The sequence below is a fragment of the Miscanthus floridulus genome, chromosome 10 (assembly GCF_019320115.1).
Source record: "Miscanthus floridulus cultivar M001 chromosome 10, ASM1932011v1, whole genome shotgun sequence".
In the NCBI taxonomy this organism is placed as follows: domain Eukaryota; kingdom Viridiplantae; phylum Streptophyta; class Magnoliopsida; order Poales; family Poaceae; genus Miscanthus; species Miscanthus floridulus.
The window spans coordinates 139,316,537-139,459,166 of record NC_089589.1 but is presented as its reverse complement, the minus strand read 5'-3'; the positions used below and the strand labels follow the sequence as shown (position 1 = coordinate 139,459,166).

The following is a 142,630-nucleotide window of genomic DNA, read 5'->3' as shown; positions in this document are numbered from 1 at the left end:
GTTAGTTGATCTAGGGCAACCAATCGACATCCTCACCCTAACGGAGCCCTTCCCAAGTGAGACATTAGATTATTTCTTTCTTAGTTTGCCCAGAAACTAACCATTCTTCGTCATGTAAACGTGATGGTTATCCTTTACTAATTTTCTTGTAAATCTAGCTGCCCTTTACCATGAATGCGTGACAGTTACCCTCCCGAGCGAAATCTGGGAAATCTGGCTAGACTAGGTTGCACGGTAGAATCTTTGCGTCATCACTTAGTGAGACCATGGGATGCAAAAACAAGTGTTTATTGCTTCCCATATATAAATCAGATTTAATTTGAGCTTACGTAGTAAACTATTTCGGCAGAGAGTCCCAGAGATGACTAATCGGACAGGAAGCCACATTGGCTAATCGGCAGCGTATATTTCTGCTAAATAAAAAAAAAGAATATAAAAAGGTGAAAATAATAAAATTTGAGGTCCAGCCGTAGTTGGATCGAGGCCCAGACAGCTCTAGTGACGTGAATGGCCCTGAAGAGTCGCAGCGCGCTAGGCCTTCTTAACTACAGCAAGCAGCCCAACTCACAAGCAAGGCCGGCCGGCCTTTTTTATTTTGAAACAAAAAGAGATCGAGAGAGACTCGCCGGAAGAGAAAGAAAGGAAATACGGTTATGTTGGGCGTGAATACTACAAGAAAAGGAAATACTAAAACCCAGGGAATTCTAGTTCTGAATAACGAACAGCATATACAAAATCTCCACTGACTAACCACATTATGTATCGTCGTGTTCTACCACCACCACCATCTAATAGCAAGGCTGATAATACAGGCAGCTGCTGGCTGTAAGGTTTCTTTGCACCCTTTTCTCAGCCTATCCATATAGTAGTTAACTATTCATTATTAATACATGGATCACTCGTCTCTTTCACAAAATTTCTTGATTTTTGTGCCGGAGCCGATTGTAAGCTTGCAACCTACTTCTCCTCTCTCTCATCTTCTCTCTCCTTCACCTTAGCATTTAGCCAGCTTATAGCCTGCTATTATACTTGCTCTAAACCTAATTGTTTGTTTGGACAATAGTGCAAGGCAGCTCCATCTTCCATCGGCGGACCCATGGGGTATGCCAGGTAGGCCATGGCATACACTATGCAGACAGCCTTGTATTTACTTAATACTGGATTATTATCGTTTAGATAAGAAAAACTTGCAACTTTAGAGATATCAATGTATCTTCTTAGCACGGTGGTTAGCGTGTTGACTATTGTCCATGATGAAGGGGGTAGTTCTAATCCCCAGAGCTGCATTTTTTGTTTTTATTTTCTATTTTTATGTCCACTTTAAAAATTAACTATATATATAGATAATATATTTCTTTGTTTTTCTATTTTTATGTCCACTTTAAAAATTAACTATATATAGATAATACATTTCTTTGTTTAGTTTTTTATTCAACTTACTCAGGATTAGAGAGATTTTTTGTTTTTATTTTCCATTTTTATGTCTACTTTAAAAATTAACTCTAGATAATATCTTTATTTGTTTACTTTTTCTATTATAGTAGACTTACTTAGGATTAGAGAGGTCTAACTCAGTATTAGAGATATATATTTGATTAAGATTACTATTTAGCTTACTCAGATAATAAGAGGGATCTAGTTGGATTTGGATTCCTATCTATCTAGTTGGATTAGGATTCCTATGTATCCAAGTTACTTCAAGAACCTGCATCCAGGTCATGCGTATGTCATGTATAAAATATAAAATAGGAGAGCTATAGACAAATGAATAGAGATAGTTTCCATATTCACGAAGTTAGGTAGAGGAGAGCAGGACCAAAAAAAAAAGGTGAAGAGAAATTTTGTCTCTTTAATAATAGGCATAGATTTTGTTGGCGGCTAGTTCGATCCTTTGCAGCCGCATTTTATGTTTTTATTTTTTGTTTTAATGTCCTCTTTAAAAGTTAACTATAGATAATATATTTCTTTCTTTAGTTTTCCTATTTTTATTCTATCATGTTGTGTCCTGTGAAACCTTAGTTGCGAGTAGTTTTAATTTCTGATCTTATATCCTCTATCGATATTAATGACTATACATGACATATTTCATCCTTTATTTTCTTGTTCTTTTGTGCCATGTTATTGTGTCCCATGACACACGTCCTGAAATAGAATGGCAAATAAAAGTGATATCACTTCGGCCTCATTTCATTATCACTATTGCTATATACAATGCTATTTTCAATTCCCATTTTTTTGTCCCCTTTAAAATTAACTATAGATAACATACTTCATCCTTTTAGTCTTTCTATTTTTATCCCCTCCTGTTGGAGGATGAGGAGAAAGAGGATGACGACGACAACAAGTCTCCAACAAAGAGGCACAATGGATCCTCCGGCAGCGAGGATTCTGATTAGTTCAATTTAGTTGTAATCTAGTAATATGTAATAATGATGTTAAAGTTCATCAATCTATGTATTGAAGATTATGTGTAATCTGTCTTCAAAAATCCTGGGACTGGTAAGATGGGAGGGAGACCGAGGACAATGTGCCAGTTTGAGGGTGATGTGCACACGTCTATGCAGCACGTGTAGCAAGTTGTTGTGGCCCGATCTTCTCGTAGGATCTGCGAACTTGATAAATTGTCGTTGCGCGACCTGGTGAAGAGGCAATGCACCGCGAGGCTGTCCACGCGACGAACTACCGAGACAATCACCCTTCCACGTACCGACGAACAGCCCACGCAATCACGCCGTATAGACGTGAAGGCACAAACTGGGTGAACCGCAGTTCGGCGTTCTACAACTCCCTCAGGAATCGAAAGAACAAGTTTGCAAGCCTCTCAAGACTCACGCTGGAACAAGAATTCCAAGAGTTGGTATTTCTGAAATTGCAATCACGAGTTCCTGTTCACGTCATCCATTACAGGGATATATAGCACTAGTGGAGTTTCAGTTTGGTGGAAAATAATTGAGAACATGTAGTGGGAAGTTGCAGCACTACTTTTATTAATAACCAAGCCTAGTAGGGCGCCTAGCTGGTTGGTATTATCTGCATGCATGCTGGAGCGTGTGTGGACAGCAACCCAGTTGCTGGTTGCATGCATTCCTAACTCCCAAATTATTTGCTTGCACTTCAACGGCTGATATTCATGGTAGCTGAATGGCCTTTCCTCTCTCATGCACGTCTAGGTTCCATGCATATATTTGGCGGGCAGAATCCATCATCATCCCATGCTTGTTCGTGCACTCCATCATTCCTAAGAACATTGAAACAAGTACTCAAAAGCATAGGTTCATTCAATGTAATCTGATTATTAAGCATAAGGTTAGCGTTCACCTGAGAATAAATTTCCTTCTCCAATTGTTTAGCTCTACTCCTTGTAATTGGACCAGCTATATCAAGTGTAGCTTCATTTGGAGATGAGTGAATGCTAGGAATGTCTTCATTAGCCTCCCCCTCTTGGGAAGGAGTCGTCCTCGACTCAGGCTCACCACGAAATGGAAGCAAGTCTTTGACATTGAATGTGGTACTCACATTGGAATATTCAGGTGGCAGCTCAAGTTTGTAAGCATTATCATTTATCTGTTGGAGAACCTTGAACGGACCATCACCCCTAGGGGATAACTTACTCTTACGCTGTTGGGGAAAGCGATCCTTGCGTAGATGCAACCATACAAGATCTCCTGGCTGGAATGTAACCTTCTTCTTACCTTTGTTTGCTTGCTTTGCATATTGTGCTGATTTCTTCTCAATATTCTTTCTTGTCTCCACATGTAACCGCTTGATAAAGTCTGATCTTTTCGTAGCATCCAAGTTAACTTGTTCCTGTAATGGTAAAGGCAAAAGATCCATGGGAGTATGCGATTTAAACCCATAAACAATTTCAAATGGACAAGAGTTTGTTGTAGAATGGACTGCCCTGTTATAAGCAAATTCAACATGTGGAAGGCAGTCTTCCCAGAGCTTCAAATTCTTTTTCAACACAGCACGCAACATGGTTGACAAGGTACGGTTGACAACTTCTGTTTGCCCATCCGTTTGTGGATGACAAGTGGTTGAAAATAACAACTTTGTGCCAAGCTTAGCCCACAATGTCTTCCAAAAGTAGCTGAGAAATTTTGTATCCCGGTCTGAAACAATAGTCTTTGGAACTCCATGTAAACGAACGATCTCCCTGAAAAACAAATCAGCAATGTGTGAAGCATCATCGCTCTTATGACATGGGATAAAATGTGCCATGTTAGAAAAGCGATCTACAACAACATAAATAGAATCCCTCCCCCTCTGAGACCGAGGTAACCCCAGAACAAAGTCCATAGATATATCTTTCCAAGGTACATGTGGAATAGGTAATGGAGTATATAAACCATGGGGATTGAGGCGGGACTTAGCTTTCAAGCAAACGATGCAGCACCCAACGTGCCGCTGGACATCACGTCGCATATGTGGCCAAAAGAAATGATCAGAGAGCATGTCCAATATCTTTTTGACACCAAAATGACCAGCCAGTCCACCTGCATGTGCTTCCTGCAAAAGAACTTGACGAATCGAACAAGCTGGAATGCATATTTTGTTAGTCCGAAACAAGAAGCCATCATGCACATAATATTTATCCCAACCTTTTCCATCAATGCAACGAGAGAAAGGTTCGTTAAAATCAGCATCAACAGCATAAAGTGTTTTAATGGATTCCAAACCAAGCACTTTTGTATCTAGTTGTGTAATCAATGCACATCTTCTAGACAAGGCATCGGCAACAATGTTATCTTTACCACGCTTATGTTTGACAACATAGGGAAACGTTTCAATGAACTCAATCCATTTAGCATGTCGACGGTTCAGCTTGCCTTGGCTTTTAAGATATTTCAATGCTTCATGATCAGAATGAATTACAAATTCTTTAGGTAACAAGTAATGGTGCCAAACTTCCAAAACGCGAACTAAGGCATAAAGCTCTTTGTCATAAACCGAGTAATTCAGATGTGGACCATTTAGCTTTTCAGAAAAGTAGGCAACAGGTTTACCTTCTTGCAGCAGTACACCTCCTATGCCAATACCACTTGCATCACATTCGATCTCAAATGTCTTACCAAAATCAGGAAGTTGTAGCAGCGGTGCTTCACAAAGCCGTGTTTTCAGTGTGTGAAATGCTTGGTCTTCGTCATGGCCCCACGTGAATGGAACATCCTTCTTTGTGAGATTGTTAAGGGGTGCAGCGAGGGTGCTGAAATTTTTGACAAAACGCCTATAGAAACTTGCAAGACCATGAAAGCTTCGAACTTGGCTCACATTTACCGGTGTAGGCCAATCCTGTATTGCTTTAACCTTCTCTTCATCAACCTGAATACCATCTGCGGAAACAACAAAGCCAAGGAAAACAACACGGTTTGTGCAAAAGGTGCACTTAGCAATGTTGCCATACAATTTCTCTTCCCTCAAAATAGCAAGTACTTGACGGATATGATCAAGATGTTCATCAAATGATTTGCTATAGATCAGAATATCATCAAAATAAACAACTACAAACTAGAATGACAATTATATATATGCAGCAATCAATGACAATTAGAACAAGGGTGGGATGGGTGGGTACATGCAGCAAGCGATTTGATGATTAGAACAATGATAACAACTAGAATGATGTGGAAAAGAAAAGTTTAGCAACTAGACAAATCTTAAAGGATTAAAACTCGATAAAGCAAACTACAAAATCAGTAGCACGTATGAATTTGGGTTGTAGGTTTTCTTTTTTGGCTATTAGTGGACAGTAGGTATATAAACTCTATCCTACCAAAAACAAGAACAATCCTAACGAGTAAACGGAGGCTCTGATACCAGATGATGTGCACACGTCTATGCAGCACGTGTAGCAAGTTGTTGTGGCCCGATCTTCTTGTAGGATCTGCGAACTTGATAAATTGTCATTGCGCGACCTGGTGAAGAGGCAATGCACCGCGAGGCTGTCCACGCGATGAACTACCGAGACAATCACCCTTCCACGTACCGACGAACAGCCCACGCAATCACGCCGTATAGACGTGAAGGCACAAACTGGGTGAACCGCAGTTCGGCGTTCTACAACTCCCTCAAGAATCGAAAGAACAAGTTTGCAAGCCTCTCAAGACTCACGCTGGAACAAGAATTCCAAGAGTTGGTATTTCTGAAATTGCAATCACGAGTTCCTGTTCACGTCATCCATTACAGGGATATATAGCACTAGTGGAGTTTCAGTTTGGTGGAAAATAATTGAGAACATGTAGTGGGAAGTTGCAGCACTACTTTTATTAATAACCAAGCCTAGTAGGGCGCCTAGCTGGTTGGTATTCTCTACATGCATGCTGGAGCGTGTGTGGACAGCAACCCAGTTGCTGGTTGCATGCATTCCTAACTCCCAAATTATTTGCTTGCACTTCAACGGTTGATATTCATGGTAGCTGAATGGCCTTTCCTCTCTCATGCACGTCCAGGTTCCATGCATATATTTGGCGGGCAGAATCCATCATCATCCCATGCTTGTTCGTGCACTCCATCATTCCTAAGAACATTGAAACAAGTACTCAAAAGCATAGGTTCATTCAATGTAATCTGATTATTAAGCATAAGGTTAGCGTTCACCTGAGAATGAATTTCCTTCTCCAATTGTTTAGCTCTACTCCTTGTAATTGGACCAGCTATATCAAGTGTAGCTTCATTTGGAGATGAGTGAATGCTAGGAATGTCTTCATTAGAGGGTGGGAGGGAAATGGAGAAACCGATCGGACTATGGATCCGTACCCTCGTGCGGCGGCCATTATTCTGCGGGCGCCACGTGGGTGCATAGCCCCACCTATCATCCACCCGGAAGAAACACAAACAGATAGCTAGAGAGCACGCGCGAAACAGCTGTAGAGAGAGATAGCGAGGAGCATGTGGGTGTTGTTAGGGAGTGTTTGGGACTGCTCCACAAACTCCACTATGGAGTAGCTCCACAAAAAACAAGAGTTTGTGAAGCACGTCTTTAGGTGCTCTCACAACTCCATCTTTTTTTCTCGAATAGAGTGCATAGAGCTAAAACCGTTTGACTAAAAACCGTGGAGCAGACCTGAAAAACGTGGAGCGGAGCAGTCCCAAACACCTCCTTTGACTAATGGTTTTCACTGCAGGGTTTTTATATGAACTGGTGATAAAAAAATAGTGTTGGTTAAAATGATATATGTAGTAGTGTGTGTTCAACTCTCCTACTTGGCTCCCTTCACTCTAGCTGCAAAGAGGGGGTGACCCAAAAGTATTTTACAAATATGGTCCGGATATACGCGGCCCATGGTTCATATGCAAAGCCTCCCTGTGACACCATCTCCCTTTAGCCTGACTAAGGTCTCCTCGTCTCACATTTTAAATACTTTTATAAAGGGCATTGCTAGCGCCCGGACGTCCGATGGAAACTCATCCATCGGACGGTGCCGTGGATGCGTCACACCGAGGAAACCCGCCCCCAGCTGATTTCACTTCTTATTCACCGCCCAACCCCCCGCCCTAGCCACTCGCTTCTTCTTCGCCGCCTGCCCCGCCCAGGAATACAACAGAACCCACTCCCCCCGCGCTTGCCGCTCACGACGCGCACGACCCTAGCTCGCCCCATAGCCCGACCCCACACCCACCGCCAGCTCGCCCCCACAGCCCGCCCCCTGCTTGCCCCCCTCCCCCGCTTGCCGCTGCAACATTAGGATGAAGCAGCTGAAACATCATGAACATGTTATTGCAACAACACCGAACAAACTGCTGCAACAATAGGTTGAAGCAGTTGAAACACCATGAATATATATATATATATATATATATATATATATATATATATATATATATATATATATATATATATATATATATTGCAACAACAAAAAGGGACAACAGCTGTAACATTGGGATGACGAAGTAGAAACACCATGAACATATTATTGCAACAACAAAAAACAACAGCTCAAACATTAGGATGGAGCAGTTGAAACACCATGAACATATTATTGCAACAACACCGAACAAACTGCTGCAACAACATGGAACAACTACTGCAACATGAGATTGAAGCAACTAAAACATACTGCAACATCTCAAAGCACTACTACTGCAACATCAACTAAAATGTACTGCAACATCCAAAAAAAATCATTGCAACATGGCGAGATCTGACCCTCGAGAGCTCGCCGGAACCCTAGCCACCGCCGCATCCCGTAGATCCTGAGGGAGGAGGAGGAGGAGGAGGAGGAGGAGGGCTCAGATCTAGAGGAGGGGGGAGGACGGCTCAGATCCAGAAAAGGACCCACCTACCTTGTCGGAAGGCCACCGTCGTCGCACTCCTCTCTGGTGGCATGGAGGTCGCAGAGCGAGGGAGGGAGGCAGGGAGGGGTGGCTCGCCGGAAGACGCCGCCATTGCCCTCCTCTCCGGTGGCATGGAGGTCACGGAGGGAATGAGGGAGGGAGGGAGGGAGGGGCGGCTCGCCGGAAGCCGTTGCCGTTGCGGCATGCAGGTCGCGGAGGGAGGGAGGGCCGGCGGCGCGCGAGCAGAGCAGAGAGTGGAGGAGCTGGGGGTGAGGAGAGGGCGACGATAGCGAAGTGAAGTGAAGCGCACAGGATGGGGAATGGGGAGGGCATCGAGCGGGGCGGATAACACGAAGCGCGCGGCTCGGTCGGGTCATCCGCGTCCGTCCGATACGAGGGAGGGAGCCGGACGCTCGGATCCAAGTATTTCCGTTTTATAAAATTCAAACTTTGGTTAAATTTTAAAGGTAGTTTATGAAACATAGCTTTGAAGTTTTATTATTATTTTTTTAAAAGAGAGAGAACAAGACATACTCATGGCTTAATCGAAATTTATTTTTATTTGTATAATAAAAAAGTTATATGCAATGGTCAGGTCCTAATACATTTCTGTTGTTATTATTGAGGAAAACCGATGAAAATGAAAAGATGGAAAACAAGAGAAAAGGGGGCCAGGGCCTTGGTCCCACCTGCCAGTGGGATGCCTGCAGTAACCGACTTCCTTCCCAGTCGATCGGACTCTGGGCTTGACGGGGATTGGACCGACGGAGAGCGAATTCTTGTCTGAGCTGAGTTTAATTTACAGGCCAACCTGGGTCGATTCGCCATGTTAGTTCCAAAATGCAAATAACCCAAGGAAGAGATGGGCGATCCATTTTGGTTGCTCGTCCTTTCTCAAAAAAAAAAATGGTTGCTCGCCCACGTGCAACTCTATATTGAATATAGTTTGTTTTTTGTGCTTTCACGTAAACAACCTTTTAAAAAAAATGCCATAAAGTAGTTGGAGACGAGGACAGAAAAGAGAGAAAATAAAAAAACAAAATTGTTAGCCAGTGAGGAGTCTCGGAGTACCTCATGTGGCAGCCATTGCACACAAACAACTAATGAATAGGCTCAAAAATTAAAAATATAAGGGGAGAAAAAAAGGAAAAAATGAAAAACAACTACAAAATGAGAACTCGCTACATCACGATAATATTGATTTATAATGATTTCATTATTGGTGACTGGACTTTAATTTATTATATATATACATATTAGTTACCTTTCAGTTTTTCTAATGCTCTTCTCTCGACAACGCAAATACACTTCGGGGATAACTTTATCTATCTATATCTATATATATACCTAATATTAAATAACAAAAATTTCTTCATCTAAATTAATTTGGGTCCATCACACACGCACACTCTCTCTCTCTCTCTTTGTGTGTCCCTCACTCTCTAGGGCATAAGAGTCCTAGCCAGTTTTACCAAGAGTAGTACTCACACATGTAAAAAAAAAACACCCATGATTTCTTTTACCCTAGTATGAAAATTTGCTCACATGGGGAATCAAACCCAGGGCCTGAGGAGTGTTACTCAAGTCACTCAACCAACTAGCTAGAGGCCATTTTGCGATGAATTAGAGATTATAGTCCTAATTGGTTTATTGTCTCGTCCATGAACCAAACTCATGACCCATGTTCATACGAGTTATAATAGTACATGTCCAACCACTGTATAGTATGAACCCTAATTCCAAAGCGTATTAGAATAGATGACGCCTGCAAACGCACAAACATGTTTGGTAGTCTAATACTCCTCTTTTTCCAAATCGTAAGTCATAGGTACATAACTTTTACTATGCATCTAGATATACATTATATCTAGGTACATAATAAAGATAATATATCTTGAAAAGCAAGAACGACTTACAATTAAAGTACACAAAATTCTTCGTCCGTCTCTCCATCCATTGTCCCTCAGCCCCCATCGTCTTACTTAGTTTGGATTTACAAAACCTCACTAACCACACATCACTTATGTTGCCTAGACAGCCTGAGTCTGAGCCCATGCGTGTCAACTTGGCACGCAGATGTGTGGCTGACCTTCCATCTTCTTTTAACCTCACAACAGATGTAGACAATAACCACATATTTAAGGTAAGTTAATCTCTAGTCAATTACCCATACGGGTTCAATTCTTGATTGCAGCATGACGAATCAATTTTGGTTCAGAAGATATTTGTTAGTATGCAAGATTTAATAAAAAGCTGGGGCATATATATATATATATATATATATATATATATATATATATATATATATATATGTTGACAACCAAAATTGTTTGAGGGAGGCTGATCTTGTTTTTTTTTGGGGAAAACTGGCTAGGCCAAGTCTGTCAACTTTGTAAAAATGCATAATGGACTTCGTCATTGCATTGCTCTCGTTGACATGATCGAAAAGTATATATAAAATATACCTAATCTAGATTCTGGATGAGGAAATTAGGGTTTGAAGAAGATTCACCCCACAAAAACAGGTTTGGCTAGGTTTCATAGACTAGTTTGAGTTTGAGATTGTATTTTGATAAGGTTTATAATAGGTTTTAGCACACCACCCCCTCTTTGGAACTACATGAGGGATCACGACCATTGAGGTATCCAATGCAACCGAATAAAATGCAAACAAATCTACCTTTAACCTCTCGCCTAATCCCTTCCAAACCCAATGTTGTTTTTCCTCTATTGATCTGATGACCAAGGGTGACGCCCTAAACTTGGTAGTTAATCTAGGGATTCGACATCGTCACCCTGCCGGAGTCCCTCCCGAGCAAGCGATTCGACGATTTCTTTGCTAGTTTGTCTAGAAACTAGCTGTTCTTCTTTACACAAACGCGGTAGCTATCCTCTACTAATTTTCTTGTAAATGTAGCCACTCTTCATTGTGAAAGCATGATAGTGGCCATCCCGAGCAAAATCTGGGAATTGTGACCCGGCTAGGTTGCATAGTAGAATCTTTGCGTCATCACTTAGTTAGACTTTGGGATGCAAACACAAGTGTTTATTGCTTCCGATATATAAATCAGATTTAGGGGGTGTTTGGATCCGGTGACTAAAGTTTAGGAGGTGTCACATAGGGATATCGCATGGGGTGTTTGGATACTAATAAAAAAACAAATTACAGAATCCATCAGTAATCCGTGAGACGAATCTATTAAGCCTGATTAATCCATCATTAGCACATATTTACTATAGCACCACATTGTCAAATCATGGACTAATTAGGCTTAAAAGATTTGTCTCGTAAATTAGTCGCAAACTGTGCATCTAGTTTCATAAATAGTCTATATTTAATACTCTATGCATGTGTCAAACATCCGATAGGATAGCGACTAAAGTTTAGGAGGTGGAACGAAACACCTCCTTAATTTGAGCATATATAGTAAACTATTTCGGCACATAGATGACTTTACATAGGAACAAAAAAATGTATGGGCTGTAGAGATGTCAGTCTCACCGATTTTTTTTTTTTAAAAAAACTTTATCTTCATCCAAGCGCATGCGAAAAAAGAATTATAGTCCTTGAGAAACGTTGCTCATGGAAGGATAAATCTCCCGCTCGAACTGAAATTTATACGGATCGCCATATGAGTGGGAGACGATCAAAGGAAGCCATATTGGCTTGCCGGCAGCTCCTCTTCGGCTGGTATTAAAACCGGCTGATAAACTGGCTAAAGCTGTTTTATGATGAGAGAAAAATACTATAGATTCTAACTGATAAGCTGGCTGATAAGTTCAAACGAACAGGCCTATCAAAATTAAAAAAAGAAGAACATAAACAGTTGTGGATAAGAAAATTTGAGGTCGAGGCGCAGTTGGGTCCAGGCCCAGACAGCTAGTAACGCGACTGGCCCAGAATAGGCGCACTACGCTGCGCCTTCTTAACTAGGCGAGCAGCCCAAGTCACAAGCAAGGCCGGCCTTTTTATTTTGAAACAAAAAGCGAGAGATCCTTCAAGATAATTGTTTCAAACAAAGAGATCCTTAAAAAAAACAAAGAGATCCTTCGGCTTAAAAAAAAAACAAAGAGATCCTTCACGATACTCACAGGAAGAGAAAGAAAGGAAGGAAATACGATTATGTTGGGTGTGTGAATACAAGAAAAGGAAATACTAAAACCCAGGGAAATCTATAGGTGTTCTGAATAATGAACAGCATACAAGAAGGTGTGGTGAGCAGGGCGGCGATGTGTTCACCTCCCTGCTCTCACATTCTCGCAGCAGGCATAGTCATCCAGCTGAACTTTGCGGCCACGGACGTGGACTGCGACTGCGACTGCGACTGCGACTGCGACTGCACGCCGTTTTTTTCTTCTGGGTTTGGGGGTGCACGTGTGCGCTTTCCCTCCAGGGAAAGCGTAAGCTTGCTGCTGGCTTAGCTTATTGGTTGGTCAGTTGTTGCTTTTGCTGACTGATGGGGATTTTATCTATCCAGATACTAACTAATAATATACCTAAAGTGAGGAAGCAGCATGCACATACAGATGCAGTCATCCAACCACCCAGCTTATCTCTCACTTTCACCTAACTGTCAGCTAGTTTGATTTTAGCGGCGCGCGGAAGATGCAGCTTCTTCTTCGTCTTCTTTTTTCTTTTTTCCAGGATGCTCTTAACTTTCCAAAATCCAAATCCAAAGAGCAATAAAAGGGCATGGAATATCTTTTGTTTATAAAACTGTCATGGAATTCTCGTGCTACGAAATATATTCGGAGGTAAAGCAGAGGAGAACAAAGGGCTAGTATAGCTAGATGGGGTGCAAACGAAAAACTGGCCTCTTTCTCCACTCTCTAAGAATTCATTCAGCATACCGTTGTTTTTCCTTTCACCCTTTTATATAATTTTCGTCAATGCATACATATTTTTGGAGCGCTACGTATTGAGTTGCATTGACCAGTCCAACCCAAAAGCCTAAACTGATGGAGAAAGGTAGACAATTCAGTTATATTCCAACAGTCTCTCACGTGGAGCCTCTCTCAAGCCTCAGACGTGGAATAGGAGAGAGCAGCAATTATTTTATTGTAATTGCGCTTACCAATTAAGACTGGAACTCGAGACCTCTGACTTTGATACCATATTGAGTTGCATACACCGACCAGTTCAACACAAAAGCTTAAGCTAATGGAAAAGGTGGACAATTCACTTATATTTCAACAATACGAGCCAGTCAAACGCTTATGCTGCAAGGCTGCAAGCAATGCAAGTGGCTCGGAAGATAGGCACAAGTCCCTCTCATGTAAGGCAACTAGCTATGCAAGTTGCTTGGTTGTGTCCTCACCCCGCACTCCATATAGTATATTATAGATATACTGCGACTTCCATTTCAATTGTCTAAATGCAAGTGGATAAGGACAAATTTAAGTCCACCCAAAAAAAATTAACAAATTTTACTTATTTGACACTATTTTGGAGTGGAGAAAATAAACATGGATCATCGATGTATGCATGGTCATTGTTACCATCTCAGCATCTACAATTCTAAGAGATATGTTTGGTTTAACCGTGAGCTATAAAAAAATCTGTCATAAGCTATGAGATGGGAGAAAACTTATTGTGAGTTATGTGTTGCAGAAAAGTTATAAACTCTGTTCGGTTGATACTAGGAAACCTACCAACCGCTCCCTATGTCTATCTTCAAATAGTTCTGAAACATCTCTTTATTTCAAAAAGCTAAAAGCAAAAAGTAGAGTCCAAGTTGACTACATGAAATTAGAAAAAGGCAGCTTTAGGTTCTAGCTCTTTTAATTTGTTGGCGTTCAGCAAAAGCACATTTTAGAAGCGGAACTCTTTGTGTACTTGTGCGAAGAATTAAGAATTACAGTCTCAAGCCCTGTTTGAATGTTGTAGTATAAAGAAACCGTAGTATCAAGAAGTTAAAATTTTAAAACACATAGATGAGCAAAACTACGATTTAGAGAAAAGAGGTTTAGAGTGGTGTTTATAAAACTTCAAAAAGACTAGACTACACTCTCTGAGAATTCATTCAGCATACCGTGTGCTAGCCCAGCACGTTGTTTTTCCTTTCACCTTTTATATAACTTTCTTCAATGCATAAATAGTTTTGGAGCGCTTGTGATACGAGCCAGTCAAAAACGCTTATGCTGCAAGCAATAATGCAAGTGGCTCGGAAGATAGGCAAGAGTCCCTCTCATGTAAGGCAACTAGCTACGCAAGTTGCTTGGTTGTGTCCTCACTCTAGACTCCATATAGTACTATAGATATGCTCCTTCCATTTTGATCACCACAGATGCAAGTGGATAAGGACAAATTTAAGTCCACTCCAAAAAAGTACTGAAGAAGTTTTACTTATTTGACATACGATTTGGAGTGAAGAAAATAAACTTGGATCATCGATGTATGCGTGTTGTTACCATCGCAACGCCTACAATTTTAAGGGATTTGTTTGGTTTAACCGTAAGCTGCGGAAAATCTATTGTTAGCTATTAGTGGCGTAGCCAGGATTTGTAGCTATGGTGGTCCATTGTCGAAAATTTTGTTAACTAAATTTAACACGCCGATACATAAGTATATGAATTATACAAAACACAATTAAAGAAAAAAAAGGCATACAGAGTTTTTCAACTTATTCTTGATAAATGTCATTGCAGAATATATTCTTTGATGCATATTTTTGAAAAAGAGAAGCAGTATCACCACTCCTTTTCATATTTCTATAAGTCTGCAAGAGAATAAAAAATATTGTTTTAATTTACCATTCCAATAATCAATTTTACACCAAAAAATCTTATCCTACAATTAAAATTAAATAGTCCAATGCGACCGTGCAATAATATAATCTAATGACACAAAATAAAATAAAGTTTTGTGTATCTTATGGCTTGCGGCTTCTGAACGTCTGATGCCTGATGGTGGATGGATCGGTGTCGCTGATCACCGCCCGGTAGCCACCAGCAATTGCTGATGCGTTCTGCTCGAGTTAGGGCTAATTTACTTATTCTCTAGCTCTAAGGAGAGATTGGAAGAGAAAAAAAGGAAACATGACTAAACGAGCAGGCTAATTGGATGAAGATGTTGAGACGTATACCTGCAGATGACTCACGTGTACGGCTACTCGTCGTCCGGCGCCTGCCGCCGACCCGCCGCCGCCGCTATCGTTTGGTATATCGAATTCTATGAAGCACAACTCATCAAGGGGCTACGAAGGGGCGCATAGCGGCCGCACCGAGAAATACGAAGGAGCGCAGAACGGCCACAGGGCGTATTCGCGGAGGCCGCGGACGCTCGGATGTACGTATCCGATCTGACTGAATTTTCCTATATCTATGGGCCTGGTATGCACCGGTGGTCCGCGGACCACCCGGACCACCATGTAGCTCCGCCCCTGTTAGCTATGAGATGTGAAAAAATGTTTTATGTTATGTGCCGCAGAAAAGTTGTAAAATCTATTTGGTTGAAACTAGGAAACCTAGCTACTCCCTTCTCTTATCTTCAAATAGTTATGAAACATCTCTTTATTTGAAAAGGTTTCAAGCTAAAAGTAGGGTCTAAGTTGACTACACGAAAATTAGAAAAGCAGCTTCAGGTTCTAGCTGTTTTGTTGGCGTTCAGCAAAAGCACTTTTTAGAAGCTGAACTCTTTGCATACTTATGTGAAGAATTTACCATCTCAGACCCTGTTTGGAAAGAATCTGTAGTATCAAGAAATTACAGTTTTAAAAGGAAAAATCATGGTTTACATTGGAATTTATTAAAACTCCAAGAAAACTACAATTTTGGTAATACTATGGTTTTCAATCCCAGAAAGTTCGCTGCATCCGAAGACTTTGTAGCACTCTAAAGCCAAAGTAAGTACATTACAAAATACCATTATTATTTTCCTAAAATTCTAAAAATACTTTTGTATACAAACTCAGCCTCACGTATTGCAATACTGAGATTGTAGTAGGTAGGTGCAATACATGAGGCATGCCGCCGAGAAACGAGACGCCGCCGACGAGCGATAGGCATGCCGCATGCACACCAAAGCAGATCCATGCATGGCGTCCATCCATCAGCTTAAAGAATGCAAATACTACAACGAGAGGAGGTGAGCTCACGGTCTCGGATGGATATTATTATAGGCTTGCATTTTTTTATCACTTTATCGGCTTGCATTGGGTTGGGTTCCCGAAGAGGAGGCCACCGGGCGGCTTGCTTGCACTGGTCCTGCAGCTGCTGGGCATGCAACGCAACATCGGCGACACGAGGCCGGCAAGGTGGGCCCATGCATGCATGGTGCATCAACCGCGCGCCACATGCCACGACCACCGCGGCCGGCGTTGCTACCAACCATATATGTCAGGCATGACCGAAGCTGCTTTGCTTCGCCTCTGGGGGCTTCTTCGCCGACATGCGTCTTTTTATCATTTTTTTGCTGACTTCTGGCCGTCAACAGCGTTGGGTCTTACCTTACTTAAAACAGAGTTTAGAAAATGGTTGGTCTTGTGTTATCTTCATCAGTAATGCTTGGTTTTTTTCTATATGTCTATTCTATTCGTATCCTCAAATTCAAATGTGCTGAGGGGTTTATTAGTTTAGTTAATGTCTCTGCAGTTCTTGGCACTCCACAAATCATAAGGATTTTGTGTATACAATATGCAGTATAAGGGTAAAGGAAAAGGAGAACATTCCCAGCCTCTCTTCTACATACCTGCACTAACCGTTTTTTTTCCACTTCATCAATAAATGTTACTAATTTTTGTCGAAAAAAAATTGGTTTTGGACAACATGTAAACCGATATTTGTTCAGAGGAGTACATTGATATCCTTCCTGCATTTGGCAAATAAAATAAAATAAAAAATCAGTGCTACCGAAACTGACATCTTCCATGGGAATATCACCACGCGGTCCCCGGCCCCGGACAAGTTTCGGTATAAGACAAGTTACTGGTTGTGCATGTGCTCAAAGACATTTTGGACTTTTGGTTGGTGCATTGGGAAAAATCGACATTGCCTGTGTTTGAAATAAATGCTGTTTTACCCATCCATTCAGTCAAATCTTTGACCAAAAAACACTTTGATTGCTTGACTTTAATACATGGAAAACCATTTCTTTAAAAATAACATAGATGATATATAAATATTGCCCATATAAAAACAAGCACTCCTTCCTCATGTAATGGCTTTCTATTTTGTTTTTAAAAGTATCAGCCATATAATAGCATAGATTTTCCATTTATTTTAAAAATAACATAAACGAAAATGCTTGTCTTGTTTTGGTACATGAAAATGCTGTTCCGATGAAGAAGCAAACAAGCACTACTAGATGTCCTCCACAGTCTTAGGGCCTGTTTGTATCCAGTTAAAAATTAGCACTATGTTTAGATGCTGCTTAGAAGGATCAAAAGTGAACTAATTTCAAAACTAATTACATAAGCGATGACTAATTGGTGAGACTAATCTATTAATCCTAATTATCCTATGATTAGCTCTTGTGGTGCTACATTAAACATGTGCTAATTATGGACTAATTAGGATTACTAGATCCATCTTGCCAATTAATTATCATTTACGCAATTAGTCTTGGAATTGGTTCACATTACTTTTAGCCGCATGGATCCAGACACTCTGGTTACTGCCCAAGTAGGGTAGCACTACTTGACAAGAGCAGGTACAGTAACTTCCAACACACACATGCGTCCAGACTCCGGAGTAGTATACTGAAGAATATTGCAGGGCCTCACGATCAGGGATTAATAAAGGAATAAAGGTGCTTTCCGGTGATGATGGAGCAGACTTGCTGCTTGCCACAGTTGGGTCGACAGAGGCCCCGTTCAATTGCCCTTAAACCCAATTTAATCTGTTTTTTTTATCTGAAACAGTATTTTACTCTCATAAATATTTTCAGATTCATTCAGATTCCCGCACAATTCCTGCGAACGAACGGCGCTAGAGACACGAGCCGTCGCTGTAGAGATCATCCCCGGCACCACCATCCAATTCCAATTAGGACAAAGAAAGTATAAATAATAAGCTGGGGCTGAGGGAATAATAAAGAGAAAGTCCAGAAACAAAGGCAGGCGAGAGGAACAACCAAAGCAAAAGCCAAGAGAGATTGGGATTGACAGATTCCGTCCCTCAATCCTCATTGCTGCATATCTAAGCAACAAGCCTGCAGCCGGAAAAACAGAACAGACCACGCCACCACCAGCAGCGGCGGCAGCAGCAGGGAGCAAGAACTCCTGCTGGGTTCCTCCCATTCCTGGATTCCTTTCTCTGTTTCTTATTAGGAAGCGTAGTAGCTCTGAATTCCATCCAGTTCAGAAGCTTCCAGAAGGCAGGATTGAGCCAAATTTGCTTCCCGGATTGCCGGGAAACCAACAAAAGCCGCCGCTTTATGCTTCTTGGATCAGAGGAATCTTCGAGAAATCGATAAAAGGTGCCTTTCTTGCGGCCAACCGGGTCGCGGAAGCCTCTCCAAAGGCGCCAACTTTGCTGCCACCTTGCGAGCTCAAGGAACGCCCCTGATGCTTTGCCATTTGATACAAGAACACAGCACCGGGCGCTCTGCCGGTGATGGCGGCGGAGGAACTGCTGCGGAAGATACGGGAGCTCGAGGAGGGCCAGGCGGGGCTGAAGCGGGAGATTTCCATGCTCGTGCCGGAGCAGCAGCAGGGCGCGCAGCAGCACCAGCACCACGCCTCGCGCCGCCCGCCGCGGCGCGCCCTCCCCGCGGCGCCGTCCCTGTCGTCGCGGCTGCAGCGCGTGGGCCACATCGGGCTCACTGACCGCCAGCACATCAGGGCCCTGCACGCGCTGGGACAGGCCGTGCATATCATTGCCCCCGGCGGGAAACTCATTTACTGGTGAGGTTCCGTGCATTTGGTTGTCTGTGTACTCTGCACTAGGAGTGTTCGGTGAAATGTCTGATAAGCGTTATGCAGAGGCTCAAACCAATCTTAGAGAACAGTAAGCATTCGTTATTTCTGTTGAAGGCTGGAAAACGATTTCGATCAATTTGCACCTTTTTCTAGTGGAGGTACAATTGTAGTGATGGTTGGTCGCTTGTAGCTTAGCGCCTTAGCCACTCCTGCTGGGTGCCTTTGAGTAAGAAGTAACTGATTTTGCGAATGTTAGCCTTGTAATTTACAGGAAACTATAGTTTTAGTGGGAGGGAACCTGTTGCAGCAGTAAACATGGTTTAATATGGGAATGGATGCTATGTCTCTTAGCTGGTTTCTAGTGATCATGCAACAGTGTTTTATTATATGTGACCATGTTCAGTTCACCATGCGCATGGAAGTAGAATAAGTCAGAAAAGTTGGCTTAACATCTGCGCAAAATAATTAGTGTCAGGATATTTGATGCATCACTTACAGCTGATTAGCTAATTGTATAGACCGTTTTATATCCTAAGTCAAAGTTCTATGCTGCTTATTTGGTCAACCTGGGTGGCAATGGTGAAGATATATCATGTGGCCTTTATGAGTATTTATTCAGTATACATTTTAAAACTTATTAAAAGGTTGTATGCACAATTGTACAATTTTTTGGAACGCGGCTTGAATGTTTGGTATGGGACTAACAGAATGTGTAGCGAGAAAATGTTGGTTTATGTTGTGTTGGTACATATCTGGGTCCGAACTCATGGTGTTACTTGATATATTCAATTACTGTACATACATTTCATTCTGATTGTTGTTTAGTTGGCTCAGGAAGCATGTAAAATTGTTAATGTAATCTGCAATTTAGCCTATACTTACTACCTCACTGTTGAACCCTACTGCTACTGCCTATTTTACAAAACACTCCAATCTTTATCTAGGAACCGGTATGCTGAACAAATGTATGGCTATTCTACATCAGAAGCAGTTGGTCAAGATGCCGTTGAATTATTGGTTCATCCTGATGATGCTGAGGCAGCAAACAATATCATTGGAAATATATTTATGGGGAAATGTTGGAGAGGGAAGTTTCCTGTTAAAAAGAAGTCAGGAGAACGGTTCTTCATTGTGGCCAATAATACTCCTTTGTATGATGATGATGGCAGTTTGGTGGGTCTCATTTGTCTCTCAGTTGATACGAAGACATTAGAGGATATAATGGGCCCTTCAACTTCAATGAGGTCCTATACACATCCAGCGAGGCCCCGGTTTCAAGTCAACAATCGGCCTAAATGCAATTTATTAAATAAAAGTTCTTTTGAGTCTGAGCAACCTGTCCAATCTTCTATAGCCTCCAAGATAACAACTTTGGTACGTGTACTTCTGAACAGATAAAAAAGGCTTTACTACTCAATTGCAGTAGAAAGTTTCTCTCGTGTCATTTCTTCTTAATTTATGTCCTAGTGTACTGTTTTCTTGATTTTTTAGAATAACACCACAGGCTAGCAAAGTTACAAACAGAGTTCGTTCTCGGATGAAGACAGGTCAGAACTGCAATGAACAATATGGTGGCGGTTCTGAGTGTCAGTACTCTGAAGATGATTCCAAGGAAGAACTGGCATCTAGTGGAACAAACACCCCTAGAGGTGATGTACTGCATGATGGCTTTGTTAAAGGAGACCATTCCCCTGGGAAGTCGAGTAAAACAAGTAGTGATGACTCAGGGGACGGAAATGAAAGGCTTTACAAGATTAGTTCAAAGGCAGAGGAATTATTGGCCAATAAGGGGATATCGTGGCCTTGGAAAGGGCACGAACAGAATGGTCCTGACAAGGGTCACATGAACCCATTGCAGTTCCTTGATAAGCAAGACAATGACCAGATACATCTTGCTGGTCCAGAGTCAATTGTAATTCCAGACTACCAAGATTCTGATAGCACCCAGGAAAGCAAATATGAAGTAACGGGTAACTGGTGGTCTTTCACCAATGATAGCTTCAATAGTTTGGGCAGCAGTTTAAGTTCTGATAGCAGTGCTATTGAGAGAGTAGATCATGAAGCAGATTGCCTAGATTATGAGATTCTGTGGGAAGACCTAGTAATTGGAGAACAAGTAGGTCAAGGTATTCGCTTCTCATTCTGCAAATGCTTCTATTTGTCTGCAAATGTAGAAACACACTTCTCTTGCTTACTCGTGCTCCAAAAGATTTATGCATGCACAGACCTTACTTAAGCAACATGCTAAATTTGCTAATGGGGACACCTAAGCCCTGGATATGAATTTTGCAGTTTCTTAATAATTTTGGTTTATGTGTTTTTCTTTGGCTGAATCCATATCACTGTTTCCTGAAATCTTCAAAGCATTTTAATTAATTCCATGCTTCACTATAGAATTGGTGGCATGAACCCCATATCATGATAATGTTACATTTTAAGGTCTTGCATATCATGACAGGGATGGCATTTTTCCTCCGTATGATCATGCATATAATCAGACATTATTAGTAACAATAAATCTTTTGTTTACTTATCATTCTGTTTTATAATAGATATATTTTTGCTTATGCTATTCATGTTTGGCAGGTTCTTGCGGAACAGTGTATCATGCTCAGTGGTATGGCTCGGTATGTAACCTTACCTGTGTGAATATGCATGAATTTTTATTCTTAGTGACTGATTTTAGATTCTTATATTATTTCTTTGTAGGATGTAGCAGTTAAACTATTCTCTAAGCAAGAATATTCAGAAGAAATGATAGATACCTTCAGACAAGAGGTCATTTATTAATCTATATATGCATGCATATGAACTTGATTTCCTTTTTCTTCTTCTTTTTCTTGAAGCAATTCTATAGCAATTGTCGATGTAGATACTTCAGTACTAAAATTACGATACATACCATGGAAAAATGGCACATTACTTGACATGCAAATCATCATCGCACACTCTTTATCAGTTTTTTCCACAACACACTTAGTTTTTTGAAAACATTTTGCAGCATGCTTGGACCATTGTTAGCCAACCACTGCTGCACTCACATAAGGCATGTCATGAGATATTTAGATATACAAAGTAGCTCCTCATCTTGTTAGTGCATTACAACACTTACGTTTAGGCAAACCATTTTTAACTTCCACATAGGAAGGACAAGGAGAAATAAGCAAAGAGGGAATAAAGAGAGGAGATCAATATTGGATAAATCAACTCAGCAACACAAAATACTGACACATGCAAACACATGGCATGGACCATGTTGTAGTAATATCACCATGTTGGCAATTAGCTCATCCAAGTATGATGCTTCTGTTAGTCGTTGAATTCTCACTCTTGGTAGTAGCAGAATTCTTACTCTCATCGAGAGAGGATGATACTAGGAGTTGGGATAATTTTCTGGTTTATTTCTCATACAACTCGTACAAATACCATGCCAACCTGAGGGGTTGGGGATACATATTTATAGGCTGCTAGCCAGCTAAGCATATGCCAAGATACTAGTCTAAGATGCTAGTCTAAGATGCTAATATGTTGTCCTAGCTAAGATGCTGTCCTCCAGTCAAGGAGATGCTGTCCTTGCAGCCACAAGGACCTGCAGCCACCATATGCTGCAGCCAGCCCCACAAAGACCAGCACATGAGACTTATCCATCATTCTCCCCCTAAGTCTTGTGCGTCGTCTCGTGGGAAAGTTGAATCATCCCGGTCCTAGAGCAGAGCTCAAGGAACTTGATCCTCCCAAGGGGTTTGGTGAGCAGGTCCGCAAGCTGGTCCTTGGTGTTGATGTAGCTCGCCTTGATGCTCCCTTCCTCCAAACAGCCTCGGATGAAGTGGTACCTCACCCGGATGTGCTTGCTGCGTTCATGGAACACGGGGTTCTTTGCCAGGGCCAGAGCGGACTTGCTGTCCACTCTGAGCTCCACCGCTCTAGTGTCTCTGCCGAGGAGATCACCGAGCAGTCGGGCGAGCCAAAGCGCCTGAGTCGAAGCGGTAGAGGCCGCTATGTACTCGGCCTCGCAGCTGGACAGGGCCTCCACCTGCTGCTTGACCGACTGCCAGCTAACGAGGCACTTGCCGAGGAAGAAGATAATCCCGCTCGTGCTCTTGCTGGTGTCGCTGTCGCCGGCGTGGTCGCTGTCGCTGTACCCGACGAAGTGTGCCGCCCCAGGGCACCTAGGGTAGTAGAGGCCGTGGTCGAGAGTCCCCGCAACGTAGCGGATGATCCTCTTCACAGCCTACTGGTGCTCCGTCGTCGGTCGCTGCATAAACCGACTGACGTAGCCAACGGAGAATGCCAAGTCCGGCCGTGTGTGGGCGAGGTAGCGAAGGCTCCCCACAAGACGCCGGTACTGCGTAGCGTCCACCTCCTTCGTCGTGCTGTCGCGGCTCAGCTTCAGCCTCTCCTCCATCGGAGTGAGAGCTGGGTTGCAGTCGGTGAGCCTAGCTAGCTCAACGACGCGCTTGGCGTAGGCGGTCTGTCGAAGCGTGATCCCGGAGTCATCCTGGTGCACCTCGATTCCTAGGTAGAAGGAGAGAGGCCCCAGGTCACTCATCTGGAAGGTGGCCTTCATCTCTTCCTTGAATGCCGCCACCTCCGCATCCTTGGTGCCGGTGATCACCAAGTCGTCGACGTAGACACCCACCAGCAGAGCATTTCCTCCACTGCCCCGTCGGTAGATGGCCGCCTCGTGCGGGCTTTGCACGAAGCCCATCCCCTTTAGCGTGGAATCCAACTTGGCATTCCACGCCCTCGGTGCCTGCCGCAAGCCATAGAGGGCATTGCGTAGGCGGAGCACCTTGCCCTCCTTGCCGGGGATCGCAAATCCCGGCGGCTGGTGCACGTAGACCTCCTCCTTCAAGTCGCCGTTAAGGAATGCCGACTTGACGTCCATGTGATGAACACGCCAGCCCTCCTGGGCAGCTAGCGCAAGGAGGAGTCGCACGGACTCCATCCGTGCCACGGGAGCAAAGGCGTCGTCGAAGTCGACCCCCTCCTGCTGCACGAAACCTCGTGCCACCAAGCGGGCCTTGTGCTTGACGATGGCGCCGGCTTCATCCCTCTTCAGCTTGTACACCCACTTAAGGGTGATCGCGCGGTGACCATGAGGAAGGTCAGCAAGCTCCCAGGTGCGGTTCTTCTCGACCGCATCCATCTCCAACTGCATCGCGGCGCGCCATGCCGCGTGTCTCTCGGCCTCTGCAAACGACTGAGGCTCGCCGTCGTCACACGCAAGGTGCAACTGTGCCTCCAGGTCATGAGGCACCGGTCCCGGCACCGGCTGGTCGCCGAGAAGGTTCTCCATCGTACGGTACCGCAACGGCTCGCCGTCGTGGTATGTGTCGATGCGCTCCTCGTCGTGAGAGAGCGGAGTAGCGAGCTCAACCGGGCTGTGCTCGACACGAGCTGGTGTTGGAGTAGACGTGCCCGGAGAGGTGCCTGTCGGTGCTGGAGTGCGTGGCGATGCCGGCTGTGGTGGAGCCGGCGAAGGACTCATCACAGCCGAGGTCCTGGCTAGAGAGCGTGGTGCTGTCGAAGTAGCAGGCGCCGGAGTCGGTGGAGGCTCGGGGACTGGGGTAGACTTGCTCGCTGAAGAAGAGCTGCCTACCCCCCCCCCCCCCCCCCGCTCCCTCAAAGTGGACGTACTCGACAGTGAAGTCGTCGTACGTCGGAGCCGAGCCGTCGTCCACCGCCTTGTCCCACGCCCATCCTCGTCCTTCGTCGAACACAACGTCGCGCGCCGTGCGCACACGCTGTGTCTTCGGGTCGAGGATGCGGTAGGCCTTCGAGCCCTCCGCGTAGCCGATGAACACTCCCGGAGTGCTCCTGTCGTCGAGCTTGCTGATGTGGCCAAGCTCCTTGGCGAACGCGAGGCAGCTGAAGACCCGCAAGTGGGAGACCGCCGGCTTACGCCCATGCCAAGCATCGTACGGCGTCCTGCCGTCGAGCGCTTTGATAGGCGAGCGGTTGAGGATGTAGACGGCCGACACCACCGCCTCTCCCCAGAAGACAGCCGGCATCCCCCTCTGCTTGAGAAGGGCCCGAGCCATCCCCACAACCGTCTGGTTGCGCCGCTCGACGACGCCGTTCTGCTGTGGGCTGTACGGCGCGGAGTAGTGGCGCTGAATGCCCTCATCAGCGCAGTACAACGCGAATTCAGCCGCCGTGAATTCGCCGCCGTTGTCGGTGCGCAGCACGCGCAGCTTGCGGCCGCACTCCGCCTCCGCAGCAGCCTGCGAGCGCCTGATGGCGTCCGCAGCCTCTCCCTTGCTGTCGAGGACCATCACCGACATGTAGCGGGAGAGGTCGTCGACGAGCAGCAGGAAGTAGCGTCGTCCTTCCGGTGTGGCCGGTGTCACCGGGCCACACAAGTCCCCGTGCACAAGCTCGAGCCTCTCCTTGGCTCGAAAGCTCGCCCGCTGGGGAAAGGGGAGTCGCCTCTGCTTCGTCAACACGCAGACGTCGCAGAGCTGCTCCACATGGTCGAGGCACGGTAGGCCTCGCACCATCTCCGTGGCACTGAGCCACTTCAGGGCCTCGAAGTGAAGGTGCCCGAAACGCTCGTGCCACTGCCACGCCTCGTCGTCCCGACGAGTAGCGAGACAGAGGGGTTGTGCCACCTGCACGTTAAGGACGTAGAGTCGATTTGCACTTCTGGATACCTTGGCGAGAAGGCGGCGACGGCAATCCCAAATCCTCATGACTCCATCCTCAACCACCACGCGCGAACCGTTCTCATCCAGCTGTTCCAAGCTGATGATGGAGTTCCTCAACGCGGGGATGTAGTAGACTCCGGTGAGCAGCCTGTGCTCGCCAGACACGGTGGTGAAGATGACGGAGCCGACGCCCTTTATCTCCACGCCGGAGGCATCCCCAAACTTGACGAAGCCTCGGACGCCAGAGTCAAGCTCGGTGAAGAACTCCCGTCGACCGGTCATGTGATGGGTGGCGCCGGTGTCGAGGCACCACCCGTCAGTCTTGTTGTTGCCGGAGCCGTCGCCGAGGAGGGCGTGTGCTTTTGGCTCGTCAAGGTGGAGGAGAGCCGCTGCGGCCGGTGCCACTGGAGGTAGCTCGATGCTTGCATGTGCCATGAACAGAGCTGGCTCCTCCTCCGCCTGTGCGACGTGGGCCTGGCCGTGTCGTGGCTGTCGACAGTCCTTGGCCCAATGGCCAAGCTGGCCGCAGTTGCGGCAGGCGTCGTCTCGTGCCGGCTTGTGCCTGCCGGCGGTGCCGCCCTGGGCGCCTCCGCGGGCATCACCCTCAGCACGTCCTCGCGCCCCGGCCTGGGCGTCTCTGCGCGGCTTGCCACGCTTGCGGCCGCCTGTCGCGAAAGAAGGCTCCCCCTTCTTCCGGTCACCTTGGCTGGTAAGCCACTGCTCCCGAGTGAGAAGGAGCTTCCCGCCAGTGGTGATGGGCCCTGAGAGCCTGTGGCTCATCGCTGTCGACGACCTTGAGGCGACCTATCGCCTCCTCGATCGACATCGTGGATAGATCCAGCAGAGACTCGATCGAGCGAGCCATCTGCTTGTACTTCTCGGGGACGCAGCGGAAGAGCTTTTCGACAGCTCTCTCCTCGCCGTAGGTGTCATCGCCGAACTGCATCATCTTCTGCAACAGAGTGTTGAGACGGAGAGCAAAGTCATCAACGTCCTCACCTGGCTTGAAGGCCAGGTTCTCCCACTCCTTGCGAAGTGCCTGCAGTGTGGACTTGCGGGCGCGGTCGCTGCCGATGCGTGCCGCAGCGATGGCGTCCCAAGCCTCCTTGGCAGTTCGCTTGTTGGTAAGCGAGAACTGCATCTCGGGCGGGACTACAGCGATGAGGGCATCCAGCGCCCGTCGATCTAGGTCGTAGTCGACGTCGTCGTACCGGACTGCCTCCCACATGTGCCGCACCTGGAGCTTTACCCTCATCACCGCAGCTCACTCGACGTAGTTGCTCTTGGTGAGGGTAGGCCACCCACCGCCGGGGCCGACGTCCCTGACGACAGCCTGGAGCCCGTGGTAACCACGATACCGATCCGGGGAGAGAGAGCCACGCTACCTGTGAAGGCCGCGCTCTCCATCGATCCGTCTGCCACCGTCGCCGTGCGCACCTCCTCCAGGAGCGCCACCGCCGTGTGCGCCTCCTCCAGGAGCGCCGCCGGCGCGTCCGCTCCTGTCTGGGCTGCCGCCGCGCTCGTGGGCGTGCGCGGCTCCTCCAGGAGGGCCACCGCCGTGCGCGCCCCCTCCAGGAGCGCCGCCAGCGCGTCCGCGCCTGTCTGGGCTGCCGCCACACTCGTGGGTGGTGCGCGGCTGCCCCAGGAGCGCCACCGCCGTGCGCGCCTCCTCCAGGAGCGTCGCCAGCGCGTCCGCGCCTGTCTGGGCTGCCGCCACGCTCGTGGGCGTGTGCGGCTGCCCACTGCGCCGCCCGCGCTCGCGCTGCCTCCCTCTCTAGCAGCTCGAGGTCTGCGTCGGCGGTGTCGTCAGCGGAAATGGAGCTGCCGATGCTGCCGCGCAGAGCCTCGACCTCCGCTGCCGCCGCACGCGCTGCATCCGCCGCCGCCGCTGCTTCCGCCTTCGCTCTGGCTGCTGCCAGCCTCGACGCCCTTGCCGCCGCCGCAGCGGTCTCTGCCGCCGCTCACTCGCGTTCCTCTGCTGCGGCAAGTTCGGCCTCCTGCCGACGCCGCGTGCTCGAGGCGACCGAGCGCTGAGACTGCCCTGCGGACATGACGCGCTACCGGGGGGCTGCTGCGTGGGGAGAGGGCTGCTTCAGACGAGCTGCTACTCGTCTGCGCAGAGGGAGAGGAGTGAACAGGAGCGGCCGGAGGAGCTGCTGCTGCCAACAGCTGGGGCTGTTGTGGGGCTGGGAGAGAAGATGAGCAAGAGATGCTCAGGCTACAGGATAATACGGCTCCGATACCAGTTGTTAGTCGCTGAATTCTCACTCTTGGTAGTAGCAGAATTCTTACTCTCATCGAGAGAGGATGACACTAGGAGTTGGAACAATTTTCTGGTTTATTTCTCATACAACTCATACAAATGCCATGCCAACCTGAGGGGTTGGGGATACATATTTATAGGCTGCTAGCTAGCCAAGCATATGCCAAGATACTAGTCTAAGATGCTAGTCTAAGATGCTAATATGCTGTCCTAGCTAAGATGCTGTCCTCCAGTCAAGGAGATGCTGTCCTTGCAGCCACAAGGACCTGCAGCCACCATATGCTGCAGCCAGCCCCACAAAGACCAGCACATGAGACTTATCCATCAGCTTCTATGTCAGTGGATTGAGTCATGCTGCAAAGCATTCTTGCACTTGTTGGTCACTGTGGATGAGGACACACAACGAAGCATACAGACACAGGTTAGGTTGATTACTAAGTCGCAGAAGCAGAAAGCAAGAACTTTCTTAACAATTCCTTGAGGCCATTTTCAGCATAATTTTATATTAACTCAAGATTTGTTTCGCTCTGATGCATTCACAAACTGAACAGATTTGAACCATCCTGAAATTATGTCTATGTGTCAACTCAGGACATAACATGATGGTGTTCTATAATCACTGGGTAACTGGGTGGGATATGCTTGGCATTTATATTTCCACTTTCTAATATATTTTTCCTTGATCGAATGCACATCCAGGAAGTCTCCTGCTAGTTTTGCAGGATGGGTAAGAATTTTTGGTGACTTTATATTGTTTACGACAGGTGTTACATATCAGAGGGTGTTATAGGCTTTGATTCACTGAACTGCTTTAAAGTTTTTGCTTGCCATCTTGCAGGAGTTAAAATAAAGTTTTTTTTTTATCTTGTAGCGGGATCTTTTTTGTTGCTCTCATATCTTGAATTTAAAAAAAAAAAAATCATATTCTCTATATGCTTATACTGATCTGTGTCAGATGTGCAATATTTTGCTTCCATTATGACTTGTAAGCTTCTGAAGGGAAAATGTTGGTAGGACTTTCATGTACCCAAAGAAACCATAAACAATCTTTTCGCTCTTGTATGCTTTTTCTGTAAAACCCAAAAAGGAATACACTGTTGACAATTCTTAGTGTTATCTTTTGCTTATTGTGTTTCAGTAGACTATAGGCTATACTATTCATTATGTTGTTAATTTTCTAAATCCATATCCTTCATACGTGCAGGTATCACTGATGAAGAAACTACGTCATCCAAATATTATACTCTTCATGGGTGCAGTTGCATCTCCAGAACGACTTTGTATTATTACAGAATTTCTTCCACGGTGTGTTTTAATATCTTACAAGTAAAGTTGTCAGAACACCAAGTTATGACTAAAGGACCATTTGTCCATTTGCATATTTTTATGTGATTGTTACTTCTATTCTGTTGGTATAATGGGATTAACCTATACAGTTTGATTTATTATATAGCTTTATAAAAAACTCATCTAGGGGGAGAAATGTCAACCCTAGGATTAATAATATATAGAAGGTGAGAATCAAACCCTTCTTGGCTCACAACCACCCCTACTAACCAATATGAGTCACTATAATGTTAAGGGGCCTGTCAAGTTGTGAAATCTGAGTAGTAAACACCTGGTTTTCTAAACTGGGCTAGAAATCAAAGGATATGTCCTGTTTAATATTTTCATGTGTGAAATTTCAAATATGTACATCTCATATTGAAGAATTGGAAATTCCAAACCATAGATTATTTACCAATGATGACAGAAATGGTTTGTCAATCTGACACTTCCGAAGTTCCCATGTCCTTCACATCCAATTAACATGGTGCATCTTGTATTCTTGTAGTCCCTTGTATATTGATAGGATTAGTCTGCAGAAATCCATTATCCAATTATAAACCAATGGGCCATATACCTTGACCTAATTTAAGACCCTTGGCTTATGTTGCAATTATTCTAATGCCTCTAGACCTAAGTGTAATGCTTGTAATATTGATTGTAATCTTTGGGGATATCCTTGTTTAAAGTATTTAGCACTGACAAAAAAATCTGGGTCCATCAACTGTTTGTTTTATTGTTCTTACGGTCTTACCACATTCACTAATTGTAGGTCTATTACCCAGTTGTTTAAGTAGCCACTCAGTAACTGGGATATGAGATTTTTTCAGTTACTTGTAGTTCTTTCGTGAAGATGGTTGCTTGGTTGGAGTTACTAATTCAGTGAAAGTTAATAGTAACAGTCGTTTTCAGTATTAGATCACTACACTTCATTGTCAAATTATTCCTGCATCATTTTTGCACTAACTGAACAAGCTTTCCCATCAATTGCAATATTTTTTGGTACTACAATTAAATATCAGCTTTTATAATCTTCTACAGTTGTTTACAAGCACAAAAGAGCAAAGCATTTATTGTTCCCTTGCTCCATTCCACACTTTGCTGTTTCCATGTCGCAGGGGGAGTTTGTTCCGCTTACTTCAAAAGAACACTGCCAAGCTGGATCCAAGACGGCGAGTTTACATGGCTATAGACATTGTGAGTGCTGTTTATCTTTCCATAAAGTTTTGGGAAATTGCAAGCCAAATAAATTCTAGTATTTTTTTTTTGTAATTAACACAGTGAATTAGCAGAGAACTGGATAAACATTCTTTTATTGTGCTGACAAGAAGCATAATGAATAAACAGAGAAGCATTACAGTGTCATTAATTGTTGACAGTCATGTATCAGAGAAGTCAAACTTCACATAAACTTGCCATATCAGTTAGCTTCCGTGTATGAAAATACGTATAACATGGTATATAGTCTTGTACTTAATGCAGTGCTACATGATTTTGAAAATACATTCACAATTTAAGTGATTTTGCTGTGACATAAGAAAAACTAGAGCAACTTACGAGGAACTAGGTAGCTCGATATTAAGAACCCAAATTCGCCTGATGAGGACTTGAACTTTGGTGGTCTGGGTGTAGAACCACATCATCACTCAGTTTCTTTCTGGGACTCTGAATCACTTGATAAAAAAAATGGCTTGGTAATTTGTATAAATATAAGTAATATCTTGGCTGTACACGAGCTTATGTAGCATTATTGGTTTTAGAACACACTGTTTCTATTTTTGCAGGCAAGGGGTATGAATTATCTTGATCATTGTAGCCCTCCTATTGTTCACCGTGATCTAAAATCATCAAATTTGTTGGTTGACAAGAACTGGACTGTAAAGGTAACACTTGAATTCAAGTTAGTTCTCCAATCGCCATGCTTTCTTTTCTCATTTATGTTGTTCAAGCAGGTTGCAGATTTTGATCTTTCACGTCTAAAACTCGAAACGTTTCTGCGAACAAAAACTGGAAAAGGAACGGTGAGTAAAAAAAATTACTTGATAATGTCATGAACTTTGATCTACAAAATCTGATAATTAGCTTTTCTACGCAGCCACAATGGATGGCTCCAGAGGTGTTACGTAATGAACCTTCAGATGAAAAGTACGTTCAACAAAGACATTGTTGACATTATGTGTGCCTCCTATCGGTTTTAGGATTGGTAGTTACTGATCTTTTTGTTCTTGGTAAATATAGGTCTGATGTGTACAGCTATGGGGTTATTCTGTGGGAACTTGTGACCCAAAAGATACCCTGGGATAATCTTAATACAATGCAGGTAAATTGTCCCGGAGCATTTGTCTGTTACTCTTTTGGTTAGGCATGCACAGACTTCTATCGTACTGTTTGGTGCCCTTTTTTCTGCTTTATTTAGGAAGTAGAGCTAGGCAGACAATTTTGTTTAGAAGAACAACTAACTAGGTACAGATAGTGATAACTAAAGTTTGATGTTTCTTTGCTTCTATGTGCCCAGTCCTTTATGTCTGACTGCTAGATCAACATTCATCGCCATCGGTGCACTATTTTTGCGCCCTGCTCATACAATCAATTCTGTGACACCCCCATGATGCAGGTTATCGGAGTTGTTGGTTTTATGGATCAGAGGTTGGACATCCCAAGCGATACAGATCCTAAATGGGCATCGATGATTGAGAATTGTTGGGATAGGTAAGCATATTGCCTTTTCCTACTAAGCAACAGTTAACTAGTCGAATGCATATGTGGAGTTCATGTTTGAAGATCATAGATAGAAGCCTAAATCTTCTTTGAGAAAATCATAGTTTCATTCTGATGAACAGTGTGGTTAGCAGTCCCTAATACATGTATCCTTTACTTGAGCAGCGACCCACAAAAACGCCCTTCGTTCCTAGAGCTCCTGAACAGGCTTAGAGACATGCAAAAGCAGTACAGCCTGCAGGCTCAGATGCAGCGGAACCTGTCTGTTGACGCTCTGCTGAAAGGCGCTGTGAAATGAGCACTGAGGAATGGTAGCTCTAAACCTAACGGAACATGGCACTGGACATTGTCGGCTACCAGAGCGAGCAAAGATGGTGGTTCATCGACGGCGTAGCGTGCTAATGACGAAGGCTGACTCCGTGCATCTTCGCCCCCTTGGCAGAAGAGGAGGAGCTGCGGTCAGAGTTGGAGGTTGTAGCAGCAAAAGTTGTGCATGGCTTCCTGTATCTCAAGGCTTGCTGAAGCTTCAAAATGCGGTAATCTTCGGCCACGAAGGCCGGACACTTTTGAAATGAGAATGGCCAAGAAGGCCAAAAAGGCCGGACTACTTTTTGTATTGACGCCCCAATTTTTCAAGGGAACAAATTGAATTTTTCTTAAATTTTATACTTAGTTTTTTATAATGTTCTTGTGTGCATATAGAACCTATAAATAAACTATATATAATCATAAAACTAGCAGAGACGGACCAAAATCAATGAGGTTGTCCTGTAAAATATAAGTCCAAACAACTCGAAAATCTAACAAAGACATGTAAATGCTCTAATGCCCCGTGCAGTGCTAGTGTGCTACTTCTTCAGAAGGCACTCAAAACAGAGGAGAAAGCGGGTTTCAGGAAAGACGCCAACGAGGCAGAGTGAGTGCCACCTCAGGTTGACGGCACCCTGAGGTAATCCAGGTAGTAGCGACCATCCCGCCTGCGGCCTTTCCCGACAACGTCGCCGGCATGGGCGGGGCTTCGTTTAAATTAGTGGGTGCAGCAGCACCCACAAAAGTTTTAAAAAAATAGTGTTTAGAGCTAATTTTTCACCATATATGTACCCATAAATTACAAACCATTACATCTAAAAAGGCAAAGGCAAGTGCATCCTTTTGGATTTGCTCTAGCTCCGCCACCGGTCGCCGGTGGTCGCGACCGTCACGTCGCAGGTCCTGGGGCCGAACCCGATGACGAACCCGCGTGCCGCGAGCTCGCCCACGGAGACGACGACGGTGCGCTGGCCGAGCCCCGGGACGTGCCGGAAGTCCGGGACGTCGAAGTGCGGCGTGGCCAGCCTGCCCAGCGCGGCGACGGGGTGCACCGCCCAAGGCCTCCTCCTGTTCTTCCGGAGTAGGAGCCCGGACGTCGGAGAGCAGCCCGACGTCGCCCGTGGCGTGCATCGGGACGCAGCTCTCCAGGGTGACGTCGAGGATCTGATCGCCGGGCTTCGCCGCCGTAGGGCTCGGCGCCGTGGAGGGATGCTGCTGCTGCATGGTGCGGTGGTACAGTCGTGGGATCAGAGGCGACGAGCGAGGTGAGCGCAGCGGCGCGCGGCGGCTGCACCGTATCTCGATCTTGTTGCCCGGCGTCCTGTGTGTGCTCGGAGACCGATGGAAAATATTTGGGACAGCTTTGTCTTAGGTGGTTTTTGCATCAAAAGGCTTTTTCCCGGCTTTTCTCCGATGTAGGTGATGGTTTCCGTTTATGTTTTGCAAGTTTTTTTTTCCAGCTGTTTCTGAGAGGAAATAATAGTATATATAGGCATATAAAATAGAAAAAAAATATAATCTCAATCGGGGAGAAGCCTACCTTCTCAGTTCTCACATGTCCTCACCTTGATCACCAGGGTATTACCAACGGCAACATATCAGGTGCAAACCAACCAATCTGCGTAAACTTGGAAACTACCGATCAGTATCACCCATGGATAGGGTGAGAGGGCTTAAACGCAAAAAAAAAAAGACCGGCGGGTGGGGGGCTTAAGCGTAAAAAAATCTCACCTCTCACCCCATCCATTAGATCAGCATCTAGTGGTTCTGATTGGTAGTTTTTAAATTTGTATAGGTTGGTTGAGTCCAAATCCGATACCACACCGATCGATCGTCGTTTTGATTTCTAATTTTCTTTTTGAGAGTTCTAGATTTCCGATTTTGTTTTCGAGTCTGATAGTACTAGCCATGATCTGAGTCTAGTGTTCAGGTGCTACACCTGCACGTTTCCTGCATGTTTGGCTGGGCAATAATGTAGACTAGAAAGGTTGTATGTGTCCGTGTGTTTGGCACGAAGTGAAAACATACATGCGTCAGCATTTACTGGATCATGACAAGACATGCATTAGAAAGCACCTAGGCCTTGTTTAGTTGGCGAAATTTTTTGGAAAATAATACTGTAGCACTTTCGTTGTTATTTAGTAATTAGTGTTCAATCATAGTCTAATTAGGCTTAAAAGATTCGTCTCGTGAATTTCGTCTAAACTGTGTAATTAGTTTTATTTTTTATTTATATTTATTGCTTCATGCATGCGTCCAAAGATTCGATGTAATGAAAAATCTTAAAAAATTTTACAAAAATTTGAGAATTAAACAGTCACCTAGACCAGGCCACGGGGAAATGGAACTCAGGTTCGTTTCACCCGCGCGCAGCTCGCTCGGGCTCCGTGCGCAGGTGGTGGGTGGGGTGGCTGACGTGTGGGCCCTCTAGCGCAGCGCAGGCAAACAAACATCATCACTAGGCCCAACAAATACAATTCCACTAAACAAAAGGAGTTGCACTAATTTGGCCTGTCTTAGAATACCTAGGCTCTGTTCATCCGTCCAAGCCCACGAGCTTGGCGTGACGTGAGTCTTGTGGGGCCTAGAGAGCATAGAATGGCAGCATGTGTTCATTATATAATTGATAATGCCATAAATAGGACGTCGACGCCAGAGATTTCCTAAGGACAGACGCATGGCGTGACATGCACCACAACTCTAACTCCATCCGTCTCCTATTCTCATCCGGACACCGCTCGCTCACTCCACTCGACCTTCTCCCACCGTGCCCTGACCCTGCGCCGCTCGCTCGCTCCTCGCTCCTGGCCATGCGTGGCGTTGCAGCTCCCTCATGTGTAGCATGTGCTGCCCGCCAAGCTGAAAGGCTGGTGCGGTGGCACTAGCTGGTGGTGGTGCTCGCGCGCACCACTTGTGCTGGGTGTTGGTGGTGCTTGTGCGCCGCCGCTAGCCACTGGCTGGAATCAACCGGCCCAGGCTTTCCCTCCCCTATATTGCAAATGTATGTTTCAGCTGTTTTAAAGGTATGTTGCAGTTGTTTCTTATGGATGTTGCGAAAGTAGACCGTGGATGTTGCACATGTTGCATATGGTTTCAAAGGCATGTTGCAAGAGTTTATTCAAAATATTTCATCTATTATAGACATATGTTGCAAGCATTTTTATCCAGATGTTAGCATATGTTCACACATATGTTGCAACAAAATGTTCCATATGTTTCATCTATTTCGGACGTACGTTGCAAGTGTTCTATCTGAATGTTGCATATGTTACAACGACTATGTTGCAAGTGTATGTTCTAAATGTTTTGTCTGTTTCGGTCGTATATTGTAATTATTTCATCTGAGTGTTGCAAAAGTAGATCTCAATGTAGGCCTATTTAGTGAGGAAGAGAGGGCTAGTGCGGGAGCCATGGCGACGTCGGCTGTAAGCTGGCGGCAGCGCTCCGTCGGAGGACGCGCAAGCGTCCACGCTGGCGCACACGACCCGTCCCCGTACGACATGCTGCCTTCGCTGGCCCCGCCGGAGGTCCTGGAGCAGAAGCTTGTGGCATCTCCCCATGCGACGGAGATGCAGACCCTAGCTATGGAGGTGACCCAGGCGCGATGAGGTTGAGACCTCCTGCGGGCACGGCGAGCGGGCGGGCTCCCCTATTACGCGGGCGCGGCGGATGCTCGGTTACGCGGGGACAGGACAGGGTGTGGCGGAGCTGCGCCGGACACGGGCCTGGGGCCGGACGTCCAAGCGCTTCCGTGATATAATTGGCGTAATTAATACATGTTCTAATAGAACTCGAGTTTACTTAGAGTATATATATATATATATGTATGTATAATAAGTACTGTATATCTATAGAATTCTGTAAGTATATCTATACTCTATAGAATTCTACTTATGTCTTTATTAATCGACTTGGCGCCGGTGCTCCATATTTAATAACTGACAATACATAAATATTGACTCTTGATTGAGTCAACCGTAACGGCTTTGTATATACGGTACGGAATTTCTTCCACCATAGTTGTACACCCTGTTCGTTGGTTGGTGCTGGTACTGGTTTGGGCTGGCTGATGCTGGTTTTTTTAGAGGAAAACACTGTTGGCTGGTTGGATAAGCTTGGCTGAAACCAATAAGTGAACGGGGCGGTAATCTGTTACAGCTAAGGAACCGGACCGGACCATGGTTACATTGTCAGCAATCGGCACCCGGGACCAGAATTGTACTCCAGTATATGAACTGCTACCTCTGTTGCAAGGCTTTATGACGAACTGCTAGCATGTACAGTTTTTGAGCCTTTCCATTCTCTGCAATCTTCACCTTTGGTTATTAAGGTAGAGTGTGTCGTTGATCTGATGATAAAAAAGTTATGATTTATGGTTAATCATAAAGAATCATGGGGTAGTGGGCCTCTATCCTTGTCCATCAGCAACATTAATGCTAAAATATATTGCAAAAAAAAAGCAATTTATGCGCGTACGTGCTCCTCTGTTATTGCTTCCTCCCATCGATGCTCTGGTTTGCATCCCAGAACAGAGGATTTGTCATGGACGAATGAAGATAAGGCGCCACTGGTCGCGCGCTTGATGAACGGACGACCCCGCCGTCCTCGCTCCGTCCTTGTCTTCCTCTTGCCCCCGCCCCGCTCTTGCCCCCGCCCCCACCCCCACCACCGGCAGCCGGCAACTCCTGCCACCCACCTCCCGCACCCACCCTCCTGTAAAAGCTCCGCTGCGATACCCTCCGATGTCGTCCTCGCCCCCGCCCCACCCCAGCTTCCACCACCGGTGGCCCGCGGCTCCAACCGCCTTGCCAAGCCAACCATCTCCCGCCCTAACCCGTCGACCCCGCTGCTGATGATGCTCTAAGTCAATAGGCAAGTATATTTTAGGATAAAATTTAAATACTCCTTCCAAGTTTGGCCAATATTTGGACAACGTCCTGCACTAACGTTGTGTTTGATTTACCACTCAAACTTTTTTAGTCGGTCCAACCCTTTGATATTATTTAGTTTTTCGCTTTCTTCATAGTCCATATATAATATAAGTAGTGTTTTAATTTCAACCCTTTAAAATCATAACTAGTAATTTATGATGTGCTTTTTTAATGTAAGTTATTTCGGTTTCAGCTATCGCCTTGTGAAATTTGAAACCAACTTAGAACGTGAAAATTGGACCAATTGGAATAGTTCATAATGGCAAATTGAACCAAACGTTAGTTTAGAAAATTATTTGGACACTGGTCAGACTTTAGGAAAGTAATTTGATTTTTTTTTACATTTTATTAAATTGGTTCAAGCTCTTTTTTTGAATTATAAAGTTTGCATTTTTTACTACGAAAATATGTCGTTTGCAATATTGTTTTTTGTCAAAAACACACACGAAGCACATCAGGGGGTTTTTGCAAACATAGCCGAGCACGTGGGAGTAACGTTTTTTTTTATATTTAAGCCAAGAGGGCCATGTCAAGGGGTTTACTGCAATTAATTATTCCCGCAGGAATTGGTCCCGTACAGAGGTAGGAATAGGTCAACCGCGCGCCGCCGCTGCCGCCACGTCACCGAGATGGCGTCTTCCGCCTCGCCGCCGGCCGCCAGGTTGTGACCGCTACTGCTACAGTTCCTTCTCGTCTATAGATTTGCTTGTTCTTGTTTGCCTTATTAGAAAACTACAGTATTTGGTGCGTTTCCTAGATCTGGTCTCCAGCATTGCAATAGATTGCCCTGATTGGGGGCGTAGGGTTCATGCTTAAGTGAACCGTCATCGATTGTTTCTCGAATCAATCTGGAGTACGAGATATTGGGAGAGATACCGTCCTCTTGATTGGTTAGGTTCCTTCACGAATTGCTACTGTACGTTTCTTTCCTTGTTCAATTTCTGTCAAAATGTGTGTTAGGGGGGCGAGCATCTGTATATCCGTGCGCCAAAAATCGTTAATTTCTGGCAAATATAAAGAACAAGAATCAGTGATCTTCAATCGTGATGTAACGATGTGAAACCATCTTATTTCGGTTCCACCAGTAACCATTCATCTGAGGCAATGTAGGATGCAAATGCAAACCTCTTGAGTTTCTGTACCTTGCAATCTGCTAACTTGCTTTTGTTTCTTGCTGTTATACTCTCCAGTTAATCTAGTATGTTGCCCTATTGATTGTTTCAGTACATTGACTCCTGACTTGCTGTTACTTACATGTTGCTGTCATATTGCCTCCACGGGCACTGGGCACCTGCAGGTCAGAGAGCGCAGGAGAATCTCCTTGGTTCATTGCCACTTTTGCTACCAACCACATGACAGGAGACAAGAGTCTCATCTTCAACCTGGTACCTGTAAACAACCAAGTTGTCAAAGCAGGGGTAGGCGAGGGGATGCAGGTGTGTGGCAGAGGTTATGTGAACACAGAGACAGTGGTCCTCCCTGACGTGTGGTATGTCCCAGGGCTCACAATGAACCAGGTATCCGTGGGGCAGCTAACCCAAGATCCTGATCTAATTGTTGAGATTGGCGGTGGTGCATGTCGCATCAGCAAGAAGAGTGATGGGTCTGTTCTCGGTCGAGCACGTTTGAGGTCTGATCATAAGTATGTGGTAGACTTCCTGAAAATTAAGCTGAATTAGGTGTGGAGCTTGACGGGTGTCTTCAGATGCATAGAGAGGTGATAGTGATGTGGGGTACTGCTTTCCTTTATATGGTAGCGCTGGATTGAAAATGGCTAAGGTCTAGAGTTTATATGGTATTTGCAATTTCTATGGTTTAGGATATTGTGTGCACGGTATCTGTGCATACGTTTAACTGTTACATGTTGACTAGATAAGTACTGAATGAGTCTACGGCCTCTTGGGCAATAATTTATGCAACTTGGGAAGTCGTTTTCGGCAGCTGTGATAATATAATATAGTGAAATCCGGTTTCAGCTCTATGCTCTGCTACTGAATTTGTGTCTGACGAGTGACTATCTGTCTGCAATCTGTTGGTGCCACGGTTGTGAACCTGTGGTATATGGTTTTGATGCACATGGTAAACTATGTTTGTTTGATGAATTTGATTCTTGGCATATACTGTATTCCTGATATATGGTTTTATTTATTTTTGGTGGGTTGAGTGGTGCTTATAACTACAAACGTGATTTGAGCACTTCGCTTCAAAATTTCTAACCAAACTTTCTGCCTGATGGTTGCAAATCCCACAGTATCCCCTTGCATTTGTCTCTTTAGCTGTGCTTAGAGAGTGCATATACTGGTTGGTACGACCGATCTTTTTATTTATATACTACAGTTTGAGAAAGCGACATGTTCTAAAGGAAGCAGCTAGCCTAGTGTGAATGAGTCTAGTGCTTCTAAAAAGTTACCAAGAAACAAGGCAAGTGGACTGCTTCTAACTATGTGGGTAACTGTCGTGCCTGGGTCAGTGACCAGGGAGGCGGTGGACCTCCCTAATGTGGGGCACGTCCCTGGACTCTCTATGAACTTGGTGTCAGTGAGGTAGCTCACTGAAGATCCTGATCTAATCATCGAGATTGGTGGTGGTGTGTGTCGTATCAACAAGATCAGTGATGGCCTGGCGTGTCCGTCATCGGTAGAGTCCATTTGATATTTGATTGGCTTGTTCGCTTGGATGATAAGCCATGGCTGAAAGTACTGTTGGCTGATTTGTTGTGAGAGAAAAATACTGTTCGTTGGCCGAAAAAGTACGGCTTATAAGCCAAGCGAACAGGGCAATCTGAATTAGGCGCCTTGTTTGGCAGCATGATAGTGTCTTCAGATGCATAGAAAGATGGTAGGGATGTCGGCTGCTTCTTTCCTTTTAAATAGTAGAGTAGTGCTGAATGGGAATGAGTAAGGTTCAAGAGTTTTTTTGTTAAATTCAGATTATCAACTTTTATGGGTTTTAGAATATTGTATTCACAGCATCTATACACCTTTATAGCTGTTAAGGACCAAGACTCTTCACTCATTGGAGGTTGTGAGAAGTACTGGATGAGCCCATGGTCTCTTGACTCAGGGTGTGTTTGGTTCCATGGATATCCATGGATGGAACGTGGATATCCATGGATACAGGTTGTTTGGTTGGATGGACAAGTTGAATCTAGATATCCACGACAGGGAATATTCTGGGTAGATGTTGGATATCCTGGCCCTCAAAAGTCTGGCGGATGAGGATATCCACGTGTTGATTAGCGCATGTTTTGTGTGACAATTAGAGTAGTATAGTGCTAATTAACATATTCTATTTTTCATTGGTGATTATAATGACAAGATTAGTGTCTATGCATATTTATTAGGGTATAATTAGTTGTTATTATTTTTAAATAATAGATATAATTAGTCAAGTATTCTCATTTCATGCAATCTCATCCATCCAACCAAACAGAAAAATGGTTCGCCCCATCAATCTAACCAAACAGACAACATGGATATCCATATCCCGAAATCCATAGATGGCCATATCCCATCTACCCTTGTCCTCAAACCAAACACACCCTCATTGCAACTGATTCTGGTTTTGCTACTGAATGAAAGATTTCTGAACAGCGATCATATTAGTCGTTCGTGTCCAGATACAGCCAGCTGCTCTTCTACTCTTTGTGTGTGATGTTTTCTGCAAGCTGGGTTTGTCTGACTGTTGAGCAGACATTATAGTTTGAACGCGGTCTGGGCCCAAGGCAAACCATGTCTGATATTGAATTTGGCTATATATACATATACTGTATGTATTGATTTATTGTTTTTGGTGGGTTGATGCTGTACTGGTTATTCCAGCCATCTGCCTCAACCTTTGTAATGTAACTTTCGGCCTGACTGGATTTGTTGCTTTAGCTGTTCATTAATGCATTTTCTGTGTGGTTGTTTGGTTTTTGCTCATGTCTGTTGGTAAGTCCAATTGTTTAGGGACATAATCTGAAGACACGACAGTATCCTCCAGGGAACCCAAGTGACGTATTCTGAAGGAAGTAGTTTGTCAGTGTGATTGAGACGTTGTTCTGAAGCATTCTGAAGGAATAAAATAGAATAAATTAGATTAGATACACGTACAAGAAGCAGAAGGGAGGAGGCCTAGAAAGGGGCTGCGATATAGCGAGCTGGCCGAATCCACGCTGTACTTCAACACAATGCAACAGCTGACCATGGAAGCAAAACATATGGTACTAGTTTCAATGGCTGTTTATTACGTAGACACAACCAATTTCAGCGAGTAAACACAGTGCACTGACGCGCGCGCGTGAGGTTTCGGTTACATTTTTACTTGGGGCAATATGGCTATCACGATAGGATGCTATGGGATTTGAAGTCCAACACATTTCGAGAGGTGAGCATGAGACATGACTAGTTTTATTGGATTGATGTATCCAAACCGAGGCACTAAAAAAATGCTGGCACATGTGTACATCAAACAAGATTCCTCAATCCGCATCCAAACAGCCCTTGGTCTTCGCTTTTCTGAACAACCTTGGTGAATCTGAATATTGAAATAAGTGTACAGATATGACCAGGATCAACATATGCAATACCTCATCGGCATTGCTGATATTGAAGAAGACGTACGTAAAGAAAACACAAAATTCCATATTGATGCCTGAGTGCCTGAGTCCCAATTTCACATCTGAATAAGATTAAGAAGGTCTGCACCCTCACAGCCTCTTCTTATCTTAAACCGGAGGCCTCCGCGGTGCCTGTTCGCCGGCTCGCCTAAGCAGAGAACCAGAGAACCTGCGCCAAACTGTACGGCTAGCTGTCCACACAGGGGTAAGCACTGACAGTGGCCCCACGGGTCCATCTGGAAGTGGAACGTTCTCCACATTTGGCACCTGCACAGGAACCCTGTCGAGTGGGATCTTTAGATAATCCATCAAGTACTTTTTCTTTTCAACAAGGCAGCCTTTCCCTACCAGAATCCCTTTGACATGATCTATAGTAAAGTTGTATCCCTAAATATAATCTAAAACTTTGTTGTTGAAAAATTTTATTTGAGATTGTTTAGAGGCATAAATATTTGTTTTAATTTCTCGTATTTTGTAAATTGAGTGACATGTTCAGGGGGAATTGGACTTTACTCTTAACAACTACTTAATTTGGGTATCTTCATAAACTTCAGAATTTTTTTTTTGTTTAATTCCAAGTCAATGTCCTCGAATTTTGTTGCATTACATTAACTGCTAACACATTTGCTGCTACCATGGTCTATGACCAGTGATGCTGGTTCCTATGGCAAGACATCGCCTACATGGGTCGTCTCATCTGCTGCTCCTCGTCACGCGACAGGGAACCGTGCCCTCCTATCTGGCTTGGTAACGAAGCACGGTGATATGTTTGTTCATGCGGTCGATGAGATGCCTATGCCGGTCGTTGCCCATGGCACTGCTGTCACAGATGAGATTAACCTTCCCAATGTGTGGCTCGTCCCTGGCCTCACGGTAAACCTGGTGTCAATTTGCCAGCTCGTTGAGATGGACTACAGTGTCGAGTTTGGCGGCGGCATGTGCTACATCAGGAATTCCTCTGACGGCACAATCATCGGCAAAGCGCACCTCAGGAAAGGTGGACTGTACGTACTGGACTTCCTCAAGGTTCCACTTGGCGTGTGAGGGTTACATACGCCTCTTCAACAAGTTTGATATGGTTACTGAGTAATTGGGCATGCCCGGTGCTCTATGATATTATTTGAATAAATTAGCAGCGTTGATCCGTGGTTAATTCTGTCTCCCGGGAAGCGAACAGAGGGGAGTCTTCAACAGATTTGGCTTGTGTTTTCATGCACTGGCTCTCTCACCTCTATTTCGTTATCCCAATTAATTAAGAAGCGTACGGTACCTGTGACTTGTACCAATGTAGGGCCTGTTTGGAACGAAGGAATCCAAAATACAGGAATAGAAAAAAACGCAGGAATAAGGTATGATGAAAAGTGAAAAACTACGGGATTTCAAAACACAGGAACAGAAAATTTAGGCTGTTTGGAACACGGGAACGGAGAGAGGAGAGAGAAACAGGCAAGCGAGAGCAGCCACGTGATGAGAGACAGAGAGGGCATGCCAATCGCCAGATTTCCATTGATTTCAGGTGGATGCTTTTTTTTCTCCAAAATGCACACAGCTCACACCCTTTCCTCCGGAAGGGAATTTTGTTTTCCCTTGTTCCAAACGCCCTAAGGGCTTCCTTTCCAGAGGAACAATGGACTCCAAAATTCCTTCAAAGTTCCTCCAATCCAAACAAGCCCGTATATGTTTGTAGCAGTATTGCATAGATATTGTATTGTCTACTTCCCATTACTTCCTTTCTGATGAGCCAGATGTTAAAAAATTTGGAGATTTATAATCCACATTGGATTTGTAGAGTTCTGTTTACGTCAATCGAGTAATAAGAACCTTGTATTACAACTCTAATATTCACGGATATATTGGATTATATTTGTTGGAAGATTTGATGATCTGCTAACGTGTACACAATTTATTTTGCTTTTCCATTTTCTTCATTCTATTGGTTTTCTTGGTTATGTGTGTAGAGCTTATCGCATATAAACGATTTCTTGTTATTGTCAAACAATCATGTGGTAGTGGCCTCCTGCCTACTACCCGAGATGCTAAAATGTTTACTTCATTTGAACCTACAGAATGTTATTATTCTATACATACTGTGCTTGCACATATTGGTAGGGTCACACAGACGTGTCGGCAAAAGATTCCTGCAGATATGCTACCATTTGCACTTTTCACAGCATAACTAAAATACTTCATGAAACATCATTAGCTGTTTACATACATTGTCATCAATTTACCAAAGCCCATAAATAGGATCGATGCACTTAAAGATGCATTCCCAACAGCCAGGTGGGCCCGATGGCCTGAGTCCCTTCACCTTGGTCCTCCTAGGAGCCAACTATTTCTGAGTCCCTGTACGCGTCGTGTGGTATTACGAGGGACTCGGACCTAGTTGTAATCATATTCTCTAGGTGATGGAGGTACTTATTATGGTACATGTAATCGTCAAATATCCCAATAAACATTATACTAATTGCTTTATATGTCTTTTTCTTAAAGACTAGCAATCGTGTTCGTGTGTTGCAGACGTACAATTTGTTACGCGGTGCTTATTCTAATGATAATAGTTAGCTATTTTTGTTGGATTTAATTGGACTGATCCAAACCTTATTTCAATTGAATCAAATAAATTACAAGACCTATAATAAATGTTAGTGAAATAAAGAATTAATCTCATATGGACAACTGATAGAAAATTAGCTCAGCTTAAGTAAGTAGCTATTATATGCACCTATCATGAATTTAAGAAAGATGAAAGACAAGCTATATATATATGCAAGCATGTCGCGTCACCTACAAGTCGCTAAAGAAAGCAGGGAGCATATTTGTTAGCCTTCTCCGATCATTTTCAATATCCCACCTCTAAAAGATAGAAGACAGTTTTGCATGAGGAGCCCTGAACTGTTTTCAAATCAGTTGGCCATTTTTATATATTTTTTTCTCTTATACATTTGCATTATCAACCTATCCGAGAGGCCTCGCGAGATTAGAAGTCGCCCACTCTGCGGATATTTCCACGCACATCGATTGGTTTTCCTAACCGTGGAAAGATTAGGAGTTGGGATAAGAAGTGATCGAAGAGAGGTTTTTTTGTTTCAATTCTACCAACAAAACCAAGATTGAAAGTGGCTCTTCGAAATTACTGGAGATGCTATTGTGTTGAATTTTGCTACTAGCCTACCACCCACCAAGAAATTTTATCGTAATCGATGTTTTAGAGGGTGAAACGCTACAGAATTTTGCAAACAATAACCATGCCAAATTAATTGATAAATTATGCATTTTATATTGCTCCAGCAACCGGTCCCGCAGGGGCCTGTTTGGTTGGAGACCTGGAGGACTTGGCTGGCAAAAAGTGTTGTCTGAGAGTTGCCTGAAAAGTTGATGATTTTTGTCTGGCCTGGCAAGTCTGAAGAAGGTCTGTTTGGTTGGAAGCCTGTGCCTAGAAAGGCTAATAAAAGATACGGTACATATTTAAAAGCTAATAAAAAGGTATAATACCATATTTAAACTTACACGGTTATGGTTATAAATAATAATAAATAAATAAAAGCATCCATATTTTCTCAATTAATAACATATTTGAAATTACAATTACAAATAAAGTTAATAGATTTCCTAGCTATTTAAAAAATGTCATAAGGAAAGAACGTATGAGGAAGAAATATAATTATAATTATACTGCACACATTATGCTAATTTTAACGTGAACATGATCAACCGAGGGGAGAAAGACTAGAAAATATAAAATATACAAAAAGTTTTTACACATGGCTGTGAAAAAAGAAATAGAATATGCCTGAGAAGTTTAATAAAAAAGAAAATATATTTTCTGCTATATAAAACTTTAGCATCATTCGAGTAATATATATTATTATAATACAAAAATAATATAAATAATACCTTTAATAAAGTAATATAAAATATAAATACTTTTAATATTTTATTTTCCTAATAATTCATTCATATGATTAAGGAATAAACAGAATAAAATGTACTAAATGTATCTCGGTTGCACCTATCACAAATGAACAATAGAAAATAGAAATATAAATAATATAGCGTACAACAAAGTAATAATATAAATAAAGGAAAAAAAAGGCACCGACAAGACAGCACTACAGTAGCCCACCCAGACAACATCGGCGCTGCACCGAGGCCCTCGTTTTCGGTCGCCTGGCTGAGGCAGCCCCTGCCGGCCCAGTCAGCTATCCAGGGTCCAACCAAATGGAGCACAGCAGCACCCGGGTACCTCTTCACCTAGGCAAATTTGGTCCAGGCTTTGAACCAAACAAGCCCAGAGGCAGGAAAGTGACCCGGCTCGGTGCCTGACTGCCTGCCGCCGCGACCGCCGCATCGAGATGGCGTCTTCCATCTCGCCGCCGGCCGCCAGGTTCCGACAGCTACTGACACTGTTCCTTTCCGCCTAGAGATTCCTAGTTCTTGCGTTCCTTATAGAAAGCTACTAGTATTTGCTGCGTCTCCTAGATCCGGTCTCCAGCACTGCAAGAGATTGCCCTGATTGAGGGGCTTAGGGTTCATGCTTAAATTCGAGTGATTCATCAGCTTTTACTTAATTGTTTCTCGAATCAGTCTGGACTACGAGAAGTTCGGAGGCACCAACCTCTTGATTGGTTAGGTTTTTTCTCACGAATTCCTAATTCGTGTGGTCTCCTGCCCTATTCAATTTCTGTCATAATGTGTGTTAGGGACTTTAGGGTGAGCATATGTATATATCCGTGCGCGTAAAAATCGTTAATTTCTGGCAAATATAAAAACCAAGAACCGGATGTAACAAAATCGCAGAGACCATCCAATTTAGGTTCCACCAGCAGTCATTCATCTGAACGAAAGTTGCATTTAAACGTAACCCTCTTGATAGTTTCTGTACAAGCTTTTGTTCATGCTATTGTACTTACGAATTACTCCCTTCATTCCAAATTATAAATCATTCTAAGAATCTTGGAGAGTCAAAACATCTCAAGTTTGACCAAAATTATAGAGAGAATTATAAAGATTTGTGACATCAAATAGATATACTATGATAATATAATTAATGAAGAATCTAATGATACATAGTTAGCATCATAAATGTTATTATCTTAGATTTAGTCAAACTTGAGATTCTTTGACTCTCCAAGATTTTTGGAATGACTTATAATTTGAGACGGAGGGAGTAATATATATCCAATCCCTCTTGGTTGCTTCGTCCATTGACCCTGACTTGTTACTTCTTCTCACAGGCCATCAGAGAACACAGGAGAGGCTGATTGGTTCATTGCGACTCGTGCTACCAACCACATGACAGGAAACCAGAGTCTCATCTCCAACCTGGTGGTACCTGTAAACAACCAAGTCGTCGAAGCAGGGGAAGGCGAGGGGATGCAGGTGTGTGGCAGAGGGTATGTGAACACAGAGACAGTGGTCCTCCCTGACGTGTGGTATGTACCAGGGCTCACAATGAACCAAGTATCTGTGGGGCAGCTAACCCAAGATCCTGATCTAATTGTTGAGATTGGTGGTGGTGCTTGTCGCATCAGCAAGAAGAGTGATGGGTCTGTCCTCGGTGGGGCACGTTTGAGGTCTGATCATAAGTATGTGGTAGACTTCCTGAAAATCGAGCTGAATTAGGTGTTTTGGTGTCTTGTTTTGGAGCATTGTGGTGGTGGGTGTCTTCAAATGCAAAGAGGGGTGATTGTGATATGGCTACTGCTTTGCTTTCGATGGTAGTGCTGAATGGAAGATGGAGAAAGGTTCTAGAGTTTTTTTTTTCGCGTTGCATTCAGATTAGCAGCTCCTTATTCTCTTTTAGGTCGTATGTTAGCTGTCAGATTTGTACTATATGAGAAGTACTGAGTAGTGCAGCTCTTATTTACTTTGTGCAACTTGTTCTGGTTTGCTACCGAAGGAATGCTTTTTTCTTAAGTAGTGGTTAATAATATAAGTCAATGAAATCTGGTTTAAGCTATATGCTCTGCTACTGAATTTGTGTCTGACATGTGACTGTCTATCTGCTATCTGTGTGTCCGACAGTTGTTGAACCTGTGGTATATATATGTTTTGGATTGGATGCACCCTGGGCACACGATAAACTATGTTTGATAAATTTTACTGCTGGCAACTGGCATATATTGTATATGCTTGTATTCCTGATTCCGGATGTGTTATTTCTTTTTGGTGGGTAGGGTGGGGCTTATAAGTTATAACTGCATGTTTTTGCATTCTGCTTGTCACTGTCAGTAGTAACACTGGCAGTGACCTGGCCTTTTTTTTTTCGTGCCGTTGCAGCATAGATCTGCTGGTTGGTACCATCCATCTTTGCACTGGCAATTACTTATTAGTTTGAGTCTAGTTTTTCTATAAAATTACTCGAACTTTTTGCAAGTTGTTAAGCCTGAACTTTCTATGCAGTTATCTTCAAGCAAGAAGGCATACAGATTTGAGGGGTTTGCTTCCAACTATGTTATGCAACCATAGATAACAGAAAAAAGACGCAGAACTATGGTTGTGCCACAGATTCACCATACAGATTTGAGCGGCTGAAAAACACTGTTTTGACTTATTTGTGTGAGAGAAAAATACTATTACATGACTGAAAATTAGGGCTGATTCTGGCTGATAAGCTCGAGCGAACAGGCTGCAGGTTGCCCTGGCACCTTGTGAATGGCAGATTTCTGCTATAAAGGCATTAGGAGCTTGTTTAGTTCCTCCTAAACTCCCAACTTTGGCACTATGCAAAAAGAAGATTCTCCGTCACATCAAACTTGCGGTACATGCATGGAATACTAAAAGTAGACGAAATTAAAAACTAATTGCACAGTTTGGTTGTACTTTGCGAGACGAACATTTTGAGCCTAATTAGTCAACGGTTGGACAATTATTACCAAATAAAAACGAAATGCTACAGTGTCACTACAGTACATTTTGTCAAGTTTGCACAACCAAAATTTGGCAACTAAACAAGACCCAGGTGTATTTTAGACATTGTATTAGAATTAACGAAGGTCAAGACCTCTATAAATACCCACTGACACGTACTGTTTCTGGACATAAATGAATACTCAATTGACTTCACTTTATCTCTCGATGCTTGTGTGATTCTTTCACCCAACAGTGATTTATTAGGGCCTTGTTTAGATCATCTCCAAATTCCAAGTTTTTTCACTCTCTCTCCATCACATCAATTTTTAGCTGCTTGCATGGAGTATTAAATGTAGGTAAAAAAAATAACTAATTGCACAGTTTAGTTCGAAATCACGAGATGAATCTTTTGAGCTTAGTTGGTCCACGATTGGACAATATTTACCAAATAAGACGAAAGTGCTACTATTCATCGGGTTGAAATTTTTTTGCAATCTAAACATGGCCTAGGAATTGTTCGAGTTGGTCTAACTTTAAAACCAAGAATCTTTGACCATTGGGTTATTAATGCCAGACAAATTTGACAATCTATCTAGTTTTAGGGTTACTTTGTATTTTCTGAAAATAACTTTAAATGAGTTTATTTTCTAAATCACAACTAATTTATTAAAATAAAAAATATACTAAGAAACGTATTTAATTCTCTCTCACAAAAAGTAGTACTACTGCATAGATGCATATGTGTGTAGAGGAGAGAGCACACCTTAGTATATTACATGACTTAGAATAAAAAGTTGTTATGTCATATATTAGGGCCAAGGGAGTAAGATTCAACTAACTCCAAATCTAGCACTACAAATAAACATATTATATTTTGGAAAAAAAATCATTATAGATTTCACACTTTCTTATTTAAAATGAATTAGTTATAAGCTTTTATATAGAAGAAAATAAACCAACCACATATAAAAACGCCTACAGGGTCAATGGTTCCTAGTTTTAGATTGCAAATGGCCAAAACACCAAACTCAGGTTGGCAAAAAAAAAAAAAATCTCTTTTGTTTTTGCCCCAGCAGCCAGCAACTCGGCTGGGGGCTTTTACATTTTTACCATTACAAAGATTGACACTTATCCGAATATCACTCTTAGGATGACACTTACAACTTCATCAGATGAGAGAAGTTTTAGTTTTAGATTTACCACTTTTGCATATGTGGCATGCCACGCCAGCTCGACACGATGACGCCTAGTCAGCATGGGCACGTGAAATGTCCTTCCTACCCCTGCCTTGCTCCTCTCTCTCCATCTCCGACAGCTGGGTCCCGCAGCACTTGTCACTGCCAGGTGGGCTCCACTAGTCAGCTTCGTCTTCCAGCTCCCGCACCTGGATGGGAGACAGCCAGACAGGCCACGCTCCTCCGTCCGCGCGCAGGAGCACCACCGGGCGCCGCTCGCCATGGCCAGAGCTCCATCGCCCAGCGCCTGGATGTGGCACGCACCATAGGCTCGGCACGGCCTTCACGTCTAGCTCGTCGGAGCAGCTGCTCCCCATGCGAGCTCCCCAGCGGGTGAGCCACCACCTCGGCCTCCCTCTCCGCACGCTCGCGAAGCCACGGCGGAGTTGCTCGCATGCGTGCCCGCGAGGCCGCGGCGGAGCTACTGCTCGCACATGCGCCGACGAGGCCGCGGGGGAGCTGCACGCGCCCGCGCCGGCGAGGCCGCGGCGGAGCTCCTCGTGCCGCGCGGGCGAGGCAGTGGTAGAGCTGCTGCTCGCGCGCCTCCTCCTCGGCTTCCTCACAACGTGCTGCTCCGAGCTCCGTCCGACCGTCCCCCACGCGGCCACGGCTCCTCCTCCGCTAACTGCTGCGTGCTGCTCCATCCTCCGTCCTCTTGTCCACAGGATCGAAGAGTAGCAACCGTGGGGAACCAACCACGAGCTAGAAGACGAAGCTGACTAGTGGAGCCCACCTGACAGTGACAGGTGCTGCGGGACCCGGCTGTCGGAGATGGAGAGAGAGAGAGAGGAGAAGGCAGGGGTAGCAAGGACATTTCACGTGCCCATGCTGACTAGGCGTGAGCGTGTCGAGCTAGCGTAGCATGCCATGTGCGCAAAAGTAGTAAATATAAAACTAAAACTTCTCTCATCTGGTAAAGTTGTAAGTGTCGTCCTATGAGTGATATTCGGATGGGTGTCATTTTTTTAATGGTAAAAATGTAAAAACCTCACTCGGTCGGTTGGGGTTCCGCACCAGAAAGCAGAGATAGGGTCGCTGTGCGCCCCCGCCGCCCCCGCCGCCGCTTTACCAAGATGGCGTCTTCCACCTCTCTGGCGGCCGTCAGGTACTTCTCCTTTTAGCCTTACTTCTCGCGTTCCCTGGAGAATACAAGTTGTTGTTGATGCGTTGTCAGGACCCGACCTTTATCTGTCGAAATTGAAGATGGATTGGTTCATTTAGTTGAGCTGGCGACGAGATAACTGAAGAATACCAATCCATCTTTGACTTAGATCATTTTTTTTTCAAATCAATCTCTAGTGCGAGATTGTGGGAGAGGCACCATCCTCTTGTTTGGTTAGGTTTTCCCACGAATTGCTAGTTCGTGTGGTTTCTTGTCCTGTTCATTTGTTTCTTTCTGGGGGGAGGCCAAGGTGAGGCAAAGCGCCACCTGAAAACTGCCCTGTTCAATTTCTATCCTAATGTTTGTTAGGGCGAGTATCTCTAGATCTGGACACTAAAAATGGATAATTTCAGGCAAGCTGTAAAACAACTGGTTATCTTCAATTAACCAAAAATGTGAATGTAGCCCTCTTGATAGCTTCAGAACCTCAGTCCAATGTAATTTACTATTGCTTCTTGCTATTATACTCTTGATGAATTAATTTTAGTATGTAACCCTGTTGATAGCTTCAGTGCATTACCCCCGCCCCCCCTGACTTGCTATTGCTTCTTGTTGTTGTCCCCACTCCCCAGTGGGTCCAATCCTTGCGCTACCTCCAAGGCCACTGGCAGCAATAGCTCAAGGACATGAGAAACATGTTTGTTTGGCATCTCGCTCTAGTGTTCTGCCAACCACTTGGCAGGCTACCGGACTCTCATCTCCAACCTGGTACCTGTCAGCAACAAGGTTGTCCAAGCGGGGAACAGCGAGGAGATGCAAGGCATGTGACACTGAGTCTGTGAACACAGGCAGTGGTGCTACCTGATGTCTGGTACGTGTAACTCCCTGGGCTCTCTATGAACCTTGTGTAGGTGGGGCAGCTCACTGAAGATCCTGTTCTGATCATTGAAATTGGTGGTTGTGCATGTCGCATCAACAAGATCAGTGATGGGTCTGTCATCGGTAAATCCCATTTGACATAAAAAAAAGTATGAGGTGTACTTTCTGAAAATTCAGCTGAACTAGGTGCCTTGTTTCGCAGCATGTTTTAATATAGTGCCTTCAGATGCATAGAAAGGTGATAGTGATATCAGCTACTTCCTTCCTTCTAAATGGTAGTGCTGAATGGGGATGAGTAAGATTCAAGAGTTTTTCTATTGAATACGGATTAGCAACTTCTATGGGTTTAAGCATATTGTCTGCACAGCATCTATAATTTTTAGCTGTTCATGAGAAGTACTAGCTACTAGATGAGCTTATGATCTCTTAAACATTTACTCAATGCAAATTGTTCTAGTTTTGCTACTGAATGACAGTTTTCTGAGTACTAGTCATGTCTGTCCAGTTTCAGGCACCTGCCCTTCTACCATTTGTTTGTGATGTCTATCTACAGGCTTTTAGTCTGACTATGTTGAACAGATATTATTGTTTGAATGCACTCTTGAGGACAAGGGAAACCATGTTTGTTAAATGAATGTGACTGTATATACACTATTCATTTATAGTGGTATGTTTTTGGCGGGGTGGCCCTGTACTGCTTAACGTAGCATTTTGCTTCAACCTTTGCAATATAAATTTCAGTCTGCTTGCTTTTGATGCTTTAGCTGTGCCTTTTGAGTGTGGATCTGTTGGTCCGTACTCATGTCAGTTAATAAATTGAAGTGTTTAGCAACAACTTTAAGATACTGACAGACTCTCCATACAGAGTTTGAGAACCCAAGTGACATAATCTGAAGGAAGTAGCTTGTCTAGTGTGAATGAGACTAGTTATTCTGAAGCATTCCCCACACAGTGAATGATATTCTTGCAATTTTTCAAGTTTGAAGCTTTCAAATGCAGTTATTTCCAGGAAAGAAGGCAACACTGATTTGGAGACTGTTTTCAACTTCAATGATGCATTTTTTTTTTAAATTTTGAATGAACCGGCAGGACCTCTGCCTTTCAATTAAGAGAAAAAGAGAGTTTATGTACAAGATCGCAGCTTAACCGCTAACCACATGGATTTCCCCTCACAAATAACACTCCTGGGGAACACCCACAGATAGGACCCCCCCCTGGACAAGGCCAGTCTACCCCTGCAAATCAAGCTCCCCTGCATCTTCGGTGATGTTAAGATTGTCAATTCTCAGTAGTAACCCTTGTAGTTGTTAGTTTATCTGGTACCTTTTTCGTGTCAAGCTATTTCATGGCACAATGTCAACCCAGGTGAGATCTGAAGGAAGCAGCTTGTCTGAGACAATTGAAATGCAGAACTTGCGAAACATTACCACACAATGAAGCTTACTGCCAACTATTGTCAGTTCTTAGTAGTAACCCTTGTAGTTGTTAGTTTAGCTAGTACCTTTTGTGCGTCAAGCTATTTAATGGTATAATGTCAACTCAGGTGAGATATGAAGGAAGCAGCTTGTCTGCGACAATTAAAATGCAGAACTTGTGAAACATTACCACACTGAAGCTTACTGCCAACTCTAAGTTTTCAAGCCTGATGCTTTCAAATGCAGTATTCTATAAATTTGTTTTGTGCTCATAAATAAATGGGCTTAGGGCTAGGACAAATTGTTCATACTGAATGCTTATAGCTCCAAATGCACCAAAACATAAGTAATTATGTTTCCTTTATATACATATATTTTTAGGATTTTTTTTTGGTCAGGCAGGATACAGAACAGAAGTTTTTTTTTTTTTGAAACAATCAGAACAGAAGTATCTTTTAAGCTAATTACCAAAATATCCAGGGAAACAATTGTACAACTGTATTTCACTAGGTAAGAGGGGTTTTGCAAACATAGCCATGCTAAATTATCCGGTTCTTTTTTTCGAACTCAGAGTGCCATTTTAGAGGATTTACTGAAATTATTGCCCCAGCATCTGGTCCCACACAAGAGGTATGAACAAGTGAACTGGCTTGGTGCCTGCCACCACAGCTTCACCAAGATGGCATTTTCCTCCTCACCTCTGGCATCTAGGTGCTGCTCCTTCTCTAGTGATTACCTAGTTCTCACATGCCCTAGAGAAAACTACGAATTGTTGGTGCATTTCCTAGATGTAGTCTCCAGCATTGCAAGAGATTGCTCTGATTGGGGCATGGGATTTATGCTTAAATTCGAGCAAATTTACACCTTTTACTCGATTGTTTCTTGATTCAATCTGGTGTGTGAGATGTTCGAAGAGGCACCTCTTGATTGGTTTGGCTTTCTCATGAATTGCTAGTTTGTGTGGTTCCTTGCCCTGTTCAATTTCTATCATATGTGTGTTAGGGTGAGCTTCTGTATATCTGTATGTTAAACCCGTTAATTTCTGGCAAACATATAGAACACGAGCCAGTGTTCTTCAATCTGTGATGTAATGAGGTGTCAAAATTTTGGTTCCAACTCCACCATGCATTTGAAACAAAAGCAAGTTACGATATTATATGCAGAGTGTTCACGAAGATGGTTTACCTTGCAATTTATCCTAAGTTGCTTTTGTTTCTTGATATCTTGCTATTAATATACTCAATTGAATCTTGTATGTAACTCTCTTGATTGCTTCAGTTCATTGACCCCTGACTTTCTGTTACTTGCTGTCATAACCAGTGGGTCCATTCTTTGTGCCGCCTCCACGGGCACTGACAGCAACAGGTCCGAGAAAGCAGGAGAGGCTGCTTGGTTCATTGAACTCATGCTACCAACCACGTGAAGGGTCACAGGAGTCCAGAGTCTCATCTCCAACCTGGTACCTGTGAGCAACCAGTAGTCCAAGCAGGGTAAGGCGATAGTATGCAGGTGTTGGCCGAGGGTCTGTTCACATTGTTCCTCCCTGAGTCCCTGACACGTGGTACGTTTCGGGGCTCGCAGTGAACATGGTGTCGGCGGGGCAGCTTACCGAAGTTCATGGTCTGATTATTGAAATTTGTAGTGGTCTGTGTTGCGTCAGCAAGATCAGCGATGGCTCTAGTATGTGGTAGAGTTCACTGAATGTTCAACTGAACGAGGTGTTTAGGTGCCTTATTTTTCAGCATGATGGGTGTCTTCAGGTGCATAGAGGGTTCAACAGTGTTACCAGCTACTGTTTGCTTTAAATGGTAGCTAAATCGGAAATGGGTAAGGCTTTTCGCATGGAATTCTAACTAGCAAGTAGCAACCTTTGTAGGTTTTAGGATATTATATGCAGTGTGTTCCAGTTAGCATTTTTATGGGTTTCAGGATATTTTAGGCAAAGTACCTATATATGCTTTTAGCTCTTATGTTTCAGTTATGTGTTAAGTAGTACTGGATGAGCTTGTAATATCTGTGAAACTTGATTGTCTTGTCAACTTTTGGTAGTTCTGGTACTGAATGAAGGTTCTTTGAGCAGCTAGCATATATGTCTTAGCGCATCTGATTTCAGCTGTGTGCGACTACTACTGATTTTTTTTGTGATGCCCGTCTGCAATCAGGCGTTCCTGACTAAGCTCTACAAGTTTTGGTGCATCCTGTGCTCTGCACCTCATGTTGATGGTGGTGTTGATATCTTTGTTTCTTTTGTACCCTTTCAATGCCCCCTGTTGCTTTTAGGTGTGCCTTCTGAGCGTTGATCTGTTGGTTGTCAAGTTGTATTTGGACAATTAAACAAAATTCATCCTCTATGAGGTCAGGTGGGCAGGTGGCACCAATATGAAGGAGCTTGGCTTATGAGGATGAGACTAGTGTTTGTGAAACATTTTGACTCTGATGTGAATGTTGCTTATGTAACATTTTTAAGTTTGTTGAACCTGATGTTCGAAATGCAACAATCTGCAGGCAAGTAGGCAAGAGTAGTGAGAATGAGACTGACATCATTTTGCGGCATCCTTTTTTGTGTCAACATTGAACAGTAAGTAACTATTAGTTGTATGCATCCATTTTGTTGATCCCGTGAATGAATTGTTCGTGGTGATTTTGGACCTTCCTAAGAATATGTACATTTATTTGATGCCATCAAGCAGGGAGCTGAAAATATGTGTCCCCTACGATGAAAAAGAACGTCAAATATGAACGTCAAATAAGATAAACTCTTATTCCGATCTGGCAAAGCTATCATGTAGGTGTTACTTCAACCTCTTTTTGGACTTCTTCAAACACTTAGCTGAGGTCTCTTGATCCAAACGAACTTAAAAGCTTCTCTGGTAGCTCTACCAATATCTTGATGATCTTAGATAAACTTTCCTACCAAATCTCATTGAAAACTTTGAGTTTCTCTCACATCTTTGGGCCGTCCTTATTAGATTAACCGATTCTTTCAAATAAGAGCTAGAGAGCATAACTGAACTTCATATGGCACCTTAAGTATTCGGACCCTTCTTAAATTCACCACGCTTGTCAATAGGTGGCGCTTGATGTGGGTTGTTCAACACGCTTTGAGCAATAATCTGTAATAACTGAGTCTGCGTCATCAAAGCTTGCTCTATAGATGGGGGATTTGATGGCGGTGGATTAGAATTGGCAGGATTCCTACTAAGCAACAATTGACTAGTTGAATGCATATGTGGAGTTCATGTTTGAAGATCATAGAAGCCCAAATCATCTTTGAGAAAATCATAGTTTCATTCTGATGTGCAGTGTGATTAGCAGTCCCTAATGCGTGTATTCTTTACTTGAGCAGCGACCCACAAAAACGCCCTTCGTTCCTAGAGCTCCTGGACAGGCTTAGGGACCTGCAAAAGCAGTACAGCCTGCAGGCTCAGATGCAGCGTAACCTGTCTGCCGACGCTCTGCTGAAAGGCTCTGTGAAATGAGCACTGAGGAATGGTAGCTCTAAACCTAATGGAACATGGCACTGGACATTATGGGCGACCAGAGCGAACAAACAGGGTGGTTCATCGACGGCGTAGCGTGCTAATGATGAAGGCTGGCTCTACGTGCCATCTTCGCCCCCTTGGTAGAAGAGGAGCTGCGGTCAGAGTTGGAGGTTGTAGCATCAAAAGTGGTGCATGGCTTCCTGTATCTCAAGGCCTGAAGATTCAGAATACAGTAATCTTCGGCCAAGAAGGCCGGACACTTCTGAAAAGAGAATGGCCAAGAAGGCCGGACTACTTTTTTTGTATTAACGCCCCAATTTTTCAAGGGGAAAAATTGAATTGTTCATACATTGTATACTTAGTTTTGATAACGTTCTTGTGTGCACACATAGAACCTATAAATTATACATAATAATCATTAAAATAAGCAGAGGCTGACCTAAATCAATGAGGTTGTCCTGTAAAAATAAGTCCAAACAGCTAGAAAAATCTAACAAAGACATGTAAATGCTCTAATGTTTTTTCGGTTCTGAAACCGTAAATATAAGAGTTGGGTAAACTTGAGGTAATGCAAGTCCTGAAGTGTGATCATCATCATCGATTCATGGATGGTTGGATCCTTGACAATGTGACCCATTGGGACATACCATGGTGTTTGGTGAACCCATAATCAAATTCCAAATGGACGACTGTTATAGAGAGAGTTCCACCAAACATGGGAAGTGACATTAGTTCCACATTATACAGATGAGTAATGAGTTGTTACGAATCGAAAAATGTAGAAACAGGCCCAACTTAAGAGACAATAAAGTTTGAGCTAGAAAAGGCTTTATTTATATATTTTTTTAAAAAAATAGAAAAAGCTAGAGATCGGCATGATGACAGATTGGTACTACTAGTCTACTACTTATTTGAAACATAAATATATAAATAAAGCTTTAGGTGCCTTAGGTCTTTAGAAAATCATGAATTTTAAGGGAATTTGAGTTTCCAAAAGGAGCCTTAGGTGCCGCGCACCAGTGTTCGTTATATAGCCAGCTCAATCGTTGATACATGTCCTAGTAGAATCCAAGTCTATCTCTTTCGTTGACACAGATACGGGTGTTTCATATTTAAGGGCTAATTTGGAAGCTAGGAGAAGACACCCAGAGATAGAAAACTCTTCATAAATAACTAAATTGGTATTATCCCCATGGATTTCTCACCTTGAAAAATGTCATGGATTTTAAAGGGATTTGAGTTTCCAAAAGGGGCTAACCGACAAATACATGGATATTGGCCAGTGTAGTCTTAATGAGTCAAGTATAAGGTATCCGAAACGGCTTTCTATAGGATAGAAAATTTTCCAACTTGAGTTGTAAAATCTATCTATACCTACCTAATATTAGGATGCGTTTGGTTGCTTGATATCCAGTGTTTGGTTTGGTGGATCACTAAGATAAGGAAATCCCTGTATGGAGAATATACCACAAGATACTGGATTTTCTGGTTCGTAAAAATCTGACGGACCAGCTTATCCATGTCTTCTAATCTTTGTCATTAGTAAATAAATTAAGGATTATTAGTATGTTATATTATTACTTAGTAATTATGATGGTAGGATTAGTTTTGATAAGTGTTAATACGTTGATTAGTGCATATTTTCGTGTGCTAATTAGGTTATTATGGTGCTAATTAACATATTTATTTTAAATTAGTGATTATCATGACTAACATATATAGGATAGCTAGGAATCCTAATCCAAATAGACTTATTTTTGTTTGAAAATCGGCTTTTATATTTTTTCCAAACTGTTTTTGGATGAATCAGTTTTTTCCTGGCTTTCCCCGTGTACGTGATGGTTTCCGTTTATGTTTTGCAACTTTTTTTTGCAGTTGTTTTTGATTTAGAGAAAATAATAGTATCTATATCTATACATAATAATAAAGAGGTAAAATTTCAGCCCAGTTTTTTGGTCCATCTATTTTTTTGATCCGTCTCCCTGTAACTATCGGAGAATGGAGAGTTTCTTCCATCCGGACTTATATATATAACCCGTGCTCATACGAGTTAGAATAGCTTTTGTCCAGCGCGATATGGAGTCTGATTCCAAAAACATATTGGGTCTTGTACGTGACCTGGACTTATAAGCCGTGCTCACAGGACTACTTAAGGTAATCTGGATAGATAGGAATCCTAATCCAATTAGATATTTCCGCTCCCGAGTAATCTGAATTGGATTCCTAATCCAGATAAAAAAAAAAATAAGAATAGAAATCTCCCTACGCTCTTTTTCACGTTTGGGTCGACCACACCATATCCGTCCATGTCCTCTTAAATTTCCTGTTTTCTTTTCTTTTTCATGAGCCGTACGTCCACAACATGCATAAATATATATGAGGCCACAAGGTTTCGATTGCCTTGAGTAACAGTTCCTTTCTAATCCTATTGTAATACATATACCGTGAGGAGTTTCTTTATTTTATTCTTTTTCAGTTTTCTTTTTCTGTTTCTTTTTTGTCTGATCTGAACGGGGTTTAATATGGAGTCCAATTACAGCTCATTGAAGCTAACCCATAAAAAAAGGAGGGAAAGAAAAGAAAAGAAAGAAATCTGTCAAATAAAAGGAAACGTATGACAGCTTTATAAATCTTCGTCTCAATGGATGTCTCAAACAAAAAAACAGAAACAAGATTGAAGAATGGCAAGTTCTAGATGAAGTAGATGAACTAAGCCATGCGATCTTGCCATTGGCTTCTGCACAACGAGAACACCGGTCGATGTGCTGGATGAACAGGCACAATGGATGGTTGAAAATTTCAGCGCTCCGCCTACTATGGATTCACACGTCTTGGCCATGGATTTGCCGCTTGCGCTGTTCGAACGTACACACCTCCCCCACCGACCTCGTCCAGAGTCACGGTGGAACACCCCATGAAGAGAGATCAAAATCAACGAGTGGACGACGTTGGCATGGTGGAGACATGCTTGGCGGTGGAGCACGCTTGGAGGCTGCCTCTACCTTGACACGTTAGTAACTAAACTCTTATTAGTTTTAATAAGATGAATTATAAATTTTTTATGGGTCCTCAAAGTAAGTCACAAAACTCGGTATTTAACTATAACAGCATACGAATAGTATGGAAATTAACGTTAGCATATATTTACAAGTAAATATTTTTTGGGCTTAATAAGATGAACTACAAAATTTTATGGGTCCTCATAGTCAGTCACAAAACTCAATATTTAACTATACCAATACTTGGATAGCATGAAAATAAAGGTTACGATATATTTTAAGTAAATATTAGTGTTTTTTGTTATCATTTTCTCTCTCCCATACTTTTATGAGTTAGAGTATTGTGTTAAGACACGGTGGCGAGTTCGATTCCAAGACAAATTGAAATAATGAAATGCATGACCCAATCATTGGATAAAACTTCAAACGTCCTTTACCTATATGAATTCAGGTAGAGCGTGTCCGGACATGTTATAGAGTTTGATTCCAAGATGAATGAGAAAGCATGACCCAATTATTGAACAAATCTTCTAAACTTCATATCGTCCAAGTGACTAGACTATAAACTATACGTCCCGTAGCAACGCACGGGTATTTTTGCTAGTAGGTATAAAATAGAAAAAGAATATAATCTCAATCTTGGAGAAGCCTGCCTTATCGGTTCTCATGTGTCCTCGCCTCGGTCACCAGGCCATTACGAACACGGTGTGCCATTACCCAGGCGCCCTCGTCAACCCACACCGGCCAGCCTGGGGTCCCTAAGCGAAGCAACCTTTATTACTAAATGACTCAAGGTTGGAATTAGAAAATAAAAAAACGCTTGTTTAATTTAGTTCCACTTTAGGCTTTGTTTGGCTGCACATAAATCCACTACAATCCACATGGGTTGGTTAAATTCTACCTCAATCCCTCCCAAACCATGTGAATTAGGGTGTATTTGTGTGCAGCCAAACAAGCCTTCATCGTGTTATGGGGATGAGTGGTCATATTGGAGGACTACTGGAGAAGAGAGCTGATTTGTATATATGTTTGTGTTTTGTGAAATGAGGAGGGTCACTACTTTTATCTATTGCTTGTGTTATATGAACCAGAGAGGAGGGAACATTTCTATCTATTTGTATTTTGTGGAATGGAGACTAGTTGTGCAGTTCTTATATAGAGCAATGAAACAACAGCTAGTTGGTTAACGGTTGGGTGGTTGGCCGTTGTTTGCTCTGTGTGTTTGAATATTATATTAATCTCTACGAATTAGCTCATGTTTTTTAATTGATTACTGATACCCTGCATGAACCAGTTGTTCTCCCGTGGTCATGAGTCACCGGAGAAGCCCTAAGGCAATAGGCATTTAGGATAAAGTTTAAATGCTCCATACAAGTTTGGCCAATATTTAGACAACCTCCTGCACTGAAGCTGGGTTTGATTTACTACCCAAACTTTTTTAGTCGGTCCAACCCTTTGATATTATTTAGTTTTTCGCTTTCTCCAAAGGCCATAGTCCTGGCTGCGATTCTAGGGTTCAAATTTATTTGTCCTAGAAAAATTGCAATCCTAGAGTATGTCAGCTAGTGAGGTCTACTGGTACAGAACCTTACCAGCGTCTTTTCCATCTCCTGCTAAAAAAAGGGCCGCTGCACCCGAAAAAAAGAATTGGCCGCAACCCTCACGTAGTAACACGTGGCGTGGCTTCCAGAGACGGATGATAAAGACTGACAGATGGGCCATGGCATGAATTGAAAGGCAGCCATTGCCGTGCCGCTTACAACTATATTCGTATTTTTTTCATTCTGCAAACCAGATAGTCTGACTACAATGGTACATAGGGGCATTTAGGTAAAGTAGTGTTTTAATTTCGATCCTTTAAAAATCATAACTAATAATTTATGATGTGCTTTTTTAACGTAAGTTTTTATGGTGTCAGCTAACACCTTGCAAAATTTGAAACCAACTTAGAACGTGAAAATTTGACCAATTGGAATAGTTCATGATGGTAAACTGAACCAAAGGTTAGTTTAGGAAATTATTTGGATACTGGTGAAACTTCAGGAAAGTAATTTGAATTTTGTAACATTTTATTAAATTGGTTTCAAGTTCTTTTCTTGAATTATAAACTTTGCATTTTTCGACAACGAAAATATGTCGTTTGCAATATTGTTTTGGGCCAAAAAAAAAACGAAGCATATCAGGGGGATTTTGCAAACATAGCCAAGCACGTGGGAGTAACGTTTTTATATTTATTATAAACCTAGAGGGCCATGTAAAGGGGTTTATTGCAATTAATTATTCCTGCAGCAATTGGTCCCGCACAGGGGGTGGAACTAGTCAACCGGGCGCCGCCGCCGCCTGACCGAGATGGCGTCTTCCGCCTCGCCGCCCGCCGCCAGGTTGTGGTGGCCACTGACACGGTTCCTTCTTGCCTAGAGCTTTTCTAGTTCTGGTTTGTCTTATAGTAGAAAACAACTAGTATTTGGCGCGTTTCCTAGATCCGGTCTCCAGCATTGCAAGAGATTGCCCTGATTGGGGGCTTAGGGTTCATGCTTAAATTTGAGCGAACCGTCAGATTTCGATTGTTTCCCGAATCAATCTAGATTACGAGATATTGGGAGAGGCACCGTCCTCATTGGTTAGTTTCCTTCACGAATTGCTACTGTATGTTTATTTGCTTGTTCAATTTCTGTCAAAATGTGTGATAGGGAGCGAGCACCTGTATATCCATGCGCGAAAAAACGTTAATTTCTGGCAAACATATAACGAGGTGAAACCATCTTATTTAGGTTCCACCAGTAACTGTTCATCTGAGTCAATGTAGAATGTAAATGCAGCCCTCTTGAGTTTCTGTACCTTGCAATCTGCTAACTTGCTTTTGTTTCTTGCTGTTATACTCTCGAGTTAATCTAGTATGTAACCATATTGATTGTTTCAGTACATTGACCCCTGACTTACTGTTACTTACATGTTGCTCTCTCCACGGGCACGGGCACCAACAGGTCAGAGAGCACAGGAGAATCTCCTTGGTTCATTGCCACTTTTGCTACCAACCACATGACAGGAGACAAGAGTCTCATCTCCAACCTGGTACCTGTAAACAACCAAGTTATCAAAGCAGGGGTAGGCGCGGGAATGCAGGTGTGTGGCAGAGGGTATGTGAACACAGAGACAGTGGTCCTCCCTGACGTGTGGTATGTCCCAGGGCTCACAATGAACCAGGTATCCGTGGGGCAGCTAACCCAAGAGCCCGATCTAATTGTTGAGATTGGTGGTGGTGCTTGTCGCATCAGCAAGAAGAGTGATGGGTCTGTTCTCGGTGAAGCACGTTTGAGGTCTGATCATAAGTATGTGGTAGACTTCCTGAAAATTAAGCTGAATTAGGTGTGGAGCTTGGCTGGTGTCTTCAAATGCATAGAGGGGTGATAGTGATGTTGGCTACTGCTTTCCTTTATATGGTAATGCTGGATTGAAAATGGCTAAGGTCTGGAGTTTATATGGTATTTGCAATTTCTATGATTTAGGATATTGTGTGCACGGTATCTGTGCATATGTTTAACTGTTACATGTTGACTATATAAGAAGTACTTAATGAGTCTATGACCTCTTGGGCATTTAATTTATGCAAGTTGGGAAGTCCTTTTCGGCAGTGATAATATAATCCAGTGAGATCTGGTTTCAGCTGTATGCTCTGCTACTGAATTTGTTTTTGATGTGTGACTATCTGTCTGCAATCTGTTGGTGCCACAGTTGTGAACCTGTGCTATATGGGTTTGATGCACATGGTAAACTAGGTTTGTTTGATGAATTTGATTCTTGGCATATACTGTATTCCTGATATATGGTTTTATTCATTTTTGGTGGGTTGAGTGGTGCTTATAACTGCACACATGATTTGACAACTTCGCTTCCAAATTTCTAACCAAACTTTCTCCCTGATGGTTGCAAATCCCACAATATCCCCTTGCATTTGTCTCTTTAGCTGTGCTTAGAGAGTGCATATACTGGTTGGTACAACCCATCTTTTTGTTTACATAAATTTAAGACACTCTCTGTAATGTCTAACCACAGTTTGAGAAAGCGACATGCTCTAAAGGTAGTGTGAATGAGTCTAGTGCGTCTAAAAAGTTACCAGGAAACAAGGCAATACAAAATTGAGTGGACTGCTTCTAACTAACTTTGTGGGTAGCTTTCTGCCTGTGTGCCTGCCAATAATAAACTCTGGTGCCTGGGTCAGTGACCATGGAGGCGGTGGTCCTCCCTAATGCAGGGCACGTCCCTGGGCTCTCTATGAACCTGGTGTTAGTGGGGCAGATCACTGAAGATCCTGATTTAGTTATCAAGATTGGTGCTGGTGCATGTCGTATTAACAAGAACAGTAATGGCTGACGTGTCTGTCATCAGTAAAGTCCATTTGCTACGAGATAGACTTTCTGAATTAGGTGCCTTGATCGGCAGAGCATGATGGTGTCTTCAGATGCATAGAAAGATGGTAGGGATTTCTGCCGCTGCTTTCCTTTTGAATAGTATAGTGCTTAATGTGAATGAGTAAGGTTCAATAAATTCTCTGTTAAATTCAGATTATCAACTTATATTGGTCTTATAATATTGTATTCACAGCATCTATATATGTTTAGCTGTTATATTCGTGAGTACTTTATGAGTCTCCGATCTCGTAACTCATTGCAGCTGATTCTGGTTTTGCAACTGAATGATCGTTTTCTGAACAGTGATCACATTAGTCGTGTGTGTCCAGTTACAGCCAGCTGCACTTCTATTTATGTGTGATGTCTATCTGCTAGCTGGTAGCTAGTCAGACTGTTGAGCAGACATTATTGTTTAATGAATTTGGCTATATTATACATATATTGTATTCTTTTATGGTTAAATGTTTTTGGTGGGTAGAAGCTATACTGCTTATTCCAGCCATCTGCCTCAACCTATGTAATGTTAACATTCAGCCTGACTGTATTTCTTGCTTTAGCTTTGCATTAATGCCTTTTCAGTGTGGACCTGTTGCCTTTTGCTCGTGCCTGGTAGTAAGTCCAATTGTTTAGGGACATAATCTGAAGACACACTGTAATCTCCTGCCAGAGTTTGAGAACCCAAGTGACAGTAATATGAAGGAAGTAGTTTGCCTAGTGTGATTGAGATGTTATTCTGAAGCATTCCCAAATCCCCACACGGTGAATGGCACTTGAGCATTTTGTAAGTTCTCAAAGTTTGAAACTTCCCAATGCAGTCATCTCCAATAGAGAAGGCAACACTAATTTTGAGCTCTCAGCTTCCAACTCACGCTATGCGACTTTTAAGATTGTCAGTTCTTAGTAGTCGCCCTTATATAGTTGTTAGTTTAGCTGGTTCGTTTTTTCTCAAAAAAAAAGTTTAGCTGGTTCGTTTTGTGTGTCAAGCTGCCTCTTGACTAAATATCTAACATCAGATGCATGATTCATCTCATTTGGGAGTAATTCCAGGTCTCTTTAGTTTGCTTGCCGTCTTTATACATTTATGAATATCACTGTTATGAATTGTGGTATTTTGACCATTTTTGTTGAGATATTTATCAAGTCTTTGCATCTTGTTAACAAATGGTGCCTTTTTTTTTCTCTCACTTTGCAACATTGATGGTTTACATGACTAGAATTTTTTTCGAGCTTCATTTGAATTAGGTATAAATAGGGTGGGACACATGTCAAATATTGCTGGAATTGACATTGAAAATTGTTGCTACTAAGATGCACATATATTTTTCCCTTGAAACAAAATAACACAAAACATGAACAAGCTAAGATCATGCACCGAGGGGAAACAAAAATCATTGGTAACAAGACATAAAAAAGCGGTCGTAGCGACCAAGGCTAATAAATATTGACATATTGTACCCACTGGTGCGAGGTTGATTTATATTAATTTAAGTTTAATCTTAGCTCTAACTTTTAGGGATGACCAAACAAGCACAATATTTCAAGGGGAAAATGTAAAAAAAATACAAAACAAAAGTAGCTAAGAGGCCGTTTGGATCCTTTTCATTTTGGAGAAATTGAAATCTACTCAATGGATTAGGTTATTTGGCATGGAATTTGACTTTCCACAACTTTCCCAAGTTCACATTTGAGCCTCTCTCAAATTCATAGGGTGGGAGATGGAATTTGATTATATAGATCATTTCTACTCTCTAACTTATGGCACGCTCTTCAATTCGCTTCTCTAAAGTAGAAATACAACATATAAGTATCTCCCTTATATGGCTGATAATAATTTACAAATATATTCCATATAGAATCAAATTAGCTTAATTAATTTGTGCCTAGATTATAATTATTAGAATGAATTCAATTTCAAGGATCAAAACGGGCCCAGCTTAATATATACAGGGAAAGTAGTGTGGCAACCGTTGGAACCTATATAAGCCAAGCAACCTTTATTAAACAACTGTTATAAAAAACCTTTATTAAACAACTAAGGTTGGAAAACGCAGAAAAATAAAAAGACCGTCTATTTTATTTAGTGCTACCTAATCATAAACCAAAGTAGAATTTTTAGGGCACGATAGGTTCCTAGTTCAATTTGTACCTATATAAGGCAAGTTAATTTTATAAGATAGTCTAAGTTACACTCCCCAAGTTTGGTCAATATCCACACAACTCGCTAAACTAACATTTGGTTTCATTTTCTACCCTAACTTATTTAGTTGGTCAAACCCTTTAACAAGATTTTGTTTTTTTTTGCCTCTCCACCAATAAATGTGTTTTAATTTCAAAATTCGTGAGGTGTTAGCGGAAATAACAACTTACATTCAGAAGATACATTATTATTTTTTCATAATTATGTTTCATACAATTATTCTATTTCTAGTGTTAATTTATTGTTAGATGTCCTAACCTGCAAATTTGTGATAAAATTGATGATATATTTTAAGCATAAGCTACAGTGTCAACTATTACCTTACAAAATTTAAACTTAAAACTCAACTTAAACATAGAAATGGTCTAACTGAAATAGTTCAGAAGTAAATTGAATCAAAAGTTAGTTTATGGGTTATCTCGACGTTGTCTAAACTTTGGATAAGTACTGGACTTTTTTCTAAGTTTTATTAAATTGGTTTCCAAGTTCTTTTTTTTATTATGAAGTTTGCAATTGCCCACCCGTTTGCAATATTTTGTGAAAGAAATTGGAAGCACGTGAAGGTGGACTTTGCAAACATAGCCAAGCACGTGGGAGTAACATTTTATATTTATAATGGGGTTTATTGCAATTTATTATCGCTGCAGCAATTGGTCCCGCACGAGAGCTACGAACAAGTCAACCGGCCGCCGCCGTCATCGAGATGCGTCTTCCGCATCACCGCCGGCCTCCAGGTTATGACGGCTACTGACACACTTCCTTCTCGCCTAGAGATATCCTAGTGCTTGCGTGCCTTATAAAAAACTACTAGTATTTGGTGCGTTTCCTAGATCCGGTCTCCATCATTGCTAGAGATTGCCCTGATTGGGGGGCGTTAGGGTTCAGACTCGATTATTTCACAAATCAACCTGGAGCATGATATGTTTGAAGAAGCACCATCCTCTTGATTGGTTAGGTTTTTTTCTCACGAATCGGTACACTTTCACCTGAATCAATGTAGCATGTAAATGTAACCCTCTTTGATAGTTTCTGTACCTTTACCCTAACTTGATCTTGTTTCTTCCTATTATTATACTCTCGAGTTGATTTAGTATGTAACCCTATTGATTGCTTTAATACATTGACCCCTGACTTGCTGTTACTTCTTGTTATCGTACCTAGTGGGTCGAATCCTGGCGCTGCCTCCACGGGCGCCGGCAAAAACAGGGCAGTCAACTCAGGGGAGGTTCCTTGGTTCATTGCGACTCGTGCTACCAACCACATGACAGGAGACAAGAGTCTCATCTCCAACCTGGTACCTGTAAACAACCAAGTTGTCGAAGCAGGGGAAGGCGAGGGGATGAAGGTGTGTGGCAAAGGGTCTGTGAACACAGAGAAAGTGGTCCTCTCTGACGTGTGGTATGTCCCAGGCTCATTGCGAACTTTGTGTCGGTGGGGCAGCTAACTGAAGATCACAATCTGATTGTTCAGCTTGGTGGTGGAATGTGTCGCGTCAACAAGAAGAGTGATGGGTCTGTTCTCGGTAGAGCACCTTTGAGGCCTGATAGGAAGTATGCAGTAGACTTTCTGAAAATTGAGCTGAATTAAGGTGTGGAGCTTGGCGGGTATCTTCAAATGCATAGAGGGTTGATAGTGTTGTCGGCTACTGCTTTGCTTCATATGGTAGCGCTGAATGGAAAATGGCTAAGGTCTAGTTTTTTCCCCCATGGTTTTAGGATATTGTGTGCACAGTATCTGTGCATACCTTTAACTGTTACAGAAGAAGTAATGGACGAACCTGTGGCCTCTTAGGCATTTATTTCTGGTTTTGCTACTGAAGGGAAGTCCTTTTTGGTAGTGATAATGTAAGCCAATGAAATCTGGTTTGAGCTGTATGCTCTGCTACTGAATTTGTGTCTGATGTCTGACTATCTGTCTGTGATCTCTTGGTGCCATAGTTGTGAATCTGTGGTATATGGTTTGGATACACATGGTAAAGAATGTTTGCTTGATGAATTTGACTATTGGCACATACTGTATTCCTGATATATAGTGTACTGGTGTTATTCCTTTTTGGTGGGTAGAGTGGTGCTTATAACTGCATAAATAATTTGAGCACTGTGCTTCCAAATTCTCACCAAACTTTATGCTTGTCGGTATCCCCTTACATTTGTTGCTTTAGTTGTGCTTAGAGTTTATATGGTATGTGCAATTTCTATGGTTTAGGATATCTTGAGCACCGTATCTGTGCATGTTGACTATATAAGGAGTACTGAATGAGCCTATGACCTCTTGGGATTTAATTTATGCAACTTAGAAAGTCCTTTTCGGCAGTGATAATATAATCCAGTGAAATCTGGTTTCAGATGTATGCTCTGTTACTGAATTTGTGTTTGATGTGTGACTATCTGTCTGCAATCTGTTGGTGCCACAGTTGTGAACTTGTGGTATATGGTTTTGATGCACATGGTAAACAATGTTTGTTTGATGAATTTGATTCATGGCATATACTGTACTCCTGATGTATGGTTTTATTTATTTTTGGTGGGTTGAGTGGTGCTTATAACTGCACACGTGATTTGAGCAGTTTGCTTCTAAATTTCTAACCAAACTTTGTGCCTGCTGGTTTGCAAATCCGACTGTATCCCCTTGCATTTGTTGCTTTATCTTTGCTTAGAGTGTCCATATGCTTGTTGGTATGATCCATCTTTTCGATTACATAATTTAAAGATACTCACTGTACTGTCCAACCACAGTTCCAGAAAGCAACATGTTCTAAGGAAGCAGCTAGCCTAGTGTGAATGAGTCTAGTGCTTCCAGGAAACAAGGCAATACAAAATTGAGTGGACAGCTTCTAACTATTATGTGGGTAACTTTCTCCCAGTAGGTGCTTTGCGAAGTGTTTAGGCTAGTTAGACCAAGATACAAGGGAATACAAAAATGAGCGTAGGTGCTTTGTGAAGTGCTTAGGCTAGTTACCAGGAAACAAAGCAATACAAAATTGCGTGTAGGTGCTTTGCGAAGTGCTTAGGCTAGTTAGACCACTGCTAAATGCACTTGTTGTAGGTTTAGGCCCAGTGTTAATGAGGTTTGCATACCTCTTGCTCCTAAGGTGCTTGCGCGCACCGTTATTGTACTTGGAGGGGCTTGTAGTCTTGTGAGACCACACCAACAACGTTTGTGGTGTGGCTGCCACTGTGTACCAGAGGGAACGAAGCCCACAACGGTTCGGCCAGAAGCTCGATAGTGAAGACGGCGGAGAGCAGTCCGAGAGAGGTATTCTGGAGACACACTTGCGCGTGGGGAAGACCTGGTGCTATCGAAAGAGTTATCCGACTGGGAGGTTGGCCCTTGCAAGGGCTTCCTTGCGAGGGGCTCTGACAATGAATAGTGGAAAGCTTGCGCGTTTCTCGATACCTCGGTTAAAATACCAGAGTCATCAACGGGAGTTTGTATCACTATGTCAATTAAGCTTCCGTACTTACATTGTTACCTTGGTTGTGTGCTTTACATTTCCTAGCTTAGTTGATAGGCTAGTTGATATGATTGAAACTTTGGTTGCATAACTCTTTTACGGTAGACATAGCAACACACCCAGCAAAATCATAGTTGCATATTTAGATAGTTTACTTAATTTTATAGGTTCTGCTAAGGTTGGAAAATAAAAGTCATAGTTAGAAAATAGACTTTTAAGTTGCCTAATTCACCCCCTCCTACACGTCACGGTTCCTTCAACATTAGGATGCAAATTTTACTAGCTTCAGTTACATGTTTAGTATGTGTTTCTTTGACATGACTTAGTGGCCTCTTCTTTGAATCGTGGACTTATATACTGCTTTTTTTCTAGCTAGATAGATATCTATGAGGACGTAATGGAAACTACAATCATGAATGTCCAATGCAAATTAGTCCTAATTCAACCGTAACCATGACCAATGAAAGAAATACCAAGTTAGTGGAATATGTACTCGCAATAGTAGGGTAGGATGCTTTATGTATGTAACATTCTAAGAACATCATGATCAAATACAAGACGAGATCATATGGATGGGCATTCGCACCATTGCATGTATTGTGGTTTATTCAGAGATTTTTTAACTCATTTTAAAACTAATTTTAAAACTAACACCGTTTATTTTTGTTTTCAAATCTAACACTTTTGGCCGCACCTATTCGCACGGCGCGGCGAATTAACGCTGCCGCGCCATGCATGGGGACGCGGGCGAGGCTGCCTACGTGGCAGCGACCAGGGCCCCTGGTCGGTGATGTGGCCAGCTCTGCTGCGCCACCGATCAGGGCGCAGCGGTGACGCGCCATGCATCAAGGCGCGGCAGTGACGCGCCACCGCCCAGTGCGCGACAGAGCCTAATATAGGCCCAGTCCCGCCCCTCCCTCTCTGTTTAACTCCACGCTGTGCTGACGCCTCCATGCCGCTCTACCCCCGCCGTGGCGCCTCCCAGCCTGCACCGCCACACCATTGCCTCCCGGCTCTCCCACGGCCGGCCGCTGAATTTCCCTCCCTTGCCATTCCCCCCTATCTTCCCCGAAGCTCCTCCTCGGCCTCCACGGTGGATCGAATGATTTGAATGAGTAGTTAGGGTATGGAGGAAAATATGAGTTCGTTACAACGTTGGATTGAAGGATTAGGATTATGATTGTCAATGTTAAGGTTATTTGGTTAGTTAGAATTATGATTATCATGTATTTTGCTTGTTTGAGTTTGCATCTCAACTTTTATATGTGAATAAATATATGGACACACTGTTGATGTACCAAATTTTATTTTTTACTCACCAAAGTATAGTTTTTATATAGTTTTCATGTTTGCATCTAAGATAGAGTTTGCACCAAAGTGTAGGTTATATTTTATTTGTTGTAATGCAAATGGTTCTCATTGACATTAATTTGTGATGTTTTGATTTTTGTTTGTAAAATTACAACCGTTTTGTTAGATGCAAGAAATGTATCGGGAGGAGTTTTGGTGAAAACGGGGTCGTCCTCGAGAATTATATCCCGACGCGTCTAGCAAAGATGCCCCCGTCCCTCCTGACCTCCCTATCCCTAACTATGACTGTGGTTTCCCGGCCGACGTGTTTCAATCGAGACATTCAGACACAGCGGTGCGTTGCTTCTACACATGCAGTCGTTTTAATGTAAGTAATTGTTTCCACTATCTTTTTTTCTTCATTTGTGTAAGTAGGCTACTAATATTTTATTGGAATCTTGTTGTGTAGGACCATGAGAGGTGCCTTTTCTTTTAGTGGATCGACGGTGCAGAAAAGTTTGACCCTAGGTACCTCCTTTTCGATGATTGGTGTAGAGGGAGACATCCACGTGAGCACTTCTAGCGGTGTGTTCCACGCCCCTAACCCCCCCGCCAATGACGGCTAAGGAGAAGCACCTAGCCGTAGTTAGAAGACACAAGGAACCTCCTCTGTGTGAATGTGGAGATCAAGCTGTGATAAAGCCTAAGAATACATTGGAGTTTGTGTGTCCGAACAAACACGAAGCAAGTGGAAAGTGTATCTATTTAAATGTTTATCTCTATATGTGTGTACTAATGTATTCTCTTGTAGCGTTATGGATTTGTGAAGTGTCGTTTCAATGAGTGGCTCTACGGTCCTAAGAATCAATGGCTGGAGCCACCAAAGGCAAAGGAAAAAAAGAAAGAAAGGTTAATTTACAAAGCACCTCCAGTCAAGTACGAATGTGGTGTTAAATCTAACTACGGTCTAGTCCCTTCAGAGCTTGGAATAGGCCATTATTGTGGCCATATGGTTGACTTTGATGAGATGAATTATTTTTGTGGTAAACATGAAATCGTATTTTATTTCTTTTGCTAAGACATATATGATATAATTTTTCGTTTGAACAGAGTACTAGGAAATGCAGGTGGGAATGTTATGATGGTCAAGCTAAGTTCTGGAATGAACTAAAGGGGAGGTAAGTAATTGCACGGAAGAGGGGATATGGACCTGACTACGTCAACCTATTCGTTAAACATCACAAAACAAGATGCGTGAGTTTGCTAGATAGCGCGGTATTCGTAACCCGATCGATGTTGGGCTTACAAATGGGAAATGGAGAGACGGAGGGCGTTAGAGGAGGAGAGGGCATGGAAGGAGGCAAAGGAGGAGACAAGAGTACAGATGCAGGTGTTGAACAAGCATGTTGTTGCATTATGTGCCAGTGAGTGCTTGAAAGCCTTTTTTTTCGTTGCCTGATTTTAAATGTAATATAATCGCATTGCTAACTGGTTGCATTTTATATATGAATGGATTGGATGTAGCGAGGACCATGCCACAGAGGTGGCCCATACAACGTATGAGGAAAAGAAGTTAGATGAGTACAGAACGTGAGCTGGTCGTACCGTTTAATCATCGATTATGTTGTCTGATGAGGGGGACGAGGATGAGGACGACACTGCTAGGTTGAGCGATCTCATCGCTCTTGTTGAGGCAGGCTTGCAGGCGGAGGAGGTAGATGATGACACTGGCAGACTGAGCAAGCTCATCGCTCTAGCAGAGGCGAGCTTGCAGACGGAGGAGGCTGAGGACGACACTAGCAGACTGAGCGAACTCATCGCTCTAGCAGAGGCGGGCTTGTAGGCGGAGGATGCTGAGGACGACACTAGCAGACTGAGCAAGCTCATCGCTCTAGCAGAGGCGGGCTTGCAGGCGGAGGATGATGACGACACGTTCTTCACTCAGGCCACAGAGGCCGCAGATGAAGCGGAGGCCGCTTACTACAGGCGACAGGCAGATCAGAGCAATGCAGGTGAGCCTAGCCACAGCATCAAGGTTATGGTAGAGGACTGGTACTCAGATGATGAGTTGCTTACTCAGTATGTTTTAGACTGAGGATTGGTACAGGTCTGCTAGTTCAATGTTTTCGATTTGGTATTTGTATCGTAGTAGAACTTTCTCGGTGCTGCATTGTGTTTCATTTGAACTATTTATGTATTGTACCCTTGTAAAAAACATTGTTTAATTTTTATAACGGACATTGTGTTATCTCATAAAAGTTTGGCCAATTCCTCGGCCTTCTTCAAATGTTCTGCTCCGGCCTTTCCAAAACGCCCCTGCTCAGCTATATCCCTCTGCGCAAGTTCCTACCTCTTGACAAAATATTTGTTGCACTTATAAAAGGAGAACTCAACAATTCCAGACATAGGCAACGATCGAGCTTCGGTGAATACACGGTTGAAAGACTCCGAGGAGTTAGTGGTCATGATGCCATACCTAAAACCCCCCTCGTCATATGCTAACGCCCACTGAGCCTTGTGTTCCATCTGCGCCTCTAACCAGGTCTTTCCCGCTTCATTAAGCATCTTATCTAGTTCTCTCTTTGTCTCCTTGAACTAGTGCTTTGTACGTACACAACATAGAGCCTTTACCTTGTCATATACCTCCTTCTTCCTCTGACACCGCTAGAAATTAGCGGCAAAGTGTCTCATGCATCATCTATGCGCTAGAGGTGGGAACCCATCTATATGCTCAGCTGCAGCATTAAGAAGCCCTGGGTGACGGTCCGAGATCAAACATATAGTGTGAGATGGGCCAAGAACTTGTACACGTAGAAGCCGCATGAACCATGACCACGATTCATTGTTCTCTCCCTTTGCCAAAGCAAAAGCTATGGGTACTATCTGGTCCTCAGGATCAACAGCAGCAGCCATCATCAAGGTGCCCATGTACTTTCCTATCAAGAAAGTGCCATCAACAAGTATGACTGGCCGACAAAACTGGAATGCATGTTCCGTTTGAGCGAACGACCAAAACACACGATAGAGGACATGCCTCAATGGGTCCCAAAAATACATCCCTCTGGTGTCCACAAATCATTTCAAGCCAGGGTTGTAGTAATGCATTGCACATAAGATGCGGGGCACCCTGTTATACGCTTCCTCCCAACTAACCAACGAATCGTCAGGGCAATTTGCTTAGCACGCCAAGCCTTTTCATACTTCACATCATACTTAACGAATCTAGATATGGACTGTTGTAAAGAAGACACCGAAATGTCGTTATTATCATCAACGAACCCCCAATATACGATGGGCAAGGTAACGTGCAGTGAGCTGCTGATGATTTTCCTTCCCCCTATTTGTTAGGCAAGTGTGGGGTTCGACAACTTTAATTATCCTTCACTTGCCATCACTCTATCTCTTTCGTGCATTTAACCTCCACATACAAACGTTTTTGCATATCATGTGGTACCTAAACTCCTGATCCGAATGAGTGATGCTGTACGGCCTATGGTGATACACAGCATAGTCTTGAATGAAGAACTTCATCTCTGACATTGTATTGAATATCATCCCCTTCCTAAGTATTTCTTTCTCATGGTCATACAATGATTTCCTACACCTCTGGACCAGTGTCACAAACTGCCATATTCGTCATGCTGACATCCTTATAGTTCGAAATGCCCCTGAAAGGTACGTTCATCGACCTTAGTTGCTCAAGCTAAGTCGCTATGTAAGGTGGTGGTGGAACATACTGCTGCGCTTCGCTAATTCTGCTCCATGAATCATAGTGGGTATCATCTGCTGGCAAATCTATGACTAGTCTACCCTAAGCCTGGATAGCATGCAAACCTCAGTTGGTACTGGCAATGGCATACCATGAACAGGTACTGGCATGGCATCAACTGCTGCGGGCATAGCATGTCTATCTCCCTAGTCATCATCTATATCGTCTGAATCACTGCTAACTACATCACCGATCCTGTCCTCCTCTTCCAGTTCGAACTCGTTCACATCGAAGTCATTGCTTATACAACCTACTTGACTTGAATGAAACTGCTCCTGCGTCAACTGACCGTACAAATCCATGTTACCCTGAGTTGCTTCCCCTTGACCACCAATTCTTGCTCATTGCCTCCAACACCGTCAATGGACGGCCCGTCCAGGACACCCTGCATCCTATACCCATTCTCCACCACCACCTCAGCCATGGGCACATTGGAACCTTGAAGCACCCTAGTGTAGCGGAACCAGTGAGCAGGGTCATGCAAGGGCATCAGGACATAGTGTGCCCTAGTCTTCCCAGTATCAAACCTCCCATTCAGCGTGAAATCACCGCCAAACTTTGCATTCAAACGAACACAAAGGTCATTGAAGCTAGCAGGTTCATCAAACCATTCCGATTCTTATCCCATATCTTCAAACATACCATCTTCTCTCCTAATACTTCCTCCGTAAAAAACTCTAACACAACAATCCATCTACAAAAGCATTTCAAGAAACTTCATCAAGTCGTCAAAATCGTCGTACGTACTGTCCATAGTAATATTAATACATATTCTAACTATAACTATACTAACTAATTTAATATTAACATCTATACAAGACTAACTACAACAACTAATTATACTACATACAATAACTAACTAGACTCACTAACTATACTAACTAAACTAACTTTACTAACTATACTAACTTACTATACTGCCTATACTGACTAAACTAACTAACTTTATTAACTATACTAACTATACTTTACTAACTATACTAACTTTACTTATTGAACTAACTTACTATACTAACAATGTCGATTCAATCAACAAATACACTAGGGGAGTACCTCGCGGCAGCGGTGCTCGTCCGGGCCGGGAGGAGCGGACGTTGGCCTCGGCGGCGGCGGCGGGTGGACATGGGATAGAGAGAGGGGCGTGCGACAGTTGGGAGCGGTGTACAGCGCGGCAATGAGGGCGGTGGCGGGCAGCCGCTGTGCCTAGACGGAGGGCACGGCGGGTCGCCAGCGGGCGTGGCGTGCCGGCGTGCATGGGCGGGGGGCGCAGTGGGCGGCCGGCGGGCGTGGCAGGCGGCAAGTAGGGGGGGACGCGTGCTAGCAGGCGGGCGAGTGCGGGGGGGGGGGGGGGTGGTGGCGTGGCGCGGTGGGACTGGGCCGCGGGCCTATATTAGGCTTTGTCGCGCCCTGGGTGGTGGCGTGTGACTGGCGCGTCACCGCCCCGCCCTGATTGGTGGCGCGGCAGAGCTGGCCACGTCACCGGTCAGGGGCCCTGGTCGCTGCCACGCAGGCAGCTGGTGCGGCAGCGTTAATTCGCCGCCGTGCGAATAGGTGCGGCCAAAAGTGTTAGAATTGATTTTTTTTTAAACAGTGTTAGTTTTAAAATTAGTTTTAGAAATGTGTTAAAAAAAATCTATTTAGACAGCGTCCAATAAGTCTATATGAGTCTGATCTCGCCTCATGCACATTGTGCCTCCGTACTGAATAAGCAAGAGATCGATGATCAAATGTTACAATTATCCGTTGGTATAAGACTAGCGTGACATAACGTATGGGTAGGGTACTTGCATAGTCCATAAGCTCGATCAGTATCTGGAGACCTAGCTGGGGTCATTGGAAAAGATTAAAGGGGCAATCGAATTCGCCGACATTTTTTCTTCATCTCTATGATATATCTCTCGCGGGATAATAACCACAAACATTGTTTGGTTCTTCTGATTGCTCTGCTGTTTGTACCAATCATGCAGTCGATGCTATGTGTGTCGGCAAATATTCTCGTGGTTAACCAGTTTTCATGGACGGGCCCGAGTTAAAGTTACAAATAAAGCAGAACTTCAATTGTCCAGGTGATGGCCGGATTGGCTCTAATCATGCCTGCAAAGCAGGTAACAACGTAGTACGATATAATTGAGATTCTGGTGATGGAGTGTCGATCAGGTAATAAATAAAGAAATAAAGCTCTAGCTCTAGCTTCTGTCGTGACAGGTAATTAAGCTGCTCCAGCATTTTGTTGAGGGTCCGCTGTGTTGGGCTGCGAAAGCCGAAAGGCCATGGAGGTCGGAGGAGGAGGGGGCCGGGCTTCGTTTTGCCAGGCCAATGAGGTTGCCTGCTGCCACAGAATTGATCGGAGAATCCAATCATTATGCTCTGTCGGCGTCATACGTCTTTGAACAATGCCCCTCCTCGATCTGTTGCTGCTTTCTTCTCTTTTCCTTCTTTTATAAAGTTGATGATATATAAAGACTAGCATGCAGATGCAGGAGCCTCGCTCAAGAAGCAATGTAATGTATTTATTTGCTGAAGGACGAGAGATTCCCTAATTAGCTCGCTAACTGCGAAATAAAGAGCCTTATAATAAGAAGCAAAGGGTTTACTGAAGATTCCCTAATTAGTAATTGTGAACAGGCAATACCATGGAATTTTGGAGATATAGCCACCAACATTTCAATGTCCTATGACCTGGAAGAAAAAAGAAACAAATAAACCAATATCAGGCAGCAAGGGAATACATACATATATATTGTCCGATCCCTCCCAGAGTCCCAGTATTAGGACAGCCGACAGCAGTCATATATACAAAATACATCCAAGGAAAAGAGAGATAAAAGAAGGCGGAAAAAGCTAGCTAGCATGTGCACACTGAAACTCCTGCAGTAGTAGAAGCCTGCTATATACCTAGCTCCTGGCACCAACGAGCTGCATAAGAGAAGTATAACATTTGAAGCCTATATGTTCATCTGCATTGGTCTGCCTCCACTCACTCAATCACCTTAAGGTAATTACCCATTTGCTTTCTTGTCTTTGTACGGTATATAAAAAACCTCTATTATATTAGCTACTAGATTAATATTTCTTATTGGTCCCAATTCCCAAACTAACATATGCATACATATAGCTAGCATTGATCATTTACGTAAATATAACAAAGTTATGTCCAAAACTCGGTTTGATTGGTTTCTGCTAGCTACTAGCTTGGTGCTTAGTTTTATTTGCATATGCATGTATGCTTGTTTTTTAGCTCTCCTAGTTCTACCATATACATACAAATACCCCACTTGTTCTAATCTTGAAATTGATTTGGCAATCAGATCAGCAGGCCACCATGGCTTATCATAATTATCATCCTCGTTTGGACAACCAAGCAGACAATGCTATCAAATTTGCTAACTGCACAGACAGTGCATGGCACTCTTTCGAGAAAGAGATGAATGAGAAGCTATGGCAGGTGGACGGGCTGTTGCTTGCGAGCGCCATCATGGCTGGAGTCACGGTCGGGATAGGTGCCTATGGCCAGCGCTACCGCCACCATCCTATCACCCATCTTATCTTCGTCGGCTCCACTACTTTGTTCTTGCCCATCATCTCCTCTGTGGTCACCAGCAGCACAGGATACGTCTCGAGCGTCAGCAGCCGTGATCTCTCAGAGTTCAAGCAGTCAGCCCCCGCCTTGACCGCAATGTGCAGTCCATCCAGACACTCGGTCCTTGTGATAATGTGGGCACTACTTGTTCAGAACGTCATGATCAATACCAGTGTAGTAGTCGCTATCGACGATAGAGAAGGTCCAAGCATAGGTCCTCCGCTCGAGTTGCTTGCTCAGGGGGCCTGGACCTTTTACCTTGGTATTAGCTTCTTGAATTCACTGTACAAAGTGCCATTCTACTATTTTATCCTTGAAGGTTTACCTTTTCTTCTCACCTTGGCCAAGCTACTGTTCAAATACTATGCAGTCCAAAAGGCACGTCAATCCTTTTCATTTGGGCGCAATCCTCGTCTTGTCGCTGGATACATGCAACAGCTACCTCCACCACCTCTGTTGGTTATGGGAGAAGAAGCAAGACATGTGGAGAAGCAGCCTCATGGGTATGTGTTCAAGGATGACTCATCAGGGACAATGATGCAAAACACCATTGGCTTGGTGACTATTGACCGAGTTTGGCAGTTGTTGGATAGCTGCAACAGCAGCAACAACATGCTTCTTCCGGTGCCAACACCACAAAGGCTAAAAGACTTGTGCTTGTCTTTTGCCTTGTTTAAGTTGCTGCGCTGTCGATTCGCAAGGTACGAGCTGCATACTTATGCTAGCTCTCAGAACACATTCGACTTTTTCTGGAGCTTGCTGCTCAGCGATGGTGAGCCTGCAGACAGGGTATTTGGGGTGATTGCAAATGAGCTTTCTTTTCTTCATGATTATTATAACTCATCCCTCCCCATCTCCTATTCCAAGTCTTGGCTTCCTGTTTTGGGCATCATTATCTCACTCTTCAGCATATCTTACTGCATTGTTCTTGCAGTGTGGATAATAATACGTGTACTTGTAGTTTGGATAGGGTCTTATCTCCATTATTCTAATTATTCGACCGGTTGGGCACTTCGTCAGATTATTTGTGATATCCGATGTAAAGATGGTGAACGTGCAGCTTCTGTACATTTTGGAAACATATTCTTCGACATGGTTCCACTGTCTTTGCTTTTGGTGTTTCTCATAGCAGCTGAAGTGAGGGACATTGTTTCCTACGTGTGCTCCAACTGGACCAAAGTAGTCCTCACATGCTGCCTGTTTCCAAATACTGAGACATCGCTTTCCATGCGCAAATGGTTTGTCCAAGTTCTACGATGCAGGTGCAAGCTGATAGAGCATCAATGGGATGACAGGATAGGCCAATGCTCAGCACTGCCACTACATCCAAGAACGAACCCGCTCGCACTTTTCAGGCATCACCTCCGGTTGCCAGACTACAAGATTAAGGCCAATGCGGCCATGAAGGTTTCTATAATAAATGCCCTACGAAGCAGTAAAAGTGATGGTGGACACCTGATTTTGAGCAATGGGAAAGCATCTCTCTACCGCTCAGGTGAACAAGGTGGTGAAAGGTTCCTTTGGGCCTGCAACAGCATAAGTGTGTCTAATAATATACTCACATGGCAAATCGCCACAAGCATCCTTGAGGTCAGGTACCCTCTCCAGCCTCAACAACAAGGTTCTTCATCTGTTACTTCAGAAGGTGATAGGACTGTTGCCACTTATCTGTCACGGTACTGCGCGTACCTGGTGTTCTGCTGCCCCGAGCTGCTCCCTGATGATGATGCATGGAGCAAGAGCATGTACGAGGCTGTCAAGAAGGATGCGGAGCATGCTCTCGCTCAACCGTGCTGCGTCGTCGGTCGCCATTACTTGTCTAGGTCGGTATCGACGCTGGGCTATCAGCAGCTAGTTGACCTGTTGAGTGCCAACTCGAAGCATCAAGTGCTCAAGGACGGTGTGAAGCTTGGGAAGAAGCTGGTGGAGACAATTAGCAACCATGAGGCAGCATGGAAGCTGCTGGCCAGCTTCTGGTCGGAGATGATCCTGTACATCACGCCGTCAGACAATCTGAAAGGGCACGCGGTGGCCATCGCCCATGGTGGCGAGCTCATCACGCTCCTCTGGGCGTTGCTCAACCATGTCGGGATCGTCAGCAGGACCACCAGTGATGATGCCGCCAGGGCTGCTGCTGGAACTTCTACGCCTGGTGTTATATCTAATATATAGCTGAGTCCTGTGCTATCTCTCTGACGCTCGTGCATGCATGCATGATTTGCGGTTGGTTTTACTTCTGGCTCCGGTGTGTCTCCTTGCTAGTTCCAGATTCTAGCACTGCATTGATCACGTGATGTGTTGTGTGTGCATGTTCAGTTTGTTTGTTTTGACCTGCATCAGTGCAAGTGAGCCCATTATATTTTTCTTCATTATTACGTACTACTCATGATTATGTTGAAGAACTGTCATATAACTTGTTTTCTAAGAGCTGTGTCAGATTTGAGACTAGGACTAGTTATTTTTGTTCTTTCTTTTTTTCTCAAGAGTTAAATGTAATTTTCCTGTGGTATGTTTGATAGAGGGTAACTTAAAGGAGGGAATGAGAGTTTGGATTTAGGAGTCTAATCTTTTGTTTGTTTTGTGGGAGTGGGGGTTTTGCTGAAAAGGGGATTGAGAGTTTAGAGGACCATCTTCCACTACCAAAAGGGGACCTAGGATTTTGGCAAAGGTTATGCCGTACCAAAATTATGCAATTCAGTAAAATTCATATACCAATTCGATAACTAATTATAAACCTTGCATCATAATTTGGTATATGGACAGTAAATAACATGATAAATATTCAATTCAAAGATTAAATTAATTGGTAACTCATTTAAAATATGTAGTTAAAACACCGTACTAAAAATCCAAAAATTGGTATATACAATGCAAATTAGTCAAAAGTACAATGCACATATATTTAAAGGATCTCATAGCTAGTATGCTAAATTCTACAAGTTCAAACTTGATGCTTTATAAAATGAAACAATGAAAATTTTCCATTCTCCATGATTCAAGCATTTATGTAACAACAGGTCTTGGTAAGTTGGACAGGAATTTATTCCAAGGGATTTAAGGTGCTAGTCTGGTTAAGGATTTGAAAACAGTAGCTAACTAACTATACCTTTGGACAATTGTCAAGAAATTAGATGTTAGTTAAATCACTAAAACATGGAAATTTAATCAATTTGAGAACAATATTGTCGAATCACTATGTCAGTGCCATCGGTGGTCAATCAGGAGTGCCAGTAACTTATCACCATATGAAGCAGTTCTTTTGCTTGGCATGGGACAAAATCGGTTGGTCAGGCTTTTGTGTCCTCACGTGACGTGTGTCAGCAAGCCAAACTTGACCGCTCTAAGTTGGTGGGCTTACAGCAGCCGCTGCTGGTACCTGATCGGGCATGGTCACTTGTCAGTGATTTCAATGGACTTGGTTGAAGGGCTGCCGTTACGTAGTGGTTTCGATTGTATATTAGTGGTCTTCGATACATTCTCCATGTATAGCCACTTCATGGTCTCAAGCACCCATTTACAACAGCTTTCATGGCCAAGTCGTTCTTGTCTCAGGTGTGTATAAGCTGCAAGGCATGGCTCGGGATCTTCACCAGTGCGTTGCGGCAGGAGCTTTTAAAATTTGCCAAGGTGGAATTGCGCATGAGCACATCGTATCACCCTCAATCGGATGGGCAGACAGAGCGTGTTAACTAGTGCTTGGAGATGTTCTTGAGGTGCTATGTTCATGCTTGTCCTCGGCAATGGAGTCAATGGTTGGATTTGTAGGAGGTCTGGTATAACACCAGCTTTGTTGGGCGTATAAACCTCTAACTTCTTAATGAAATACGTGCTACGCATGTTCTCGAAAAAAGTATAACACCAGCTTCCATTAATGGTAGTGATTCAGCACTGGGACGCTCTCCGTTTGAGGTAATGTATGGTTTTGCTCCTCATCAGTTTGGAATCCGTGCAGCAGATGAGCAGCCGGTCACTGATTTGGCCTCCTGGTTACATGATCGCGAGCTCATGACGGATCTCATTCACCAACACCTACTTCGGGCTAAGCAGCCAATGAAGAAACAAGCCGACGAGCACCTTCTAAGCTTCAATTTCAAATCGATGATTGGGTTTGGTGTACCTCAAATTGCAACCATATGTTGAGTCCTCTCTAGCGGCGCGCGCAAATTAGAAATTGTCCTTCAAGTTTTTCGGGTCGTATCGCGTCCTGCACAAGATTGGCTCAGTGGCTTATCGGTTAGAGCTCCCGGCTTCCACCTCAGTTTCCATGTCTCTCAGGTCAAGAAGACCGTGGGTGCTTACCAGTCTGTCATATCTCGGCACCGCCATCGTCTTCAACATTGTGGAGCATTCCAGAACGGATCATTCAATGTCGCTCCATCTCTAAAGGCGCGTCTCTGGTTCAGCAAGGACTGGTTAAGTGGTCTGGGCTGCTGCTGTCTCTTGCTACTTGGGAAGACCTGGAGTCCCTCCTCCAGCAATTCCCCCGTGCCGGTGTTTGGGAATTGGGATCATCTAGGCGTGCATGAGGGGGAGAATGTCAGCCTGCTCTTGCTGTGCCGTCTACGACACCAGAGCCCGTTGGCTGCGCGCCCAGTGAAGTTGGGCCACACCAAGTTTCCAAATGCGTGAGTAGCAGCTGCTGTGAGAGACCATCTTTCTGAGTTCTACTATATATATGCGAGTTCCTTTCTTGTAAGAAGTAAGCTGTCGTCGCCCCCCTACCCTGTTCTTGCTTTCCTATCTCAGTTCCAATTCCACGTATCAGTAGTTATTTTGGTGCGACAGTTGTGAATCTGTGGTATATGGTTTGGATGCACATGGTAAAGAATGTTTGCTTGATGAATTTGACTATTGGTACATACTGTATTCCTGATATATGGTGTTATTCTTTTTTGGTGGGTAGAGTGGTGCTTATAACTGCATACATAATTTGAGCACTCTGCTTCCAAATTTCTCACCAAACTTTCTGCTTGTCGGTATCCCCTTGCATTTGTTGCTTTATCTGTGCTTAGAGTGTGCATATGCTGATTGGTGTGACCCATCTTTTCGTTCCATAATTGAAGACACTCACCGTACCGTCCAACCACAATTTGAGAAAGTGACATGTTCTAAAGTAAGCAGCTAGCCAACTGTGAATGAGTCTAGAACTTCTAAAAAGTTACTCAATAACATTTTCCCAGTCGTCAAGCGTGAACTTTCCCGATGCAGGCAAAGGCAATACAAAATGGAGTCGACTGCTTCTAACTATGTGGGTTACCATATGCCTGTGAGCCTGTCAATAATAAACTCTGGTGCCTGGGTCAGTGACCATGGAGGTGGTGGCCCTCACTAAAGTGGGGCACATCCCTGGGTTCCCTTTCCCTATGAGCCTGGTATCAGTGGGGCAGCTCACTGAAGATCCGATCTGATTGTCGAGATTGGTTGTGGTGTGTGTCATATCAACAAGATCTGTGATGGCCTGATGTGTCTGTCATCGGTAGAGTCCATTTGACATTTGATAACATGTAATGTACGAGATAGATTTTTTGAAAATTAAGCTGAATTAAGTGGTCTAATTGGCAGCATGATAGTGTATTCAAATGCATAGAAGCATGTTAGGGATGTCAGCTGCTGCTTTCCTTTTAAATAGTAGAATAGTGCTGAATGGGAATGAGTAAAGTTCAAGAGTTCTTCTGTTAAATTCAGAGTATCAACTTATATGGGTTGTAGGATATTTTATTCACAGAATCTAGATGCCTTTAGCTGTTATATTTGTGAAAAGTAATGGATGAACCTATGATCTCTTAACTCATTGCAGCTCATTCTGGTTTTGCTACTGAATTTTCGCTTTCTGAATAGTGATCATATTCGTCGTGTGTGTCCAGCTACAGCCAGCTGCTCTTCTACTATTTGCGTGTGATGTCTTCAGCAAGCTTGTAGCTATACTGTTGAGCAGGCATGATAGTTTGAATGCGGTCTGGGCCCAAGGCAAACCATGTTTGTTTAATGAATTTGGCTATATATACATCTATTGTATTCGTTTATGGTTATATGTTTTTGGTTGGCTGATGCTGTACTGGTTATTCCAGCCACCACGTGTCGCCTCCACCAACGCGCTGCCTCCACCACGTGCTGCCATGGCTCCATCTCCGTCTGAACGCCGGCCACTGCGCGTCGTCGAGGGGAAGGTCTTCGCGGAGCTTGATGACAAGATGGAGCGCGATGACAGCCTCTGGTACCTCGATAGCGGGGCGACCAACCACATGTTGGGCTGCCGGGACGCCTTCATCGACATTGACAAGGCGATCCGCGGCACCGTCCAGTTCGGTGACGGCTCAGAGGTCGCGATCGAGGGATCCGGCACTGTGCTATTCGAGGGCAAGACAGGTGAGCACCTCCTGCTCACGAGGGTGTACTACATCCCGAGGCTGACTACCAACATCATCAGCCTCAGCCAGCTCGACGAGGGCGGCTGTGACGTCCACACCAAGCACGGAGTCCTTCGGATCCGCGATGGCAAAGGCCAGTTGATCACGCGAGTCCAGGGCTCGGCGAACTGGCTGTACCTGCTACGCGTGAAGATTGGGCGCCCGCTCTGCCTGGCTGCACGTGCTAGCGATAACTCGTAGCTGTGGCATGAGCGCTATGTCCATCTGCACTTCGACGCCCTACGCAAGCTCGAGCAGCAGGACATGGTGCACGGGCTGCCCCATGTCGAGCACGTCCACCAGCTATGCGCCGATTGTGTCACCACCAAGCTGAAGAGGGGTATGTTCCCATTGCAGGCGAAGCGGCGGGTGGAGGGGCTGCTGGACCTGGTCTGTGGCGACCTGTGCGGCCCCATCACGCCGGCGACACCCGGTGGTAAGCAGCATTTTCTTCTATTGGAGCAGGTACATATGGGTGGCATTGCTCGCCGCCAAGAGTGACACGCTCGCCATGGTCAAGAAGTTCCAGGTGAAGGTGGAGACAGGTTGGCGTATGCATGTTCTGCGCACTGACAAGAAGGGTGAATTCATCTTTGTTGCGTTCAAGGAATACTACGGCAAGCACAGTGTCAAACGGCAACACACAGCTCCATACACACCGCAGCAGAATAGCGTTGTCGAGCGGCGGAACCGTCACCATGGCGTGCAATATGTTGAAGAGCCAGAACATGCCGGCGATGTTCTGGGGCGAGACGGTCACCACCGCCGTCTACTTGCTGATTCGGGCGCCCACCAAGGCCGTCGACGGCATGCGGATGTCCACTTCCTGCACACATTGGGGTGCGTGGCGTACGTCAAGGTGACGAAGTGGTACTCTAGTTGTCTTCCTCGGCTATGAGCACGTAGCCAAGGCGTGGCGCTTCTACAACCCAGTGACGCGTCGCGCCGTTGTGTCTAGGGACACGGTCTTTGATGAGCCGACGTCTTGAAGCTGGAAGGACCTAGGGGCTAGTGCAGACCTTGTCGTGGAGTACCATGCGATCGAGCTGGGCGCCGGGCGCGTCGACGTCGACACCACTGCGAGCTCACCCCCGACGCTCCTGTGGCGGGTGTTAGAGTGCGCAGCGAAATCCGTCCCAACTCGCTATACCCACGAGCCGGCGCCCCTCGGGCATAGGTCCACCAGAGCCCACAACATACCCACGCTTTGGGCCTAAGTCAACCCGAAAGACTAGCCTGATAGGTAAGGGTTACCCCCGCCTTATGTGTTGTGCTCCCCCACCATCAATTACCGATGTGGGACTAAACCTAACAATCTCCCCCGTCACACATTGGACCTAACTCTCCATATCACACAACACCGTGCAATCTCCGGAAGACGTTATCCAGGCCCCGAATCCAACGCTCCATATCGCACACAACCCGTGTGACCTCCAAGACGTTAACGGGCTCCCCCGTCACCATGTGATCCCTGAGATTTTTCTAGGTTTTTTCGACCACGGACTCCGATACCACTTGTTAGAGTGCGCAGCGGAATCCAGCCCGGCCCGTAGTCATTGCCCCAAGTATTAGGCACATCGCCGAACCTCGTTAAAAAACATCGTGCCTCGGTGTCATTCTCATTTGCGTATTTTCTTCTATGGTGGTTATGCTTCCGCGTTCATCGATTAATAGATTCGCTTGGGTCTAGAACTAACTGTGCACTCTAACAAGTGGTATCTAGAGCCAGATTCATAGAAGAAGATCATATGGAAGGTGCAAGGGATATGTTCCACACCGCGCAAGGCTCGCACATGTGTGTCTGGAGAAGGACATGGCGCATAGTTTAGCATGGCGGCGATCGACGACTCGATCGGTGGAGTTGGAAACTTCGAGCGGAAGGCTCGAACCGTCGAATGAGCTGCAATCAACAGGGATCGTTCCAGACGTGGAGATCAGGTTGATGGCGGCCGGTGGCTGCTATTCGATAGGGGTCGATCAGACGTGACGGCCAGGTTCAACTGTGCGGCTGGAAGGCATCGTGGAAGAAGACGGCGGCTTCGACTCGCCTTCATATCGACGGGTGGTTGATGTTGATCGGGGTGGTCGTTTCAGGTTCAGCAACGATGGTGGCGTAAGCCATGGCAGACTCGGCATGGCAGCGAAGGCAGCTAGATGTGTGGCCTGGACGCATCGGATATCCATACAGACTGAGTCGAGGAGATGCATGTGTATCATGTGTATGGCAAGGAAAAACATGCGGATGCTGGCAGGGAGAGTCCAGGCAAATTGCATGCATGCATGCGTGAGGATGCTTGGGATTTCGGCCAGAATTGGTACATGCGGAGTCCGACCAGAGTACGTGTTTTACGTGAACGATATTTGTTTTTTCCTTGGTTCGGTTAAAAGAAAAGGGAGAAAAAGGAAGTTGTACACCGAGAAGACTCAGGACTGCAAACATGGAAACGTGCGTATGGGTAAAGGAAATGGAAAAAGTGTAGATAACCCCCTCAACTATTTAGGGTGAACTACTTCACCCTCAAGCTATAAAATAAGATTTTCTATCCTTTAAACTTTCCAAAATCGGTCAAATAACTCCAAACGGTTTTGGACGACAATTTTACTGTAGTGATGGTGGTTTTGTCTTTTTATTTTTTATTTACTTCCTCTGGATCTTTGAAAAATCATAGAAAATCACAGAAAAATCATAAAATAGAAAATCTAATTTTGTTGGACTCCACGTGAGTAGATCTACATAGTGAACATATAATATGTTATGCTTTAATACAAAGTTTTTGCTGTAACTTTATATCTATGCTTTTTCTGTAATTATTTGGAATAATTCATAGCTGCAGCTTCTATGGTCCAATTGTGGTGAAATTTTTACGGTGGGCTAATTTTTATATGCTTGAATTGTAGTAAAAATTTCATACTCATTGGATCATGTATAACAGAGTTATAGATTTATTTAGGTTTATGCTTGTTAAATCTATGCTTTATCTATAACTAAGTCATACATGATCGGATGAGTATGAATTTTTTATTATAATTCAAGCATACAATAATTAGCTCACCATAAAAATTTCACCACACCACAAATAGACCATAGAAGCTGCAACTATGAATTATTCCAATTAATTACAGAAAAACATAGATATAAAACTACAACAAAAAATTTATACTAAAGAATACCATATTATATGTTCACTGTGTAGATCTACTCATGTGGAGTCCAACAAAATTGTATTTTCCATTTTATGAATTTTTTGTGATTTACTATAAATTTTCAAAGATTCAGCGAAAATAAATAAAAAAAGAAAAAGACAAAACCACCATCAAAACCGTTTGGGGGTTATTTGACCGGTTTTGAAAAATTTCGGGAGTAGAAAATTAGGTTTTATAGTTTGACGAGTGAAGTAGTCCACCCTAAATAGTTGAGAGGGTTATATAGACTTTTTCCTAAAGGAAAATCTACCTAAAGGAGAGGCGGTGGGTGGATCCGATTCTATCTGGACTCGTGCGGCTCTCGTTTCTGCCTCCGTATAACAAGAGTTTATTGACGGGAGATTGCATTCAAAGCAATCTGGAGCTGTTCGTGACCGGTGCTTGCGACGGTTGAAGACGAACGGCGGGCGACACTCAAGCGGGTTGATTTCGTCGTCGTGTGCGAGCGACGGGATAGTCGACGGGGCTTGCGAGCAGCGTGGCTGTGCACAGGCAGTGTACGGCGGCGGCGACACACGGCAGATTTTCACAGCACAGCTGCGGGAGGCGTGTGCTGCGGTGACGTGTGCGCTGCATCGAGGAACAAGCGCGCGCGTGGGTGACGTGCTTGGTGCGCGTGGAGCGAGCACGCGGGCGTACATAAGGTACGTGATTTTTCGGCGATCTGTGGCAACAGGCAGATGGCATCGATGGCATCCAAATTTGACGTGACGAGGTTTGATGGCACCGGTAACTTCGGGCTGTGGCAGATGAGAGTGAAGGATTTGTTGGCTCAACAAAGTATCTCGAAGGTGCTCAGCGGGATTAAGCCGGAGAAGGTATATGATGACAAGTGGGAGGAGATCGATGCAGGTGCAGGCTTGTGCAACTATCAGGTTGTCTCTCTGATTAGATCATGTACCTTCTCATGGAGGAAACTTCACCGAAGAAAATTTGGGACAAGTTGGCCAGTCAGTTCATGTCCAAGACTGTGGCCCAGAAGCTGTATCTGAAGCAGAAGTTATTTGGCTTGAAGATGTAGGAGGGTTCAGATCTTGCAGAGCACATCAATGTCGTTAATCAATTGGTTGCTGATCTTGTGAAGGTCGAGGTGAAGATTGATGATGAAGACAGGGCTATTATTCTTCTGTGTTCGTTGCCGAGGTCTTATGAGCACTTGGTTACTACGCTGACGTATGGGAAGGAGGACATCAAGGTGGATGACATTGTTGCTGCGTTGCTTGGTCATGATCAAAGGAGGAAGAATAATGCAGCGGAGGAGTCTTTCGGTGATGCTTTCCTAGTCAGGGGTGATCGTGGTGTGGAAGATAAGAGGGGCAACAAGAAGAAGGGGCCGCTGTGCTTTAAGTGCAAGGGTTGGGGACACGTAAAGAGAGACTGTCCAGAACTGAAGAAGGATGGAGGATCCGTAAGTGTTGTGATTGCCAACAAGAAAGATGACTCGGATAGCAATGGTGACCTTCTCACGGTGTCAAGTGAAAAGTCTTGTGAAGCGTGGTTATTGGATTCAGCTAGCTCGTACCATGCAACACCGAAGAAGGAGTTATTCTCGTCATACACTAAGAAGGAAAGTGGTTTTGCTTACTTGGGTGATGGTTCAGGCTATCTTGCCGAAGGAGTGGGCGACATCAAGTTCAAGTTGTGTATGGTGAAGAGATGCTACTTAAGGGTGTGAAGCATGTGCCGAGGCTGACGAGGAATCTGATTTCGCTTGGTTTATTGCATGAAGAAGGCTGGTTGTATCAGGTGGTTCCTGATAAGAAGACCTTGAGAGTCATGCATGGAGGCAAGATGGTCATGATTGGTGAGAAGTCTAGTGCACACCAATACAAGCTGAAAGGAGGCTTTGTTGAAGGTGGAGTCATGGATGGCAATGCAAATGTGGCGGTGTTCTATCCTGGTGGTGATGCGGCTGTGGGATCAGCCTCGTTAGGCCATTCTAAGTGAGCGGCGGAGGAGACGGCTCAAGTCCGGGTACATGGAGGTTCGCGCATGGACGACTTCAAGATGGCGTGCATATTCGTCAAGGTGGAGTTTGTTAGATATGTGTCAAATATGTATACAGTTTTGGTTATGTTGGACTCACTACAAGGTTCTACCTCTAATGCCACGCCACATGATTGCAACACCACTAATTTGGTTGCCATAGGTGGGTCGTATTGCAACCTTTTCAAAAAATGGTTGCAATATGTGCCTATAATGCAACGGACTAAATTTGTTGCAATATGTGTGGTTTGTCGTTGCAACAGGCTTGTGCTACTGCAACCATTTAAGAATTGTGTTGCAATTAGTTAACACTATTGCAATGGCATTTTTTAGTTGCAATAGTATTAGTTTTCGTTGCAATTACTTGGTGTTATTGCAACTATATTGGATTTGGTTGCTTTTGCTTGTAACTATTGCCACGGTTATTATGGGTTGCAATAATGTTTCATGGTGTTGCAATTGCTAGGGTGGTTATTGCAACAAGATTTCTGAATGGATGCAATAGCATGTTCCTATTGCCACGGTTTTCTGGGGTTGTAATAATTTTTTGTGGTGTTGTAATTGTTAAGTACTTATTGCAACTACAATCCTAAATGGTCGCAACATCATGTTAATATTGCCATGGTTTTTTTTGTGTTGCTATAGGCTACCGCTGATGCAACGGCCTAAAAGTGTTGCAATATACAAAATTGGTTGTAATATACAAAATGCTCCACGCATTAGACTACCCCTGATGCAACAGCCTAAAAGTGTTGCAATATACCAAAAATGGTTGCAATAGATAAAATGCTCCACGCATTTCTAAATAATGTATTCTATTGATAAAAAAAATGTTCAACAGAGGATTTGATCCCAGGAACTAAAGTACAAGCAAACACTCATCTACCACTGAGCTACTGAGGTGTGTTCAATATTAAGCCGCCTTTATATTACTTGTTTACATGATGAAGATGACTAATTCACTTCATATGTCAACAAGGACGATAACCATCCGCATCTTCCATGACAATTTCAGAAAACAAAAAAATTGTCCAGCTTGCTGATATTTGTGCTTATGATAGAAAACAAACATGAGTATAACAGTTTAAAGACCAACTGCAGCTATTCATTATCCCGGACAATAAGACTATTTTCAAAAAAAAATACAGAAAAACATCACTGTTGTACAAATGATAAGTATTTAAACAAAGAAATCATCTTCTATGCTTTCTACCGCAACTGGTGCAACAACTCCATCGTCAATGTAGGTGTCATCTTCGTCATCATCATCCTCATCAAGTAAGACCGCATCATCTGGTTCGAGAACCTATCAGCTACATACATCACATGTTTGTGCATAGAAGCTAGCAGGTCTGTGTACACTATCAATTGATTTTTAGAAGAAAAAAATCTCTTGAATCATCAGCTTGTCAGCTTGTTGTTAGTGTTGCTCTTCCAACCCACCTCCTAGAATAATCTGTAAAACAGATCACCAAGCAGCAGCTTCTAGAAATTAAAACGAAGTATTTGAAGTTGAAAACTTCGATAATTACAGCTTTGGTCAATCAGAGAAAGACAACACAAAGTGCTTTGACAACATAGCAAACTAAAACAAAATGTGATGAGTGTTGGTGTATGAGTGCATTGATCCTTAGATGGCAAATATTATATGACATGGGACTAAAATCTGATGGTTTAACATGAGTAAAAATAATATAGACCAACTATTTTCATTGAAAGAGCCAATCATTTCTTACAGTATTCAAGAAGTGTCCCATAGCTAGCACTGGAAGTTATCTATGTCCACACTGTAAAAAACCACAGTTACATAATGTGAGCTACCTAGCTGCCCTACTCCAGCTAGCATAATATACTTCCAAATCCCCCACTACTTTTCAAATAGGATAGTACTATGTATTCTGAACACTAAACTTGTCCAAAGAGAAACAAGCCTAAATATTGTAATGTTGAAACAATAAATTCACAATGCCTATGCATCTGAACAGTGGGAAATTCTGAAAGTAAACTTATTGGAAAAAAGTAAATTCACAAAGTTATGGTAATTGTAGCTTACAACTCAACAGTCTCCAGTGTAATCCAAAAACAGTGAAAGGAACCTGTTGTTGCATGGACGGTCATCATTAGGCCCTCAACAATGCCAAATTCCATGTTGATAACCTGCAGACCATGAATGTATATTAGCATGTCAAGTAATGAGTAGTGTGTTAGCAACAAGGAATTCGGTAGAAGGAAGAACTGGAATCGGAAGGAAATAGGCAGCAGGAAGTATACAACAAACGACGACGAGTACTCTGATTTAGAACCAATTGTGATTGTTACCGTTCTCCATGCCTCTCTCTTCCCTTACAGCCTACTAAATACATTCTCTACACCTGCCACATTGGGCCGACTATCCTTGTATTGGGCCTGCGCACTCTCTTGGGCCTGACAGGCCGAGCGGCCTCCTCTTCAACTCCAGGCGCGTCAGCTTCCAGCACGTCATCCTCCATTGTCACAGGCACAGGCAGGGACCCGCTGCTAACATTCCCCCCATCTTCAGAACCAGCATGACCCCATGCTGGCGCTCGTGGGAACTGTTGGCGAAGTTGCTCGAGCGGCTCCCAAGTAGATAGCTCCGGCGGTGAATTTGACCACTGAATAAGACCTTGGGCCACCGGGCGAGCGCCGGATGTCCAGCGTCGTTGGAGCACCCGAAGCGGAAACTGAAATGGCCGCAAGTCAGAAGGTAGTGAGGGTGAAACCTGCTGAGGGCCCGGAGATGAACGAAGCTGTGAGACGTGGAAGACTGGATGAACAGCAGCGTCTGGTGGAAGAAGCAGCTTGTAGGCGACTGGACCAATCCTTTGAAGTACTTGAAATGGTCCAAAGAATCTGAAGGATAATTTGTTGTTGGAGCGGTGGAACAGAGAAGATTGTATATATGGTTGAAGCTTCAAGAACACCATGTCGCCCACAGAGAACTGGCGCTTAGAGCGGCCTTTATCAGCTTGCCGTTTCATGCGAGCCTGAGCACGGAGCAAGTGCTGTTTGACAACAGAATGCATGAGCTGGCGATCAGTCATCCACTTGTGAAGATCAGGTACTGGAGCCACCTCATCCAAGTTCACCGACAATAGTCGTGGAGGAAAACCATACAAGACCTCAAAGGGGGAACGGCCTAAGGCAGAATGTGTAGAGGTGTTATACCAAAATTCAGCGAGTGACAACCAGCGACTCCACTGAGCTGGGCAAGTGTGCACAAAGCAGCGAAGAAAGGTTTCGACACACTGGTTGACGCGCTCTGTCTGGCCGTCCGTCTGTGGATGGTATGCGGAGCTGAACTGAAGCTCGGAACTGGCAGCTTTGAACAGACATTTCCAGAAATGACTTGTAAAGATGCGGTCGCGGTCTGAAATAATGGCTCGAGGAAGACCATGAAGGCGATACACTTGGTCCATGAAAAGTTTGGCAACAGAAGCTGCTGTGAAGGGATGACGAAGGGGAATAAAGTGTGCAAACTTGGAGAATTTGTCCACCACTACTAAGATAGCATTGAAGGAACCAGACTGTGGCAACCCTTCGATGAAATCCATCGTGATCACTTCCCAGGAGACAGATGGCACAGGAAGGGGCTGCAAGAGACCTGGGTATCGTGACCTGTCCGGCTTAGCTTGCAAACACACTGCACAGGACTGAACATAAGCCCAGATGTCTGATTTCATACCGGGCCAGAAGAATAGAGCTTTAATTTTGCTGTATGTTACCGGAGCTCCTGAGTGACCCCCCAAGGGACTGCTATGCAGAGCAGACATAATTTTCAGTTGCATGGGCTTGTTGGAACCGAGCCACAGACGGTTCTTGTATCTGATGACGCCTTGGACCAAAGAGAATGGGGGGGTGGCTGTCGGGGCTGGCAGCCAGCTGAGATAACAAGGCCATAGCAGTTTGATCAGAGGTGTATCCCTGTACTACTTCATCGAGCCAAGAGGTGGAGACTAAAGATATGGCATAGCTCCGTGTTGTGGGCACGCGGCGAGATAGAGCATCGGCCGCGCCGTTCTCCGAGCCTTTCTTGTACAAAATCTTATACTGTAAGCCGAGTAACTTGGAGAAGACCTTCTGTTGCCATGGTGTGTGGAGCCTCTGTTCATTAAGATGGACCAAGCTGCGATGATCAGTGTGAATAAAGAACTCGCCTTGAAGCAAGTAGTGACGCCACTGTTCAACAGCCAGCAAAATAGCAAGATATTCCTTCTCATAGACCGACAGCCCTTGATTTCGGGGACTGAGACCCTTGCTGATGAACGCTATGGGGTGCCCATTCTGCTGGAGAACTGCTCCAATTCCGGTACCCGAAGCGTCTGTTTCAATGTGGAAAGGCAAGGTGAAATCTGGCAACGCCAAGACAGGTGCAGTACAGAGAGCCTGCTTGAGGACCGAAAAGGCAGACTCATGAGTGGATGTCCAGACAAACAACTGATCTTTCTTCAAGAGATCGGTGAGAGGCTTGGCAATAATGCTGAAATGACGAACAAACTTCTTGTAATAGCCGGCAAGGCCCAGAAAACCACGGAGCTCCCGAACGGACGACGGAGTGGGCCATTCGAGGACTGCTTGCACCTTGGCTGGGTCCGTGGATAGACCTTGGCTGCTGATGATATGACCCAAGTAGGAGATGGACTCTTTAGCGAAGGTACATTTGGAGAGCTTGAGCTTCCACTGATCGGCGCGTAACCACTGAAAAACTTGGCGCAGATGGTGTACATGGGCTTCAAAGGAAGGGCTGTAGACGAGGATATCATCAAAGAAAACCAACACGAAGCGGCGCAAGCCCGGAGCCAAGGTACCATTCATGGCGCCCTGAAATGTGTCGGGTGCGCCAGTAAGACCAAACGCCATGACTCGGAACTCATACTGACCCAGGTGAGTCTGGAAGGCGGTCTTGAACTCTTCACCTTGCTGTAACAGGATTTGGTGGAACCCGGCTCGAAGGTCCAATGTGGAGAACCATTTAGCATTGGCTAGCTCATCCATCAACTGATCAAACACTGGTACAGGAAATTTGGACTTCCTGGTCAGAGCATTGAGATGTCTGAAGTCTACACAGAACCGGTAGGAGCCATCTTTCTTTTTAACAAGCAAGACCGGCGAGGAGAAAGAACTAGAGCTTGGCTGAATGAGGCCCTGGGATAACATTTCCTGAACTTGAGCTTCAATTTCATCTTTGAGTTTGGGGGGGGTATCTATAGGGCCGAATGAAGACTGGCTGGGCGCCAGGCAACAGAGGGATCTCATGGTTACAGACTCGAGAAGGTGGAAGAGATGTTGGTGGCTGGAACAAGTCAGCAAACTCCTCAATAATCTGCTGGATTGGAGCTGGCACACTGACTAGATCCTGAGCTGAAGAAGAAGTAGGAACGGTAGGATCAATGTGCAACAACAACTGGTCCGGTTCCTCAGGCAGTAACCCTTGCAACAACTGGGTCGTGCCAGCATACGGAATTGCCATCCACTTCAATGCCCAATGAACTTGCATAGGACTGTAGGTCTCTAACCAATCCATTCCCAAAATGGCATCGAAGGTACCCAGCGGTAGCACACGGAAATCAGTGGTAAAAGAACATGAGCCAACTGTCCATGGAACTTGGCGAAGCATCAAGGAACTCAGCAACACACCACCACCAGCAACTTGCACACAGCCAGATATAGCAACTGAATCTGAGTGATGTAACTTAGCAGCTGTAGTGGTACAGATAAATGAAGAAGAACTTCCTGAATCCACCAAAATGTGTACTGGAATACCCGACATGGAACCCAGCAACCGGATAGTACGAGCAGCTGGTACCCCAGACACGGCAGACTTGGAGATAGCCAGAAACACCTGTTCCATTGGTTGACCAGCCGAGTCTTCGACAGCCTGCACAGCATCAGGGTCCAAGGATTCCCAAAGAGCATCAACTGCATGCAGGATTTCTGGGGCACACCGATGATCCTTAGTCCACTTGGCGTTGCACTTGTAGCATAACCCCAATGCTCGACGGTACAATTTGACAGCAGCCAGAGCACCAGATGCTGAAGATTGTGCCGTGGGAGCGGTGGCTGCAGGCTTCGCCACGGGCTTGTCGACACGAGGCGGAGGTGTGGGAAGCGGCAGCGTAGTCCGTGGTGCGGCCTTAGAAGACCACTCAACAGATGCTGATGAACGGAACAAAGACGTTGCGCCCGCCTGGCCAGCCACCTCCTCCTGCACAAGAGCCATGCAAATAGCAGCATCGAGTGTCTGGGGTCGAGAAACCAGAATCATAGCTTTGAGGTCGGGCCGAAGGCCATCGATAAAGCGCAATGTATAGAGCAGGGGATCAGTAGAAGCAGAATAAGATTTGCGGCGATCAATTAACACAGAGAAACGCTCGACATATTCCGAGACCGTAGAAGTTTGCTTGATGTGGAATAATTGACGGATTAGTGCTTCCTTCTGATCACGATCAAATCGATCGTGCAAGGCTTGACAGAAGGCTGTCCAATTTGCAGTGGCTGGGGTGTTTTCGATGGATTCATACTAGTTAGCAGCGGCGCCTTCCACATACATGGTTGCGACGCTAACCCAAAGGGAAGGATCTACGGCGTACATAAGGAAGTAACGCTCGCAGCGAGAACGCCAGAGGCGTGGATTTGCGCCATCAAATTTAGAGAATGGAAGTTTAGGAAGACGACCAATTGGATGGGAAAAGTCATGTGTGTCGAGCGGGGTTGGATGGCGAGGAGTAGAAATGGGTGGCCGAGGAGGAATGTAAAGCGGCGAGGGTGGGGGGCGCGGTTGATGCGGAGAAGGATGCGGAGGCGGAGGAGGGTACGGTGGCGCCGGTGGACGGTACGGAAACTGTGGTGTCGAGCGTGGATGAAGGGGAGGAGGAGGAGGGGGAGGAGGAGGCTCGGATTGCTTACCCATGACCGGGACGTGAGTCCAGACCGCCCCGGTCCCGAACCCACCATCCCGGTGAGACGATGCCTCGCCATGCCCACTGGGCGCTGAGGAAGAAGCGGCGACGACGGAGGGCCATTGAGGCAAACCGTCGAACACCTTAGAGTCGCGACCTTGGGAGAGCTTCTGCATCTCGAGCCGCAGGTCGTCGACGAGGGCCTCCATCTCGGGCCGCCAAGTACCCAGGTCCGTGGAGGCCACCTCGAGGGCGGAGACTCGGTCGTCGCGCTCGTCGCGGAGGGAATCGATGCGGACGGCCTCCAAATCGGTAACGCGACGGCCGATGGTGTACGCCGTGTCGGCGCTCGCGAGCTCTAGGGAATCGAGGCGCTTATCGACCGCAGCGTCACGGGCGGATCGGCTGAGCTCGAGTTCGGCGAAGCGCCGCTCCCACTGGTCATTGTGGTCGTTGAAACGACGGCCGAGCTCGTCCTTCGACTTCTGGATCTCCTCCAGGATCAACTTGAGATTCGGCTCCATGGCTCCCAGAGAGCGTTGGAGACGGGTAAAGTGGGTATGAGGGGGATCGGGATCCAGGACTCGAACAGAAATCTGATACCAATTTGTTAGCAACAAGGAATTCAGTAGAAGGAAGAACTGGAATCGGAAGGAAATAGGCAGCAGGAAGTATACGACGAACGACGACGAGTACTCTGATTTAGAACCAATTGTGATTGTTACCGTTCTCCATGCCTCTCTCTTCCCTTACAGCCTACTAAATACATTCTCTACACCTGCCACATTGGGCCGACTATCCTTGTATTGGGCCTGCGCACTCTATTGGGCCTGACAGGCCGAGCGGCCTCCTCTTCAAAACATAGTGATACTGCAATGGCAGCACTGGAAGATACTCGGCATCCAAAGGGCATGGAACTCTAAGTACAAAGGACTTGCATCTTTTATCATTTTGCAATTACAGTATGTCAAATTATTCTATTTCATAATTTGAACTTACTAGCCAATCAATAAAGTATCAGATACATTTACGAATCAATATATATTCACTTTTTTACAGAAACTACGACAGCTTATGCAAATATATAGATTAAGGACAATATCCAAACGCAGAAAAAGAACAGATGAGGACACGATCTACCTCAACTGAAATAACCGTGTACCTATGTGTGTGAGAGAGAGAAGGGTGATTCGTTCATCACCTGGGTGATGTGGAGGCGGCATCCATGGGAGGACTCACGGACATATACGACTTGCCGGGTTTCACGCCTTCACCTCAACACCTGCAACATATAAGAAAGATTCAGAAAAAAAAGATGGATCAGGCCATGGACAACGAATGGAGTTCTTGGGATGCAGCAGCTTCTCCCTCATGGCAAGATCTGCTGGTGACCATGGTAATACCTGGGACCCTAATACCTGTAGTAGTCGCCCTTCATCTTGACCTTGGACTCAGAGGCGCTGGTGGATGGGACGAGACGGGAGTCGAGCAACGCGAGGATGTCGTCGTAGATGCGGGCGAGCTCGGCCTCCACCACGAGCAGTAGGTGCGGAGAGAGGGAGCACGCGTGCCTGCGTAACATGGAGCTAGCCGGCGGCGGCGCTGCCGCCGCCGCCGCTGCACCCGCGCCATGCCAACGGAAGGGGCCGGAGCTGCCCGCACCCGCGCCGCACTACCGCCCAGCCTTCCTTCCTTCCTGGCGTTTATGCAGCGACAGTGGCAAGCAGATGGGGCAGAGTCCGTGCGGCTGGGGGAGGGCGCCGGTAGCGGAAGGGACTGGGGCGGCTGCGGCGTGGCTTGCGGTGGTGACTCGTGGGTGGATGGAGTGCGGTGGTGGGTGGACAAAGGAGGTGAATTTGGGACGAGTAGAGACGCAGACACGGGCGGTGGAGAATTTTCAATTGGCAGAGACGCGCGTGGCACGGCGGGAGAGGGAAAAAATTGACGGCGGCTGAAAAAATTGGTGATAGGTAAAGGCAAAATAAAAAAAATGATACCCCACGATTCAATGTCACACGATTTTTCATGACATATGATGACTTAGAAACCAAATTTGCAAAGTAGAGTACGCATACATTTGAATTTTCCTTCTAAATTCATCTTTAATCTTGAAATGTATTTGTATGTTCATAAATATATCTTTTTTCTACGACGTAGAGTACACATACATTTATAGGATTATATGTCCTTGTGCATGATTCACTACCGGAAACCAGCACTTTGCCGAGTGCCGGAGGCTTTGCCGAGTGTATTTTATCGGGCACTCGGCAAAGACAGTCTTTGCCGAGTGCCAAATAAAATACACTCGGCAAAAAAAAAAAACACTCGACAAAATGCGTCTTTGCCGAGTGCCTTTTTTCTGGCACTCGGCAAAGATGTATTTTGCCGAGTGCTATTTTTTTGGCACACGGCAAAATGCGTCTTTGCCGAGTGCCTTTTTTCTGGCACTCGACAAAGATGTATTTTGCCGAGTGCCTTTGTTTTGGCACTCGGCAAAGATGTATTTTGCCGAGTGCCTTTGTTTTGGCACTCGGCAAAGAGGCATTTTGCCGTGTGCATTTTTTTTGGCCCTCGGCAAATCAGTTTTTTAAAGCAATTTTTGAGGCCCTAAATGAATTCAAATGAAAAACTTTTCAACTACAAAGTTGTATAACTTCTCAAGATTTACAAAGTTTATTTTGGTCATTTCTTCATTTGACAAAGCGACAATAATGTTGTTTATAAAATCTACATCTCTCATATCTCTCATATTAGTTTCATGAAAGTAGAAGAGAGATATATTAGATTTGTGAACAATGTTACTACCACTATGTTGGATGAATAAATGACCAAAATAAACTTTGTAGATCTTGAGAAGTTATGAAATTTTGTAGTTGGCAACATTTTGATTTGAAATCATCTTGTCATGCAAAAACGACGTTTGAATTTGAAAATTTGAAAATTTGAATTTTTCAAAAGACCTTGGATGGAAAAACTTCCTAAATGAAAATTGTAGATCTCGAAAAGTTAAGAAACTATGTAGTTGACAACTTTTTGATTTGAAATCATCTTATCTTGCAAAACTACGTTTGAATCTCTCAAATTTGAAATTCGAATTTTTCAAACGACCTCGGATGGAAAAACTTCCTAAATGAAAATTGTAGATCTCAAAAAGTTATGAAACTATGTAGTTGACAACTTTTTGATTTGAAATCATCTTATCATGCAAAACTACGTTTGAATCTCTCAAATTTGAAATTCGAATTTTTCAAACGACCTCGAATGGAAAAACTTCCTATATGAAAATTGTAGATCTCGAAAAGTTATGAAACTTGGTAGTTGACCACTTTTTGATTTGAATTCGTTTAGGGCCTCAAACAAGCAATTTACTCTCGGTTTAGTATAATATATGAGGATAGATAACGGAATCTAGACACAAGTGTCAGTGTAGTGCAGTGGTAGAGTAGCAGACCCGCGAGAGAGAGGTCATGAGTTCGAATCCCGCCAGCCGCGTTAGCCGAGAATTTAGCGCAAAAAATGCAGCGCCTTCAATGGAGACGGGCGGGCACTGGCCGGTGGCAGCCTCCCCCGAAATTTTTTTTGCTATTATTTTTGGGTTTTTTCGCATTTTTATTTTGCTGAGTGTAAATCTTTGCCGAGTGCTTTTCCGGCACTCGGCGAAGTCTTTGCCGAGTGTTTGACAAAAAACACTCGGCAAAGTCTGTTTGCCGACTAAAATTCGTCGAGTGTCGTTTGCCGAGTGTTTTTTAGGCTTTGCCGAGTGCCCCTAGCACTCGGCAAACCTCCTGATTCCCGTAGTGATTGTGTATGGCATAGTGATCCACCATGGAATTTGACTAATGAGTGGTGTAGCCATGTGGGCACAGTGAGAGCTATTAGAGAAAGTTTGTGTGTTAGGCTTTGTTTGCATAAAAATTTTGGAACTAATTTGTTATTTTTATAGTCAAAATGATTTTTTGCATGTTGGTGGAAAATAACTTCATATTATACAGTGGGTACCTCTAACAAGTTTTAAACAAATCATAAAAAACATATTTAGGAACATAAGTTTCACTCTAGCCCATATTCTCGAGATACTTTCAACGAACAACCAACAAGCTATCAATGTTGTTGTTGACAAATGCTGAAAACTATCCTATCCTATATATATATATATATATATATATATATATATATATGATTAAGTTATTTTTGTCAAATATATTTTTACTTTCCATTTATAAATTTCTCACTGTTACCACAACCTTAATTAATAAAAAAAACTAAAAATAAAAGCTATGACACCAATGTGGGTCGAACCTAAACCATGCGAATTCCAAAATTTAACTAGTGGTGAGTCCATAGCTGCTCCTGAGGAAGGCAATGAGTTGTAGCTTCTTTTTTTTTTAGTTTTTCTCCTCAGTTTTTTGTCTTATTTCCTATTATTTTTTTTCAGCACAATATAATTTCAAATGAAAAACTCATCAAAAGCAAAGTTTATAGGTCAAGCAAATTAAGATAAGTGGACAGTGGATAGTCCAATTAGCTGGTAGCTCAGTTGCTTCACGCGAAGGCAGCTGCCAGCCCAGCCCACACCCTTCAACAGGAAGTCTCGGCTCGTAAGTCCGTGAACGAGTTTGGGATTGAGGAAAACTTGCTCCTACATAAAAAAACCACTACGTAAAAAACGCTTTTTAGCAACGGAATAAATTTTTTTAGGGGCGGTTGGTGATGGAGCCGCTCCTACAGTGGCGTGTTCGGGAGCTACTAGACCAGCCGCCCCTACAAATGACACAGTAGGGGCGGCTAATAATACGAGCCGCCCCTACAAATGGGATCGATTTATAGGGGCGGCTCACTCACCAGCCGCCCCTGGTGTTACGATTTGTAGGGGCGGCTCAATCACCAGCCGCCCCTACAGATCACTTGTACAACAAATATCTCCCACCTCTCCCCCTATTCATCGGAAAAAAAACTCTCCCATCCGCTCCCTCTCTCGCTCCGTCCGTCTCTGCTTTCACCTTCCCCTCTCTCTCGCGGCGCGGCGCACCGGCCGGCGAACGGCGCGGGCGGGACGGCGGCGCACGGGCGCCAGCGAGCCCTCGCAGGTGGCCGTTGCCGAGGCTGCCACCCCCGACGCGGCTTCCTCCCACCGGTTCGCGTGCACTCCTGGGCTCGACGAAACATCGAAACCCTAGGTGCGTCTGCGCGCGCGTGGCCTCTTCCTCCTGGCGGCCGGCACATCTGCGTCGGCCTCCCGGCCGCCGCCAGCCGTCCATGGCCCTGCTCCATCCTCTGGCGTCGCTGCTTGCCGGACCTCGCACGCGAGGCACATCCGTCTCTGCCTTAGGTGTCCGGACGCAATCGACTTGCTTCTCCATGATGCGTTCGATTCAGGTTGCTCCTTTTTCCTTTTTTCTAGGATTTTTTTCTTCCTTCTCCAATAATCCTGCCGTCCGGCCGTCCGCTCGTCCCGGACGTAGCAGGCGGCCACACACGCGTCCAGATCCGGGTCTTCCACCTTCCTATCCCGGCTGCCCAGCTTCCACATTCTTCGAGTTGCAGGCGCCGCCGTGTTGGCCGATGGAGTCGGAATTGGATTCTAATCAAATCGAGAAATCAAATCCATGGTAAGTTACGAACTCCACGTCCGACTCGAATTCGATCTGGTTTTTTTCGTACTTATATAATGCTGGTGCCTTTGGGATAACCTCGACAAGCACAACAAGTACCTGATCTCGCCGAGCAAAGAAGCGCCTCGCCGAGCATAACCTGATCTCGCCGAGCGCCTGATCTTGCTGTAGACACCAAGCACCTGATCTTGCTGTAGACACGTCAACTTCGAATTCTTATCTCGACGAGCTGAGCAATGGTCTTGCCAGACACATGTTTGACAAGGTTAGCTTCCTTAATGGTTTGGTTATTGCTGGCCAATACGTGATTTCATTGTAATATGTGAAATTTGTTTTTTTTTTCTGGTTTGGTTATTGCTGCAAACATATTTGACTTAAATATTTTGTTTATTGCTGTTTTTTCAGATAATGGATCATATTGATGAATCAAGTGCTGTCGAGGATTTTGATAATCGACCCTCAAAGAAAATTAAATGTTCTGAACCAGAATTTTTGGATTCAGATAGAAAGTTGAATAGTGATCCAATACCTTCACCTGCATCTCCAAGCATCCAGAAATTATCTCCAATTATTGAATTGGAAGATAAGCAAGCGTGTGAAATAGATGATGATCAGCAATTACAAGATGACAAACAGATCAAAGTTGATACATATGACTATGTCCCACAAGGTAAATTTGTCATCTATATGTACTTTTGTGTCATCTATCCTTTTCATTGTAATACTGATTCATGTATCCCTAATTTCTTAAATTGTTTCTTAAATTGTAGATAAGCAGATGGCTGAATTAATAGATGATGAAAAACAGTTAGAGGACTATAAACAGAACAAAGTTTCTACATATGACTATCTCCCACAAGTTTTTTTCATTTATTATTTACATTTACACTGTCTATAGTTATTCAATTTATATGACAAGTTTCTACATATAATAAGGCATTATGATATTCAGCCAAACTGTCTATAGTTATTCAATTTATATGGCAATTATTTCTGGACATATGTGCTCAAATAATGATTGAAACATCTTTTGTATCTTGTAAGCATGCCATGTCAGAAATACAGATTGAACTTTTTTTTACACAAAATACAGATTGAACTTGAGATAATAAGAAGAATTGATTCTTCCACCTTAACTGAACCGAGCCTGGTCCAAAAGCGCTTGAAAGAACTCATGCCATCTTGTATGATTCAGCAGAATGGGGATTTGGGTTTTCTACAAACATAGAGCAGCTAGCCACCCAGCTCGATGTAACTCCATCCAGGTTTCTTGACTAATCCTAGCTTGCTTATTAACGTCCTGTAACTTCTGGCCTTCTTCCACTGCCCTAAACAACTAAGCATATTAGAAATTAGGACACAATGACCAGACTCTTGGGAGTCTAGGTTCAGTACTCCCTCTGATAAGAACTCTATGGATGAATCAGCGCCATGAACTCTGTGTGCACTAATTAGAGGAGCCGGTGTCACTGCTCCTATTACCGGGGTTGGGGTGCTTCCAAACTTGTATAATTTGGCTGCTGGACAGGTAATCCATGTGTTTCCTTTTTGGGTTTTTTAATTTGAGTTTCAACCATGAATGGTCATTCTGTCATGATCTGGCATCCAAATTTGATAATCAACTGTCCTTGTTTCTTGGACACACTTGTATCTTGTATTATTTGATCATGTTTGTTGCTTTCTAATTTTGCTTGCCTTGCATCAGTTCAACCCCCTTGTTATTCAGCCACAAGCCATGACACAACAGGCTACGCGACATGCTCGGCGTGTCTATGTGGGTGGACTTCCTCCAACTGCTAATGAGCAGGTAATTACTTGGATAGCTTAATTTTTTTTCACTTGTTCCTATTTGATCTTCTATATCCTTACCATATTACTTTGTAGGTGGTCTACCATATTACTTCACTGAGGCCCAAGTGCGGGAGTTGCTCGAGTCCTTTGGACCTCTGCGTGGATTTGATCTTGTGAAGGATAGAGAAACCGGTAATTCGAAGGGATATGCCTTCTGTGTGTACCAGAATCTTAATGTTACTGACATTGCCTGTGCTGCTCTTAATGGCATCAAGATGGGAGACAAGACTCTTCCTGTTAGGCGGGCAAGCCAAGGAGCGTCTCAGCCTAGGCCAGAGCAAGAAAGCATCCTGTTGCAGGCACAGCAGCAGGTGCAAATGCAGGTACAAGCAAGCACTTTTAGACTGATTTTAGTAGAATAATGACAATGTCTATATTATTATTGTTTCAATTCTGACTTGAATTTTTGTGAACAGAAACTCGTATACCAAGTTGGAGGTGCCCTGCCAACAAAAGTTGTATGCCTGACACAGGTAGTGAGCAGATGAACTGAGAGATGATGAGGAATATGATGACATTGTTGACTGGTAAAGCAATAATGTTCTTCTTGCAGTACCTGCTTTTCTCTATGCTATCAACAACTATTTGAACTTGGTGTACTCAGTAATTTCTATACATTCCTATAGTGGTTTAAGGCAAAGATGATGCAATCTGCCTTACTTTGTATTTCTATTTTTTTTTTCTTAGTCTGAGTTCTTTGTGTGCGGCTATGGTATGTTTGACGAAATTATGAAAATTCCCTTTCCATATAAAAATGGTTTGCTCCATATGTAAATATATCTGACATAGTTTAAGGCAGAACCAGGTTGGTTAGTTTACTTGTTTATCTTTAATGCTAATTGAAAAATATATATTCTGGTCGAATTTGAATTGTAAATTTAAATTTTTTTTGATGGAAAAATCATTTGTAGGGGCGGTTGGTACTGTAGCCGCCCCTACAAATCGATTTGTAGGGGCGGCTGGTGTTCCCAGACCGCCCCTATAAATCGATTTATAGGGGACGGCTACAGTACCAACCGCCCCTACAATTCGATTTGTAGGGGCGGCTGGTAACAGCAGCCGCCCCTACAAATAGATTTGTAGGGGCGGTCTGGGAACCGCCCCTACAAATGCATGATTTGTAGAGACCCTTGCATAGGGGCGGTTGGCCGAACCGCCCCTACAAATGCACTGTAGCCGCCCCTGGAAATGATATTTGACGTAGTGAACAAAAGAAAAGAAGAATCCTATTTTACATAAGTGAATCACTGCTAGCAAGTTCTGTGTTCAATCCCCATCATATGTGCCTTTTTTCAATTCATATGCTGGGGCACGCCGAGGGCACACATCAGCAGCAAATCAATAAAAGTACTTAAGTCCATATTTAATCACGTAGAAGTAATCTAATGGTAAGGCATGTCGATAGTTTTGTTGCAAGTGTTGGGTTCGATTCCTACATGTTGCAAATTTTTTTTCCATCCGCACCATATATATATAGAATATTTTTAGTTTTGCCATATATGCACCATATACATGTAACAAAGTAACTAAATTATTTAGTTCAAATAACTTAACAAATCGTCTTTTGTGTTTGATTCTTTTTGCAATCACATTTTTTTAATTTTTCTTTGCACTAAATATTGATAGCGGGCCTATTGTTTTGGGCTAACTAGAGTATAGAGTATGACGAATTTAAAATCGCACACGTGATGATCCAGATAAAATCGTCACGAGTTAGCGGGCCGGGAATATCTACCGGTGCACAGTCATGTCGAAAAATTCGTCAGTGACGGTTGGTAAATCCATCACGGATCTGTAGAGAACAGACCTTTGATCCTCGGCCAAAATGGGCTCTAGTCCCGGGATTTTTTGCGCCCGGGACTAGAGATACCTTTAGTCCCGGTTGGTGGATCCAACCGGGACTAAAGGTCCCTGCCCAACGGCTACTGCGCCAGACAGAGGTGGCAGGGACCTTTACTCCCGGTTGGAGCCACCAACCGGGACTAAAGGTATACTTTTACTCCCGGTTGGTGGTTCCAACCGGGAGTAAAGGTCTACTCCCGGGCCGTGGCTGCGCCCGGGGTTGGAAAGTTACCTTTAGTCCCGGTTGGATCCATCAACCGGGACTAAATGTTCTTCCTTTATAAATCGGCCGTCTCCTCCTTTCTCCCCGAGCCCGAGCTCAGCACATTTTGAAGCTCACTGCAGTAGTGTTCTTGCTTCCTCCCTCCCTCCATTGTTCCTCCATCCATTCTTCGATTCCTCCGTCGATTTCTTCGATTCCTCCGTCGATTCTTCAGTTGTAAAGGTTACCAATCTCATACTCTCATTTTTTACCATTTTCTTATGCCATTTTGTTCACTATATATATTTATGGTTCTTTATTGTGGTTTTTTTCATTTGTAAGCAATTTGAGCTCAAAATCACTTCAAGCTTGCATATTTACATGAAAGAAGGTTAAAGTATATATAAATATAAAGTTAGAAAATAGTTAGAAAATTATAGCAAATCCTTACTAGTTGAACTTGCGGACCGTGTTCAGGTCGGCGAGGATGTTCTCTGCCGAGCGGTAACGGACGTCAAGGAGGAGCTTTGATTCTACGAGGGAGAGCGACAACGGTCGTGGAAGACCGTGTTCCCTTCCTCGTAGAATCGGAGCTCTTCCTTGACCAAGTACGGTGCCGTCCGGTGGAGAAATGCTCGCCGAGCTGATCACGTAAGCAAGGTCAACTAGTACGGATGGTTATTTATTCACATGTCCCGATATCGTCGCAGTAGTCTGTCAATCACCGTACCTAAACGTAGTATATATAAATAAAAACTTAGAAAATAGTTAGAAAATTATAGAAAATCCGTACTAGTTGAACTTGCGGACCGTGTTCAGCTCGGCAAGCATGTTCTCTGTCGAGCGGTAACGGACATCAAGGAGGAGCTTTGATTCTACGAGGGAGAGCGACAACGGTCGTGGGAGACCGTGTTCCCTTCCTCGTAGAATCGGAGCTCTTCCTTGACCAAGTACGGTGCCGTCCGGTAGAGAAATGCTCGCCGAGATGATCACGTAAGCAAGTTCAATTAGTACGGATGGTTATTTATTCACATGTCCCGATATCGTCGCAGTAGTCTGTCAATCACCGTACTTTTTATTTTAACTTTTTATGAAATGAAAAACTTAGAAAATAGTTAGAAAATTATAGAAAATCCGTACTAGTTGAACTTGCGGACCGTGTTCAGCTCGGCAAGCATGTTCTTTGTCGAGCGGTAACGAACATCAAGGAGGAGCTTTGATTCTACGAGGGAGAGCGACAACGGTCGTGGGAGACCGTGTTCCCTTCCTCGTAGAATCGGAGCTCTTCCTTGACCAAGTACGGTGCCGTCCGGTGGAGAAATGCTCGCCGAGATGATCACGTAAGCAAGTTCAACTAGTACGGATGGTTATTTATTCACATGTCCCGATATCGTCGCAGTAGTCTGTCAATCACCGTACTTTTTATTTTAACTTTTTATGAAATGAAAAACTTAGAAAATAGTTAGAAAATTATAGAAAATCCGTACTAGTTGAACTTGCGGACCGTGTTCAGCTCGGCAAGCATGTTCTCTGTCGAGCGGTAATGGACATCAAGGAGGAGCTTTGATTCTACGAGGAAGAGCGACAACGGTCGTGGGAGACCGTGTTCCCTTCCTCGTAGAATCGGAGCTCTTCCTTGACCAAGTACGGTGCCGTCCGGTGGAGAAATGCTCGCCGAGATGATCACGTAAGCAAGGTCAACTAGTACGGATGGTTATTTATTCACACGTCCCGATATCGTCGTAGTAGTCTGTTATGTGTGTACATTCCCATTCTTCTGTTAATTTGCGGAAATATCATATGAATTACTTACCTGCCGCAGTAAAAGACGAGAACACAATGACCATTAAAAATATCATTGTTTAGAGATCTAGATAATTTTATAGTTTGTTAATTTTATTTGTTTATAAAAGGAGAAATTTATAGTGTATTAAAAAATGAGTATAGAGAGTAGATGGCAACTGCTTCCGGGTCCTCGGCCTCTCATGGGTTTCCAAAGCGACTTAGGCCGGGCCTTCCTCTCATTCCATGCGGCAAGTGTCGTGATGAGACGAAGATTGTGATGGAGTACCGAGTGAAGAAGGAGGGTCCCAACAAGGATCGTATCATCTACAAGTGTCCGGATCGCAATGTGAGTTATTTTATCGTATTTAATGATTATGGTTAGTTTATACCTATTTTCATGATGGTTGTGATTAAAGTTCTAATTTTTTGTTTTAATTTCAGTGGGATGGCAGTGGACGATGTTCAGGCTTCTACTGGGAGGAAGAGTATGTTGAACTCGTGCAAAAATATCTTGCACAACAGGCAGATACGGCGGCTAATGAGGCAGTGATCCAGCCGAAGAAGCCCAAAGATGTTGCACAATCGGGGGATCTGTCTGTTTTAGTTGAGATTGGTCGCGAAATCCTTGTGCTCCTGAAATGTATTTTAGCTTTAGTTCTTTTAGTAGTAGTTGGGATTGTCTACATTGTAGCGATGCTTTCATAAATTTGTATCTTTTGTGGTGGCACGCATATTGTATAAATAATTAATTATGATCTAGGTTTTAATATGATATTTATGTCATGTAATGCAGATGAGCCGTCATTGGATGTATAATGCTGATCGCCGCTCCCAAGAGTTCATTGACGGCGTGCATTCTTTGTTACGTGCGGCCGAGGCAAACAAACGCGACGGTTTCATGTGCTGCCCATGTGCCATATGTAAGAATACGGTGGAATATCCTTGCTCAAGGACTCTTCATTCACACTTGTTCAAGTCGGGTTTCATGCCAAACTATATTTGTTGGACAAAGCACGGAGAAACCGGTGTTATAATGGAAGAAGGTGAAGAAGAACAATAGGACGACAATGATATTATTCCTGATGGTGCGTGCTTCAATGATACTGCAATGGGAGAAGCTGAAGAAGAGGTAGCCGCAGAAGATAAGCCGGCTGATGATCTTTGTCAGGTCATTCGTGATGCACAAAGAGAATGTAAAAGTGAAAAGGAGAAGATCAAGTTCGAGCGGATGCTAGAAGATCACAAGAAATTGTTGTACCCAACTTGTGATGCAGGGCAGAAAAAGTTGGGAACCACACTAGAATTGCTGCAATGGAAGGCAAAGAATGGTGTATCTGACAAGGGATTTGGAGAGTTACTAAAAATCCAAAAGAAGATGCTTCCGGAGTACAATGAATTGCCCGCCACTACCTACGAAGCAAAACAAGTTGTCTGTCCTATGGGGCTAGAAATAGAGAAGATACATGCATGTCCTAATGACTGCATCCTATACCGTGGCAAAGAGTACGAGAAATTGGATGCATGCCCGGTATGCCATGCGTCGCGGTATAAGATCAGGCGAGATGACCCTGGTGATGTTGAGGGCGAACGTCCGCGTAAGAAAATCCCTGCCAAGGTTATGTGGTATGCTCCTATAATACCATGCTTGAAACGTCTGTTCAGAAACAAAGAACATGCAAAATTGTTACGATGGCACAAAGAAGACCGTAAGGTAGACAATATGTTGAGACACCTTGCTGATGGGTCCCAGTGGAGAGCAATCGACAGAGAATTCCCGGAGTTTGCAAATGACGCAAGAAACTTAAGGTTTGCTTTAAGTACAGATGGTATCAATCCTTTTGGAGAGCAGAACAGTAGTCATAGCACTTGGCCTGTTACTCTAAGTATCTACAACATTCCTCCTTGGTTATGCATGAAGCGGAAGTTCATTATGATGCCTGTGCTCATCCAAGGCCCGAAGCAACCTGGCAATGACATCGATGTGTACCTGAGACCACTTATTGACGAACTTCTCATTTTGTGGAATAAAGAAGGTGTACGTGTGTGGGATGAGTACAAACAGGAACACTTTGATCTGCGAGCATTGTTGTTCGTAACAATCAATGATTGGCCTGCTCTAAGTAATCTTTTAGGACAGTCAAACAAGGAATATAATGCATGCACACACTGCTTCGGTGATATTAGAGGTGTATTCTTGAAAAAATGTCGAAAGGTCGTGTACCTCGGCCATCGTCGATTTCTTCCTGCAAATCACCCCGTAAGAAAGAAAGGCAAGCATTTTAAAGGGAAGGCAGACCACTTGACCAAGCCTCGCAACCGAACCGGTGAGGATGTACTCGATATGGTCAATGATGTGAAAGTCGTCTTTGGAAAAGGACATGGAAGCCAACCTATTCTGAAAGACGCTAACGGTCACGCACCCATGTGGAAGAAAAAGTCCATATTTTGGGACCTACCCTATTGGCAAGTCCTGGAGGTCCGTAGCTCGATCGACGTGATGCACCTGACGAAGAATCTTTGTGTGAACCTGCTAGGCTTTATGGGTGTGTATGGAAAGCCTAAGGACACATTTGAAGCACGACAGGACCTGTGTTGTTTGAGAGAAAGAGACAACCTGCATCCAGAGAAGACAGATGATGGACGCCATTACTTACGTCCTGCTAGCTACACTCTAAGCAAAGAGGAGAAGGAAATCATGTTTGAATGCTTAAACAACATCAAGGTACCATCTGGATTCTCCTCGAATATAAAGGGTATTATAAATGTGCCAGAGAAGAAATTCTGTAACTTAAAGTCCCATGACTGTCACGTTCTCATGACGCAATTACTTCCAGTTGCATTAAGAGGAATTCTACCTCCAAATATACGTCTAGCCACCGTGAAGCTATGTGCATTCCTCAATGCAATTTCTCAGAAGGCAATTGATCCAACTGATCTAGCTAAACTACAGAATGATGTGGTTCAATGTCTCGTCAGCTTTGAGTTGGTGTTCCCTCCTTCCTTCTTTGATATTATGACACACCTCCTAGTTCACCTAGTCAAGGAGATTTTCACTCTCGGTCCTGTGTTCCTACACAACATGTTCCCCTTAGAGAGATTCATGGGAGTCCTGAAGAAATATGTTCACAACCGTGCTCGCCCAGAAGGAAGCATCGCCAAGGGCTATGGAACAGAAGATGTCATTGAGTTCTGTGTTGACTTTATTCCCGACCTTGACTCGATTGGTGTTCCTGAATCGAGACATGAGGGGAGACTAAGCGGAAAGGGGACACTAGGGAGGAAAACATATATTGGTACGGATGATGATTATTTCAATAAAGCGCACTACACAGTTCTACAGAACTCCTCTTTGGTAGATCCGTATATTGAGACACACAAGGATCTCTTACGATCCGAGTTTCCAGGGAAGACTAAAGCTTGGATTACGCATAAGCACATGGAAACTTTTGGCGGTTGGTTGCGAAAAAAATGTCAAGGTGATGAGAGCATCCATGAGCAACTGTATTTATTGGCTATGCAACCATCATGGCATATCGTCACATACAAAGGGTACGAGATAAATGGGAACATATTCTACACAGTAGCCCAAGATAAAAGGAGTACCAACCAAAACAGTGGTGTCCGCATAGATGCCACAGACCCGAATGGGAATAAGCAGACATATTATGGACGCATAGATGAAATATGGGAACTAGAATATGCACCTACTTTGAAGATCCCATTGTTCAAGTGCCAATGGGTCAAGGTGACCGGAGGCAGGGTAACAGTAGACAACGAGTATGGAATGACAACAGTAGACCTTAGTAATATTGGGTATAAAGACGAACCATTCGTCCTTGCCAAGGATGTGAATCAGGTGTTCTATGTCAATGATATGTCTACCAAACCAAAAAGAGGGAAAAACGATAATGACTCAACCAAAGAGCCAAAGCGCCACATAGTTCTTTCAGGGAAAAGAGTCATCGTGGGAATTGAGGACAAGTCGGACATGTCAGAAGAATATGAAAAGGATGACCGAATTCCGCCCTTCAAAGTGAACAAAGACTCTAGCATCTTGGTAAATGATGAGGACACTCCATGGTTACGAAGCGATCATAACCAAGGGACATACGTAAAGAAGAAGTTCACTGCTGTGCCCACTTGATGATATAGTGATTTAATATAGTGTGTGTTTGAGATATTATGTAATAATTGTGAATTCAGATGTTTATTATGTCATGTTTCAAATTAAATCAATGTTTGATTTGGTGGGATTTCTCTCTCAAAAAGGTAAATTAGGATATTGAGTGATGAAAAATTAAAATATTAACGTTAAAATGATGTGAAAATAAATTTCCTGTCCAAAACCAATAGTTTTAATAATTTTAATTAAACACTACATTTTTGCATTAACGAAATAATAAATATTAGTTACATTATGTTTTATAATTCTAACAAAAAATAAAAAAAGTTAGGTTATAGATTTTTCCTATGTGCAATAAACAAAAAGAAAATTCATATTTTTAACAAAATAATTTTATGCCTTTTATTTAATTTACTATGTATTTAACAAAAACTATTGCATTTCTATTGTATTTAACAAGACTATTGCTTAAAACAGGCGGGAAACGAAACTGCAGGCCACCTTTACTCCCGGGTGGGAAGCCCACCCGGGAGTAAAGGTGGGCTGCAGTTTCGTGGCCCGCCAAAAAAATCTTTTACTCCCGGTGCGTGTTACCAACCGGGAGTAAAGGTAGGTAACACGCACCGGGAGTAAAGGTACCTTTACTCCCGGTTGGTAATACGCACCGGGAGTAAAGGATTTTTACTCCCGGTTGGTGGCTGGCACCGGGAGTAATTCTCTCTGGTATATAACCTCCAGCGCCTGGCGCAGATCGATCCGCTCGTCTTCTTCCTCGTCGAACACCGCCGCCCTCTTCTTCCTCGCACCGCGTCCGTTCGTCTTCCGTGACACCGGCGCCGCCCTCTTCTTCCTCGTGCGGCCTCCACCGCACGCGCCCGTGCCCCTCCTCCGCGCGCGCCCGTGGCCCTCCACCGCGCCCTCCTCCGCGCCCGAGGCCCTCCACCGCGCGTTGCCCCACCGCGCCCGAGGCCCTCCACACTGCCGAGCTCGATCGAGGTGATATATTCGTCGATCTCTTTGTACATTCGTCCGAGCCCTCCACTGCCGAGTTATAGATCATGTCGAAAACTACAACTTTGGTGTAAGCCATGTCAACGCTCGAGGTCGATTGAAAATTCTAAATTTTGAATCACAAAATCTAGGAACTAAAAATGAATATTTGGAACTCTAAATGATTTTAAATAAAAAACATATCTTAACGCAAGTTTTGAATATTTGGATATTATATGGATAAATTAGCAAGTTTAATTAGAGTGTCAAAAACTGCATTTTATGGTACCAAAATACATTTTAAGATCACTAGGACCTGAACTCATGACAAGTTTAATTAAGGACCACCAATGAAATTACTTTAGAAATTAATTAGATCGATGTAAATCCATGGCTTGTATAATAAACACGCTATATATTATTTGGAAACAACGCTATGAACCATCCGCTAATGAACTTTTTTCTAAGATGCAGTTCCAATAGAAGAATTTTTTCTATCTTCATAGATCAATGTTTGTTAACGAAATTTTATCCAAATATATTCATGTAGGGTCTTTTTTTTTGAAGGATTTGTTGTAGGATATATAATGGTGAAATAGGAACTCAATTTTGATACCCAGTTTATAAACTAAGCGTTTTTTAGTTTATCAAAAATATCACATGTGATGATGTTAGCAGTTTTGGTTGGACTTGCATGCATGGCTACAGACAAATGAAGGAAAACTTCAATGTTTCTTCATTTGTGAACTTTGAATATACAGATATAATATATTAATGTTGCTAAAGTAATATGAGCATTACATATTTTTTTCCGGGAAGACTATCTTCAAACTTTATATCATAGCATAAGAGATCGCCTGTAGAAGAAGAAAATAAATTCTTATCATTTCGGAAATAGTAATGGTTATATGAGCAATAAGACACATATACTTACATTTCATAATAACTTATACTTACATTATTAACATAGAATTTTCTCATATGATGAATGACTACATGGTTCACATGGTACATAGGATCACAACATCACGCACCGACACCGCCCCGGCCCGCCTCACGTCGTCGTCGTCGTCAGCACGCCGGCCCGCCTCACGTCATCGTCGTCAGCACACCGGCCACCGCGCCGACACGTATATATACGTCATTTGTATTCATATGCATTTCGTCCATGCGTTTCTATGTATACGGCAGAGCACCGCCGCCCTCGTTCACCCATGTGTACAGACATATATACGGCGGAGTGGAGCACCGCCACTCTTGTCACACCGCCCTTTCTCGTGGCCTAGTTGATCAACATTCGTATTATCGTTATCGTTAATGCTAAACAATCACACCAGGGCGAACCGCGCTGTTGATGTCACCGACGTGGTTCGCCCTAGTCACCGACGCAATTTGCCCTCGGCCGTTTATGTATAGCCCTAATTCGCCCTATTACCGACGTAGTTCGTCCTAGTGTGGCGAATTGCGTCCGTGACCGAGGGGCAAGATTTAATAATGCATATTGTTCGTAGATTTTACGCATGTAATAAGCAAAGATTTGACGTACTATATATTGGTTTTGTTTTTTGAAGCTAGATGGCCGACCCGAGAAATATGGATGAGGAGGAGTTGATGATGAATTTGATCAACACTGGCACTCAAGTTGCCGGCGATGATGGTGCTAAAAATAACGTGCAAGAGGATGCAGATGACGGGAGTCAGTACTTAGCTCTTGAACAAAATGAGCAACAACATATTGGCCAAGTATATATTTTTTATTATTAGCTATATATATTATCATATGTTTTATGTGTGCTCATGACATTAAAAATAATGTTTATGTTTTGTAGCCCTCTGGATCGACATCAACAACTACAACGAAGAGTAAAAATGTTCGAGGTCCCAAAAAGCCATTGGAGGGTCGCTTCATCATCTCGGAGTTCAATGTGGATACAGGAGAACCGGGGGGGCCGAATAAAATGAAATTTGTGCACCACTGTGGTTACCTTGTACGGGACCGGCTCCCGATTAGTACCCGTGAATGGAAGAAGAAGACCAATGCTCCTCATATCAGTTTTGTCTCCGATCGTGACAAGGCGTTAATTTGGAATGATATCTTGGTACATTTCACGCTCCAAACAGATGGTTATGATGATATAATAGATGGTGATGAATTGAAGGAGCGAGTTAGGGATTGGGCAATGAAGAAGATGGCCACCCAGTTTCAGACTTGGAAGAAACACCTATACACGACGTATGTCAAGAAGAACATAGCACCAGATTTTACTGTCCCAGGCCCGATCTCAAAGCAGAGGTTCTATTGGGATGAGTTTGTACAGTACAAGACTTCGGAAGAGGGTGTGAATCGGGTGATAAAGAACCAACATAATGCCCAACAGAAGACATACCACCATACCTTGGGATCAGGTGGCTACCCGACTGCCATTAAGAAGTGGAACAAAATGGAAGCAGACCTTCTTGCCAAGGGTATCAGACCAGAATCACTTGAGTGGGGAGAACGTGCAAAGAATTGGTTTTTCGCTCATGGGGGAACACTAGACCAGGAGACAGGGAAGTGCGTTTATGGCGCAAGACTGCAAGAAGCAGCAGAAAGATTGTTTTATGCTCAGAGAGCTACTGCTAGTGGTGCGTTCAGGCCCAACAGAGAGAAGGATGAGCTGACATACGCCATCGGGACTATTGAACATGGTGGCCGAACTAGAGGCAAAGGAAGTGTCTCGTGGGAGCATGGATTCCCTCAGGACAGACCTTCCTACAGAAGTCGCCAGAGAAAGAAGGAAGAAGAGGCACAGCGGCTCCAGAGGTTGGAGGAAGCGGTGCGTGAAGCACAGGAGCGGGAAAAAAAACTTGAAGCGAGAATGCAGGAGGAAATCAGAAGGCAAGTGCAAATAGCAGTGAGTGCAAGCAAGCAGGCATCAAAGCCAGGAATCAACATTAGCCAATCTGTTCAGTTGAAAAGCAGCTGCGCTTCCACGGAGATACCAAATCAAGGGGACACAGCACTGTGCTTCCCTGTGGATGACATCACTGAACCTTGTACAACGTGTGAGCTACACATTCCGAAGGAGAATTCCATAATCAAGGTGGCTATCGGTCTTGTTAATCCTATCGACTGAACCAAGACACCAAGGATTCATGGGAATATAATCCAAGAAGGATATGCTACCATCTCGGTAGATAAAGCTGAAAAAGGTTTTAGTGATTTGCCTCTTGACATTCCTGGAGGTGATGGCGAGAAGACTCTAGGAGAAGCGGGGAAGACATTCATTCTATGGCGCAAGCGCTACATCATCATTCCAGGGATGTCGGCTCCACCTCCTCCTGAACTACCTCACCATAGGTACGTGCGGATGAAAACACTACATCATTAATTTGTATTGGCTTAAATAATTAACAATCTGCTCATAATAATATGTCATTCCTTTTTTTGTAGCAGATCCTCCCCCAACCTAAATCCAATTGTTCAATCGCCAGATCATCATAGTGCTCTGTACGATGACATTGTGTTGGAAGACGAGGCTGCATCCACACCATCTCCAAGGAGGTCTCCAACGCCGCAGCCGCCACCTCCAAGGAGGTCTCCAATGCCGCTGCCAACACCTCCAAGGAGGTCTCCAACGCCTCCCCCGCCCCCGCCTACCAAGAAGCCTAGCAAGAGGCCAGCCCCTCAAACGAAGAACCAGTCCCCGCCTGCAAAGAAAGCCACCGTGAAACCAAGGGCTATTCCCAAAATAATATCTGAAGAGAAGGAAGAAGGAACTGATGCATATAAAAAAGACATGTCTAGATTCTATGACAAACTTAAAATGAATCAAGAAGCAAGGAGAAACCTGGAGAAACCGTACTTCTTCGTAGCTCCAGATATTCTAAGAAAAAAGGTGACTTCTTACCAGCAACAACAGCGGGAATCTCGTAAGCCGTCCAAATCAACGTTATCAGACTATGACCGCACTCTCACCAAGTCAATTGAGGCGGCACAGAAAAAGAAGCGGGCAGGGAAAGGAGTTGCCCAACTCGAACAACAAGCGCACCAATCAATCCCCCCGCTAGTTGTTGGTAATGAATATGGTTCGAATTTAGGATTAATGCATCAGGCAAACATACCTCCGGATGTCGATTTGGATCACCTTGGTGAATTTCTTGATGAGACTGGTCTCGACCTTTACCAGATGTTTGGTGATGGAAACATTGAGAGTGCGGTGGAGGTTGATATTTGGAAGAAAAAATTTGTACTAGGCCAGAGTCTATACAACCCTCAAGCCTTATCTGATCTGGGGACGCAAATGTACCTGCTAAACAAGTGGTACATGCAGGCGTCTACCAGTGGAGACTTCTGCGTTGGTGTCAGAATTAAAGACGAACATTGGTTCCGTGGCGATGATGTTATGTATGTTGACTTTGCAGAATTTCATCAACTATGCCACCTGACCTCTCTGGACAAAGTTATCATTAGCTGCTATTGCCTGTAAGTAATAATTCTTTCGATCTATTATTAAACTCATCATATGTGTGTATATGCATATAAATTATCCTAACAAGTACTATATATATGCAGATTTACAATGACAGAGCTCAGAAAGGAAGGCTGCAATGAAATTGGTTTTGTTGATCCCCATATAGTATTTAAAGACCCAATTACTCCAAAGACTAATTGGAAGTCTGAGTCAGAGAGTAACCTCATGAACTTCTTAGTGAACCAACGCCACAAGAAGGATATACTCTTTCCCTATAACTTCAAGTGAGTGTTAATCATGTCGATCATAGCCTTAATGGCTCATATGTTGATTCTAGTTAATTAATGAGTGTTATGCGTTATATCCTATAAACACATGCAGCAATCACTGGATATTGATGGACATCGATCTGGTGAAAAGTCACTTGATAATCTATGACTCGATGAGAAAACCACAACAAGACTACCAAGATATGATAGATATTATCCAGAGGTAATTTCGGGATCTCTAGCAACTATATATACACACAAACATGATGATTAACTATATCTGATGACGTGGCAAATTTTTTATTGGGCAGTGTTTGGAAAACCTTTATTGAGAAGCAACACATGGAAAAATGCAAAGCGCCACTGAATGTAATCTCTTTGAAAGTAAGTCCCCTGAATCGCATCATCTTTATTAATTAAACATATAGCTTTCACCGGATCACCAGATTGGATGACAAATCTTTTTCTCGTAAAGTGGTGTCTGAGGCAGGAACAGGGGAACAACTACTGTGGTTACTATGTTTGCAAGTTTATCAAGGTGCTCTCCCAAAGAACTCCTACAGAGAGACTCAAAGTATGTTAAAAATACACTATATATTCATTTAATTATTATTATTGATTGTGTTACTATGTCTTTATATATATATATATATATATATGTACATATATTAATTTATTTTCCTTTAATTCAAACCTGTAGACTCGATGGTTGGAGGAAAAGGTCATACGGCAAGACCAAATCAAAGCAATTCAAGAGTCTATAGCCGGATTTTTTAATGAGCAGGTCATCGATTCCAAGGGCGAGTTCTACTTCGACCCAACACTGCCATTGAAGCCAAGCTAGAGGATGAGAGGAAACTTGTTATGTCACAACAACTATAATGCAATCTTTTGTAATATATGCACATGAAATAATATAATGTAAAATACACATATGCATGCATGCATGTAAATATATATATGATGCATGCATGCATATATATATATATATATTTCTATGCTTGAATTGTGTGATTTAATACGTTCATTGTGCTTGAACCGAAACATACTATATGCGCGTATAAATGTATAATTAGCAGCATACAATACGACTTCGAAAACCTATTTTGAAAAGAAAACAAAAAAATGAAAAGAAAAGAAAAAAGAAAAAAACCTTTAATCCCGGTTCGTATTACCAACCGGGACTAAAGGTGCCGGCCATCGTGGCATGTCAGGAGGCACCTTTAGTCCCGGTTGGTGTTACCCACCGGGACTAAAGGTCCTCCTTTAGTCCCGGTTCCTGACCCGGGACTAAAGGACCCCCTTTAGTCCCGGATGCTTGCTCCCGGGTGGGGAACCGGGACTAGAGGGGGTTCCCCACCGGGAGTAAAGCTCGGTTCTCTACTAGTGGGAGAATTCATCACGGATTAACAAGTTTTTTTTTGTAGCGAGGCGAAGGAAGAACATCAGTCTCCGAGACATGTTCGCCCTAGCCCACGAGCATGCCAACGGCGAAGACTGCTTCAACGCCAGCAATGGCAAATATAAGTCGCGACTCGCAGACAGCGCGGGTCAATCCTCACCCACGAAGAAGGATCGCAAGTGCAGAAGCGAGCCTGTGGCCAGCACCGAAAAACAAGAAGGCAACAAGCCCAAGCAGAGCTGCGGAGGCCGCGGCAAGTGATTAGCAACTAATTTCCTTCTATGAGCTTTACCAACTCCCCTTACATTCCAAAAGAGAATCTTCACGATGGATTAGGTATGAGAGTCAACTCCAACGCAAGAGGTGCTCGGTACCGCGCTCCCGCTTTTTGCTGATGCTGGCGATGCTGACAAGGACGACGGCAACTTGCCATTAGCATGTCTCCAGCCTCCAGGTCCATGTCGCGTAGTGCAAGTGAATGACTCGGAATCAAGAAACAGAATCAATACTACAATATGACGAGAGACGAGACTACTGACACAGTGATTCACAGTGAGACGACAGGCGAGCACAGAATAAAGGCAGACACACAGACAAAGGGACAGAGCAGGCCAAGCGCTAGCTCCCCAAGGATCCCAATGGCGGCGGATGAGTCATGGAGGGTGCCTAGCATAGTGCAGGAGCTGGCGGCCATCGTGCAAGAGCCGCCGAGTCGGTACCTGATCCCCGAGCAGGACAGGCGCCATGACCAGCTAGCTGGTGCGGAGATGCCGGATCCCGTCCCGACCATCGATCTCCAGAGGCTGTTGGCGTCCGACGACTCTGCCGACGAGGAGGCTACCGAGCTGCGCTCGGCGCTGCTGAGCTGGGGCTTCTTCTTGGTCAGCATTCTAGTTTCGTTCTTCAGCTCCCAACCAACTACCTCATAATATATTCGCAAAAAACAAAAAAACTACCTAATAATAATGTAAAAAGTAAACTTGGGCCTTGTTTAGATTACCCCAAAATTCCAAGTTTTTTCACTCTCTCTCCATCACATCAATTTTTAGCCACTTGCATGGAGCATTAAATGTAGGTAAAAAAAAAAACTAATTGCACAGTTTAGTTGGAAATCACGAGATGAATCTTTTGAACTTAGTTGGTCCACGATTGGACAATATTTACCAAATAAGACGAAAGTGCTACTATTCATCGGGTTGAAATTTTTCTCAATCTAAACAAGGCCTTGGTCTTTTTTTTTCTGCAGGTTACTAACCATGGGATCGCGACCTCTGTGATGGACGCTCTGATGTCTGCATCACGCGACTTCTTCCGCAAGCCGCTCGAAGAGAAGCAGGTCTACAGCAACCTGATCGAAGGGAAACAGTGGCAGTTAGAAGGGTACGGGAATGACCCGGTGACAACCCAGGATCAGATCCTGGACTGGTGCGACCGGCTCCATCTCATGGTTGAGCCGGAGGACGAGAGGAACCTCGATCGCTGGCCCGGACACCCGGAGTCTTTCAGGTAATGCATCAACCGTTTCTGCAATGACACGGAAGAATTTCAGAAACAACTGATTCATTGGCTTGGTTCAACAGGGGTCTTCTGCACGAGTACACGCTGGGCTGCCAGCGAGTCAAGGACGGGATCCTCCGGGCGATGGCCAGGCTCCTGGAGCTCGACGACGACGACGGCATCCTCGGCCAGTTCGGCGACAAGGGCTCCACGCACGCCAGATTCAGCTACTACCCTGCCTGCCCGAGGCCCGACCTCGTCCTCGGCGTCAGCCCTCACAACGACGTCTGCGTCCTGACGCTGCTCCTCGCGGACGAACACGTCGGCGGGCTGCAGTTCCAGAGGGACGGGACCTGGTACTGCGTCCCGCCCGTGCATGGCCGGGCCTTGCTGGTCAACGTCGGCGTCTCGCTGGAGGTACGTAGCCAGCCATCTCCTCTGCGATTTTTGCACTTTGTAGCGGTATATGTACAAACAGATTCTGATGAGTAAGTTCTTGGTCGTCGGACACTTGTGACCGGTGCAGATAATGTCGAACGGGATCTTCAAGGGCCCGCTGCACAGGGTGGTGACCAACTCTGAGAAGGAGAGGATGTCTTTGGCCATGTTCTATACTACGGATTTTGAGAAAGAGATCGAGCCGATCGCTGAACTGTTAGATGACAAGCGGCCAGCACGGTATAAGAAGATCAAGTTCAAGGATTTGGTGGCTGCTCACCATGAGTACTTCTCCAAAAGGGAGAGAGTCATCGAGTCACTAAAGATCTAGATTTAAGTGATGTTCCCCGCAAAAGAAAAAGAAAATAAAGTTGTAATGTGATGTCTCTTTTAGTTTCACTGGCAATTGCGCCCGTACGTTGCGAGGGAACGTCTACTTCATTGCGTGGTAATTTAAACGAATTGCAGCTCAGAGGTTAACGATTTGCAGCTCGAAGATTGATATAATGGTCGTGTCTTCTGGACATACGAACGTGTGCGGTACTAACTTGTATGAGTTCGGATCACATAAGGGAGCATGAAGGTACTATGAGAAGTAATAAAAAAAGGACGGAAGAACCACTTCTTTATTTAATATTACAAATAGATATAGATAATATGACGCCCGTGCGAAATAAATATATGAACTGAGGAAAGCATGTCCTAGAACTTTTTTTTGGATTACCGCCCATTTATAAACTCTTAGGCTCAACATAGACTATTCAGTATTTTAAATGGTTCACTGAATCACCTAAAAAGGTTTAATGACACGGATCCTCACTTTGAGAGTGTAAGGACCTATGCGTGAATAGGGAAAAAGAAATCCATGTCTTTTTTACACATTTAACTGGGATCTGGCTATTTGGAACTCGAGTGATCTGACCCATTTGGACACTCAAGCAATTTGAAGCAACAAATCACACAAATGAGACAACGAAAAAATTCAAGTGATTGATGGTCAAACGAGTAATCAAACATGACAAAAGGCAAGAAAAAAACTATAAACAAAACTCGAGTGAAACAAACCTTAAATTCACTCTGATTATCCAACACCACCGTCCACCTTATGCACCACCACTACTAGATTTCAAACCATACAGATTTCAAAAAAACAAATAGAACCACATGCAAGAATTAAACAAATTTAACATGTAACCAGAAAATCAGATCAGAAATTGAGAACAAAAGGAATAAAAAAATAAAAACCAGAAATTTTTCTATGATATGCAAAATTACAGATATTCTGGGGGCAATGCCTGCAACAAACAAACCAAAAAAAAAAAAAAAAAAAGCAGAAAAAAAAAGTGCTGCAATCCAGGGCTGCTAGTACATACAGACTGGATTGAGCAACTGGTAGAGCTTGTACACCGGTGCCAGCATTGAGCAGCAGCGCAAGCACAGGGGTTCTGCCAGTTCCCAGCTGAATTTGGTTAATCACCACTACTGAATTGATAATCGTGTGTCACAGCATGAGACCTTAAGTCTCTCAGAGTGCGAAACACACATTTGATAAACCAAACAGTTCATTCACAGGCTAGAAAATGTGTTCAGAATAGGAGTCGCAGAAGGACAGCACGGTTTACCACTCAAGATTTTACTGTCACAAAACTTTTACCAAACTACTTAAAACAATGGACCAGATGTTCCACAAAACTGATATGAAAGCACAGCTTCTCAGTACTTGATCAGGGCAAGACTCTCCAGCTGAGATCCCAACTTCTCCTCAGCTGTCTTCTCAGCCTTGACACGGAGCTTAGCCAGTTGCTTCCTCCTCTCATAGGCAACCTTGGCCTTCTCCTTCCTCTGCTCCTAAAGCTCCTGATAGAGCAAACAAGGGTAGTCAGATACGAGGACACAGTAGGATAAATTTCAATGTAAAAGAATACAGCCATAAAACATCAGCAACTCCGACTGCCACTCTGAAGTGCTCACATGAACTGGGTCTTTCTAATTGCAATGTAATGGGCCTCAGAGATCTTGGTGGTTAAGAGTAGCAAATCAAGAGTAGCAAATATTTTGATCACATCATAAGCACATCACAATATAGACAAATGAATGAATCCATGTACAGGAGTTGGATGCAAAGAGGCCAATGTAATAACTCTGTACAGAACCATACATTATGATGTGAAAATGATGTATCATCATAACAAATGTAAGTATCTAATAATCAACCACAACGACACGAACATCAGTAAAAAGCATTAGATTGCCAGTCCAAAGAGGCAAGTATAGTCTGAAGTGGCATGATTTTGTCAGAAGTAGCTAGTTCTTAAAATCATATTGTAAAATCAATGGGAATCTGATTGATTTTTATTCATCATCTAGAATCATGCACATTTCAGCATAATATCTCGACCAAGATAAAAACTAGCTATTCTAGCAACAACAAATGTGAAGAATTTCTCAATAATAAAAGATGCCCAGCATAGACGAAACTAAAGGACCTTCTAGTAATGCCTGAGTCACTAGACTAATAATATCATTTGTACGAAAAGGTAAGACAGTTCATTTCCAATTAGAATCAGGTACTAATCACTAACCCGTTAACACATGAATTTTAGATACTCTGATCACAAATTTGACAGACCATCAATTACACAACTGAACTACCTAAAACCACAGACATCCATATGCTAAAGCTGCACATTCGGCAGCAGAAAGCATAAAAACATATTGCCATCCGCAAATTACACCACTCTATACACTAAATTACAGTGAGTTATGGCCTTCAAAATGAAGCACTGTCACGCTGCCGAGGAACCGAATGTTCGACTTTGATGAGCTTGTACTTCAAGATCGGTCTTGTTCATGGCATATCCATACTCTTATCATCATCACCATCATTCCTAAGCACATTTGAAATAACGATATTAGGTATTAACAAATTCTTAATTTTATCATTATGCAAACATAGGAACGAGCTCATCTTGACTTTAACTTTCATGGGCGTATCCATAGGTGTTATGTCCTCATCAGTGCTGCCCCCAAAACTTACATGAACTATGGCACCGGTAACACCACTTTTTTTTTTTTTGGAAACAACACCAGGTTTTATGGAAGACTACCAATTATATATAGTCAAATAGATCTTCTTTTGTGGAGGAAACTTGCTCATTTAAGGACTGCCAAGTATGTATTGTTCACTGCTTAGAATGAAGATGTCGAATTAATGTTTTCCATTTGTTTGTTCACGTTCCAATTTCAAAGCAAGTCTATATGTTCTTCCAGTTTCCATCGTGATATGGTTCGACTGTGTGAATCATTTACACATAAGGCCTTGTTTGGACGTAATCGGATTCGCATCAATCCACATGTGTTGGAGTAGATTGGAGTGTAACTTGAATTAAATTATATCCCAATCCACCCAACACACGTGGATTGAGGTGAATACGATAACATCCAAACAAGGCCTAAGGTGGCAATTTGCTAGTGTGGCATCTCTGAAAGTTTCATCTTTGCTAGGTCAACAACTTGGATTTCCAATAACCTAGAGAAGAGATAGAAGGAACTTGTCTTCAGTGAGATATATTGCAGCATTAAAAGTCCATACATATGGACGTGGTCTCTTTGTCGAACTTACTGGAGTTGTGCTTACCTAGTAGAAGTAAATTAGGATTCCTGTGCACACTCAGTGATCTCCCGTTAGCTACGCCGTTTACGCTCATGCCATCCATTTATGCTTGCATATATTTGTTTACTTCTGATTTTCTGAATTGGAAAGCCTACGTGACCTACTTCATCGTTTCTATTTAGGCGATTAGGCAAGGTAATAAGATAGAGTAGTTTCAATTTTTGTTTGATTGTGTTGTCTTGTATTTTTTGCGTGATGTATTTTTTTTGCAAGAAACCCCTTGCCGATGCCTTGAGACCGAAGCCTCTCGTCGTCTCGTGAGACGATGGGAACGCTCATGGCCTGAGGCCGAGAGACGTTGGCTCTAGCAGCGTTGTACGCATCGCCTTCCTGAATCCTGACTCGACAACGCACAGATCCCATGTACGTGTGGTTCTGGTTTGGACGCGCGCCGGAGGGAAGTCTCGTGCCAAAATCATTCCCCATCTTTCTACTTCCCCCGTTGTTCGCTGCCGCCTGCGACACCACCTACCTCGCCGACGCTGACAGTTTGCTAAACATAACGCCTTAGTAACCATCAGAAAATAAAATACAGACAAGAATAGTTTGTCAGGAAACCGATGGGCAAATCTATTTCTGTGTCAAGCTATTTGTTACTGTATTTGCCCATCGGGAGGTCCAAGAAATCATTTCCCGGTGGGTTTTGTCTGTCTGTTGTCCGTTTCTCTCGGACACATGTAAATTTCAGTTTCCAGCAGTGAAAGTGAATAGGCTTATGTAGTGGACCGCACGGCAAATGCATCGTTGTCGTGTTGTTCTAGTGATGATAATGCTCCATGATTTTCGAAGCAGGTGAGGACAGGCTCAGGTTGTAGATTTAATATCGAAGATGCCCTTGCAGCATCCCCTGCTACCAGCCAAAGCAAAAGCATATTCCAAGGGGCTTTCAGCTCCTGCTGCCAAACGCCACTTTTCTCAACTGATTCACCCATGGAGCTCCGCAAAACGCGCTCTCACAAACACAGCGTGTCAGGTGGAGCTAAAAAATGGAGCTTCTCCCGGCTCCCATCTGACACCAGCGGACCCCAGCGCGTGGAGGTCGAGTCTGCCCCCCACCTCAGGGAGACTCATGCGGGGAGGGCGGGCGGGCGCACGGCCGGGCGCGCAGTCGCCGGGGCGGCCGTCCGGGCATGGCTCGTCGGAGCTCCAAGCGCTTGAACGCGTGGCCGCCGGGTGCAGGGTCGCGCGGGGCCGTTGGGTGCCCAAGCACAAGGTCGTCGGGCAGCCGAGCGCCGCGTACAGGGCCGCTGGGCATGAGGTTGCCAGACCAACAGATCTCCGAGAATGGCCGGGTGCGAGGGCGAAGCGGTTGCAACTCTCGTGTCTGCGCGATACGGTTGGGGAACATGAGGGGAGAGAAAGAATGAAGGGGAGAGTACGGAGGAGAAAAAATAGGCACCCGGAAACAGATAAGGTAAGAAAAGGAAAACGGAAAGGAAAGAAAAGAAAAGAAAAAAAAATAAAGGTATTATGGACTTTTTACTCTTTTTGCTACTCGGAGAAGCTGTTATGCCAAAAGGTCTTAAAAAAAAAGATGGCTTCAACCCCTAAGAGAATCTGCTCCTTCACAAAAGCTGAAATTAGAACTGTTTTTAAGGAGCCGGAGCCCTACAATCATGCTCCAAGAGTTTGTAAGTACTCCACTGGAGACTGACTGGGTGAGACGAAACTCACACACAACAGGGAGAGAGAGAGGCGTTGAAACAGCAGAGATAGATCGAGGGATGACGACGGCGACGGCGTTGGAGGGCGTAACCCACCGGACGCTGGAGGTGAACGGCATCAAGATCCACGTGGCCGAGGCCGGCGACGGCTCCGCGGGCGGCACGGTGCTCTTCCTGCACGGCTTCCTGGAGCTCTGGCACTCGTGGCACTACCCGCTGCGGTCCCTCTCGTCGCGGGGCTACCGCTGCCTGGCCCCGGACCTCCGAGGCTACGGCGACTCGTCGGCGCCGCCGTCCCCGTCCTCCTACACCATCTTCCACCTCGTGGGCGACGTGGTGGGCGTCCTCGACGCGCTCTCCCTGGCTCGGGTGTTCGTGGTCGGCCAGGGCTGGGGCGCGCTCCTGGCGTGGCACCTCGCCACGGTCCGCCCCGACCGGGTCCGCGCACTCGTCAACATGAGCAGCGCCTTCATGCCGCGCAACCCCAGCGTGCGCCCGCTCCAGGCGTTCCGGCGGCTCTTCGGCGACGGCTACTACCTGCTGCGGCTGCAGGAGCCCGGAGCCATGGAGGCGGAGTTCGCGCGGATGGACACCAGGTTCATCTTCAGGAAGCTCCTCACCACCCGCGAGACGGGCGCCATCTCACTGTCGCCGGAGTGGTGGGGGCCGCAGGACCAGGACATCCCACTGCCGCCGTGGCTCACGGAGGAGTTCGTCCACGTCCTCTCCGCCAAGTTCGACGAGACAGGGTTCGCCGGCGCCATGAACTCCTTCCGCTGCCTCGACCTGTAAGAAAGAACAAATGAATTCAGGATCCGATCAACCTTTTCTTGATCCTCTATCATTCATTACATCGTTTTGCTGATTAAGAATCTCAGAGTGGACTAACCTGTGCTGTGCACTTGGCCGGTGTGGTGTAGCAACTGGGAGCTGACGGCGCCATGGACTGGGGCTAAGGTGACCGTACCGACCAAGTACATCGCTGGGGAGGACGCCATGTCGTACAACCGGGTGAAGGAGTACATACACAAGGGCGGGCTCAAGCGCGACGTGCCGGGACTGGAGGAGGTGGCGGTGATCGCCGGCGCTGGGCACTACGTCCACCTCGAGAAGGCGGAGGAGGTGACGGAGCACATCTACGAATTCATCAAAAAGTTCTGAGACGTACTGCTGCTGGAGTGCAGTCTGCAGACATGCTGGTGTGACGGGCACAGTAATAGTATGTATATGTAGCACAAAATGGAAAACCGCATGAAGTTTGCTATTTGGATTTTGGGAAATTTGAATGTTCATGATTTATTTTCCAATTGGATGAGCAAGCAGGCCGTTGCAGACACTAGCTGTTCGTACTCATTCTTGTAACATGAGGGGGCGTCACTTAGATTCAAGGTATATTCAGTTGATTATCAATTATTTTTTTTAAAAAAAATTACATGTAGTAAATTTCAAAACTTAAGAACTTCAAATGAATATATGTGGACCTACACAGCTTCAAATCAAAAGTTTCTAAACTATAAAGTTATATGTCGAGAATAACAACTTTGCTATTGACCAGGTCAACATCCAAGATTATTTGAAAATTCTAAATTTTAAATTTCAAAAAATTTGAGAACTCAAAGATGGGACTCGAAATAAATTTAAATATAAAGCTTGTCAATAAATAATTATAGATCGTGTAGATCTCTAGGATTTTGATATAAAGTTAGTGTTCGACCGAATTCATATAAAAAGGTTAAGATTCTTTTTGTCATGACTCTTTGTAGAGGCAGAAGTCTTAAGAGTGCCCGCTCATGTAAATTGATTTACTTTGTGCTACTAGTTGAACATTTAAAACCTTGAAGAAAAATAGATAGATTGCACTTTTGGGGAGCACGCTGCATAAGCTTATTTGTAGGTTTCGATCCCTTGAAACCATAAATTTGAAGACTGCCATTATAATTTTACTAAATTAGAGATATGCCATCCTGTCCCACATCTCGTTGACTCATGTGTGTCCCACATGTCAGCGAGATACCAATGGTAAATCTTCAACTTTGCAAAATTATAATGGCAAATCTCTTCATCTTGTTTAAACACTTCTCATTTCCACTATATACAATAGTGGCATTGTCGTACTGTCGTACTGAGAGTAGTTTAGTTGGTTAGGTTTCTTGTGATGGAACCGTCCACCCGTGTTAAAGTCCTTGACTTGGCATAGGTGCTCATATTTTTTCTAAATTTATTATAGGATTTAACGACGTTATTCTTTCCATGGTAGGCAACATTACCGTTGATAGCGAGGTTTATGTCAGTGATGATTTCGTCAATCTCAAGATTTATTGGCCTAGTGTTCAAAGATGCTAGCTTATAGGGGTATGGATTTCATGCGTGCCTTCGTAGGGATGTGTGCGTGCATTTTCAGCATCCTTGTTGTACTATGAGTATTTAAAAAAAATAACGGCATCATTTGTTTTCTTTTAATGCCTTAATAAGGTTGACACCCCCCACAGATGTCCTAAACATCACTACTACACAATATAGCTTGGGAGGTGGTCAAATTAAATAGCGTTTGCAGAGGCGGGCATCGATTTTGCCTGCATGTAAACATCTGCGTAAAGGAAGAATTCCACTGGCGGACAAATGTCCGCCTCTGTAAATGAAATTCACAAATAATAAAAAAAAGACGGCCTGCCAACCCAGTGGCCCATTGAGCCCGTTGCGAGAGGTCCACCGAGCCCCGTCCCTGGTTCTGCCCTATGCGTGCTGCCAGGAATCTATCGTCGCCAAGAGCATCCATCCACCCATGCGCCGCCGAGAGCTGCCATCAGCCCTTGTGCTTCTGCCGCCGCTACTGTGATCCACAGGGAATCATAGCATGCTGCTGTCAAGAACCACAGCCCGCGGGCATAGCTGGGATCTGGCCGCTCGCCACCGAATTCGGTCTCCCACAGCCAGATGCGCCCTCCCATCACTACTACTGAATTGATTTTGCGTGGTGTTGCACTTTAATTAACGGAGACGGGCACAAAATCCAAACACCTCGGAAAATACCGGACGATTAACGAGGGCGGGCATTTTAATTTATGGAGGCGGTCACTTTTGCCCGCCTCGTAAAATCGATTTATGGAGGCGGTCAAAAAAATAACCGCCATCTAAAATCGATTTATGGAGGCGGGCAAAAAATAACTGCCTCCTAAAATATCACTGGCCATCCTCATGGGCCTCCTCCACCGCGACGAGATTGCAGCGCTCCTCCAGATCTGGAAGTGGAGGTGGTGGAGAGGGAGCGGCCCACCGCCGCCGCGAGCGCCCCCTCCCCCGCTGCCCGCACCGGGGGCGTGGACCTTGTCGACGTGTGCATGGCCCCTCGCGCCGGGGGCATGGACAACCGTCCTATGTGGCTCCACCGTCCCCGTGACCCACGCCGGACGACCATCGTGACTCAGGATCAGAAAAAGGGGAGAAGGAGAGAACCGAGAGAGAGGAGATAGACGTCGCCCGATAGAGAGAAAGAGGTGGTGTGCAATGAAAACCCTAAGTTTGGGCCTATTTCAGAAGGCCGGACTCTTACAAGACCCGCCTACATAATTCCATTTTATAAGGCGGTCAATTTTTAATCACCTCCATAAATCTATTTTAGGAGGCGGGCCATTGTTGGCCACCTCCGTAAATAAAGCATCCACCTCCGAAAATCGTCGAGTACTTCAGGAGACGGTTGGATTTTTTTTACCGCCTCGGTTAATCATTAGGTAGTGTCTCGTAAAATTATTTATGTAGTAGTGTATGTAATTAGTCGCTAAATGAAGAGCCAGTTTTTTTTATACATTTTATCGTCAATTCCGGTTGTTTTCTAATAAGTGGCTTTATGGTGGTTTTAATGTGTAAAAATTTTGTCGCGTGATGAGACTCAAATTTCAAAATATAGAAAACCCTTCAATACGTTGTCGGATGAAGAAAATTTTAATATGTAAATTGTAGACCTCGATGAGATCTACAACTTTGTAGTTTTGAGTTTTTTCATTTGAGGAGAGTAAGATGCTCACAAAAATAATATAAAATTTCAGCACCATATTTTGTCGCGTGATGAGACTCAAATTTCAAAAAATCGAAAACCCTTCAATACGATGTCGGATGAAGATAATTTTTATATGTAAATTGTAGACCTCGATGAGATCTACAACTTTGTAGTTTTGAGTTTTTTCATTTGAGGACGTTAAGATGCTCGAAAAAATAATATAAAATTTCAGTGCTCCTGAAAATAGCAAAAGTTACTGTTCATCCACAAAAACCGCTCGAAAGTTGAACTTTTTTGAGAGTTGGAGGGCCAAAGTTGTTCGGTTTTGAAGTTCGAGGTTGAAATCCGGACTTTGGTGAAAATTGGAGGATATAAATTGGACTTTACCCTAAAAATATTAGTACCACGTTCTGTGGCAGACGTGTATTATTATTACAGGGAATAGATAACAAATTCTAGTCACATCATAAGCGCTTAGTTTAAGTGCATCTGGTTGATTTATTTTATTTGTATACGTATAGTATAGATATATGTCGTGGGTGCCCAACAAAGTCACGGGCGTACGTCGACTTTGGAGCACGCGGGTGTCCAACAAAAGACGTGGCCTTGGCCTGGCTGTATTTCAAGGACAAACCCAGCACCCGATAGATGCCGGCTCATCGATCTCCTCGATCGCTTTAGGACATGATCGATCGGCAGGCATGCAGGCGATATAATACAGGCCGTATGATTTATTTTATCGATAAATGCTTGTTTCAGACTATCCGTCCATCCGTCCGGATGGAACGACCTGCTCGCGCCGCCTGTCCGCGTCGCGCACTGCGTGCCCCCGCCCGCACACGGATTTACAGCCTCCATCACGTCTCCTGCTCGGACTCACGCTTCCTGCCGAGGCCACTGCCGCAGTCCGTGCCACCGATGAGTTCAGCACCGACTACCTCCGTGCTACTCCGTAGCATCAAGCTCCGCGTCAACGAGCCTCCCTTTGCCAAAGCTGTAAGTAGATGAGCACATGTTGTAACCGTATTTTTCATGCGTTCTAGATGTACGTTACATATGTTTTATTAGATGTTGCAAAAGTAGATCCGGTGTTACATGAAATTTTTTACAATAATGGGGGAAAAATTCGATGGCTGACATCGACCGAGAGCGGCCAATCCGACGGCAACAAAGGTAGGAGGCAACGGGAGGCAATGGGATGGAGGCAACGGGAGGCGATTGCTGTGTCTATGATCGGTGGGCCATATGCGCAAAAATCGCCTTCCATTGCCTCCGCAAATGTGGGGATTATGACTGGACGGTAATTCCATTCTCGTAGTTTTTTTTTTGATAAAGGGTAAAATGGTAACTCTATAAATGCAGTACTAATAGTTTTTTTTTCGTCATCCGCTCAGGAAGGTAACACGAGCGAGATAGCCTCAGCTGGTAGTGCCAGCCATAACGTCGCCGGAGAAGCACTTTGTAGAGGTAAACTTGGGATGGAAAGATTGTCAACCTTGTTGATGGGCTTTGAATTGCCGGTGTTCAACATGTACTTTGTTCGTCAGGCTATTAGATACTCCATCTTAGGATTTGGAACGGATGAGGACACACTTACTAGGGCGATCATCTCAGGGTCCGAGATCGGCATGAACAAGATCAAAGAGGAATACAAGGTCAGGTTCAAGACCACGGTCACCAGCGACATTGTTGATGACACCTCCGAGTATTACAAGGACTTACTGCTGACCTTGATAGGGAGTGAAGATTAAAATTAAAACAACCTGCTTTTGTTGGGAAAGATGTGTAGAATGTGTATCCGCAACCACCCAAAAAAAAAGAACTTTCATCAGAGAACATGTACAAAGACCGAAAATATTCTGATGCATTCATGCATATGCATCCATTCTTTACAAGATTTTAAAAGGTCCATATCACGTTCAGATAAACCAAACCATTCTCTCCTTTGTGTTTATTGGATAGTTCTGAAAAGCTCACGTTCAGATAAACCAAACCATTCTCTCCTTTGTGTTTATTGGATAGTTCTGAAAAGCTCCTTTTCCGCTTAAAAAGTCATTAAGCAGAACGCTTTGAGGCCACACAAAAAATTCACAGAAAGTAAAGTGCAGCAATTTCATATTGGCGATGAGGAATGAACTCATCTAGGAAACTAGGATCCGGGATCAGAGTATTATTATGCACTTTGTTATTCTACTATACTCATAGCATCTTCTGCAGCAACACAAAGTACAACAATCGAAATGTTCCTGAGCCTCATCCTCTACTGTTAAGAATACATTTATATCTCGTTTGGACGCAATACAAGGTTGGTCTCACGCGCAAAGTACAGGAAAAAAGACAAGTGAGCACCCCTTCACACTGAGCACAAAAGTGATGATCATATGTCACCAAGCTTTTGCCCGTCTTGATTTCTTATTCACTTCAAGAGAGAAGATATCTTCATCTTCTCCTAGATGACGAAGAAGCCGCAGCAATTATACCACCAGCAACAAGACCCACAACTCCAAAGGCGCCTGTGATGATAGCCATGCCAATCATACCATCTGCATTTAACCATCAAATAAGCCGTTAGCCCAAGTTAGACAAACCATAAACAGTGCATTGGAATGACTAGAGGTTTGCTCTATTGTTCTTTTCTAATATTTGAAACATGGATACATGGTAGATAACTTTATTAAGACATGATGTCTTGATCCCTACTGCTTTTCAGGGTCCATGGCTGACAGCAGTGGTTGGGGAGGTGAGGTCTCAGATTTGGGGATATATGTGAAACTTATCTCTTGATCAATACAATTGATATTTACATTAGCTTTGGGTTCATCACGTATGATTCAGAAGATGCCATGGATAGGGCATTATTCAAGACACTCCATAAATTGAAAGGTAAGAGGGTCGAGGTCAAGCGAGCTATTTCTAAGGAACCGTCTCCTAGACCTAGCATGTGCTCTCCTATCAATGGGTTCAATTATGTAACTGGTAGAACCAATAGCTTCCTTAATGCATATACCCAGCATTACAATATGAGTCCATTAGGTGGCTATGGAATGAGGATGGATGAATGTTTTGGTCTTCTATTAGGTGGGAATAATGGTTATCCATCTTTTGGTGGTAGTTATGGAATTGGAATGAATTTTGACGCATGGATGAACCCATGTACTGAAAGTGGCTCTAGCTTCAATAGTGGTATCCAGCGTGAATGGCATCTTAATCCATATTACAATGGAAATTCAGGTGGATTCAACAACTATGTTAGCTATGGTGGAGTCAATGAAAATAATGGTTTACTGTTTGACTCACTAGTTAGTAACCTTTTGGGGTATTTTTGCCCTTAATCACTCTTCTAGTTCCACAAGCTCTAATTTCTTTGTGCCATTTAGAAATGGGGACCTTCTTAGTGGAATTGGGAACAATAATGTGAATTGGGGAAACCCTCATCATGTGCCTGCTCTAGGTGCCAATAATTGCTCTGTTTACTGTACTAGAAACTTTGGTTATGGGTCCAATGAAAGCAACTTTGGTCAAGGTTCCAATGTTTATGGAAGGAATGTTGGATCAAGTGGTGTCAGTAACTTAAACCAATCAACCAATGGGTATGCAAGGAACTTTGGAGATTCATCAATAGGTGGTGGCTCCATCTATGGAGACACAACTTCGACATCAGGATCTTTTGAGCGTGATGTTACAAAAATGGTTTCAACCGGTTACATGGGCCATTGACTAATAAAGGTTAGATAGTTTGTTTCTTGTGTCATGATATCATTATCCAGCTTTCAACACTTCATTAATTTATTTTTGATAGTTTTCAATTATTAGATCCAAGCATCTTGACTATGTTAGTGTGCAATGTCGATTGAACTTAACAGACTTTACTTAATGCATCCAAGATTTGGTTTTGGAATTTTTGTGTTGTTTTTCTTTTGTGATCCTAGGTCTCCCTATGGTTCCAAAATTAGTAACCATGTTAAATGTTCTCTAAGATTATTCCTTGCATATGTGCCATAAGAAGAGTTTGTTCAATTATGTTATATGATTGCCCTTTTGTTTGGTACAGGATGGTGTGTGAATTGATTGAGTTTACTTACAGAAGTTGGTCTTTATGGGACATAGACCTATATTTTGTTCTTTTGGGAAGCGATGGTTATAATTGGCCTTTTTTCTGGATTGTGGACTTCTAATGTGTCTAAACTTCTAATGATTTTACAACTTATCTCTTGATCAATACAATTGATATTTACATTAGGACATGGAGAATTACTGGACACCAGCCCTGTTTGCTTCCGCTTATAACAGATTCTCGGTGGAAAAAAAACGAGAATCCCACCAAATGCCTTGATTATCTCAGCTTCTGCTCACCACCGATTCAGAACTTTGAACTAGCAAAATCGAGAATCGAAAAACATCCCTGCATTACGGCGATTGCAAACAGACAGGGCCATCATGTTGGCATTATAGTAGCACATGATAAGCTATTGGCCATTCATTTTCCTAACTTGGTAGTGGACATTATAGTAGGAGATGCAAAATCCATGGGCATCCATTTTATCATTTTAATACATGTCAAATGAAGTGGGTTGTGTAGTACAAATTACATGCAGCCGTGCAAGAAGATACCTGGTGGTCTGACACATCCTCCTCATCACTCTAGTCCTGACACCCATTCAAGCATCTACGGATCTCATGGCTCCAGCAGTTGCAGCACCACGCCAACAGGTCGTCGATGCCACCGACAGGATTTAGGCATGGAGAGACATTGTTCTTGCAGTTGCGGCATAGATACTTATTGCATCGGCCATCGTCAGGGCAGAATTCATGATTGCACACCTGAAATATAATGGATCATATAAAAGAGCATGCATGAGCTATGGACTCGATTGCATAGAAACAAACAGGCATAGGTGTTTCCAATTCAACTACAAACAGATCTCTAAAAATTCGTCGTTCCACAGACATACCTCGTTGGGTGACCTGGGCCTTTTGATAGGAAGATCACATCCTCCGCTCACGCAAGCATTGCGACGACCGCGATTCCAGTTCCAGCAGTTGCAGCAGCTGAAGCCATCTCTCCCTCTCGGGGAGAGGCATGGAGAGACTCCGTTCACGCAGTTCACGCAGTCAGGGGCCAAGCACCTTTCGGCGCTCTTCTTCAGAGCCATGGATTTTCCCGTCTTCATCTTCTTCTCAGCCGATGATTTTCCTGGATTCATCTCTAGATGGCGTGGATGTGGCCGGCGACGCGGTGAAGGCGGAGATCAGCGGCGGCGGTGCGTCGAGCTCTGGCCGCCGGCGGGCTAGGGCTAGGGCTAAGGCTACGGCTCCGAGCGGCCCCTTTAGGGTTCTAAGGTGGCGGCGCGGTGCTCTGGGCATACTGTTTATAGGGGCGGGCGCGGGGAACCTCAGGGGCCACGATCGTGGGGATCGGGCGGCGGTGGCTACGCCCGGTTGATGCGGCGCGGCGGGGCACGTTCGATGGAGGGGAGGGGTAGTGGGCTTTGGCCCAGAGGCATATCGCCAGGAGTTGGGGAGAAGTTGCCGCTCTGTGTCCGTCTCCAGGGAAGGAGGCGACACTGTGCATGGAGCCGCTGACACACGGGCCCTGCAGGTCAGCGACAGGGGCGCGGGCACAGGGCGCTGGGCGTCAGGTTCATCATTGGGGAGGCGGCGGCGGCGCGCACCAGGGCAGGGAAGGGGACGCAGCCCCACGGGGTGAAGGCGAGGAGCAGCGGTGGCGAAGCAGCATAGCAGGAGGAGGGGACGGCAGGAGGGCCTCCGCGATGGCGGCAGCCTGGGCCTGGCAGCCAGCGGGCGTGGGATCTGGGAAGTACATCTAGGGGGGCGGTGGACGCGGGGAGGGAGAAGCTCGGTCGCGCCGGCGATGGCGGATCAGACGAGGGCGTCTAGCTCGGTCAACTGAGGAACGGGAGTTCGGACAAGGTAATGACCACCCGGCCCCACGTGGCAGTGGAAAGAAGAGAGGGAGGGCTGCGGTTGGTTTGCTGGGCCGGGTAGTGGGCTGTGGCCCAGAACGAAAATAGAGGGGAGTGCGAGAGCGGTGGAGAAGGAAGTCAGCTACATGCCTGGTTTAGTCCCACCTCGCTTGCATATCAATCAAAAGCACAGCTTAAAAGCGCAGGCAAACTAGCCATTTCGAACTCCTATACTACACTGCCTATGCTCTTGAACATTTGTTACCTGTGCTAATTGGGCTGGCGCGGCCTGGTTGGGCTCCCTTGGAGGTCGAGCCTGGCCTAGCCGTTGTTGGCCCTTAGCACCAATTTTTTTTCAAACCATCCATTTTGCAATTGAAGTCCCTCTTGAAAACCTTTTTTTTCAAACCATTTATTTTGTAATTGATTTTTTTTGTTTCTTCCGGTACTGATTTGTAATATAAAGCCGGACCTTAAAATAAAAAAACTCGGATTCACACATAAAAAACACGTGGATAGAGTGATCGGTTCAACCTATAAGTGCACTCGGATGACACATAAGAGTGATCGGTTCACTTCCTATCATGTTAGGTTAACGGTCTATCAGTCCACTGATCAAACGAGCCGCGAGAATGTAGGTTATGTACTTGTCGTCCTACGAGCACTAGTCTAGCTACTCAGAGGAGACATGAGAGTGATCGGTTGACTTTGTTATCGTGCTATTAGCCTGTTAGTCCACTCGGACGACACGTGATAGTGACGGATTAGTTTGTATCATGTTAAGGCTAGTGGTTCACTCTGTCGAGACATGAGAGTGATTGATTCACTTCCATTCACTTTAGGCCTTTTACTCCACTCAGTCAGTACGTGCAAACTAACTTTTTAGACAAGACATGAGAGTGATCTGATGGACTTAATTTATTACCATGGTTTACGATTATTACTCCACTCAGACAAGACATGAGAACCATCGGTTCACTTTGTATCATGTTAGGCCTATTAGTACATGTCGGAGTGATCGATTCACTTTCGTTCATGTTAGGCCTATCAGTCCACTGATCAGATGAGGCACGAGAGTGTAGGTTGAGTTGCTGTCGTGGTAGGACTACGACTACACTCAGACGATAAGAAATCCATCAGATCACTCTCATGTCTTGTCTGAGTGTTGTCGTAGTCCTACCACGACAGCAACTCAACCTACACTCTCGTGCCTCATCTGATCAGTGGACTGATAGGCCTAACATGAACGAAAGTGAATCGATCACTCCGACATGTACTAATAGGCCTAACATGATACAAAGTGAACCGATGGTTCTCATGTCTTGTCTGAGTGGAGTAATAATCGTAAACCATGGTAATAAATTAAGTTCAACCGAGCACTCTAACCTCATGTTACCAAGTGAACCGTATGAGTGCGTATTTCACGTGTTAGTAAAAAACATGTACCCTATTTTGGGTTGTGAATAACTAAACAAAATAAAGTATTTAATAATTTTCCTAAAATTATCTATTTTTACAGCTAGGTCAGGTTCGACCACAAATAGGGCCCTACCAGGCCGCGCCGGCCCAATTAGCCCGGTATATAACTGACTCCCCGGTCGAGCCCGAGCCCGAGCGCGCGGCCCAAGGCCCACTATGCCCTCGCGCCTAGTTGCGCCGCTCGGCTGCCAAACACGGGGGTAACTGGAAACTGGGTTTGAAGCCACGATCTCCGCGCGTAATTATAGGATCGTAGCCGCCACGTTCCCGACGTAGTTGCTCTTTCTCTACATCCTTGATTTCTGTCTCGATTTCTCCGGCGAACAACGACAACATCACCTGGAATCGGCACTGGCATCATGGACACGGCAGGAGATGCAGAGCAGTCCCACGTACTCCATTCAACATGGGTACAGGTGAATGATACATCCCTCCTTCAGTTTAATTAGCACATGGTTTTTGTACGGGGAATTATTTTGCGTCTTTAGGTGTGCATCTTGGCATTCTTTTGCGTCATGAGGTGTGGATCTTGGCATTCTTTTGTACGGGTATGCGTTGATGGTGAGGTACGACCCGGTCCACTCCAGGAACTCGATCATGGGCTTCATCACCGATTGCGCAATGTCGTCCCGGAACCTGCCCGCGGACGGCGGCCAGGACTCGTTGAGTGTGGTGAACGCGATCGGCGTCGACACCTTCATGGGTGTGTCTAGGCCAAGCTTCACCAGCACGTCGTGCACATTGGCCATGGCCGGGACGAGCTGCCCGCTCAGGTTCTTGGCCTCCCCGAACACCTCGTTCCCCACGGCCACGCCGTGGATCCACGTCGCGGAGTAGTACGCTGCCACGTTTCTCTGCACCCACCGTGGCGTAGTCGACGGGTCCGCGGCCATAGCTACGTCGCGGGGTAGTACGCCGCCACGTTTCTTGCACCACCGAAGCCATGTCAGGCAGGTCATTCCCCAACCGGCCGTAGCTCACGCCCACCATGCCGGCATCTACATTGTACACAGTAAAAAACAGTTAGCATAGCACTAGATTGGACCTGGAAAAATAAACAACAGTCTGAGCTGAACGCGGTTACCTGCAGGGGATATACTTTCTTCTTCTCTTAATAGGACGGGTCAGCATGCTGCTTTGGGAAATAACATTAGGAACATCACCATGAGTCCTGCTCTAGGAACGCACACCTCCAGCAACATCTCCAATTATTTTAGTCTTCTTTTGTGGCCTTCCCTCCTCTAGTACCTGCAAGTTCTAATACGTTATTAAGCATGAAATTTTTTCAGTTTACAACATAAGCAATGGTTCAGTTCACATCACTTTGATAGTATATTGGTACTTGCCTCTTTGCCTTTCTCCATCATGCTTCTCTCCATAATCAGTACAAAATTAAAAAAATGCCTGCATCAGTACAAAATTGTAAGAGTAGCCGGGTAGCCACCTTGCCTTGTCTTAGTTTCAAATCTTATGAGAGGTCAGAATGAAGCTTATACTAAAAGATTTCTTATGCACAAAATCTGATGCAGATGGCAATCATAGAAGGAGTACTACTACAGGGAAGCGAGATCTGACCAGCAACAAGGTAATCTCAGTATCCAGTTTTAGTTCTTGTGTATGTTGCCTATTCATTTTTACCAACTTATCATCACCAACTGGCTGCTGCAGAAAGTTGATATGCATGTAACACACTCGCCTACGAGACTATTTAACGTCATAGCAGCCTTAAAGGCATCGCAACCACACATTGACGCTATTGAGGCTATGGGATTTGGGGGTCTGATTCAAATGCCAAATATTAGTCTCAGGAAAGGCATGATACAGGACATTGCAGACACATACCAAGTCAGCAATCGAGGATTCAATTTATGTGGTCAAGTAGTTACTATTCATCCAGATGATGTCCAAAAATATAATGGCACTCCGGATTACAGGCATTGATGTAGATGAATATATAAATGAAAATATGAAGAGTAAAGATGGAAGTAGGCAGAGTGAATTATTCAATAGGTATGGCAATGATAAACACAAGCTCGACCTAACATGGCTGGAAAAGATGCTTGATAAAGAACGACCTGCGGATGATGACTTTAAAAGAGGCTTCGTCTTGTTCACGATTGGTTGCATCCTAGCATCACCTACAGGGAACGACATCCATTGGAGCTATATAGAAGTTGTTCGAGATGTCTCAAAGATTCCGCAATTCAATTGGGGTCAATTTACTCTAAACCACTTGTTGAACTCATGCCTTAGTTACAAGAATAAGAAAGAAAGAACCATAAAGGGAAATTTGGTTCTGCTACAGGTCAGTTCTATATGGTACGATCAAAACCTATAAACATTGTTTATTTTTGGTCTTACATATTTTCTTCGTTTTGTTTATAGTGTTGGTACTGGGAGCGCGTCAGAGTGCCCAGCCATTATCAGATCGACTACACCAAAAGGACATACCAACCACCTCTGATGGTGTTTTGGGATAAACAGAATGCCGAACGTCGAACAACTGCTTATAATAATGATGGGATATATGGAGGAACTGTAAGTTTCCAAACATAGCACCATTATGGGGCTGTTCTTACACGTACAATTAATCTAACTATCTAGATTGTTTGCAGCTTCATGTGCCCCTTGTTTCGCACACCACCCAACAAAAAAAAGAAGCAACAGAAGCGCCAATGTCACAAGCGCGACAAGCAAAATGTGCACACGACGGTCAAAGCAACCAAGAAGTAAGTATGACATCTTTTTATGAGTTGTACATCACTTGTGTGCTTATTCATTTTTTCCTATTTTGGTAGGTGCAAATCCTTCCACATTGGAAGAGAGAAACCAAAATGGAGCTTGCAATAGAGGTGGAAAGCAAATTTCTTGATATGAGCTACAAACTTGATCGGCAATTTGTGGAACAGAAGAAGGAGTTTGCTAAATTTACAATCGACAGAAGCCTGGAAGATAGGATCAGTAAGCTCGAAGCTAAGGTAGAGGATTATCATGAACGAATGAGTACGGAGATCCAGGGTAACCAGCGTGGTAGTACTCATTTAGTTACTCCCATGCTTCAATCTCTAACAATGTCTCAAAAAGCAGGAAATCCGGAAGCTAGTGCAGATTCTAATTGAGCAAACTACTTGTACAACTGCACATGTTCAGCCACATATGCCTTCATCTGCACAAGTTCACCCACACATGCCTACGTCTGCACATTTTCAGGTATTGCATCTTCACAAAGTTCAGTTATCACTAGTTCCTGTCTGATGCTAGAATTGATACTTTCGAATCTAACAAAACAACACCAATTGCAGGAACCGCCGCTCAAACGTTTCCACTAGGCGCAGGATAGAATAAACGCTGAACCACCACTGCAAGAAATGATACAATGGAAAATACCATGGAGCAGCAAGGCTACCCCCCTACAACGCATATCAAACCAAGAGAGCCATTATCAACCAAGATTACGCTACCGCTCCAATTGACTTAGAAGCTGCCTTGTTCGTAATACAAAGTTACGAGGACTCTCGGGTTGTAGACATAGATGGCATTATTCTTACAGCAGGACAACTTCGCCGAAATGTCTCAGAGGAATTTATAACAGACGAGGTAATATTGTTTCAGATCCATGTCGTCAGTGTAAACATGTGCACACCTACTATGTACTAACTCAACCCTTTGCAGGTCATAAATGCCTATGTCCATTTGAGCAATGTTGGAGACTGATTCAGCCTCATTTATAACAACGTTCGAGGTCCAAAGGTTGGTAGACTCAAATTGGAAGCAAGGCGATACTTTCAAGAAGGAAATTTCTGAGAAATGTAAAGGAAGGCATTTGGTACGTTATATTGATTTTGTTTTGTCACATTTTCTGGGTTGCTATCTCGTGATTTACTATGAATTTTGGAAACATCACCTGTTTGGATTCAATTCTATGCATTCAATAGTTTGTCAATACTTAACTTTCTAGGTATTCGTGCCAATGCATATTAACGGCAACCATTGGGGTCTCTTGGTGCTAAACTTTATAAAGAAAGAGGTACAGATCCTTGAATCTCTAGGAACACGAGACGAAGACCTAGAGAACGTATTGGTAAGTATAGATCCTTTGCGCATCATGTACCAACTATTGTGTGTACATCTCTAAAAACATGTTCCCTATAGGTGAAAGCCATACAGTCTTGCATCGACTTTTCTGTCAACAATGACTTGGTTAAATTTGAAAAACCATTTAACACTTGCGCGACTGGGAAATAGTTTCCATATGTGGAAGGCATACCGAGACAGAAAACAGGTACTCTTTTTCCTTTTGTATATTATGTTGTAATTC

General features: G+C 44.2%; 5 protein-coding genes, 2 long non-coding RNA genes, 1 other non-coding gene and 2 pseudogenes across 22 annotated transcripts; 7 read left to right on the top strand and 3 right to left on the bottom strand.

Annotated features, from left to right (window-relative positions):
- Positions 1-18,326: 18,326 nt before the first annotated feature.
- LOC136487360 (uncharacterized) lies at positions 18,327-32,981 on the top strand. Of its 2 annotated transcripts, none has more exons than XM_066484523.1 (14): positions 18,327-18,694; positions 18,812-19,121; positions 20,081-20,510; positions 20,641-21,262; positions 21,723-21,763; positions 21,846-21,914; positions 29,254-29,354; positions 30,494-30,572; positions 31,160-31,258; positions 31,328-31,396; positions 31,471-31,520; positions 31,614-31,695; positions 31,990-32,084; positions 32,259-32,981. In XM_066484523.1, exons 2-14 carry the CDS (start codon positions 18,832-18,834, stop codon positions 32,389-32,391), a joined length of 2,160 nt encoding a protein of 719 aa, XP_066340620.1. In that variant the 5' UTR covers positions 18,327-18,694; positions 18,812-18,831; the 3' UTR covers positions 32,392-32,981. The 2 variants fall into 2 exon arrangements, with proteins under 2 accessions (XP_066340620.1, XP_066340619.1); XM_066484522.1 differs by having other exon boundaries at positions 18,805-19,121.
- An 18,044-nt stretch (positions 32,982-51,025) lies between these two features.
- LOC136485857 (uncharacterized) lies at positions 51,026-55,458 on the top strand. The gene is made up of 3 exons (XR_010766588.1): positions 51,026-51,128; positions 51,758-51,996; positions 54,740-55,458. It is a non-coding gene; the product is annotated as an uncharacterized lncRNA (long non-coding RNA).
- A 22,883-nt stretch (positions 55,459-78,341) lies between these two features.
- On the top strand, positions 78,342-80,771 carry LOC136489805 (uncharacterized). Its single transcript, XM_066486345.1, has one exon. It carries the CDS (start codon positions 78,342-78,344, stop codon positions 80,769-80,771), a length of 2,430 nt encoding a protein of 809 aa, XP_066342442.1.
- Positions 80,772-91,503: 10,732 nt separating this feature from the next.
- LOC136485855 (uncharacterized) lies at positions 91,504-98,960 on the bottom strand. Of its 4 annotated transcripts, none has more exons than XR_010766585.1 (4): positions 98,517-98,960; positions 98,276-98,395; positions 91,933-92,353; positions 91,504-91,652 (listed from the first exon to the last, which is right to left on the bottom strand). It is a non-coding gene; the product is annotated as an uncharacterized lncRNA (long non-coding RNA). The 4 variants fall into 4 exon arrangements; XR_010766584.1 differs by having other exon boundaries at positions 92,250-92,353; XR_010766582.1 differs by having other exon boundaries at positions 91,504-92,353.
- Positions 98,961-101,816: 2,856 nt separating this feature from the next.
- LOC136487357 (uncharacterized) lies at positions 101,817-105,242 on the top strand. 11 transcript variants are annotated; one of them, XM_066484517.1, is made up of 9 exons: positions 101,827-102,489; positions 102,579-102,722; positions 102,813-102,990; positions 103,131-103,395; positions 103,496-103,990; positions 104,153-104,253; positions 104,431-104,532; positions 104,610-104,899; positions 104,993-105,242. In XM_066484517.1, the coding sequence occupies exons 3-5, from the start codon at positions 102,979-102,981 to the stop codon at positions 103,621-103,623; spliced, it is 405 nt and encodes a 134-aa protein (XP_066340614.1). In that variant the 5' UTR covers positions 101,827-102,489; positions 102,579-102,722; positions 102,813-102,978; the 3' UTR covers positions 103,624-103,990; positions 104,153-104,253; positions 104,431-104,532; positions 104,610-104,899; positions 104,993-105,242. The 11 variants fall into 11 exon arrangements, with proteins under 11 accessions (XP_066340618.1, XP_066340617.1, XP_066340616.1 ...); XM_066484521.1 differs by lacking the exon at positions 103,496-103,990 and having other exon boundaries at positions 101,817-102,489; XM_066484519.1 differs by lacking the exons at positions 103,496-103,990; positions 104,153-104,253 and having other exon boundaries at positions 101,823-102,489; positions 104,610-104,708; positions 104,792-104,899.
- A 15,039-nt stretch (positions 105,243-120,281) lies between these two features.
- On the top strand, positions 120,282-121,909 carry LOC136487355 (2-oxoglutarate-dependent dioxygenase 11-like). The gene is made up of 4 exons (XM_066484509.1): positions 120,282-120,524; positions 120,890-121,149; positions 121,224-121,557; positions 121,667-121,909. Exons 1-4 carry the CDS (start codon positions 120,282-120,284, stop codon positions 121,907-121,909), a joined length of 1,080 nt encoding a protein of 359 aa, XP_066340606.1.
- A 1,672-nt stretch (positions 121,910-123,581) lies between these two features.
- LOC136490398 (small nucleolar RNA SNORD24) lies at positions 123,582-123,651 on the bottom strand (annotated as a pseudogene).
- Positions 123,652-123,867: 216 nt separating this feature from the next.
- LOC136490439 (small nucleolar RNA R12) lies at positions 123,868-123,947 on the bottom strand. Its single transcript, XR_010767724.1, has one exon. It is a non-coding gene; the product is annotated as a small nucleolar RNA R12 (small nucleolar RNA).
- Positions 123,948-126,901: 2,954 nt separating this feature from the next.
- On the top strand, positions 126,902-128,185 carry LOC136487356 (uncharacterized). The gene is made up of 2 exons (XM_066484510.1): positions 126,902-127,703; positions 127,836-128,185. The coding sequence occupies exons 1-2, from the start codon at positions 126,976-126,978 to the stop codon at positions 128,074-128,076; spliced, it is 969 nt and encodes a 322-aa protein (XP_066340607.1). The 5' UTR covers positions 126,902-126,975; the 3' UTR covers positions 128,077-128,185.
- A 3,504-nt stretch (positions 128,186-131,689) lies between these two features.
- Positions 131,690-134,626, top strand: LOC136489804 (uncharacterized; annotated as a pseudogene).
- Positions 134,627-142,630: the final 8,004 nt, after the last annotated feature.

Coding starts and splice junctions, on each gene's coding strand:
- LOC136487360 (XM_066484523.1), top strand. CDS start 18,832: ATGGCGGCGGAGGAACTGCTGCGGAAGATACGGGAGCTCGAGGAGGGC. Junction 31,696..31,989: donor ATAATCTTAATACAATGCAG/GTAAATTGTCCC, acceptor CCCATGATGCAG/GTTATCGGAGTTGTTGGTTT. Junction 32,085..32,258: donor ATTGAGAATTGTTGGGATAG/GTAAGCATATTG, acceptor TTACTTGAGCAG/CGACCCACAAAAACGCCCTT.
- LOC136489805 (XM_066486345.1), top strand. CDS start 78,342: ATGGCTTATCATAATTATCATCCTCGTTTGGACAACCAAGCAGACAAT.
- LOC136487357 (XM_066484513.1), top strand. Junction 103,396..103,495: donor ATATGACTATGTCCCACAAG/GTAAATTTGTCA, acceptor CTTAAATTGTAG/ATAAGCAGATGGCTGAATTA.
- LOC136487355 (XM_066484509.1), top strand. CDS start 120,282: ATGGCGGCGGATGAGTCATGGAGGGTGCCTAGCATAGTGCAGGAGCTG. Junction 120,525..120,889: donor TGAGCTGGGGCTTCTTCTTG/GTCAGCATTCTA, acceptor TTTTTTCTGCAG/GTTACTAACCATGGGATCGC. Junction 121,558..121,666: donor ACGTCGGCGTCTCGCTGGAG/GTACGTAGCCAG, acceptor TGACCGGTGCAG/ATAATGTCGAACGGGATCTT.
- LOC136487356 (XM_066484510.1), top strand. CDS start 126,976: ATGACGACGGCGACGGCGTTGGAGGGCGTAACCCACCGGACGCTGGAG. Junction 127,704..127,835: donor TCCTTCCGCTGCCTCGACCT/GTAAGAAAGAAC, acceptor GGTGTGGTGTAG/CAACTGGGAGCTGACGGCGC.